General features: G+C 54.0%; 2 protein-coding genes across 4 annotated transcripts in view; one reads left to right on the forward strand and one right to left on the reverse strand.

Annotated features, from left to right (window-relative positions):
- The first annotated feature begins 28679 nt into the window (after nt 1-28679).
- On the forward strand, nt 28680-111504 carry ADAMTS14 (ADAM metallopeptidase with thrombospondin type 1 motif 14). The gene is made up of 22 exons (XM_043596546.1): nt 28680-28989; nt 30667-31124; nt 52334-52490; nt 60360-60550; nt 75045-75128; nt 75840-75987; nt 78305-78410; nt 80113-80256; nt 80740-80872; nt 82306-82419; nt 84652-84800; nt 86659-86834; nt 89319-89452; nt 89837-89960; nt 90956-91036; nt 96618-96781; nt 98196-98364; nt 98848-98980; nt 100696-100903; nt 105429-105558; nt 105686-105796; nt 108762-111504. The coding sequence occupies exons 1-22, from the start codon at nt 28908-28910 to the stop codon at nt 109241-109243; spliced, it is 3678 nt and encodes a 1225-aa protein (XP_043452481.1). The 5' UTR covers nt 28680-28907; the 3' UTR covers nt 109244-111504.
- A 21797-nt stretch (nt 111505-133301) lies between these two features.
- Nucleotides 133302-140684, reverse strand: part of TBATA (thymus, brain and testes associated) — a 12801-nt gene continuing 5418 nt past the window's right edge. For all 3 annotated transcript variants that reach the window (XM_043596552.1, XM_043596554.1, XM_043596553.1), the window contains 6 exons: nt 140597-140673; nt 138958-139131; nt 136974-137055; nt 136068-136212; nt 134533-134585; nt 133302-133521 (listed from right to left, as the gene is read on the reverse strand). In XM_043596552.1, coding sequence (XP_043452487.1) covers nt 133436-133521; nt 134533-134585; nt 136068-136212; nt 136974-137055; nt 138958-139131; nt 140597-140673 — 617 coding nt within the window. In that variant the 3' untranslated portion in view covers nt 133302-133435. The remainder of the gene's footprint in view (nt 133522-134532; nt 134586-136067; nt 136213-136973; nt 137056-138957; nt 139132-140596; nt 140674-140684) is intronic.

Genomic DNA, 140684 nt, shown 5'->3' on the forward strand with positions numbered 1-140684 from the left:
ACTTGCCCTTGGCTTCATTGATCCTCTCTCTTGTATCATTATTTCCCATTTGATCAGTTTCATTCTTACCTTTTCATTTCCCTCCTTTTCCCAGTGTTCTTTGGGCTCCTTCTGTAGGAGGAGAAAACTATAATTAGTTTTCTCTTACTAACTCCTTGAACTGAATCCTTAGCTTAATTTTCTTTTCTTTTCTTTTTTAATGTAAACACTTAAGGCTCCACATTGCCCCCAAAATCTTTTATACTGCCTCTCGATAGTTTTGGTGGGAAGTATTTTCATTATTGCCTGGTTTCTTCATATTTTCCAAATTTCCTTATGATTTTTCTTTACCTTGTAAGTTATTTAAAAGTATGCTCTCTACATTTTGAAGAAAATGGTTTTTTTTTAATGCTTATTTATTTTTGAGAGAGAAAGCACAAGCAGGGGAGGGGCAGAGAGAGGGAGACACAGAATCCGAAGCAGGCTCCAGGCTCTGAGCTGTCAGCACAGAGCCCGATGCGGGGCTCGAACTCACAGACCACGAGATCATGACCTGAGCCAAAGTCGGATGCTCGACCGACTGAGCCACCCAGGCGCCCCAAGAAAATGGGGTTTTAAGTACTATCACTTGATTAGTGATTTCTGATACAGTTGCACTGTAGCCGGACATGTCTGTCTGTATGACAGCCGTTCTTTGATGCTGGCTGAGATTTTCTCCGTGGTTTAATAACTGTTTTTCATAAATGTTCCTGCATGCTTGAGAAAAATACCTGTTTGCTGATTTTTTGACGCAGGGTACTATGTTCAAATCTATGGTCTCTTCATATATTAATTACTGGGAGAATCAGGTTAAAATATCCCATTGTGAAGACAGATTGTTCAAGAAAGACCTGTAGATTTCACCCTGCAGCGAGAGTTCCATCAACTTTGGCTTTCTATGTTTTGAGGCTATCTTATTAAACAAGCTTAGTACCACTTTGTCCTCCTGGTGAATTAAGCCCTTTAAACTTTTTAAATCCCAAATTATGCTTTTCCCTGGGATATCAGTTTTGTCTGATGTTGACAGAGCTATCCTTTTTTTTTTTTTTTAGTATAATTATTTTTAGTTTTGGTAAAATACACATAACGTGAAATTTACCATCTTAACATTTTTTTAAAATTTTTTTTTCAATGTTTATTTATTTTTGGGACAGAGAGAGACAGAGCATGAACGGGGGAGGGGTAGAGAGAGAGGGAGACACAGAATCGGAAACAGGCTCCAGGCTCTGAGCCATCAGCCCAGAGCCCGACGCGGGGCTCGAACTCACGGACCGCGAGATCATGACCTGGCTGAAGTTGGACGCTTAACCGACTGCGCCACCCAGGCGCCCCTTAACAATTTTTAAGTATGCCAACCTTCTTTTGATTAGTACTCACATGCATATCTTCTATCTTACTCTTAAATTCCTTTTGTTTTCGTGTTTTAGCTGGGTCTCTGTTAAACATAATTAGTTGGCTTTTGTGATGTCATCGAGTCTGAGTAACTGGCAGTGTAACTCTGCATTAAGTCCATTTATAATTACTGTTCCATGAGTTTGTTTCTATCACCGCTATGTTTGTTCGCTGTCCTGCCTTTCCATGCTCTCTCCCCTCTTTTCCTGCCTTCTTTGAGGCTGACTGAACTTTTAAAAAGTTACATTCTTTTCTCTCTAGTGGTTTACTCTTAGAGCCTTTCTGATTCTCTCGTGGTTGCCCCTAAAAAATGCTAACACGCATTCCTAGCAAGGTCTTAAGTTTCCTGTTTTTCTTTCCAGGGATTTCAGGATCTTAGAACGCTATTAACTAGGGGCACCTTGGTGGCTCAGGCAGCGAAGCATCCGACTTTGGCTCTGGTCATGATCTCATGGCTCATAAGTTCGAGCGCCAAGTCAGGCTCTGTGCTGACAGCTCAGAGCCTGGAGCCTGCTTCAGATTCTGTGTCTCCCCTCTCTCCTTGCCCCTCCCCTGCTTGCACTCTGTTTCTCTCTCTCTCTTTCAGAAATAAACACCCCCCCCCCCCCAAAAAAAAAGAATGCTATTTACTAAAATCACCTTTTCTCATTCTCAGGGTTATTTTTGTCTGGTATTTTTGCTCAGTGTTACTTTTCCTGCACCGGCTGAGTCGTGGGTACTCTTGCGTGATACAGTCAACATTTGTTTACATTTACTCACACGCTGATCAATTTCTTTGCCTGTTATTTGCTCAGCTCCGAATTTCCCTTGAAGATAAGTTTCTTTTTCTTAAAGTAAACCCACGAGAAGCGCCTTCGGTGGCTGTCTCTGGCAGCCCATGCTCTCAGTTTCCGTGTGCCTGAAACATCTCTATTCTGCTCTTTGTTTTGAATCATAATTTTAGCAAGTTGGCACTTCGAAGGCCCCGCTGGTTGACACCTCTCAACGCTTTGACATCACTTCGCTGTTCCCGGCTTTCATTGTTGCTGTTGTGTAACTGTTATTCCTGTATAGAGAATTTATTTGGGGGGGGGGGTGCTGGCGGAGGAGGAACTGGGTCAAAGATATTTTCGTTTTTGATTTTCTGAAGTTTTACCACAAAGTCTGTATCTCGATAGGAATTTCTTTCTAATTGAAGCTGCCTGGGATTTGTTCTTCTTGAATCTGAGGGTTCACGTCTGTCGTTGAAAAATCTCACGGCTGCCCCATTCCAGCCTACCTCCACAGCCACAACCTTTTTTCCTCTTCCTATTTCTTTCTTGGTTTCTTTGGTGTCTTCTCAGAGTTTTCTTCCCAACACAAATATAAATAAATACTAGTATGAATGTCTTATTTTCTTCCTTCCTCACATCAAAGGAAGCACATTACACATCTTGCTTTGTGCCATTATTTTGTTTTAAAATAGTATACTTTGGAGATCTTTCCTTATCTGCAGTAGAGAGCTTCCTCAGTCTTTTATTTATTTTTAATTTAATTAAATTAAAAAAAATTTTTTGAGCATTTATTTATTTTTGGGAGAGAGGGAGAGAGAGAGAGAGCGGGGGCAGGGGCAGAGAGAGAGGCAGAGAGACCGAGAATCCCAAGCAGGCTCCACACTGTCAGCACAGAGCCCGACATGGGACTTGAACCCATGAACCCTGGAATCATGATTTGAGCCAAAACTAAGAGCCAGACACTCAACCGACTGAGCCACCCAGGCACCCTTAATTTTATTTTTTTAAGCTTATTTCTTTTTTAGCAATGTCTTCACCCAATGTGGGTCTCAAACTCACGACCCCAAGATCAAGAGTTGCATGCTCTTCTGACCGAGTGCCAGGTGCCCCTCCTCATTCTTTTATTTTTTAAAATGGTTGCACAATATTTCATTATATAGATGAAACATAATTTGTTTGACCAGCCTCCCGTTGAGAGACATTTGAGTTACTTATAGTCTTTTGCTCTTACAAACAATGTTGCAATTGAACAACCCATTCATTTGCTGGATCAGAACATAACGTGTATTTAATTTTGTTATCTGGAAGAGTGTCTATATATATATGTTCACACACACGAACATTGTCCATAGGGTTGGCACCAGTATTCACTCTATCAGCAACGCATGAGTGGCTTGATTTTCTCTCAGTCTTACCTTCAGAACGTGTGGTCTTCCAGATTTTTCTTCCATTAATTTTTACTTTCAGTGATGTATTCTTTTTAATGTTTTATTTATTTTTTGAGAGAGAGAAAAACAGAACACGAGCAGGAGAGGGGCAGAGAGAGAGGGAGACACACAGAGAGAGGGAGACAGGCTCCAGGCTCTGAGCTGTCAGCACAGAGCCTGACGCGGGGCTCGAGCTCACAAACCGTGAGATCGTGACCTGAACCGAAGTGGGCGGCTTAACTGACTGAGCCACCCAGGTGCCCCATCAGTGATTTACTTTTTCTTTCTAAGATCTCTGTTTCATTCTGTTCCAAATTTGTGATTATGTTTTCATTCTGTTCCACATTCTGTGATTATGTTCTTTAAAAAGTTTTCTTTCTTTTATAATTCATTAAAAAAACATTTTGTAAATCTTTTTGATGTTTATTTATTTTTTGAGAGACAGAGCACAAGTGGGAAAGGGGCAGCGAGAGAGGGAGACACACAGAGAGAGGGAGACAGGCTCCAGGCTCTGAGTTGTCAGCACAGAGCCCGACATGGGACTCGAACCCACAAGCCACGAGATCGTGACCTCAGCCGAGGTCGGACACTTAACCGACTGAGCCACCCAGCCACTCCTTTATTCTTGAAAAACTTTTAAAACATTCAAGCATACTTATTTGAACTTTTACATCTAGGCATGCCAATACACAAAGACTTTGGTGCATCCGTTTCTTTATCTTGTTACGTCAGTGGAATCTCCCCTCTTGGTGACTTGTATTCCCGGGTATTTTGCCTGCACTTTAGACCGTGATCATGCTTGGCTGCAACTTTTCTGTGGGAATCCTGCCTGGGTGAAGAATAGCGTCTCGAAGCAGGCTTGCACTTGCTTTTGTGAGGCATCTGTCAGTGTACTACCCTTCTGTTTATGTTTATTTGTTGACTTGGCATGTTTCCCCCGACCAGTGGTATAAATTTGAACCACACACGTAGGGAAGGTAGGTCTGTGGTTATCATGCTTTAGGAGAGACTCTGTCCTTTTACTCAAAACAAGCGTCTTTCTTGACTCCTCTTCCTAGCAAATAGATCCTTTTTCTAGTCTACACTTTCATTGACATTAGTAGCTCACGGAGAATGTATTTTAATTCTATGTGGGATGATCTCAGCTTCCATCCCCCCTCCCCCCACCCAAGATATCATTGCCTTTGATGCCTGTGGTCATTGTAACTTGGGATCTGGTTTTCCTGGATCAGCACATGTCTCCGGGCATCCACGGTTGATCTGCCTGGTCTTTTCTCTAGTCACTTCTTTGGTTTTTGACTCCTTGCGATTTCTCTTACTTACCTTCAGTTTCATCCATGCTTTGTGATACATGTCATGATATTCAACTCAGCCTTTCTAGGTGTTTTTGCAGCAGTGTAGATTTTAAGAAGAACTATTCTGTATCATTGATTCAATAAATATTCCATTCAACAAACATTAAATGGAACAAATATTGGTTGATTGCCTACTATGTGCTAGACTAATCCATTCTATTCTATTTCCTTCCGAAAGACTCAGAAGACTGTTAAGTGTAGCAACCGCAGTTAGTTCACCCATCATTAGGTGAAGGGGAAATTTTTTCCTGCTTTAAGAAAGAAGTCTAAATCCATGGTGGATGATGGCTGTGACCAGGCTTGGGGTGGCTACATACCGACAACACTTTTCTATGAGATTGACCCATACTAAGAGGGCATTGGTAATTACCCTTGGTTTGCCGTTTATCCCATCATACTAATCTCTATTGATTAATAAGACAGGAATCTAGATTGCTAATGTACATATCATGGAAATGAGTAGCAGAACTCGAACCTCTTGCTTTTTTTAAATGGGTGAAAATAATGGGGGCTGCTATAAGGATAGCCTACTATAGAAATCTCCCAGAAGGCTGGTACTTATAGACACTGGAAAGACAGCAGCCTCCTCACTCTTTCTGTCTGTTCTTTCTTATTTATTTATTTATTTATTTGAGACAGAGAGAGACAGAGCATGAATGGGGGAGGGGCAGAGAGAGAGGGAGACACAGAATCCGTAACAGGCTCCAGGCTCCGAGCTGTCGGCACAGAGCCCGACGCGGGGCTCAAACTCACAGACTGTGAGATCATGACCTGAGCCGAAGTCGGACGCTCAACCGACTGAGCCACCCACGTGCCCCTGTTCTTTCTCTTTTAGACTACATAGTCCTCATCTCTTCTTCCTCTGCTCTATTCTTCACTCTTCATCAGACTGCCTTTTTGGCCCGCTCATCTGCTTCAATGGTCCCATGATGCCTGTTGAAAGATGGCTGCCCACCCTTCCCAACTGGCTCCCCTGGCTTACCCTCTTGATTTTGTATAGCACAGCCTATAGCAAAGAACTTCACATACATTATTTCATCTTTGCCTGACAATGGTGTGACATAAGCAGAACGTTGTTATCCGTGATTAATTTTTTAGTGAAAAAACAGAGAACCAGCAAGGAGAGGTACTTGCCCAACATTACTCAGCCAACAAGTGGCAGAGCAGGGACCAAGCCCTGGTTTTCTGGCTCAAGGCCAGTGCTTTCTTAAGAGCCCAGCTCACATACAGCTGCCTAGTAAATCCACATCCAAGTGAAATTCCAATGTCTGGAAAAATTGGATTTCTAACTCATCAGTGACCTTTCAATTTTCTGATATTTCTATTAAAGAACAGTAGGTCTGGGATTTCTCTGTGAGAGCGGTGGCCTCAGATTATAGAGCTTTAGAAAATTGGTGTGGGTTTTGTGAATGTTCTGAGGGCTGGGCCTGGCCATGTCTGGGAGTTTTGCGATGAGTTATTAGTGGCCAAGGGCTTGTGAAAACATAAACATCTCACTGAGCTCAAACCTGAATGGAAAAAAGAAAGAAAGAAGTTCTGAGTAAGAGTCTGACTAATGACTCCTTGGAAGGAATTGAGCAGTGTCTGAGACTTTTCCATTTGCCTTTCGGCTAGAAAGGTTTCTTCCTAAAATCCCACAGCCCCGTGCATTTAACCCACACAACGTACTATGCACACCCATCTATTGTAGCTCATCGAGGAAGTCTTTGCTGAACCCCTACTATGTGCCGGGTACTGCTAAGAACTGATGATTACAGAGAGAGTTACAAAGGCATGCAAGCCAGGGCTCCATGCTTGATGGAGACTACAATCCAGAGATGTAGCACCACGTTCAAACTCGACCAGACTGCCTGGTCCAAATTCCTGCTTTATCACAACCAACAATCAACCTTGGGATAAGTATCTAGTCTCTTTCCACCTCAGTGTCCATCTATGTAAAAGAAGGCCAATAATTGTATCTACCCAACTGGGCCTTTAATCAGAGTTTTGTTGTGGAGATTAAGAGGTAATATATGTAAAGGGCTTGGCATGGAATAAAAAATCTAAATAAAAGTTATGCCACTGGTGTAAAATCTCAGAGGGGGTTTGGGATGTATGGCTTAAAAATGGGGAGCTGCGGTGGTCCAGAGTGTTGGTTGGGTCCAGTTAACCCACTGATATAACCAGAATAGGATGCTCTTAAAGGATCAGCGAGTGGCAGAGACTGTGCAGAGGTTTTTCAGGGAAAGCAGTAGCAGGTGCAGAGGTACGGAGGCAAGAAAGAGAGACTCACATCAAGGAAATAGCTTATGTTTACGGATAGGACTAGTATGTATGGTAAAAGGGGGTAGGCATTAATAAGCATCATAAGTATCCCATGTGTAATACTATCTGCCAGACACCTTGGGAAACGCTTTGTAATTATGATGTAAATTAATCCTCCCAAGAGCACATGACATCTCCCCATGAAATGGTGAAGCTCAGCAGCCAAACTAGGACAAAGCCCTACACTGAGGGGAAATGGCCAGAAGTAAATAATAGGACAATGAAGAGCCAAGTAGAGAGAAGATCCACGTAAAGATAAAGTAGGGGATCCTGGCCTCTGTGAATGCCTGCACGCATCACACACACACACACACACACACACACACAGTGGGGGAGAGTAACAGAGGAAGCAGTTCTTAAACTTCTCTGAAGCTAATTTCAAAAACATTTTTCAGTACAACAGAAGATGGAGCCCTAGAGTCATGAATCTTGGCCAAGAAATCTTCACCTACTCATCCCACTCAGGAGTACAGGGAAGCCTGTCTCAAACATGGGCAATCGAAGGGTGCCTGGGTGGCTCAGTCGGTTAAGCAACTGACTTCGGCTCAGGTCATGATCTCAGGGTTCACAAGTTCCAGCCCCGCCTCAGGCTCTGTGCTGACAGCTTGGAGTCTGGAGACTGCTTTGGATTCTGTGTCTCCCTTTCTCTCTGCCCCTCCCCTGCTCTCACTCTGTCTCTCAAAAAGTGAATAAACATTTAAAAAAATTAAAAAAAAACCATGGGCAATAGAATAAGATAGCAGAGAAGGAATCCAGTTCCATTCAGGTGTCTTACAAGAAAAGAGACTAATGAGCATAACAGGCTATCAGACCATGAAGTTCTCTAGAAAGACTTGCCCACAATACAGATGCAAATTAAAAAAAATTTTTTTTTAATTTTTTTTTTTATTTTTGGGACAGAGAGAGACAGAACATGAACAGGCGAGGGGCAGAGAGAGAGGGAGACACAGAATCGGAAACAGGCTCCAGGCTCTGAGCCATCAGCCCAGAGCCCGACGCGGGGCTCGAACTCACGGACCGCAAGATCATGACCTGGCTGAAGTCGGACGCTTAACCGACTGCGCCACCCAGGCGCCCCAAAAATTTTAATTTAATATTTGAAAATGAGCTAAAAGAATTTTTTAAAATGACTGAAGCTATGAAACTAAAGCATAACTCAAGATCATAAAAATGTATAAATGAGGAGATTGGACAAAAGGAAGACTTGAAAAGAGCTTACATAGAGTTAAGAAAAATGGTTTTTCTTTTCTACAAAGAAAAACCATTTCAGAAATGAAAAAAAAATAGAACGAATACAAGAGTGAACAAATAACACAAATAATACCATAAGAGAAACAGATGAAAAGGAAGGAAATTAAAAAGAAATATAAATAAACTGGAGAGTGAAAAAGAAAAGATATAAGAGAAAGTGATAGGTATAGAAGACAGAGAAGATCCAACCTCCATGTAAAAGAGGACCTAAAGAAGAAAACTCAAGCAGTGGGACAGAGTAAACACATAATCAGGTGAACAACTTTAGCCTCCCTCTCTCTGTAACTAAGTATACAACAATAAAATCAGTAGTGATATAGAAGATTTGAACAACACAATTGATAGGCTTGCCCCCACTGACCTGTATAGTACACTGCATCCATGTGCTAAAGAAATACAATTTCCTTTGTTGTTGTTGTTGTATAAAACATTGTCTTTATATAGAAATCAACTGACTTATTCAGGGTCATTGTCTCCATTGTGATGCCTTCCTGAGAGATTTTTAAGAAAATTTGGATTATAAGGATGCCTGGGTGGCTCAGTTGGTTAGGCGTACAACTTTGGCTCAGGTCATAATCTCACAGTTTGTGGGTTTGAACCCCATGTCAGGCTCTGTGCTGACAGCTCAGAGCCTGGAGCCTGCTTCTGATTCTGTGTCTCCCTCTCTGCCCCTCCCCTGCTCATGCTGTCTCTCTCTGTCTCTCAAAAATAAATAAATGTAAAAAAAAAAAAAGAGAGATACATACCATAGAAGTCATTCTTTCAAAGTGTAAAATTTAGTACATGTACAATATTGTGCGACCATCACCACCGTCTAGTGTCAGAACGTTTTCATTACCCCAAAAAGAAACCTCATATCCATTAGCAGTCACTCCCCATTTTCTCTTCCCCTCCATGTGCCTGTCCCTAATCTACTTTCTCTCTCTATGGATTTACCTATTCTGGACATGTAAAGGGAATCAGATGACAAGTATATGAGGTCTTGTGTGTTCGGGTGCATTCTTTCAGCATAAGGCTTTCAAAGTTTGTCCATGTTGTAGCATTTAACAACACTTTATTCTTTGTGTCTAAAAATATTCTATTCCATTGTCTGGTTATACCACATTTTGTTTATTTAATTATCGGTTGATGGATTGTTTCCACTTTTTGATTGTTATGAACAATGGCACTATCAGCATTCCTGTGCCAGTTTTTGCCGGGACCTATGTTTCCATTTCTCTTGGATAAATGCATAGGTGTGGAATTGCTGGGTCATAGGTTAACTCTAAGTTCAACTTTTTGAAGAATCGTCAAACCGTTTTCCGAAGTAGCCGCACTGTGTACTATGTTACGTTCCCACTAGTAGTGTATGAGGATTCCAATTTCTCTGCGACCTAGCTAACACTTGTGGTTATTTGTCGTTTGGATTATACCATCCCAGTGCACGGGAAGGAGCATCTCATCGTGCCTCTGATTTGCATTTTCCTAAGGACTAACTATGCTGAACATCTTTTCATGCATCTGTTGGTCACTGTGTGTATCTTCTTTGGAGAAATGTCTATTCAAATACTTTGCCCATTTTTTTTAAATTTTTTTTCAACGTTTATTTATTTTTGGGACAGAGAGAGACAGAGCATGAACGGGGGAGGGGCAGAGAGAGAGGGAGACACAGAATCAGAAACAGGCTCCAGGCTCTGAGCCGTCAGCCCAGAGCCTGACGCGGGGCTCGAACTCCCGGACCGCGAGATCGTGACCTGGCTGAAGTCGGACGCTTAACCGACTGCGCCACCCAGGCACCCCATACTTTGCCCATTTTAAGAGTAAGTTATTTTTCTTATTGCTGAGTTGTAAAAGTTGTTTATATATTCTGGATACTAGACCCTTTTCAGATACATGGAAAGGATTTGATACAATTCTAACACCCATTCGTGATAAAAAACTCTTAATACTCTAAGAATGGATGAGAACTACAGCTAACATCATAGTGGTGATATTGTAAAAGCTTTTCCTTGGAAAATGAGAACAAGACAAGTGTACTTCCTGTCACCAAGTTTATTCAACATTATATTGGAGGTTGTAGTCGGTACATTAAGCAAGAAAGAGAAATAAAGACATATGATTGGAAAGAAAGAAATACAACTTTTTGAAGATGACATATGAAAAGAATCTAATAATGAACCATTGAATTAACAATAAATTAGCAATGTCCCTGGATCCCAAGTCAATGTATCAGCAGTGATTATAAAATAAAAAAATTTTTTAAAATGTTTATTTATTTTTGAAGGAGAGAGAGACAGAGTGCGAGCAGGGGAGGGGCAGAGAGAGCGGGAGACACAGAATATGAAGCAGGCTTCAGGATCTGAGCTGTCAGCACAGAGCCTGACACAGGGACACGGGGCTCAAACCCACGAGCTGTGAGACCATGACCTGAGCCGAAGTCAGATAAGCACTCCAGGCACCTCAGATTATAAAATAGACTTTACAGAATGATTCAGTTTATCATAACATCATAATACATCAAATTCCTAGAAAAAATTTTAACAAAGAATGATTGCTATACAAAAACCTACAAAACAGTAGTGATACTGATAATGTAATAGTGCAGTGGAGATAAATAATATACCACGTTTATGAATTAGAAGAGTCAAGATTGTAGAAAAGTCATCGCTCCCCACTTTGATCCATAGATATAATGCAATTCTACAAAAGCCTGTTTTAATATGGAAATGTATAGGCCAATGCTAAAAATTATACGGAGAGGCACGTAGGTGGCTCAGTCGGTTAGGCGTCCAGCTCTTGATTTCTGCTCAGGTCATGATCTCACAGTCGTGAGATGGAGTCCTGGTCAGGCTCCTCACTGGATGTGGAATCTGCTGAAGATTCTCTCTCTCCCTGCCCCTCCCCCCTCAAAAAATATTAAAATTTATTCTTTTTTTATATAAATTTTTTTAACATTTATTTATTTTTGAGACAGAGAGAGACAGAGCATGAACGGGGGAGGGTCAGAGAAAGAGGGAGACACAGAATCTGAAACAGGCTCCAGGCTCTGAGGTGTCAGCACAGAGCCCGATGCGGGGCTTGAACTCACGAACCGCGAGATCATTACCTGAGCCGAAGTTGGACGCTTAACCGACTGAGCCACCCAGGCGCCCCCCAAAATATTAACATTTATATGGAAAGGCGAAAGGCCAAGGATAGTCAAGAATACATAGATGCAAAACAAAGCCGGAATGGAGAACTTTTACCATCAAATATAAAGTCTTATTGTAAAGCTGTAGTAATTGAGTCAGTATGGTGTTGGCATGCATATGGAAAAATAGACCAATGGACAGAATAGGGTCCAGAAACAGACACACATATATGGTTACCAGATTCCCAAGAAATGTGCCACTGAAATGCAATGAAAGAATGTTTTTTTCAATAAATAGTATATGAAATTTGGATATCCATATAGGAAAAACATGCATGTTGAACCTTACTATACCTTGGGTAGAGATAAATTCTGGATGGATATAGAACCAAATGAAAAAATTAATAAAGCTTCTAAAAGATAACAGATGAGATTATCTTTAAGACCTTGGTGAGGTAAAGATTTATTAAGTAGGATTTCAAAAGGGATTACTAAAGGAAAAATGGATAAATTAGATTTTATGAAAATAAAGAACTTTTGTTCATGAAAAGATATGAAGAGCGAGGAGACTAAGCCACAGAGCAGGAGAAATCATTTTTAATAGAAATGTCCAACAAAGGATTAAAATCCAGGATATAAATAAACTCCCACAAATCTGTAAGAAAATTGCAGACAACCCAAGGTCAAACCATTCAGACAACTATTTAGTAGTATCTTTAAACTTTTTTTAACACTTTATTTATTTTTGAGAGATAGGGACAGACACAGAGTGAGTGGGGGAGGGACAGAGAGAGACGGAGTCAGAATCCAGAGCAGGGTCCAGACTCTGAGCTACCAGCACAGAGTCTGATGCGGGGCTCGAACCCACGAATCATGAGATCGTGACCTGAGCTGAAGTCGGAGGCTTAACCGACTGAGCCACCCAGGGGCCCCTATTTAGCAGTATCTTTTTAAAAATGAACATACGTGTATCCTATGATCAGGCAATCCCGATCTTGGGTGTAGAACCCCCAGAAATGATCGCTATGGCCAACAGATACTGTGCATAAGAATGATCATAGCAGTGCTATTTATAACAGCCCAAATGGAAACCACTCAAATGTCCATTTATAATAAGATGGGGGAATAAACGGTCGTGTATGCATGCAGTGAAATTCTACACAGCAACAAAAATTAGCACATAACCAATACAGGAAACAATTATGTAAAATACTGAGTGAAGGAAACCAGACACAACAGAATATAAACTGTATGATCCCATGTATATGAAGTTCAAAATAGGGAACACTAATCTGTGGTGACAGGGGTCGAAATGGTGGTCATTTTGTGAAGGATTAGGGATGGGGAGGCTACATGGAGGGGCTTCTAGGGAGCTCATGATGCTTTATGTCTTGTTCTGGGAAGTAGCTACATGAGTTAGGTGTATATATTTCTTGTATTTCTTGAGCACTTTTCAGTATATATGTTACACTTCAATAAAGAAGCTTACTTTCTTTAAAGAGATCTTACGGGGTGCCTGGGTGGCTCAGTCGGTAAGGCATCTGACTGTTGATCTCGGCTCAGGTTATGATCTCAGGTCTGTGAGTTCAAGCCCCGCATTGGGTTCTGTGCTGACAGCACGGAGCCTGCTTGGAATTCTCTCTCCCTCTCTCTCTGCCCCTTCTCAGCTCGTTCTCTCTCTCTCTCATTCTCTCAAAAAATAAATACACTTAAAAAAAATAAAGAGATCTTATATTTTTGAGACATACTGAACTATTTATAATTTGCTTCCATATAATCCAGTACGGATGGAGTGTGTGTGTGTATAGGGGAGTGGGGAACGTATAAATGAAGGAGGTTAGCTACAAGTCAATTATTAAAGTTGGTTTATGGGTGCATGAAAGTTTATTATCCTCTTTGCTTTCGTATATATTTGAAAATTTTCATCCCCAAAGTGAATAGATAAGAGCAAAAAGCCCCAAACCACAGGGTTTATGGAGGGACATGGTGGAGATGAAATTTGCATATTCATCCACCCTGGAGAGGAAGGGAAGTCACTAGAATTGTCCTTTGCAGAAGGATCCAGAATCCCACTGGAAGAATATGTTTCAAGGACGGGAATTAAGTCCCTGGCACACAGTTGCCTGGAGAGTTATATATAAAAGGGGTTGAGGGGGCGGGGGGGGGTGCCTGGGTGGCTCAGTTGGTTAAGCTCAGGTCAGGACCTGAAGGTTCAATTCGGTTTGCGAGTTTGAGCTCCCCGCTGACGCTGACGGTGCTTTAGAGCCTGCTTTGGATTCTTTGTTTCCCTCTCTGCCCCTCGCTTGCACTTTCTCTCTCTCAAAAATAAATAAACGTAAAAGCAAACAGATAGATAGATAGATAAATAAATGGGGTTGAAAATCAATCCCGTCCCAGTAAGACAGTTAGTGAATTGCCCAGGAGTCAGAAAACTCTCAGAGGACAAGACCTTCAGCTACTAGGAGTCAGTCTGGCTTTAATTCCACCCGCAAGCCTCTCTTTGGACTGCGCTCGCCCCCTGCAGTCAGCTCACCAGCCTGTGTACCCAGAGGCTGACGATTCTCAGATCTTTTGTCTCCCAGGAACGCCAGGCCTGGGTGCTCACTGCACGCCAGGTGTGGGCTCCCTTGGATGAGTCCCAGAAACTTCAAACTCACCTCGTTCCAAACGAGCTCTTGCCTTTCCCTTCCAAACTTCCCTTCTCCATTTCAGGGGATGCTTCGGGAAGAACCAGTGGGATCATCCTTATTTGCCCCTCCTCCTCCTCCTCCTAGCCTCTTCCCCATCAACTGCTAGGAACTGCCTAGCATATTCACCCAACTTCTTCTTAGATAGCCCCCCACCCCCTTTCTAAACCTGCGGCCAGCGTCCCGGATCAGACCTCCCCATCTCTCCCACCCCTGTCCAACCATCGTCCGTGCCTCTAGAGGGTACGGGCTCGCTGGGGCAAGGGAGCTGGCAGTGAGGGGAGGTACATATAGTAGACTTTGGGGGATTAGAGCCCCAATTAAAAAATACTGTGTTGAGATCTGTTGGGGGTGGACACTTCCATAAGCATTTAATGTGCCCTCGTCAGCCATCCAGCAGGCCTCACCCCTGTGCCTGACAACCTCCACCAAGTTTGTGTTGAAGTTATACCGCTCCTGGCACATCTTCTGACCTTGAAGTTGGCTGCCTTGGAGTGGGGGCCAGCCCCAGCTACAGTCACGTTGACCCCGGGACCCCGGGCCACGTCCAGCCTGGCCTGCCAATCATTGTGGATGCTATCAGTCAAATCCCGGGGCCACTTCTTTGGGAAAGATGGAGCAGTGGAGCTTGGCTGGGGCTGAGGACGGTTCCGCTGAGGGCACTCGGGGGCCCTCAGGAAGGGAATAGGCGCCATTCTGAAGCCAGTGGGTCACAAGTGCAGGACCAACCATTCCAGTGTGCCCAGGGCAGGGCCTGTCAGTGCCCAAATCGGAGAAGCCTGGGCAAACCAGAATGAGCTGGTTACCCCCGCCATGCACCCAGCCAGTGCTTAGTCTCATCTGTGAGAAGTAGGTCCGAGGCCCTCTAGACGCTGCAGAGTCACCTGGCTCTGGCCCCACTGTGGCCCCAGCACCCACGGGACCTTGGGACCTCCGACAGATGGCTGTGGTCATCTTCACCCCCTTTCTCGTGCTGCTGGGGGACCCCAGAGGACTGAGCGCAGCTGGCGGCCGCCACGTCCTTACCCCTCTGCGGCACTGTGTGCTTGCTCTGCTTCCAGGCCTTTCTGATGGCCAGCACCCTCTCACCGCACACGTTTATACAGTGTGCAGAGAGCTTTTCTGCCTCCCCACAAGCTCATCTGCTGGCTTCTCAGTTCCTTACTTCTGGAGCACAGAACCTACCAACCCCCCCCAGATCTGGGTGTGTCTTTTACAATCTTCATTCAGAATAATAACGCTAAATGCAGTCAGAGTAACAGCTGACATCTGTTGAGTCCTCACCACGTGCCAGGCACTCTGCCAAGCATCTAGGACTCCTCACCGCAGTCCCATAAGCCAGCTCTGCGGTTTCCCTATTTTACGGATGGGGAAACTGAGGCTCAAGGGGGTTAAGAAACGTTCCGCACGTCACAGAGCTGGCAAGTGGCAAGCCAGCGTCACCGACTTTCCTGAAGCCCTTCTGGATTCTACATTCGACAGGGACAAACCACGGACGGCCTGTGGAATCCCCTTGGCAAGGTAGCCTAAGGTGGAGGGCGCCAGGCTGCTGAGGTCGGAGAGAAGTGGCGGAAAGAAGGAGGCGGGGTGGGTGGGGAGGGCAGATCCAGTTGGAATGGGCGTCCCGGGAAGGAGGTCGGGCAACCTGGGTTGGAATACCAGAGCTTATGTTCTCTGGCAGTGTCGCCTTGCACGGTCCGTCACCACCAGAGCAGTCGCTGCGACATTAGTGGTCACCGTTCACGGTGCTGCCACTGGGTGATGGCTTAGCACTTCCCGTGGATGCTTGGATTAATCTCTACAAGGGCCCTCGGGAGTAGGTACCTTCATTCTTTTGCATAGAAGGAAAGCGAGGCACTTGACAGGTGCCGTGACTTGCACCAGGTCGCCAAGGCGGTTGGTCTGCATCAGCACTGGGCGTGAACCTGGGCCGGTCTTATTCCAGGGCCCAAGGCCCTACCCTCTGGGCTAACTTTGTGGAGCCCTCAGGTTCCTACTAGCTGGATGAGATCTGGATTCTCCCGGCGACTTCTCTTTGGCTGGGATCAGGGAAGTAATGTGCATCGAGCAGGGAAAGGAGTCCCAAGGGTGGGGGTCCTTTGGGGGTGGATACAAACAGGTCATCTAAGTCAGAGGCTGGACTCTCAGGACCCCCCCTTATCAGTTTGATGTGGTTCTGGAAGTGCCTGCCCCTTTTGCGGCCTCCTGCCCTCTCTTGGGCCCCAGGTACCTGGCTCCCCCACCAGCCTGCACCTGGATTGTCTCAGACCCTGCTTCCCAATGATCTAGTCCAAGGCAGGGCTCGGCCAAGGGTAAGAAAGGACGTAGCTCCCCACTGCCCTTGCACTTATGGCGACAGATGCCCATTTTCTGCTCAGCTCAGAGGCTTACGTCACCTCCACAGTAGCTGCTGGGAGATGATTCCAATGGGTCCCCGCCTGTCTCCTGAATAGCTCTGGTTCTGGGCTATATTTTTGAGGACTTTTGCGTAACAAATGGCCCCAGAAGATAATGATCTTGCCTTTCTTCTTGCCTGTCTGCTAGCAGCCCCTTTAGAAGACTGGCATCGCCTAGACTCAAGGCTCCTCAGCTGTGGCACAAACCCGTTGTGGTCACAGCACCCACCAGGGCCCGCCTCCGGCTTGGCCCCGTGGGACTTGGGGGCGAGGGAACAGGAAGCTCACGCTGCCCGCTGCGCCGTGAACAACAAAGTCCTTGGTCTCTGACCCAGGCGGTTAGCATCTTCCTCTGGAAAAGTGGATTAGCCTCCAAGGAGGGTAACATCTCAGACCTTTACAGCTCTTTATAGTTGCAGTTGTGAGGGTGGGCGCTCCCGAGACATGGCTTTCTGGAAGAGAGAAGAACAAGGGCCCCATGGGGGATAGAAGACCCCAGGGATGCTGCCGCCCAAGTGGTGGCGGAGGGTTGAGGAGTAACGGTCCCTCACCATGCTTCCTATCACTGAGGCAACGGGGCTGGAGGTAGAAGGGAAACAATGTGCCTGAATGTCACTTCGGCTGTTGCTCAGGGCAGGTGGGAGGAGGCACGGCCAAGGAGTCCCCAAAGCTGACAGCTGACCACTCTGGGCATTTCCAGTCGAGCCCAGACCCCTACAGGGCAGCTCGGCACCCAAACACAGGATGGGCAGCGGCTACTGACGTTTCCTCGGGTGACTGATAAACCCATGTGGCCCCAGAGCTAAGCTGCGGCCTGTGTTTGGCTTTCTGGGCCATTTGTCCCTGGATAGAGGTGCTCCTTCTAGAAGCCACTCCCCAGGGCCTTCTGCCTCCTCCTGGTGCTCACAGCTCAGTAGTGAGCAGTGAGGTCACTGGGTGTGGCTGCCTCCAGGGAGGACTCGTCTCTCAGCTGCCCTGCTCTCTGGGCCACGGGGCCGGGAGAGGTATGTGGACCTATTTGGAACACTCGGTGGAGGTCAGTCGCGGCCAAGTGGGAGGAAGCTTCCTCTCGGCCCGCCAGCTGGAGGGGACTCGGAGGGGACTTGTAACGTGCAATCTGCAGCCCTTTTATAGCTCATTCCGGATTTGGATCTTCACCGTGTGCTTTAATTCTCTGTGCACTTTGCTTTCTTCGTGACCTGGTCTTCCTGGTCTCCGTGACCAGGCTCAACGCCACGGGCCCTAAGTAGCTCTTTGGTGTCTGGGAGGGATTTCTGACCCGGTTCCCACCCCACAAACCTCCCAACTTCTCAGCACTGACTCGGCTAATTGATCTGGAGGTCTTGCCAAAAAGCAGATCTCGGAAGCCTGTGGAGCATAAATGTGGGGCAGGTGTAGGGCCCCAACTGCCTGGAGTTATAAAAAGAACAGAAGTGCCTGTGGCGGATGAGTGACTAACGGTGACCGCAAGGGTGTCACCATCAGCTGTTGGGTGAGATGATGTGTATCAAGCCTCAGTTAGTTCCCAAGGCCTGAGTATCCCTGGAGACCTATATCCTTTTTCACCTCCCGGCCTTCACGGTGAGGGGTTCAGACTCTTGCAAGAACGATTTAGCCCTTAGGAGAGCGACGCTCACCCAGGGTAGAGGGCGGAGGGAAGGGACCTCAGTGCTATCCAGTACAACGCACTTTTATTGAGCACCTACTGTGTGCCAGGTCTTAATGAGACAACACCTGAGCCTTGCCCTTCAGACAATTTATAAGAAGGGGCGCCTGGGTAGCTCAGTTGGTTAAGCATCTAACTTTGGCTCAGGCCGTGATCTCGTAGTTCATGAGTTCGAGCCCCACATCTGGCTCTGCACTGTCAGTTGCAGAGCCTGCTTGGGATTCTCTCTTTACTCTTCCTTTCTCTCTGCCCCTCCCCCACTCATGCTTTTTCTCTCCCTCTCAAAATAAATAAATAAACTTAAAAAAAAAAAAAAAGAAAAAAAGAAAGTGTATAAGAAATGCTTCCATAAGAAATATGTGTCGGGGCACCTGGGTGGCTCGGTCGCTTAGGCGGTCGGCTTCGGCTCAGGTCATGATGTCATGGTTCATGAGCTCGAGCCCCGCGTTGGGCTCCGGGCTGACAGCTCGGAGCCTGGAGCCTGCTTCAGAATCTGTGATTTCTCTCTCTGTGTCCCCTCCCCAGCTCATACTCTGTCTCTGTCTCTCAAGAAACGAGTAAACATTAAAAAAAAAAAAAAAGTAACATGTGTCATAATGGGTCCAGGGAGGAAGTGCCTGCTGACAGAGAGTCTGAAGGAGGAGGCATAGCTTGCCAGGTGGAGGCATGGGAAAAGCCACCCAGCCTCAAGAAACAGGGTGTGCAAAGCCCTGGGGGCTGAGTCATGGGTGGTGGGGGCTCAGAGGCACCGCAGAGGTGATCTCATCCCCGCGCTCACGGTACAGGGCAGGAAGGGGACTGCCCAGAGCTCCCCAGCCTGTCAGCAGCAGAGCCTTGACCAGGACCCTGGCCTCCCGGCGTCCCAGCTGAGGTTTATGTCTCGCTGGGCAAATGTTAGACGTCATACAAACCACCACCTTCACCATTGGAATCACCAGCAGGCATACATTCAGGTCACCCGAGGAGCTGATGTTTCCCCGGGACCCGGGCAATGCTTCCCCCAGTACCTCGTACATAGTGTTCAATAAAGGCCTGTCCCTCTTTTGGAGAACACAGCTGACTCCTGACGATTCTGAAGGTGGGGCTTGTGAAAGCTCCCCCCCCCCACACCCCGCCCCTGTTTGAAAGAGGGTGGGTCATCCTGGAAATGAGCAAATGTAGGTTCAGCTCCCACCCACCTGACCTTTGAGTGGCAGAGGGTGAGGACTCTTAGTCACTCCGGGCATTCCGTTTTAAGGGCTAAGAAGGAAGCAAAATGCCAGTAACATTACGCCTCCTCTGCCCCGGCTCCCCAAAGGGCTTCCAGAAATATGGCTGGCATTGTGTTTAGCCATCATTGACGGGAGATAGATATTTCTAGTCTCATTTTCCACATTTAGAAACCAGCTCCAAGAGGGGCCATAGCCCAGCGCAACCTACTGGAGCAAAGGTGGCTTTGGGTGAAGAGAGAAAAGGCACTACCTCCGAGGCATCATTTCAGAGACTCCATTCCATCGTTAGGAGGCTACCCTGTTGCGTATCCCATTACACAGAAAATATATGGACCTAGAAGAATATCCCGCCTTTCTGAAATATGTCAAATACATATTAAGATATATGTCTGGGGGCGCCTGGGTGGCTCAGTCGGTTAAGCATCTGACTTCGGCTCAGGTCATGATCTCAGGGTTCGTGGGTTCGAGCCCCACACGGGGCTCTCTTCTGTCAGCTCAGAACTCGCTTTGGGTCCTCTGTCTCCCTCTCATAGACCCTCCCCCGCAGCTTAAACAAAGCATCTGGCTTACACCCAGAAGATTTCATATCAAACTGACCATCCTGACGTGCACATGGGTGTGCACCCTCTCTCTCAAAAATAAACATGAAAAAGATATACGTCTATATTTTATATTGATACATAATTTAATAACTATGTAACAATATATAAATAAAATTATATATTAAATATCGAATAAATTGTGCACTTAAAAATCATATCATTACATAATTTACAGTATATAATATAGGATACATAAATTATACATTAAAACAGATTATATGATATGAAATACAATATAAAGATATACATTAAAAATATATATTTGATATATCTTGACAAGACAAAACACTATTACAAGCACCCCTCACACTGTATCTTGACCCTTTCACCCCCTGGGCTCGAAATAGCCCAGTGCACCACCATGGGTGACTCATGCCTCAGCGGGAGCGAGGAACTTGAGAGCAGATTTTACATCTCACTCGCTTTTTCAATCCTAATGCTGCTCCCGCCCCCTCATAGAAGCTTCCAGGGGCTGTGAGAGCCTTCTGGATGGGCCAGATCCCTTAACACAGCTTTTCGGCCCCTTTGAGGTTGGATCCTGCACCACCCTCCCCACAAACCCCTGGGCACCCCCCTCCAGGAAACGTTTTCCAACTGCACAAATGTAGGTTTGGCACGCCTTCTCTGTGCCCTCATGGCACCTGTGCTTCCCTCCCAGCTTGGGAGCACCCTCAGTAGATGAGGAGCTCAGAACCCACAGACCGGTCTGCCATGGTCACCTCTGGGTCCCTGGTGTCCAGCACAGAGCTGGGACAGGGGGCGTGCTTGTGAGATGCTGACCACGAGCTAGAAGATGGAGCGGGGAGGATCCGGGTCGGGGGCTGGGAGGGCATCTCGCGAGCAGCCATGTGCTTCCGAGGAGGGCCTCGGGCCTGGTCAGGGATTGGCTGTGAGGGATTCTGGGTATCAAGACTCAAAGGCAAAGTGGGTGATAGGCATTGAGGAGGGCACTCGTTGGGATGAGCACTGGGTGTTGTAGGTAAGCAATGAATCCTGGGAATCTACCCCCGAAACCAAGAGCACACTGTATACAATGTATGTTAGCTAACTTGACAATAAATCATATTAAAAAAAAAAAAAGACTTCAAGGTAAATGCTGGGGGGGGGCTGGGGGGGGTTGCTCTGGAAACCTCTACCTTGCTCCTCAAAAGGGGCACCAGAAAACGCAGGACTCTGTGGGACAAATGTCCTCCTTTCTTCAAACCAAAAACTGGAGAGGAAAAAAAAAAGATAGGGGAATTATTTAGATGAGGGGTCAACAAACTTTTTCTGTAAAGGCCAAGTAATAAATATTTTAGTCTTTGTGGCTCATCCTGGCTCTGTAGAAACGACTCCACTGTGCCTTTGTAGCATGAAATGAGGCCAAGAATATGTAAACAAGTGAAGGTGGCAGGCTGTGTTTATAAAAACAGGCCGTGGGCTGGGTTTGGCCCCACGTGCAGGTTGCCCACCCATGGATTTGACTAAAGGAGTCTTCTGAGACCCGTCAGCCAAACACATTGTGTGAACTTATTTTGGACCCGGATTTGAACAATCCGTGCCTTCAAAACAAAATGAAAGAAGACGAAAATTTTTGTGGAGGAATTTAAGCAATGATCGGATATAAGATGACTTTAAGAAGTTGAGGTTAATTTTGTTAGATGTGACAGAGGCACTATATTTTTTGTTGTTGATGTTTTGTTTTTGTTTTTAAAGACGAGTAAGTCTTTCTTAGCTACTGATACTAAACAGGAGGTGATATCTGAGATTTGCTTTAAAATTTTTTTAATGTTTTATTTTATTTTTGAGAGAGAGAGAGAGACAGAGACAGAGCATGAGCAGGGGAGGGCCAGAGAGAGAGGGAGACACAGAATCCAAAGCAGGCTCCAGGCTCTGAGCTGTCAGCACAGAGCCCTATGTGGAGCTTGAACTCATGAACCTCGAGATCATGACCTGAGCCGAAGTTGGACGCTTAACCAACTGAGCCACCCAGGTACTCCTGAGATTTGCTTTAAAATAACCCAGGATGTTGGGAATGCAAGCTGGTGCAGCCACTCTGGGAAACAGTATGGAGGTTCCTCAAAAAACTAAGAATAGAACTACCCTACAACCCAGCAATTGCACTACTAGGCATTTATCCACGGGATACAGGTGTGCTGTTTCGAAGGGACACATGCACCCCCATGTTTATAGCAGCACTATCCACAATAGCCAAAGTATGGAAAGAGACCAAATGTCCATCGATGGGTGAATGGATAAAGAAGATGTGGTATATATATAGAATGGAGTATTATTCAGCAATCAAAAGAATGAAACCTTGCCATTTGCAGCTATGTGGATGGAACTGGAGGGCATTATGCCAAGTGAAATTAGTCAGAGAAAGACAAAAATCATATGACTTCACTCATATGAGGACTTTAAGAGACAAAACAGATGAACATATGGGAAGGGAAACAAAAATAATATAAAAACAGAGAGCGGGACAAAACAGAAGAGACTCATACATATGGAGAACAAACTGAGGGTTGCTGGAGGGTTGTGGGAGGGGGGATGGGCTAAATGGGGAAGGGGCATTAAGGAATCTACTCCTGAAATCATTGTTTCACTGTATGCTAACTAATTTGGATGTAAAGTTTAAAAAATCCCACCAGGATGTGTGGTGGGAAGGGGGTAACAATGAAACAAGACCAGTCTTGTGCTAATAATGATCCGAAGCTGAGCTGTGGGTAAATGTGGGCCAGAGGGGGGTTTGGGGGTAGCTTCATGCTACTGTCTTCTTTCGTGTTATGTTTGAACATTTGCATAATAAAAATTTTTGAAAGAGGGGACAAGAAAGAACTCCCTTTTCCGTTGCCTCCGGTCACCATTGCAGTTGGTGAATATACGCATTTGGCTGGCGCTGATGCAGCCATTTTGTGACTAAGAGGGGACAAGCCTGGGGACAAGAGTAACTGCAAACATGGCAGAGCAGAAGGAGGAAGGAACTAGGGTACTGGGTGAGTCTGTTGGGCTGCCAAATTAACTGGGCATGCCCAGGTCTCTTTCAGTATTCTATATTACGTGGGGTAATAAATGAAGCCATATTTATTTATTTGGTTACATATAACCCAACTGATCTAGAGAAAGGACGGGAATGGAGGCCTGGCCCGTCTTTGCTGGCAGGATGCCACCATGGCATCTAAGAGACACCAGGATTAGAAGACAGGCTGGTGAGAAATGAGTCCTTGCCAAATCTCTTTAATACCTTCTATTACAACCAAGGGGCTCCAGGAAATAGGAGAGGGTCTCTGTTGTCTGCCTGCCTCTCTTGAGCCCCAAGGGGCCAATATCAGGGGCTGCGCTGGACTTTGATTTGCAATTATAAACCTACAGTTTCGGGAGAGTGAATGGCAGAAACAGAATTCCGGAAGGACAGCTGGCTTTTCTGGCATCCCTCCTTACGAGGCCGAGGAGACCTCCTCTCCCTGAACCCCTCACCCTGCAGTAACCACAACCGTACGACATCTACACACAGGGCACAAACAGCATTGTTTCTAACTGATCTCATGGTTCAGCCGGTCTCGGGGGTGTCAGCTGTTCTGTAATGTATGACAAATCACTGTGGTTAACTTAACCCGTCCGGGTCTCTTAGATACGGTCATTAGACACTCGCCAAGAAATGTGCAGAGGGAATGCGGGGGTGGGGAGGAGGAGGAGGAGAAGGGTGATGCGGAGAAGGGCCACAAGGCATGGTCTCTGGTTGCTCTGGATGCTCCTGGAGCTGTGTCCAGACCCAGACTTCAGATACGGCCAAGCCGAAGCTTTAGAAACTGGGGATAGGAGGTGAGGGTGGCAGCCTTCAGTGAGGAGCAGGTCACAGGTCCTCAGTGAGTTTGTTCTCATCCTAATTGGGCCTTGATTTGCAAAGCTTTGCTTAGAATAGTGATTCTCGTGTTGAGCATGCACCAGAATCCATGGAGGGTTTGAGAAAGCTTGCTGGGCCTCGCCCCCTATTCTGGTTGAATAAGTCTGGGGTAGGGCCTGAGAATTCTCATTTATAACACCTAAGTGATGCTGATTCTGCCGGTCTGGGGGACCCTGATTTCAGAACTATTGACCTAGAACTTTTTTTTTTTTTTAAGATTTTTTATTTATTTAAAAAAAATTTTTTTTTTCAACGTTTATTTATTTTTGGGACAGAGAGAGACAGAGCATGAACGGGGGAGGGGCAGAGAGAGAGGGAGACACAGAATCGGAAACAGGCTCCAGACTCTGAGCCATCAGCCCAGAGCCTGACGCGGGGCTCGAACTCACAGACCGCGAGATCGTGACCTGGCTGAAGTCGGACGCTTAACCGACTGCGCCACCCAGGCGCCCCAAGATTTTTTATTTTTAAGTAATCTCTACACCCAAGGTGGGGCTTGAACTCACAACCCTGAGATCAAGAGTTGCATGCTCTACCGACTGAGCCAGCAGGCGCCCCTGGCCTAGAACTTCTTAGTGGGACTGTGGTTCTCAGGTGTCAGGAGGAAGGGATCTACACCTTTCTTCTTCCCTTAGGAATGAGGTGGGAGCCAACGATGAGTAGCCAAAGGGCCAAGGTCCTGCGGTGGGTGGGGGCGGGGAGTGGAGAAACCAACAGGGTGGTATTCTAGGATCATCTTACCAGGAGCAAGGAGTCTTGGGGTGTTATCTTGCCCTGAACGAACCCACTCTGAGGTCTCATGGCAGTTACTTCTGCTTTCTGGGCCTCAGTTTACCCCTCTGTAAAAAAACAAGCAGGTGGCACTTTTCTGTAAGTGCTCTAGTTTTCACAGCAGAAAGGTATTTATTTATTTTAAAATTCATTTATTTATTTTTTGAGAGAGAGCGAGAGAACGTGCACTTCTGCCAGTGAGGGAGACGTAGGGATAGAGAACCCCAAGCAGGCTCTGCACCGTGAGCCAGGAGCGCAACTCAGGGCTCAATCCCACAAACCTTGAGATGATGACCTGAGCCGAAATCAAGAGGTGGATGCTTAACCAACTGAGCTACCCAGAAGCCCCTTTCTTTTATCTTTTTTTATGTTTATTTTTGAAAGAGAGAGAGAGAGAGAGATTGAGAGCACAAGCGGGGGAGGGGCAGAGAGAGAGGGAGACACAGAATCCGAAGCAGGCTCCAGGCTCTGAGCGGTCAGCACAGAGCCCGATGCGGGGCTCGAACCCACAAACTGAGATCATGACCTGAGCTGAAATTGGTTGCTTAACTGACCGAGCCACCCAGGAGCCCCTTCCTTTTATCTTTTTAAAAAACCTTTCCAGGGGTGCCTAGGTGGCTTGGTTGGTTAAGCGCCCAACCCTTGATTTTGGCTCAGGTCATGATCTCACGGTTCGTGAATCCGAACCCCTTGTCAGGCTCCGTGCTAACAGTGCAGAGCCTGCTTGGGATTCTCTCTCCGCACCCTTCTCCCCCCTCCCGGCTCCTCCCCTGTGTGCACACGTGCGCGCGCTCTCTCTCTCTCTCAATAAACATTTTTAAAAAAAGATGAAGGAAGACAAACAGAACCATGTGACCTCTCCGGGGATGCGGGTGCGAGAATCCTGTGCAAGCACCATGGTGTACTCCAAGGACTATGGGCTTTGGCTTGGACCCAAGTCTTCCACTGAACTTGCCCTGAGCCCCTTTCCTTCTGGAATCCCCATAACGCTCACCGATGACTCCTCGCCTTCATCCAGAGCACTCTCCTTTTTCCTGTCTTACCCGGTTTTCAGGCTTTCTCGTGCACCTGTCATATCTTCCAATTGGCTCCTGACCGTGCAGTGCAAGCTCTTTGCATATCCCTCTCCACTGCCAGCGCTTTGGACAGAAGGAGCGTTGGATAAATGTTGGAGAACCATCAGCGAGAGAAACACCCAAGCCGTATTCCACTGTGCGAGAATCCCAAGGTGAGAGTCAGGGAACCCAGAACTTCCCTCCTTGCTTTGGCCCTGTTCACCTCCAGAAATGGGGCCTGCCACCCAGCCCTTTCCTCCACCTTCTGCCCAGACTCTGAGTTATGTTCCCTTGTCCGCTCTTCCTAACAAAGGGTTCCTCAGTGGAAAAGAGCCTGGACATACAATACTGGCCAACAAAAGCAACCGTTATAGCCCCAGGGAAGGGGGCGGGGGGAGAGAACCGGGGTGAGGTTTTGCTCTCTGCTTGCCAGGACTGGCTCCGGGGGAGGCCCCAGCCCGCTGCTCATGAGTCAGGCTGCTGGGGTCCCAGCTGCAATCTGTCCCTCTTGACTTACCAAGTCTAAGGCAGGAAGAATGGGGTGGGGCTCAGGGAGGGGGCTAGGCAAGCTTCTGGGATGGCAAGGGAGAAAGTCAGCCATCATATACTGTGACTCTTCCCTTCTGTCCCCATAGGGCCCCCACTCTGCAGCTGGGAAAACTGAGACCCTGAGAAGGGAAGGTCATTTTATCCTGAGCTTATTTAGTGGATTTGGGGGGGGGGGCATAATGGAGACAGTTCCAGCCTGGTCACCTCATAGCCCCTCCTCCACATTCCCACGGACACACACACACACACACACACATTCTTGCTCCATCTGTCCTCACACACAAAACCACAGTCTGGCTCTTGACTTAACAGAGCTTAAAGGACCCAAAAGAATGAGAAAAAGGAACTCTGTTTTTCCTGAACTTAATACAGGTCAGTTTGTGATCCCAGGGTGGTGGGATAGAGCCCCAAATTGGGCTCTGTGCTGAGTGTGGAGCTTGCTTAAGATTCTTTCTCCAGGGGCACCTGGGTGGCTCCATGGGTTAAGCGTCCGACTTCGGCTCAGGTCGTGACTCTCAAGTTGTGGGATCTAGCCCCACGTCAGGATCCTGTGTCTCCCTTTCTTTCTGCCCCTCCTTCGCTCACGTTCTGTCTCTCTCTAACTCTCAAAAATCAACAAAACATTAAAAAAATACATAAATAAACATTAAAATTTTTTAAAAAGATTCTTTCTCCCTCTCACCCCCTTGCTTGTGTGTGCGCACGCACACAGTCTCTTTCAAATAAATATATATACGTGTGTGGATTTGCTGGTGCCATTTGCAAATAACTGGATGGTATTCTTTGGAATTCTTGGAATTCCTTGGAATTCTCTTGGTATTCCTTGGAATAGAAAATGCTCTGCATTTCCACAGGACGTCAGAGTTTGCCTTGACTCCCGTGAGCCTCGTGGTTACCCCTTTGACAGATGAGGTACCGCCGCCCAAAGAGGAAAATGACTTGCCCTTGGTCACAGACTGGGTTTGGCAAAGCTCAGCCTTGAATAGTCTACTGACCTTTCATCTTGTCTCTTTCTCTGGCTCAGCACTAGACTGGGATCCCAGCCCCACTGCAAATGAGCTATGTGACCTGGGACACCACGTCAGCTCTCCGAACCTGCTTTCAGAAACCCGCCGGCCCTCCAATACCGAGGGTGAGGAATCCTGAGGAATCCGGGTCTCTGTCCACAAGGCAGGAAGGTATTCAGAGCCTAACCAGGGTAGAGACTGGGAAGAGTGCAGGAACCCAAGTCCTCTCTCAGGGGATCCAGGGATTCCCCAGAGAAGTGTGTTTAGAGAATTTCCACCCGCAAGCTGGCCTCCCTTTAAGAAAGCCCCACAACAAAATGTCTGGACTCAAAAGCAGAAAGATTAGGGGTCTTTATACACTGTATACAAAGATTCTTTATTCCACAGTTCTTAAAAAAAAAAAAATCCTTTCTCCAATTCCCACCTCTGGCTTACTTGAAATACAGTTCATTTGCAAATTGTTAGGAACACATTTATACAGTGAAGCAGGGGTTGGGCTATTTGCCCCGACTACTGAACTGGTCTCAGCAACACTGCAAAACCAGCAATCCACACTCGTCCCTGCCTCTGGATTGTTCCCACCTCGGGCCGCGGAGAAGCTATTCGTGCCAGAGGTGGAGGGTGCCTTATTTATGGAACACCTAGTGCGTGCTATAGTTAACTCTCCCAGGGAGGCTCACGGCTAGGATTCCAATCAGGTCTGTCTAAGCACAAAGCCAGGGAGGGCTCTCTCTCCTCACCTTGTTCAACCACACTCTTGACTCGGACTCAGGTCACTCCCTGCAGTTGGGGGCCCAGAGGCGTGGTCTGCAAAACGGGTAGATAAAGTTAGTGGAGGGCATCCACTCCACTAGGAGAGAAAGGAGATAGAAACCCCCTCTAGGGAAGGAGAGGTGGTCACCGTCTCATCACCCAAACGGAGTTGGACATCCCTTCCGCCCGGTGGCTCTGGAGAGTGGGCCCTGCGGTCAAGTAAGGGGAGCAGAGGGGACAAGGAAAGCGGCTACGGACCGTCACTCCGGGGGAGCCCAGGCGGCTGGCTCCGCGTGGCACTTCCGATCAGGCAGGGCCGCTCGGCGCTGCACTCCCCAGCTCCGCGCTCCGCCCCGGCCGCGCAGCGCCCCCCGTCCGACCCGCGCCCGGCCCCGCCCCGCCAGCGTGCCCACCCCCGGCCCGCCCCGCCGCCCCCTTGGCCGGCTCGCGCCGCGTCCCCGAGCGTCACGGCGCGGGCGGACCGACCGGCCCGCGGCAGTTGGCACGGGGGGCGCTGGCGCGTCGGCCGCTCCGCTCTCCCGCCGGCAGCCTCGGGCGCGTGGAGCCAGCGGTCCAGGCGGTGGCGCGGGGGACCTGGAGCCGGCGGGCCGGAGGCGGCGGCGGAGCAGGCGGAGGACGGTCGGCCAGCGCTCCAGCCTCGTCGGCAGCCCGGAGCCCGCGGCTCGGGCGCCCTCGGGCCCGCGTCCGCGCGCGGCCACATGGCTCCGTTCCGCACGCTGCTGTCCTGCCTGCTGCCCCTGCATTGGGCGCTCTGCGCCGCCGCGGGCAGCCGGACCCCAGGTGCGTGCAGGTCGGGCGCGCGGGGGCGCGATGGGTCCGGGGTGCCCTAGAGTCAGGCTGGCCCCAGGGGCCCGAGGGGCCGGCGGCATTCCGGGGAGCAGGAGGCGGTGCGCGCCCTGGGCCTGAGCTCTTTCTTCCCCTATGGCCCGGTCGCTGACCCGAGCTTGCTCTTCCTTTCTGGCACGAGAGGTGGAGAGACCCCGGAGAGGTTTTGGGAATCTGGAGTCTCTTCTTAGGGGCTATATATTTGTCTCTGTCTCTGTCTCTGTCTCTCTCTCTCACGCGCCCGCGCGCGCGCGCGCGCACACACACACACACACACACACACACACTATTGGTCTGTTTCTGTCCCGTGTGCCTTTAACTTTCAGTGCCTACTGTCTCTCCAACTTGTGTGTGCGTGTCTCACTGCCTCATCCTCACGGAGTCAGGCTGGCAGGTGGTTGCCCACACCCAGTGAGCACCTGGCCCTCACACTCCTGCTGGGAAACACACTGATAGCTCTCTCCTCCATCATTCTCAGGCTCTGTGCAGACACCGTCTCACACACAGACCAGATGCCCCACACCCTCACCTGAGCATGGGGAGGGGGCTCTGGTTATTTCTAGGCGGGACATCTGCTTGTCTGTGAGCTCTATACTCATGTACTGAAGTGGGATCTCCCTAGCAGAAATCCTGGGGGTCTCAATGGGTAAAACCAGAGGAGAGTCAGTACTCCCCCACCGTAACTGCCATGAGCATGGGGGGTTTTCGGGAGATGTCATTTTCTAGGTTTCATCGGTAGTGTGAAGGGGGCTAGGGAGGCAAAAGACGGAGCCATGTGGAAATGAAAATCCCTCCAAACTCCCGTCCCTGAATCACCAAGCCTGGAAGCCAGCGAGCTGTCATTCCTGCTGGGCCTGGCTGGGCTCAGGGAGAGCTGTGTGAGGACCGGGCTGCTGGCATGCAGCCTGGAGCATGGGGCCATGACCTCACACTTAATTCAGTCCGAGTGGGCAGGTCACCCCATGCGTCTCTTTTTTATTTTTGAAGATCTATATTTACCAGGCTTGGTGCTGGGCCATGTCGAAATCTCAGCAGCCTCTGTTTACTTTAAAAAGTTTTCTTTCTAAACTTGGAAAAACATAGAACCTGTACTCCCTCCCTCCCTTCTCCAGCTCCTGTCTCCTTGACACGTGCCCAGGATCCCCTGGGTTTCTAGGTGTGTGTGTTTTGCTGGCTGTGTTCAGAGAGCTTGGCGAGGAGGGCCCTACCCCAGGCTGGGCTGGTGACTTCAGCACACTGAGGGAGTCTGGGCAGATCCCGCCATCCCTCTCCTTGCCCTGGGGGCTTTCGGGGAATTTCAACCCTTTCCTTGGCAATGCCCAAAGTTGGAAGGCTCGTGGCTAGAGTGACAGACAGGACTCTGGCATCATTTCTTTTCTTCTGTTAAGTTTAACAGGGCCTTGGGGACTACAGAAAGCAAGTTATGTGCACAGAGTACTTGAACACCGTTCATCTAAGTACAGAGATCCAGAGGCTCAGGAAGCACTGGATGGCTATCGGATGAACTTGGGCTAAGAGGTCCCTCCGAGGTGACGCGGAGGGTTGCAGAGCTCTCTCCGCCCGTGGGATTGCCGGTCTCCCCTTACCTTTGCACAGACTACATTGATGTAACTCCTTGTTTACTTCCAGCAGAGCTGCGCCTCTCCGGAAAGCTCAGTGACTATGTTGTGACAGTGCCATGCAGCACAGATTTTCGGGGACGCTTCCTCTCCCACGTGCTGTCTGGGCCAGCAGCAGCCTCCTCAGGGAGTGCAATAGTGGATGAGCCACCCGCACCACGGTCACGCTCAGGTCACCTCCGCTCAGGTCACCTCCGGGTGGCCCGCAGCCCCCTGCGCCGCAAAGGAGCCACCCTGCAGCCTGGCCGGGTGGGGCGCTCCTCCCTCTACTTCAATGTTACTGTTTTCGGGGAGGAACTGCATTTGCGCCTACGGCCCAACCGACGGCTGGTGGTGCCCGGAGCCTCCGTGGAGTGGCAGGAGGATTTTCGGGAGCTGTTCCGACAGCCCTTGCGGCGGGAGTGTGTCTACACCGGGGACGTCACGGGCATGCCAGGGGCAGCTGTCGCCATCAGCAACTGCGACGGATTGGTAAGGGACAAGCCTGGCTACCCGGGCCAGGCTGGCGTGGTTTTCTCCTTGGCTCCCTGTGTTTGGGACTCCTGGGGGCACAATGTGTGGTTTGGGCCAGTCACAGGCCTCACTGCCTCCGGAGAGCTCCGCATGCCCCACTGGCCACCAGGTTCATGCTCTGGCAGGTGCGGAAGATCTGGTTAGGATGATGCCTTGTCCATTCCCCCACCGGACGCGCTGGGACCACGGCTTAAGCTAGCAGGATTCTCTGAGCCCAGACACATGCAGCGGTAAGGAAGGCGGGCTCTGCTGGGGCTGAATCCTGGCTGGGCCACCCAGTAGCCCTGAGGCTTTGGAGATGTTAATTACTCTGCGCTGCCTTCCCTTCTGTGTGAAGCAAGGATTTAGGCATAATGCACACATTTACTGTGTGCGCCCTATGTGGCCAGCCCTGTTCAGGCTCTGGGGGATGCCACAGACATAGTCCACGCCCTCCCGGGGCTGAGTGGTAGTGACGATAATAGGACCTACCTTACCAGGCAATGTGGTGGGTGGTCAGCACCTGCCTGGCATGGGGTCAAGGCTCTGTTGGTGTTAGCTGCCGTTATTTTTGTTATTGTTACGTCCTTCCTCATCCCCCACTGTCTTTGGTCTTAAAGTCAGCCTGCTCTTTCCCAGTGCTCCCCTCTGTGAGTGCTCCCCTTTTTTAGAAAAACAGATTTCTTGGGGTGCCTGGGTGGCTATGTGGTGACAGTGCCATGCAGCACAGATTTTCGGGGACGCCTCCTCTCCCGCGGTTGAGTGTCCGACTTCAGTTCAGGTCATGATCTCATGGCCCGTGGGTTCGGGCCCCACGTCGGGCTCTGTGCTGACAGCTCGGAGCCTGGAGCCCGCCTCGGAGTCTGTGTCTCCCTCTCTGTCTGCCCCTAACCCACTCGCATTCTGTCTCTGTCTCTCTCAAAAATAAATAAACATTAAAAAAAATTTTTTTTTAAATAGATTTCTTTTTTAAAGTTTATTTATTTTGAGAGAGAGAGGGAGGGAGAGCACACACGTGCATGTGTGGATGAGGGGCAGGGAGAGAGGGCAAGAGAGAGAATCCCAAGCAGGCTCTGCACTGTCCGTGTGGAGCCCAACGCGGGGCTCGAATCGACGAACCGTGAGATCATGACCTGAGCCGAAATCAAGAGTCAGATACTTAACTCACTGAGCCACTCAGGAGCTCAGTGAGTTCCTTTTCTTAGGACCCGTTCCATCCACCCAAGCTCAGAACGCCTGCTAGTTGGCTCTGTACTGCAAACCCCAAAGCCGTGGGTGGCCCTCTCGGAGCCTTGACTCGTGCTGGAGTTCGGCTCCATCCCCGGTGTCTCAGGCGCTTTGTGAGCCCATGTGGCAGTCCCAGGCTTTACTTTGTCACACTTTGTCAGGTATGAGCTGACGCGTCTCAGGAAAGGACCCCCGTGCTCCTCTGCCCTTCCGCTTTAAGTGAGGGATGCGTCAGATCGGGAGGATGCTAAGGGGGAATCTTTCTTCTCTAGCGGGGCTGGGAGCATTTCTCCCCGTGTCCCCGTCCTTGCACGGTGTCTTCCTGCTGATTGTCACACTGCCTTGATGTGGGCCAGGGCTTCTTGTTCTTTTTTTATCATCACCCCCCTAAGGGGCGACTGATGTTTGCAGTCGCCCAGGGATGCGGTGTCTGTGCAGAGGGCGAGACAGAAAGTGCTGGTGCAAACCGGTGGCTTGACCGAATCGCACCGTGAACTCCCTCTCCGGTCCGCAGCCACAGAGGCCGTTGGCTCTTCAGTGACAGGGCTGCGGCCACCGCCTCTTCCGCTGCCCCCACGAAAGTACGTTGGGGCCTCAAAGCTGTCAGTGGATGATCAACAGCATTACTACCTGTGGTATGCCTACCACTGCTTTGGCTTGCCCCCAGGCCACTGCTGCTGCCTTCGGCTGTCTCTGGAGCCAGTCCCTAGCCACAGCCCAGTGCAGAAGCCTCCCCGGGGCAAGGATTTCAGAATTTCCAGCCCATTCCGGAAAACTGCCCCGTGTCCCATGAGAGCAAGGGGCTGTTCACGGTGACCCAGCTGAGCCCCCTTTGGACCCAAAGGCCACAGTGCAACCTTTCTTTCTTTCTTTCTTTCTTTTTTTTTCTTTCTTTAAATTTTTTAATGTTTATTTATTTCTGAGACAGAGCATGAGCAGGGGAGGGGCAGAGAGAGAGGGAGACACAGAATCCGAAGCAGGCTCCGGGCTCCGAGCTCCGAGCTGTCATCACAGAGCCCGAGGCGAGGCTCGAACTCGCAAACCGCGAGATCACGACCTGAGCCGAAGTCCGTCGCTCGACGGACGGAGCCACCCAGGCGCCCCTACGGTGTAACATTTCTGATCGGATTTGAGTCTGTATCTGTGTGTGGTCTTTGGATTTTAACCCCATCTTCTTTAGCACCTCGAGTCCCAAAAGGCCTTCTTTCCAAAAAAATACGTACTGACCACTGGCCGTGGGTGGGGTCCTCAGGGAGACATAAGAAAATGAAAGTGACCCGAGGAATATAGCAGCAACAGCCCCGGCCTGCACGCGGGGACGTGCACTCATTATCTTCGCCCGCTGTATAGACGGGGAGACTGAGCCGTGGGGGGGAGATCTGAGGATAGGCAGAGAGCTTGTTTGCCCAGCGCCGTATGGTTTGTAAAGCCCGCCGGTCGTACGCGGTGTGTATGCAGATGTTGTTATTACCCTGCTTTGCAGAGAGCCCCGTCCCTGCCCTCAAGGAACTTGGGTGCCGAGCAGGAGAAACACCTCTGGTAGTTTCTGCGTTAACTTGTTGGCATTCCAGAGCACGATGGAGATGGTGCTCAGGAGACGGGAGCGATTGTTGTCTTTGGTGCCCCGGGAACGTCACGTTTGAACTGGGCCTTGAAGGGTGGGTAGAAGTTTGCTGAGGCCAGAGGGCGAGGAGGGCATTCTGGGCAGAAGCTCTTCCTTCTTCAAGCCAGTGAGGGTACATCCCCATGCTGGATGGAACCGGGGAGGGGATCCCAGAAGGCGCACTGGGAAGGTGGGCCTTGGCCTGACCTTGAGGGGAGGGCAGGGTAGGAGAGGGGTCCGCGAGTAGGGATGGGACAGCCTGTTAACTGCAAAGAGTCTGAGCTGGGAGTTGGAGACCTGGCTGTGTGACCCTGGGCATGCTGCTCTCCTTCTCTGGGCTCCACTTGCCTCTTAGGTACACCTCGGAGGATGGGATAGAGGGGCTCAGAGCCCCTTCCAGCTCTGGCATTGGTGCTTTGGGATGCGGGGCAGGCCAGCTGAAGGAATTTGAAGCCAGGCCTCTCTAGACCTATGGTTGAGGCCTCCTGGCCTGGCGGGTTCTAGGACATGCTATGTGCGAGACCAGGCTTCTTTGCAGGTACCAGGAGAAAAGACAGCCAGCCCTGAGTTTGGCCCTCATGGCCAAGCCAACCTTCCAACTGTGAGAAGGGCTTGAACAAAGACGCTTTGTGTGGATAGACTGCAGCCGTTTGGATCTTAGCTGCGCTGGGGGGAAGCGCCATGTCTAAACTGGTGGCTTGGTCCTCATTGCCAACTGGAACCCCCCCGGGGGTAGGGGGCGGGCAGCAAGTGTCACTGCCATCCCGTAGAGCCACTCCCCCACGGACACCTGGGACAGACGCTGGGAGGGTGCTGTGCCCTGCGGTTAATTCATGCCAAAACTGACCTCGTTTCCTACCTGCTCTTCTGGAGGGTCTTGTGTGTCACAGTGCGGGGGAGAGGGTCAGGAAGGACCCAGGAATGAGGAAGCTGGGACCTCTGCCCTGGATGAGTTTGTAGGATAATATGGGGACCCAGACATACGAGCAGACAAATCACGGTTTTGTGTGAGGCAGCAGCCCAAGGACCCACTTATTTTGGTCAGGGCATCTAGGAAGCCTCCCTGAAGGAGGTGGCATTGGCTCAAGACTGGTCAAACATTATAAACGTGAAAGGAAGTGCTGGGCCTCTGGCCAGCAGAGAGAATGACTGGCCCAGGGCAGGCTTGTGTGGGGGAAGGAAATAAGAGACGTGGGCGGCCCCTTCTACCTGCTAATTGTTTCCCCTGGGGCGGGGTGGGGGGGTGGGAGCCGTCAGACCCTAGGATACCCAACTGGGAATGTGCCCAGGCAGGACCACTCTTCAGAGCCTGTCTCGGGGAGCCCAGCCAGTCAGTGCAGTGGTTCTCCCGACACTCCTGTGACCCCCAGCCTCTGAGGGCCTGTGGGCAGGGAGGACCCGGGTGACCTCAGGACCCCGGGCTGGGGGTCAAGTGCAGAGCAGGTCCCCTGTTAGCGATTATGGCTCTGAATTCCTGGGAGGAACACAGAGGCCTGGGGCAGGGGCCAGTTCTTTGTGGGTCAGGAGGGATTGGGGGTGCAGGAATGGGGTCAGCGGAGTGGGGCCCCACGAACCATCTAGATCCCGGACTGCCCGAAAGGCTCCTTCCCCCGCTGCCTTCTCTGCCTCCCTGTGTCCTGGGCCCCGCTGCCCCTGCACTGGGGGTGGCGGGGACTTGTCTGTGCTGTGCGTCCCCCCTTTGCCTTCAGTGACTCTGTGAGTCACGGGCCTGGTGTGGAAGCAAGGCACATGTAAGCTCTGTCACCATCTGGTTCCGTTTTTCACCCTCTGCAGATCATGCATATTTAAGGGGTTACAGAGTAGACCCCTGGCAGGCCGTGTGAGGAGGGGCAGTGGGGCTGGGTCCCAGCCTTGCTTCTTACCCCTGCCTAATGTACAAATCACAGCAGCTCTCTGAGGCTCTGTCCTTTGCCTTTAGAATGGGCTTACAGTGGGGTAGGGAGCAGATGGGGAGGGGGTTTCTTTACGGGGTGATGAAATTCTAAAATTGATTGTGGGGCAGTTGCAGGGCCCTGTGCATATACTAAATACCATTAAATTCTACGCTTTAAATGGGTGAATTGTATGGTATATGAATTATATTTCAGTAAAGCTGTTACAAAATGTGCCCGGCCAGTAGAAAGGCCTAGACAGGTGCTGTTAGTAATTGTGAGGAGACAGTCTAGGGCGGCAGAAAGTGCGGGGGTCTCTTCGCTCTGGTCCAGACTGGCCGCGTGACCCTGACTGTGTTTCTAAATCGCTCTGTGTATAGATTCCTCACCTTCAAAAGGAGAGAAGGGCAACCATTTGTAGGCTTGTACAGAGAATTAAATAAGATGATATAAAAAAGCAAAGCATCTGGTGTACGGTGGGGTCTTAATAAAGGAAATTATTTCAGTGGCTCTTGATACTAATATTTATTACTTCTCATAGCATTTACTACAGTAATTACAGTTATTATTAATAGTGGAAAACGCTGTAAATATTATCAGATGCCCTTGCGTTGCAGCAGGATGTAGATTAGCAGCGTTCTCTGGCGTGGGTCTGAGGCCACCTCTGGTCCCCGGGCTGGCCAAGCCCTGCCTTCCCTCTGCTTCGGCAATCTTAGCACGATGAGCCGATCAGCACTGGCTCCACGCGTGAAGTGTAAGTATCACGTCTGAGCTGAGATAATGCAGCTGCCTTAATCCGTGGGCCCTTGTCCAGAGCCCGGCCCTTCACCAGGTCCTGGGGGTGCAGGGATGAGACTCAGCCCTGTCTCCCTGAATTCTAGAAGCCCACAGTTTGAATTTTTTTTAACGTTTATTTATGTTTGAGAGAGAGGGAGGGAGAGAGGGAGATAGGGAGTGAGTGGGGAGGGGCATAGAGAGAGGGAGACACAGAATCCAAAGCAGGCTCCAGGCACTGAGCTGTCGGCACAGAGCCTGACGCGGGGCTTGAACCCACAGACTGTGAGATCATGACCTGAGCCGAAGTGGACCCTTAACCGACTGAGCCCCCCCGCCCCCCCCAGGGGGCTTGAAGCCCGCAGTTTAAAGAAAAGGCTGACGTGCCCAGTGGACAGTGCGAAACCAGACAGACCACACTAAACTTCAGTGTTTTATGGGAAAACAGGGAAGCATAATGCACTTGGTGGGTGGCCTGGAGGGGACTATTGAGAAGGAGAGGTGCTCCGAGAAGGCTTCCCTTGCGAGGGGAGAGGCCATTTGGGCCGCATATTAAAGCCTCAGTAGGAGTTTTTTAAAGCCCGGAGGTAGAAACTGTAGGCATTCTTCGTAGGGAAATGGCGAATCATCCCAGCTCTCCATAGGAGAGGGGGAGCAGTGAAAATGTAGTTTGGAAAATCTGTGCCTCACCGCGGAGCTTAGACTTGCCCCTGTGGCCATAGGGAGCCATGGGGGGTCTGGAAGCAGGAGTTACATTAGTATGGGTGGAAGATGCTGATCTTTCCAGATGCACGCTGGTACGGTGCTGCCATTGCACATTTGCCTGTGGCTCATTGGTGTCCCTGTCAGCACCTGTTCTTGCCCTGGGGGCCACTCCTTGCTGGCTGGGGAGCCAGAGGGCTGAGCCAGGACCTCCTTGGGAAGCCCCTGGCTCTGTCCTGCTGTCCACCCCTGTCCTGGGGATGTGGAGTGCGACGCCTGGAGTTTCAAGAGGTGCCCTCATCCAGCCACCCAGCTGGCCTGTCTCTGTACATCTTGGCCTGCGGGCTGCCTGCCCTCACTCGGCTGTGCTGTCAACCCTGGGAGGGACAGAGGTTGGTCTGGTCTCACCTCGTTGCTCCTCCCGCCTCCCTGACCTAGATAGTGGTTCCTGCTCTGTGGACCCCCATCCTCTCCCCAGCCATGCTGATGTGTTCTCACCTGACTTTGCAGCACCCACCCCCCGCCCCCCCGCCTTTGCTCAGGCTGGTTGCTCCTCCTCTGGTGCCTTCCCCTTCCCTCCACTCGCTTGTACGTCCCTCACGTTAGCCACCTGGTTCCCAGAATCCCTTACACCTTCTGTTTATCTCAGTGCCAAGCAGGGGGTGGGGCTCACGTTGCACAGGAGGTGGTGACTTCAGTGCCTCCAGGAGCAGGGAGTGACACAGAGAAAGGGCCCCGTATAGTAGGGGAGGGGGGACTGTGGCAAACAGGGGGTGTGGGGGTATGCCCTGTTTAAAGGAAGTGCCCATCTGGCTTTGTAAGATCTTTAAGTATTTGAAGGATAAATTTGAAATAGTGACCTAAAAAAGTGTTTGTTTAGTTTGCTTATTTATTTTGAGGGAGAGAGAGAGGGAGCTCACGGGAGGGGCAGAGACAGAGAGGGAGAGGGAGAGAGAATCCCAAGCCCTGACAGCACAGAGCTGGATGTGGGGCTTGAGCTCATGAACCGGGAGGTCATGGACTTGAGCCGAAATCAAGAGTCGGATGTTTAACTGACTGAGCCACCCAGGTGCCCCAGAAATAGCGGTTTTGAAGCAAAGGGTCCTATTAAGACAGCGTGTGGGCCGGTCACAGCAGGACAATTAGCTAGAGGCCTCTGATCGCCGGTGGGGCGGTTCGTGAGGGGACGAGAGAGTGACCCTTGCAATCGCATCTCCCGGGTTGAAGTCCCAGCTCTGGCTCTCACACATGCTGTGTGGCCTTGGACAGTTACTGGGCCTCTCTGTGCCTCCGTTTCCTCACCTGTGAGGTGGGCATTGTAAAGGAGGTCACTTCCTAGAGCTGTCCTGTGTGCTCAGTACGCGATATGCTGCAGCTGTTGCTATGGTGTGAACTTGTCAGCTGAATCTGCTGGGTCTGGGGAGGTGGGTGGTGGGAAAGAAGAAGAAGGTCAAGAGCAACCTATTGCTCTGCTTGACACCCCCAGAGAGGTCCCTGGGCTCTCAGCTGGGCAGGCAGAGCCCGTCCCCGTCCTGACCTCACCAGGCCTGTTAGTTTTCCTCAGGCTACAACTTGCTCCTGGCCCCAGTTTGTGTCCTCACCCGGACCCGTCCCATCGGGTTCCCAAAGGGCGGGGTCCGAGCTTAGTCACCCGTGTGTCCTCAGGACCCCGCACAGGGCCTGCCCCGGGGCAGACTCTCGGTGGCTGCAGGGTGAGCTGACCCTGTGAGGGAGTGCTATGGTGATTCTGTAGGTTGGCTGCGAGGTTCCTCTGCTGGCTGCTCCCGGGCTCCCCCGCAGCTGTGCGCAGCCGGACGGCGGGCTGGGCCGGACGGTCCGAGCTGGCCCGGTTCCCACATCCGGCGTCGGTGCTGGCCGGCGGGCCCCAGCTCCCTCCGTCCGGCGGGCAGCACTGGTTTTGGCACCGCGGTCTCCGGAGAGCACGGCCGGAAGCTGCGGGACCTCTTCAGGCCTGGTCTGGGCAGTCGCGTGACTGCTTCTGTGCATTCCGTGGGTCAAAGAGAGCCACAAGGCCAGGCTAGGTTTTCCAGGAGCGGGGAAATGGGTGCCACCTCTGGAGGCCGGTGGCGGCAAAGTCTCACCGCAGAGAGGCGTGCGGACGGGGACAGGAGGACTGCAGCCCCCTTTGCCATCGCTCGTCCACGGTGACTCTGGGAAAGTCGCTTGACCTCTCTGAGCCTCAGTTTCCACATCTGTGAAGTGGGTGTCCTACCTTGTTTTATTCACTGGAAATCAAACATATAAAGTTCTGCCATAGTGCCTAGAACAATATCATGGTAGCGTTTACTCACTCTTGCTGATCTCTTGGAATAAGTAGAGAAACTGAGGCAGGATCCACGGTAGGTTTGTTTCCAGACCGCTGGTCACCCGTTCCAGTGCTCTCCTTGCTTCCCAGAAGCCCCTGTCCCACCGGGGCCTCTGTCTGAGCGGACTTGCGGCGTCTGGGGCCTGGGTAGTTTTCCAGTCCTCAAGGTGGTCTGGTCTTGCAGAGTTTCACCTCCCCGGTCTCCCCATGGCTGTGCCTTGCTGTCTGCCCTGGATTAATAACTTATTTATGATATGGAATAAAAGCCAGACATCACCTCACTGCTGCTCCTCTCGAGCAGGGCCATTGGGGGCTGGTCTGGGGGCTGGTTTTATTTTTCTTCCCTGGCGTCCTCAGGCGGGCTAGAGGGAGGGCGGCCTCCGGGCCCGTGAGTGTCTTCGGGGCTGCGCTGGCCTTTCATCTGTCAGCCGTGCTCAGTGGGGCAGGGGCCCAGGGGTGGGCTTTCGGAGGGGGCCCAGGGGATTTGTGCATGACTCTGGGAGAGTCGCTTGACCTCTCTGAGCCTCAGTTTCCACACCTGGACCCTGCGGTGGGACGTTCCCAAGCCATCTGCGGGGCCTGGCATTCTGTGTTCAGCATGTAGGCCTTGCCTGCCTCCGGAGCCTGAGAAACAACAATGACCATGACGAGCCCAATAACAGTAATCTTTGCAGGCTGCCTGGGCTCTGGCAGCTCCGTGTTTCCTGTTAGCACAAATAATCCTTGTTATGAAAACCTCCATGGGTGAGTTCAGCTCAACGTCATTTCCATAGGCCACCCTGACTTTGGCCTGAGTGTGGACAGCTGTGGCTGGAGGAGGCTTCGGGGGCCTCTTGGCCCCCTCTTAATTCTCCAGACAAGGAAGCTGAAGCCCACGGAAGGGAAGAGACTCACCCAGGGTCAAAGGGCGACTGTCAGGGCCCCTGACTCCCAGTCCAGTGCTCCCCCACCATCCCACTCGGCCTCTTCTGAGTCAGTGGGAAAGGACTGAGTAAATGTCGACAGTGACTCAGGGTTGTAAGCCCTGTGCTGGCCAGCGATGCAGTAGCTGTGGCAACAGCTGTAGAGCCCAAAAGGGTGTCCTACACCGTTGGTCTGGTGCTTGCCCTCTGGGGCCCGGGCTGGCAGTCCTCGGGCCCGGGTCCCACTGGGAGAGCAGGATGCTCAGCTTCTGCGTGTCCTTGGGTCCCCGAAAACTGGGAAGCCAACTAAGAAAAAACAAGTGTCAGCCTCCTGGTTAACAGGATTTGAAGGTCAAACAGAGCCTTCTGGTGTTTCTAGGCCCTAAATCACCATTGCCACTGTTTTCTCCATTTTCAAAATATTGGAGGGCAGTGGGCTGCTATTAGGCACACGTTACTTGTCAGAGAATATGAAACACCCTGCAGTCTCCTTTTCTTCTGTTCTCTGTAACACGGGCTGAGGGGCCTGAAGCACGGTCCCCTTTTAGAGAACTGTTCGAAGGTGGGAGCATTTGTCAGGACACGGTTGGTCTGGATGCAAACCCTGTTCCCCAAGGGTCGCCTGAAGCCCTTTGTCAGCCTCTGCTTTTTTTTTTTTTTTTAAATTTTTTTTTTTCAACGTTTATTTATTTTTTGGGACAGAGAGAGACAGAGCATGAACGGGCGAGGGGCAGAGAGAGAGGGAGACACAGAATCGGAAACAGGCTCCAGGCTCTGAGCCATCAGCCCAGAGCCTGATGCGGGGCTCGAACTCACGGACCGCGAGATCGTGACCTGGCTGAAGTCGGACGCTTAACCGACTGCGCCACCCAGGCGCCCCTGTCAGCCTCTGCTTTTAAGCCAACCAGATATTTCTACCTTTGATCTGTCTAGAAAATGCCCATACCCCCAATCACCTCCACCCCACAGCAGAGGTTCATTTCCGCCCCTTGGGGCTGGCAGGAGCCCACACTCTGAATTAGCTCCTCGAGCCCAAAGAGGCCTTGTGTTCTGTGGCCCGACAGGCTGCTGGCCTGGGAGCGCTGACTGCTCGATGCTTTGTTACCTCATAATTCACAGTCCGTAGATGGGGAGACTCTAGGTAAAACATGCTGTCCCCTAAGCCATGGCCACATTTTATGGGAGAACAGACCTCTCATGAAGGGCGATATGCCCAAGGGAGTTTGTTAAGGAGGCTTGGCCCCAAGGATGCTTCTTTTAAGGGGGTTTGTGGCTCAGTACTTGTCCTCCTGAAGCTCACATGTCAAAGAATAGACAAGAAAATCCCCTGGATGGGGACAGAGCGCTGCCAGGAGCCACTGAGGCCACAGGGGAGGGAGCGGCGATGGGGTGACGTTTGAGCTGGGCGGGAGGGGCGTTCCTGGCAGAGCTCACAGCAGGGACAGAGGTGCGGAGGCCCACGTGAACACGTGCGGTAACAGGGCTTGACAGGAAATACAAGTGCTGGGGTGGTCCAGACACTACCTCTCTCGGGGGTGATGGTTGTGGCCTCCCTCACGGATCTCCCTGCCTCCACCCACGCCCCTGCCCATGACAGCAGCCAGAGCGGTCTTGTTAAGTCCAAGCGCTCCCGTGATGCTCACCCGGGGAAAGCCAAGCAGGCCTGGGCTGTGGTCCCTCCTCCCTGTCCGCCTGTGACCTCCTCCACCCCTCTCGGGCTGTGCTCCCCTGACTGCCCTCCTTTGGAGCATTCCTCCCCGGAGACTGCCATCTCCCTCAGACTTTTTCTCAGATGTCACCTTCTGAGTAAGCTCTTCCCTGAGTCCACTACTTAAAAGTTCCAGATCCCATTTCTGTGTTCCGTGTAAACGTTCTCCCCCACCGCTGTTTCCACCTGGTATGCCTAGTTTTACTTATTGATTGCCTGTCTCCCCCCTCGATAGAACGTTAGCCCCAGGTGAGGAGGAATTTGGGGCTGTGTCCCCAGTGCCCAGAACAGGGCTGGCTCAGTCATTATCTCTGAATGAATGAATGAATGAATGAGTGAATGAGTGAATAGATGAATGGCACCGCAGACAGAGGTTTAGGAGAAACTGCAGAGACGTACGTGAATGTGTCAAGTGAGTCAGGAACCTGGTGAGCGGCCCTAGCAGCTGGGATGTGGGCATTTGCGTTGCTAGTAACTGACAGGGCTTAGCAGAGACAAGGTTTGGTGATGTGTCCGAGTTCTAAGAAATCTGGAAGATGGGGCCATGGTGCCAAGCCTAGGTCAGGAGTAAGGACAGCCACGAGCCCCGGCAAATACGGATTCATTGCCACCGTGCAGAGGAGGGCCGGGATGCCTGGAGGGCCTGAGTGGTCGGGAGCCTCTCGGGGGGGTTGGGGCTGGGCCCTGCACAGGAATCTGAGCGACGAACGAAGCCCGCTCCCCCTTCCGTCCTCCCATCCTCCTCCACCTTGCCTGGGAAACCGTCCCTGCTGCCACCGCAGCCTCCGTGTATCGCTGGCTGCAGTCCTGCTGTGTGTCAGACTCCGTGGTGAACGTTTCACGTGCGTGATCTCGTGTGGGGAGAACATGGCATAAAACCCAGTCAGCGCCCCTCTGGGCCGGGGTGACGTCGGATGGCTCAGAGGGGAGGTTGTGCCGGGACAAGGGACCCGGTGGGGGCTGGCCCCCAGCTGTGGGAGGGACTGGCCACGTTCCTTCCTGGAGCTGACCCACTGTCCGCGGCTCTGCCTCTGAGCTGGAGGTTGGAGACTGCGGGGCCTCGGTTCAGGGAGCCGCCCCTCCGCCCGGGGGCCTGGCGTCCACACTGCCCCCTGGCATGTGAAAGCCGCTTCCTGCCTCCTTGTCCTGAAGCCGCTGCCACTGCGGGGACTCAGGGCCAAGCGGGCAAGGTCAAGCTCCCAGCCCGAGCTTGGTGGGCCACAGTGGTGATAGGAGGGGGTGCCTCAGAGCCACGTGGCTCCCGGGCTCAGGGAATGGAAAGGACGGGTGGCTGCTAGCCTGGCAAGGTCTGCCCTTAACTCTGGCTGGGCTCCAGGGCGGGGGTTTGCTGCAGATGGGGAGTCTCTGAGCACCTGCAGGCGTGCGGCCCTGCCCTGCCCCCGGGCCAGGATCTCTGCTGCTGGGGGGGGGGGGTTGTCATAAAAGTGAACACCCTTCATTTAAAGAATATTTACCAAGCTTTTGAAGACCCGAGGAACTGCTCCCCACAGTGCCAGAGGACAATCAGCACTTTCATCGTGGTCATTGAGGCCCCGCTACTAATTGTTTTCACTGTCTGTGCTGTGGACTCCCCAGCTTGGGTGGCCGCGACATCATTGGCTTGCCACTGGCCACCCAGCAGATCATAGCCCCCTCCCCAGCCCCACCCCTCCCCCCCCAGCTCAGGGCAATTTTGGGGAGTTATTCTTCATTCGAAGTGGAGCCGCCCCTCGAGGGAAGGAGGTGGTTGGGTCCTAAGACAGCACCTGTACACGAGGTGGGGACTGGCCTCGGTCAGGCTCAGCCCTGGGAAGTGCTCACGACACGCCCTTCCCAGCCCTGCCTGGTCCAGGGCACTTTCTCGTCCTCTAGTTCCCTCTCTGTCTTGCCCGTTTCCTGCATTATGACCGGCTGATTCTCGTCGAACAGCCCCAGCTGATGCCACTCTCTTTGTGAGACATGGACGAACCCTTAAACATTCCATTGTTGGGAAGCTTCCGGAGTTTGGATGAGTGGTTCCCAGGCCTGGCTGCACAGTAGAATCACTTGGGCAGCTCGGAGAGAATCCTGATGCCTGGGCCACATCCCCTGAGATTTGATCCGTTGGCCTGGGGTGTGGTCTTGGTGCCAGTAATTCTGCAAATCCCTCTGATGATTCTAACGGGCATCTAGCGGTGACACCCGCTGCTGTGGCCTCCTGGAAAAATCTATTGTGTGTCTGATGGAAAAGCTGGGGTCAGGTCGGGGATGCCAGGAGAGCCGGGCCAGAGAAGGAAGGAGGGGAAGGAAGGGGCTGGCCGCCCTGCCGTGGGCAGGACCTCGGTGGTGGGAGGGAGGCATTTGTGCTTCGTGACCTCAATCCATCCTGCCGGTGACCCTTTGGTTTCAGATGTGGAAACTGAGGCTTGGGGAGGGCCTGGCTCCCAGGAGCAGCCTCTACACCACTTGCAGGGAATTTGGATGACAGAAAAGGAGGGGGGGCTTCATTGGGTTTGTCTCCTTTTTTAAAACTTTTTGTGAAAATAATTCTTTTTTTTTCTTAAATTTTTAATTTATATTTGAGAAAGAGACAGAGAGACGGAGCGTGAGTGGGGAAGAGGCAGAGAGAGAGATGGAGACAGAATCCAAAGCAGGCTCCAGGCTCCAAGCCGTCAGCACAGAGCCCCCACACGGGGCTCGAACCCACAAACCACGAGATCATGACCTGAGCCGAAGTCGGACGCTCAACCGGCTGAGCCACCCAGGTGCCCCTGTTTGAAAATAATTCTTATGGAACCATTACTTGCTCGTTGTAGTAGGCAGACATTCTGTGCAGAATGGACTTTCCTTTTCAGATGGGGAATCCTAGAAAAGTTAGAAGACACCTACAGAGTTTAAAGAGAAGGAAATTGCAACAATTTTGCCACCCAGAGACCGCTCCCTAGCAGCTGGGTGCGTTTCCACTAACCTTTGACAGGCCCTTTGTCGCCTTTAAAACTCCCCTAAACCAGGAAGGCCTCTCCTAGCTAAAGACTTTTCCCCTTAAGGGTGCTCAACCCATGGTATTTTTTCCCTCGGGCAGTTCCTTCTGTTTACGGCACAGATCTGAGCGGGTGAAAGCCAGGTCATGGTGGCACCAGGAGTTAGAGGCTAACCATCCTGTGGCTCCAGAATGCTGCTCCCAGCACTGAACCCATGAGCCAGTGGGACTCCCAGGCACACGGGGAGTTGATCGTGATAATTCTGGCAGCAAGCCGGAGCATTCGCACAGTCCTTGCCCCGAGCCTGGACCGTGCTAGGTGCTCTGTGTATATTTCTCAGAGCAACCCACAGGATCGATGCCGGTATAATCCTGAGGCAAAGGGACGTCAGGTAACTTGTCCCAGATGACACGGTTTGGGAGGGCAGCGCCAGGGATCCTGGCTGTCAGGTCTCTGCATTTACCCGCCTCACCGACCACATTGCTTCTTCCCCGAAAGGATTCTTGCTGCAGGGGAACTAGGCCCAGGAAGCCTTTCACCCAGCACCTCCCAGGGTGTGGGGCCTGCAGAGGCCATGACCCTGGGAAAGGGGGGCCCAGCGGTCGCCCCGGATAACAGCCTCCAGCTGGTGGAGGATGTCCGCTTCCTGGTGTTTCTTCCGAGACTTTGGCCCGTTCAGGGAATTCTGAGGCTGCCCACGTGGGGCACGCAGGGCCGGGCACACCAGTTGACGACAAGCCTGACGGTTGTCCGCTCCGTCCTTCAGGGGCTCCTTCCTCCTGCCTATCCCCAAGGCTGCGGCTCGGGGAGAATCGGCTTTCAGACTTGCCCTGGCTGGGGCCCCGGCCTTGGCCGTGCAGCCTGCGGCAGAGCTCCTGCGGCTCGGGGCTTCCACATCAGGTTTGGATTACTCGGAATCTCGGCGTCCATGGGCTTTTATCCCAGCCGTGCTGACTCACGCTTCCGTGGTCACGGGCAGCCTGTGCAGCTCGTGCGCGCGTTGTCGTCTGAGTGCCTGTGTGTCGTCTCCACGCAGACGTGTCTGCTGTCTGCCCGCGCGTGTGCGGGTGTCAGCCCCAGGGGCGTGCGTCGTCCCTTCGCGGGGCCCCGTGGGGCCCGTGTGTCCCCGTTTGCACCCTTGTGTCATTTCTCCTCTCCCTGAGTGTGTCGTGTTTTTTTTTTTTTTAATTTTTTTTTTCAACGTTTTTTATTTATTTTTGGGACAGAGGGAGACAGAGCATGAACGGGGGAGGGGCAGAGAGAGAGGGAGACACAGAATCGGAAACAGGCTCCAGGCTCCGAGCCATCAGCCCAGAGCCTGATGCGGGGCTCGAACTCATGGACCGCGAGATCGTGACCTGGCTGAAGTCATTTAACCGACTGCGCCACCCAGGCGCCCCTGTGTCGTGTTTTTTAAACAGCTTTATTGAGATACAGTTTATGTACCATGCGGTTCACCTAATTTATTATAATGTTTGTTAATTTGACAGAGAGAGAGAGAGAGAGCACGAGCCGGGGAGGGCGCAGAGAGAGAGAGAGAATCATAAGCGGGCTCTGTGCCAAGTGTGGACACACAACAAGCTCGGCACACGGCCTGACGTGGGGCTTGATCCCATGACTCTGGGATCGTGACCTGCTGAAATGAAGAGTCAGGATGCTCAACCGACTGAGCCACCTGGTGCCCCTCACCTAATTTAAAGTGTACAACTTAAGGGCGCCTGGGTGGCTCAGTTGGTTAAGCATCCAACTTCGGCTCAGGTCATGATCTCGAGGTTCGTGAGTCGGAGCCCCACATCGGGCTCTGTGCTGATAGTTCAGAGCCTAGAGCCTGCTTCAGATTCTGTGTCTCCCTCTCTCTCTGCCCCTCTCCTGCTCACGTTCTGTCTCTCTCTCTCTCTGAAATAAACATTAAAAAAAAAAATGTATAGTTCAGTGAATGTACATGATATGGATAGAGTTGGGTAATTATCATTCAATTTGAGTTTTCAAATTTTCACCATCTCAAAAAGAAGCCCCGTGTCCTTTTTTGTTATCACCACCCCCCATCCACTACTCCAGCCCTTGGCAACCACTAATCTTTCTGTCCCTATGGATTTCCCTATTCTGGACATTTTGTTTGGATGGAATTGTAGAATATGTGGCCTTTGGTGCCTGGCTTCTTTCACTCGGCATTATGTTTTCAGGATTCGTCCGTGTTCCAGCATGGACTAGTACTTCCTCTTTTTTTGTTTGTGGATGCATTCATCTGTTGATGGGCATTTGGACCGGTCCTCCTTTCTGGCTACCGTGAGCAGGGCCGCAGTGAACATTCACGGACAAGTTTTTGTGCGGACATATGTTGTCATTTCTCTTGGGTGTCTACCAAGGAGTGGAATTGCGGGGTCATATGGTAACCTTGTAGTGTTTCGTGGAACCGTAGACTGTTTCCAAAGTGGCTGCATCACTTCACAGGCCCAGTCGGCCCAGTCGGTCCAGTCGTGCGCAGTCGTGCGCAGTGCGGAGGGAAGCAGGGACTCTGGCACTGGCTGGCCGGGGCCCGGGAGGGAGTTTCACAGAGGGGAAGGTCCCCGAGCGCATCTGTGTGCCAACCAGAATGGCGCAGGAGAGGGTGGGCACGGTGATACGGGGAAGAGGGGCACCCACTGCGGGAGCTGCGTTCTGCAGAGGTAAGAGGGAGGCGAGCAGGAGGTGAGGAAGGGCACAGGGTGCCCGCAGGGTGGGAGTTCATAGGGTGGTGGCAGGGTAGGGGAGAGCCCGCCCGACGGTGCCTGTTTTCTCCTTGAGAACAGGAGACCAGGAGGTGGGGAGGGTGTTCGAAGTCTAAGCCATCAGTGTAGCGGGGAGCCACAGCAGAATCCCCAGCCGGCATCATGCTCACGGGAGAGCTGTGGCCGTTGATCTCAAGTGAGACCAGTGGGCACCACGTGCGTCAGTGTGCAGACACGGAGAGGGTGGCTGGTTGGGTTGAACCAGGGCAGAGGCTCTTCTGAGACGGTGAGAAGGAGGGAAAGGCAGGGAGAGAGCTGTGGGCGTTCACAGCATTATTACCCTGTCCAGGGTGGTAAGAAGGGAAGTGAGGGCTTGGTCGGGGGTATCGGCCGTGATGAGGCAGTGGGGCCATGCACCGGAGGTCGTGATGAGCTCGGTGAGAGGGGACCCAGTGGATCGTCGGGCTGTCATCTTGAAAGAAGTCCTCCTGGGGGTGGTGGAAGGGAGGCAGACACCTGCAGTTGGGGTTTCTGAGCTCTAGCTGGTGCCGTGGTCTGGGGACAGAGCGTGGCCGGGCACAGAAGCAGGTTGCTGGGTGGGGGGTGAGCCTGAGGGAAGCCATTCCGGACTCTCTTGCTGCTCCCAGTTGTGTGTATCACCCCAGCCTCCACTTGCTGGGCCTTCTTTCATTTCCTACAGTGGAACAGTTTCAAGCCGAATTTTGCTGGAAGCCTAGGACCCGAGACAGCACAGCTGGCAGTAAAAAAAACCTTGGTAATGGAATTTCCAGAACGAGTTTGGGCCCGAGAACGTGCTCTCCTTGGGAGGTGGTGGGCTGGTTGGTTGGAGGCCTGCTCTGTTTCTTGCTCCTGTGGGAAGGCCCCACATAGGCTGACCTTGGAAGGAGAAGAAAGAGGGGACCTGGCATACCTCTCACCCGGCTTCGTCGGGGCTCTCATCTTGAAATAAGCCCTCCTGGGCATTCTGTGAAGGTTGGCAAATCTGAGGGCACAGCCAGGAGGCTCTGGATGACTAGGAAAGGCTCTTCTCCTTGTGAGGAAAGGCTCCCCTTTCCTAGAGGGAGGGCCTGCAGCTGGCCTCCTGGAGTTCCCCCACTTACCCGTGCCTGGACCTCAGGCTGGGTCCTTGCTCCTGACCTGACGTTGACGGGAGAGCTTCTCAATATAAGCCCGGAGCTCGGCACCTCCAAGGACACATATTTCAGTCCTTGGGGGTCTCTTCCCGTGGCCCCCAAGATGTATTGGTTTATTGTACCGTCACCTCCCGGTTTACGTGCAAGTACATGCGATTTTAGAATAAACGTGTTTATATATACACACGTACATACACATACTCATTCTAAAATAACGCGGCTTCCGTTATCTGCTGAAATATTTGGGACTTCATCCCGATGATAGACGGTTACCAATGAGCAACTGAACTTGCTCAGTTATGACCTAAGGCAGGATATAAGGATACGCCAACACCTACCTCCCCCATCACCACGTGACCCGTCTCCTTCAGGAGCCCTGGACTTCCCCTCTGGACCTGGGGCTTCCCCTGAAAGGAAGCAGGCCTAAAAAATCTGGGATAGCATGGCCTGGAGGCCTCTGGATGAAGATACGGCAGAAGGCATTACCTTTGCCCCTAAAATGACGTCACCAGCCATCCTGGAAACGTCCAACAGGTCCCCCTCCGCCACTCACCTCCCAGGAGAGGCCCCTCAGTAGCAGCTGTAGTAAAGGAGTCCAGAGCCTGGCTGATGGCGGCCAGGCCTGTGCACTGGAGAGTTTCCATTTGGAGAGAATCGCCTGAGGGCCTGCATAGAATGTGGCTCAGTTGGACATAATCAGCTGCTTTGGCTGTTTGTGTTGCATGAAGAACCTTTCTAATATATATTTCTGCCAACTTACTGTTTTGAAGAGAAGGAGGTATGGGTGAAAACGGCAATGTATTTTTGTCTTCCAGCAACATATGTTTTCCTCTTGATTTCTTCTACAGAAATTTGATTTGATTGTAGTTCTTTAAAATTAGCCACCACTTTTCAGATGTTCAGAAACATCTCATAAATTGAGAGACAGGAGTAATTTGGCAAGGGGGCAGAGAGCCAGAAAGTTCCCGTTGCCAATTTGTCTGCCCCAAGCGGTGCCTGGTTTCCCGGCCAAGGCAGAGCTGAAGACAGCCCGCCAAACCTCTCATGGTGTGGATGGGGAAACCGAGGGCCACGGGGGAGGGACCTGCCCAGCCCACTTCCTGATCTGGTGGCTGAGCCTGCCCGCCCATCGCTTCCACTTCTGACAGAGCAGGGCTGAGGGTGTGAAGGGGGATGGTGTGTGGGGTGAGAATCCTTTCAGGCTGGGAGTCGCCTGGGGGATGGTGGGGTCCGTTCCCTTTAGGGCCGTGTGCGGAAGTTTCTCCTCTGTCCTCACATCCACGTGGGAGGTGGCCTGGCTTCCGGGAGGCCCTCTGCCCAGAGGTAGGATGTGAACATCCTGCTTGCTCTGTAAGCTCAGACTGGATGGGAAGCCCAGGGACGTATAGATGGGAGTATGGGAGGGAAGTTTCCTTGCTGAGTGGCCCCCGGGGGGGCAGAAGTGGGGCCCTGGGATGGCCTAAGGTAACAGAGCCTCCTGGTTAAGAGCCACACGGAGCTGGGCTCTTATTCTAGTTCTGTCGCTTACTTGCTGGGTGACTGGGCAAGTTTCTTAACCATTCTGAGCCTGTTTCCTCATCCATGAAATGGGTCTAATATTTGCATCTGCCTTACAAGGTTGTTGTAAAGGTGAAATGTGTCAATATAAGTGGCTGTTATATAAGATGCTGTTGTTAATCCCAGCGAGAATAAGACTTTGCAAAGGGTGGAATGTCGGGAAGTGTGTTTCAGCTCACTAAACGTCACCACTGTCCCTGCACAGAACAGGTTGTGTCTTGAGGGAGGGAGCTCTCTGTTGCTAGAGGCATCCAAGCAAAAATTAAGAGCCCCCTGACTAGGGATGTTGTCGAGGGATTGAAGCCTCAGACTGGGTCAGGCCTGGTGATCTTGAAAGGTCTGTGCGGTCCATCATTGTGGGCAGGAGGGGCGAACTGGATGGTAGTGCCTCGCAGCCCAGCCCTGTGCCGTGCAGATCATTCCGGAGCCTGCATCCCTCGTGTGAGGCGCTGAGATCTGGGGGCCACACAGGGCAGGGGATGCCAGATTTCGAGGGGCTGCAGTAGCTTTGGCAGGAGAGGATTAGTGGCTGCTGACTCGTGCTCAGGAGATCTTCGAGGAGATGCCCCAAGAAGTCATCTCGGAACAGGGGGAGGTGGGAAAGCTGGTGGAGTTTAGTTGCATAGAAGCATGGCTGCTCCGGCTCAAGTGGAGAACGTCTGATAGATTTATAAAAATAGTTCCTTCGTTCACCACCTTGTGTTCACAGCTGCCTTCCCGGGGTCTGGAGCAGTGCTGGTATGTAGAAGGCACTCAGTAGATACGTGTGGGATGAGTGAAGGAATTCATTAAGGATTGCCTACTATTTTCCAGGCACTGTAGTAGGTGGGCTGGTCTGACCGCTCTATAGAGCTGACCCCAGGGTGTGGGCTGGGGGGGGGGGGGGCTGCACACGTGTTTCATTGGCCCCTGTGATTATTGCCTTCATCTAATAACACATTTGTGGGGCTTGGCCAAGGTTGCATTTTTAATGTTTTTATTTCCCAGGCCAACAGCTGATTATTTTTACAGGACTATTTTGACGCAGGCAAAAAAAAATAATAATAATAATAAAATAAAATAGATTAAAAACAGAGCGTTTATTCCTGTGCCCCATCCTGGCTTGTTTATGGTCCGCAGACGTGAACTGCGTCCCTGGTGGACGTGCACGCGTGCTTTAAAGCTGACATAATAGCACGCTGTGTGGGAGTGGGAACCGGCACCCGTGTGCAGGATCATTAACCTTTACCGGTAGGAATTTCCCCGCCTTGTCCGGGGTGGGGGGGTTAAAGGCCAATCTGTGCGATGGCGCTTTGGGGTGGAATTCTGTGCCCGAGGCAGCGTGTGCGCGTATGTATCGCAATGCCTTTCCTGCCTCCCCCTACCCCCCTTTAAGCTCTGGAGGCCTTTGGTGAAATGAAACGTTAGGTGGAACCCCAGGAGCGCCCCACCACACAGTACCAGCGGATCCGCTTTGCCCGAAATGGACCTGGGCCCCCTTGCTCGGCGTCCGACCACCCGCCCGCGCACTTCCCTGCTGGAATCCCAGGGCTCCCCGAGGCCCGCGAGGAAGGGTCCGCACCCGTGTAGTCACACACGTTCGCGGTCACAGATGCTCGCCTGTCCCGGGCTGCGTACTCACGCCTCTTCTCTCTCCCCCCCTCTCTGCTCCCGCTTGCTGCGTTGCCCGGCTCAGGCGGGCCTCATCCGCACCGATAGCACCGACTACTTCATAGAGCCCCTGGAGTGGGGGCAGCAGGAGAAGGAGGCCAGCGGGAGGACACACGTGGTGTACCGCCGGGAAGTCGGCCAGCAGGAGTGGGCGGAGCCTGGAGGGGACCTCCACAATGAAGGTAGGCACTGGGCGGGTCTCTGAGCTCGGCCTCCGCCGTACCTCCCGCGCGGTCAAGTCCGGGTCTCAGCCTTCTCCTCCGCGAGGTGGGACTGGACCGTGTATACCAGCCGAGAAACCCCAGTGGGGCTTAGGGACCGTTACAGCTGGCGGGTGAGCTACTCGAGCCCCCCTGAACTGTGGCCCTAGGGACTCCGGACGTCTCTGAGGGGCTCCACATTGCTTTGGAAGGCTGTCTTCCCTGCCCAGCAGAAGGTGCAATGGTTGCAGTTAGCTCTTCCCCCTAAAAATTCACTCAGCCGGTGGGAGCCACAGGAAGTGGCTTAGGAAGCCACTTAGGGCTTAAGGAAGCTTAAGGAAATTCTTAGGGCGTTTGTAGGGAGACTTCCAGGTATCAGGGCACCAGAGGTAGGTTTGTGTCCCAGAGCCCATTTTTATTTTTATTTTATTTATTTTTTCTTTTTTGAGAGAGAGAGAGGGAGAGAGAGAGGGCGCGTGCGTGAGCAGGGGAGGGGCAGAGGGAGAGGGAGAGAGAGAATCCCAAGCAGGCCCCATGCTGTCAGTGTGGCGTCCTATGCGTGGATCAGTCTCACGACCGTGAGATCATGGCCTGAGCTGAAGTCAAGAGTCGGATGTTCGACTGACTGAGCCACCCAGGTGCCCCCAGGAGACCATTTTTTCTCCAAATGTTTATTTTTGAGAGAGAGAGAGAGCAGGGGAGGGGCAGAGAGAGAGGGAGACACAGAATCCGAAGCAGGCTCCAGGCTCCGAGCCGTCAGCACAGAGCCCGACGCGGGGCTCGAACCCACGAACCATGAGATGATGACCCGAGCTGAAGTCAGTCACCCAACCAACTGAGCCACCCATGGACCCCCCAACAGACCATTTTTAAATCCTGCCTCCAACACTGTCTGCTGTGAGACCCTAACCAATTGACTAAAATCTCTGAACCCATTTTTCTAATCTATAGAGTAGGGATGGTTATTATTGATCTCTTAAGATTGGGTGTATCAGCGATAGTGGGTATAAAAAATCCATCATGGAGCTTGGCACGCAGCAGGTGTTTGGTGAACGATTGTTCTTACTACAGTATTGTTCTTAGGGTAACCAGTGACACGTTAGGGTGAGAGCCCCTGAGAGCAGGGGTGTCCTGGCACCCTGGCTGTCGGCACAGGAGCCCGCATACCACCAGTACTTGGGGCCCATGCTTGCGTGAATGAACCAGTGGATGCTACGCGTGCTAGTCTTGGGCCCATGGCCAGCTTCATTGTCCAACTTAGCTTTGTCCCAAAGCCCCCTTTGGCCAGGAGGACGTGAGAAGGCTTTGGGTGGAATCTGGCCGTGAGTGGACCACACCCTCCTGCCAGGGCCCCGGTGGGATTGGGCATAGCGTGAAGGAATGCGTGGAAACCAGTTGTCCCCACATACACTACCTCCTTTGAAGTACCAGCTGCTCTCCCGGTGCCCCTCTTGAGAGAAGCCACGGCACCAGAGGCTGAGCTGAGTGGTGGAGGGCTCTGCAGGTCTGGGGTAGGGGCATGGGAGGGGGGGAGCAGGGACTTGGTGGAGTCTCGGGGAGGGGGGCTGGGGTGAATCTCAAGGGCAGAGTGGGACGGCACCGTGCCTTCTACTATAGCTGGAAGAAGGACAAGTCTCACTGGGCTCCACTTTATCTGAGGCCAGCTCTGAATCAAAAAGCATAAATCTCCCTTTTGGGGAGACCCTGGGGAAGTGCTGCTCCATGGCCATGGGCCTGGAACCAGCCACACTGCCTGCTGCCACGGTCAGTGGCAGGGACACTCAAACCGCTGAGCTCACAGAGTTGGTGTTCAGGCCCAGGAAGGCTGCCGGGGCTTGTGTCATCAGGCTTCTCAGCTGAACGTCATGGGCCCATGGGTGATGCCATGCCTCAGGCCCATGCGTGTCTTTCCTTAGAAAGACAGGTGGCATTGGAGGGCGTTTTGGAAACCTGGGACGCTCACTCACTGTTCTTTCAAGACCAGCGGTGGGTCTGAGCCCGGTGACTAGGTTAGCATTTCTAGGTGTGTCTGTCGCCATTTATCATTCGTGATCAGGACAGAAGGTTTCACTTCAGGGGTGGGTATACTTCTTGGCACAGAGCAATGCCTCAGAGGCCTAGGCCAGCCGGTCGGAACCTGCTTAGCTGCCAGCAAGTGGGCTTTTGAGAAGTCTGCCTCAGGCCAAGCACCTTCCTCCACCTCTGTCTGCCTCCATGCTGCCCAAGTGTCAGCCCAGCTCAGGTGTCCCCTCTCCTGGACCCTCGAGCCCCCTGGATTTCTCCCAGGACTTCCTCTTGTCCCAAATAGGCTGGGGGGTGGGGGTGGGGAGGCAGTTCCTGGAGGACAGATACCGAGTCTTTGTTCCCTCACATGAGCTCTGCCACTCCCCAGGATATGTCTGGCATTCCTCAAGGGAGGAGAGGAGGTGTCAGAAGACCCATCAGATTGGTTTTCGAGCTGAGCTGTGGCCTGTGGAAGGGCTTCAGGCACCTGGGCTCCACTGGAGAAGTATCTGACATTTGCCAATGAACTTGGGGGCACACTAAACTTCAGAGTCTGGAGGTAGAAATTCCCTTGGCTGGATCTCCAGGTCTAGCTGGTCCCCACCCAACCCCTCAGAGACTCCCCCACGGACACTGCCTGGGCCTCAGGGGCTGTGCCCTGGATGCTGCTGTGCTCCAAATGCTGCCCTTTCCCTCCTCAACCCATGGTCCCGCTCTCAATAACCCCTTACCACCCCACAGGTCCTGCCCGAGGAGGGAACAGTCTGCCTCGGGGCCATGTGCACCTGTGGCCAGAGTTCCAGCTCTGTGGCAAGGGAGGGGGGGCAGGCATCAGACAGCAGGGCGGCCCATCCTTTCAGGGGAAGCCTGCCAGGCTGGGGCTTGGGGCTAGTGCTGCTGCTTTTGTTTTGTTTTGTTTTGATTTATTTTAATTTTTTTTTAAACGTTTATTCATTTTTTGAGAGACAGCGCGAGTGGGGGACTTGCGGAGAGAGAGACACAAAATCCAAAGCAGGCTCCAGGCTCTGAGCTGTCAGCACAGAGCCTGATGTGGGGCTTGAACCCACAAACCATGAGATCATGACCTGATCCGAAGTCGGACGCTCAACCGACTGAACCACCCAGGCGCCCCAGCGTTTGTTTTGTTTTTTTTTTAAGTTTATTTTTATTTACTTTGAGAGAGAGACAGGGAGTGAGTGAGGGAGGGGAAGATGGAGAGGGAGACAGAATCCCAAGCCAGCTCTGTGATATCAGTGTGAACACGGGGTTCGAACTCACGAACCACGAGATCATGACCTGAGCCGAAATCAAGAATCGGATGCTAACCGACTGAGCCACCCAGGTACCCCCTCTTTTTTTGTTTTTTGAACTTGAGATAAAAGCCATCATTTAAATCATTTTCAAGTATACATTTCAGTGGATTTTTACTATGGTTACAGTGTTGTGCACCCATCACCACTATCTGATTCCAGAACGTTTCTGTCGCTCCCATAGAAAGCCCTGTGGCCCATTGATTAGCCGTCACTCCCCTTTTCCCCCTCTCCAACCCCCTGGCGACCGCCAGCCTACCTTCTGACTCTATGGATGTGCCTCAGGACGGCTCACGTAAACGGCATCACGCAGGCCTTCTGGGACTGGCTTCTCTCGCCCCGCATGTGAGGTTCAGCCGCGTGTGGCTCGTGGCATTACTTCACCCCTTCTGGTGGCAGGGTGGTCTTCCACTGCACGAATACACCACATTTTGTTTATCCCTTCGCCTCTGGGTCGGCGTGGGTCGTTTCCAGTTTTCGGTGATTAGGATAACGCCGCTGTGAACGTTCACGGACGAGTTGTTGTGTGGATGTATGTTTTCAGTTCCCTTGGGTATGTAACTGGGAGTGGAATTGCTGGGTCCTGTGGAAACGCCATATTTGTCTTTTGGGGAACCGCCAAACTGCTTTGAAAGAGCGGCGGCACCATTTCACATTCTCGTGGGGCGTGTTGGGTGGGCTTCTGGAAACCCCCCCCCCCGGGGGGCCTGCCGCCCCCACCCTCCCCTCTTGGAAGGTTACCTGTTTCTGGCCTGAGAGACAGAAGAGGGTGTGGGGGGCACCTCTCCAGGGCCTATGGTTGACGTCAGTAGGCCCTGCCCAGTGCTCCTCACTGTTTTTGCTGGGAGGGAAATCCGGGCGGGCCCTGATAGGGCGTGATCACATGAGGGTGGGAGCCCTGGGTTTCCATTCTGGGCCTCTGCCATTAACTTTCTGTGTGACCTGGGATGAGTCAGGTGACCTCTCTGAGCCTCCCTTTGACAGGCCTGTGGCTGGGAGAGCCGTGAGGGGTCACGTCCACCTTTCACTTGCAGTCTGTCAACCTGTGGGCACCGCTCACATGTTGGGAGTGGCCGCTATTCAGTCTCCCTGCTCCGTGGAGAGAGCGCTTGCTCCTTTTCCTCCCCTCCTGGGGGGGGTCTCCTTCCCCTCTCCCAGGCATTTGCCTCTGGGCTCAGGCACCAGGCCGCCGAGAGTGCTTGTGTCAGGCCTAGTGAGGGCGACACCGGCCGGAGCCTGGCTCCCCAGGCTGTGCATCACTCGGAGGGCTGGCCGCGCGTTTCTGGTTTCTCCACTCAGCCAGTGCTCACACGTTTTTCCAACCCTTCAGTCTAGTGCTTTCCTTCCTTTGCACTTGAGAGCCCCGAACCAAAGGGAAGAGAAAAAGAAACCATAGCGGGGTCCCGTGGTTCCCTGTTGCCCTGTCCTCAGATTTCAGTTCCTGAAGTATCCATATCGATAGAGGCTTAGAGGCAGATCTTGGGTCTCTGCCAAGGTACCTGTTGAATCGTCCCCAAGGGTCACGCATATTGTGGATGGTTTCACCCCACACTTGCTCACAGTGGGTTTTGCTAATACAGTTCCCACTGCTGCGGACCCTCTGTTCCCCGTGTTCCAACAGGTTGTCTCCCGCTCCCCGTCTGGCCCAGCTTAGGTGTCCCCTCCTCCAGAAGCCTCTGTCAACCCCCCAGTCCTGGTTTGGGTCTTGGTGTGGAAGCCTTCCCTAGTCAGTCCTCCTGTAGGCCTTGAAGTCACTGTGGTGTTACCATCTGGTTCTTTCTCTGTCACCCAGGGGAGGCAGTGGGTTCAAGGGCGGGGCTCCCACCTTTCCCACTCACCTACCATCCACCCACCAAGTAAGTATGAGGCCCCTCCTGCAATCATTCCCCTTGAGACATGCTGGGGACGTATCGGTGGGCATTTTCCTATCCTTAGTTCCTGTCCCACCTCTCTGGAGGATTCTCGCATAACTGGATATTCTCAGAAATTAATGGTCTGGGGCACCTGGGTGGCTCAGTTGGTTAAGCATCCACATCTTGGTTTGGGCTGAGGCCGTGATCTCATGGTTCGTGAGTTTGAGCCGCACTGACAGGGAGGAGCCTGCTTGGGATTCTCCCTCTCCCCCACTGCACCACTCACTCTCTCTCTCAAAAGAAAAGAAAAGAAAAGAAAAGAAAAAAGAAAAGTTAATTGAACAAGTATCAGAACTTCAGGGTAGAATGGAGGGGAATCCTGAAATGTTAAGGCTTTGGAGTCTTCTCAAGAGACCCCAGCCTCTTATCCGACTTTCTTAGTGTGGGGGAGGAGAAAGAATTTTCCCTTTACCCTTCTAGGTTCTTGGCTGAGGCACCCTGTAATGAAAGACAGATTAACAAAGATAAAGCAATCAGAAGTTTAATTACATGGATACCTTCTGTGTATGTGGGAGAGACTCAGGAAAATTGAGTAACTCCCCCAGATGGTCCAAGCCGCCACCCTAACATCAGCTAAAGACAAAAGAAAACGTTGGTGGGTGGGAAGGAGCCATGAGTTGATGGGAGGTTACCAGGAAAACACAGCAAACGGGCAAGGTTGTTATGTGCATTTAAGTCATTTCCCTCTCTATTGATAAAGAGTTTCCAGAGATTTAGAGTCATCCTCCTTCCTGGTGCAGGGTGGGAGACCCCCTTACGAATGGAGATTTCCCTTAAAGGGTCACTTCTCAATTTCCAGAGCTTTTCCCGTGTCTGCTGTTTCTTTTCTTTTTTTTTTTTTTTAATTTTTTTTTTCAACGTTTATTTATTTTTGGGACAGAGAGAGACAGAGCATGAACGGGGGAGGGGCAGAGAGAGAGAGGGAGACACAGAATCGGAAACAGGCTCCAGGCTCCGAGCCGTCAGCCCCGAGCCCGACGCGGGGCTCGAACTCACGGGCCGCGAGATCGTGACCTGAGCTGAAGTCGGACGCTTAACCGACTGCGCCACCCAGGCGCCCCGTGCCTCTGCTGTTTCTTAAAAATAATCAGCCTGAAATAATCCTCACACCACAGAGACGTATTTTGGGGTGGCAAATTCTGCTCCCCTTCATTGGCTTTTCCCACCGTGTCCTCATGAACCCTCACCTCCACCGCCCCAACAAATGTTGCTGCAGTTTATTCAGACTATGGTGCAAATGACTGATAACGACTTAAGGTGCTACCTCTCTAAGTAGCAGCACCGGTGGTGATGCTTCAAAGCCTGGTGTCTTGATTCAGACAGACCTGGACAAGCTACTCTGGACCTCAGTTTGTTTGCCTGTGTATTGGGGGCAGTAACCTGAGAGTTGTAAGAATTGGATTGGATTGGATTAGACTGGAGGTCAGCAAACTAAGGCCCACCATGGGAAATTAATTTTTTTTAAGTTTATTTATTTTGAGAGAGAGAGACAGAGAGAGAGAGAGAGGGAATGCACACAGGTACGTGTGGGGGAGGGTCAGAGAGAGAAGGGGACAGAGACTCTCAGGCAGGCTCCCCACTGTCAGCACAGAATCCTGCCTGGGGCTTGGACTCACAAACCCTGAGATCATGGCCTGAGCCGAAATCAAGAGTTGGATGCTTAACCGACTGAGCCACCCAGCACCGGAAATTAAGTTTTACTGGGACAGAGACACCCTGGTCTGCTTTGATATTATCTGTGGCTACTTTTATGCCAAACTGAATAGCCGACTGAGACTGTAGGACCCATAAAGCGTAAAATATTCACTATCTGGTCCTTTATAGGAAAAGTATGACAACGCTTAGATTATATAAGTTCATAGCTCCTAGTTAAATGCATCTTTTGCTTTTTGCCGAAAGGCAAAGCAGTGGTGGTGAAATTTTGGGGGGCTGGCGATGATGGAGAGAGGGACTTGAGGGGACATATCCAGGGGTCCCTAAAATGCCCTGCATGGGCTACAGTAACGCCAGGATTCTTTTCCTTTACTGAGAAGTTCCCACCTACTGCCCTGTTTGATTTAAAAAATTTTTTTTTAATGTTTTCTTATTTTTGAGAGACGGAGAGAGAGACAGAGCACGAGCAGGGGAGGGGTGGAGAGAGAGGGAGACGCAGAACCCGAAGCAGGCTCCAGGCTCCGAGCTGTCCGCACAGAGCCCGATGCAGGGCTCCAACTCACGAACCTCGAGATCATGACCCGGGCCGAAGTCGGACACTTAACCGACTGGGTCACCCAGACGCCCCCCACATTTGATTTTGACAGCAAGCTTCTGGGTGAGAGGGGCAGGGCTGGGTCACGCGGGGAAGATAGGGCTGAGTGGGACCTGGGACCTAGGCCTGCGAGTCCAGGCGAGGTCCCCCTTCTCCGTGTTCCTCGCCTCAAAGCCTCAGCCGTGGCCTGGCTCCTGGAAAAGGGCTTGTGCCTCCGAGGTGGCAGGCGTGGGAGGAACCCTCACGCTGAGCCGGCTTCGTACAGAGGCAGGAAGAGGGCACACGTGACGGGGCACAGCGGGCTGGCGGGCGGCCTCCGGGCGACAGCTTCTCCTGTGGCTCTGACCTCTGTCTCTCTTCCCATCCCGGTTGGCAGCCTTTGGCCCGGGCGACCTCCCCAACCTGCTGGGCCTGGTGGGCAACCAGCTGGGCGACGGGGAGCGGAAGCGGCGGCATGCCAAGGCGGGCAGCTACAGCATCGAGGTGCTGCTCGCGGTGGATGACTCCGTGGTGCGCTTCCACGGCAAGGAGCACGTGCAGAACTACGTCCTCACCCTCATGAACATCGTGAGTGTCCTCACGTCCCAAAACGGGGCGGGGGGGTGGGGTGGCCACCAGTGTTGCTCAGAACACGATTTCTCTCGGGCCTGGTGTTGTCTGATGGATGCACTGCTCGCTCCTTAGCCCAGCAGTGACCCAAGCCTGAGCTGGCCTGACAGCCGCCCCAGGCTGAGGGGCCCATAGGCCATCGGCGCCGGCCCCTGGCAACCCGGGGCCTGGGGCCAGTGGGTTCAGGGCTGGGACACATTCAGAGCCTGAGGCAGGCGTGGCCAGGGGCTTTGCTTGCCCAAGAGTCGAGGGGCCTTCCCTGGGACTCCCCTTCTGGAGAAAATGCCCGATCCCAGGCCGGGAAGATTGGCCAAGGAGCCTTCAATCTGCTGGTGGGGGGGGCCAGATCCCAGGTCCCGAAGGGGGCCTTTGTTTGGTGCACAGGGAACAGAAAGGTGGTTGTGCAGATTGACGTCTTCACCTGCCTCGATAAGAGTTTCCGGAGACTGAATCATCCCCCGCTTTTGGTATAGCTACGAAACACCCTCACAGGCGGACATTTCCCTCATACGTGTAAATGTCTCCCACGAAAGGGTAACTCCCACTGGGGTTTTCGGAGCTTCTCATATGCCTGCAGTTTCTTAAAAATAACCTGCTTATGGGGCGCCTGGGTGGCTCAGTGGGTGAAGCGTCCGACTTCGGCTCAGGTCATGATCTCGCGGTCCGTGGGTTCGAGCCCCGCGTCGGGCTCTGTGCTGATGTCTCAGAGTTTGGAGCCTGTTTCAGATTCTGTGTCTCCCTCTTTCTCTGACCCTCCCCTGTTCATGCTCTCTCTCTCTCTGTCTCAAAACTAAATAAATGTTAAAAAAAAAAAATTAAAAAAAAAAGCTGCTTATGGGGCGCCTGGGTGGCTCAGTCGGTTAAGCGGCCGACTCTTGCTTTCGGCTCAGGTCGTGATCTGACGGGTTCGTGAGTTTCAAGCCCCACATTGGGCTCTGTGCTCACAGCTCGGAGCCTGCTTGGGATCCTCTGTCTCCCGCTCTCTGCCCCTCCCCCACGCACACTTGCTCTCTCTCAAAAATAGATACGTGTTCAAAAAAATAATCGGCACGCCAAAGAGGCCCACCCCGGCCCGCCTTCATTGTTCTTGGAGCTGTACTGCCTGTGTGTGTGTAGAAGTGGTCCTTCGTCTAAGCCTCTGAAGGGGTGGGTTGGGGTCTTGTCTTACACTTTTTTTGAGCCCCAGCTGCACACAGCACAGTCCCGGACCCCTAACGGGTGATGGGTATGTGTGGAGCGGGTGAGTGGGTCGTTGAAGAAACAGGGGACAGAAAGGTAGCAGGTTTGTGTCCATAATACGGCTGTAAAGAAAACGGGGTGGGGCTAGAAGTCAGATCCAATTACTGAGCCCCAGGGAGGGGAGGACTGAGCCCCGGCCTCCTCTTTGTTGGGGTATGAATTCTTCTGTCCCTTAAGGAGCCTGACGTGTGGGATTCTTAAGAGCAAAGGCTACCACGTTGGGCTGTTGGTGAGGCAGGGCAGGTGATTATGAATATGGACACCCCCCCCTCCCTGGAGCCCTTGACCACCCACCCACACTCTATAGATGGCTGGCCCAACCTGAGGCCACACAGCCTAGTACTGATCCCATCAGTGGGAAAGCAGGGTTGGCCCCTGGAGCCAGCAGGTGGGGGCAGGGGAACCCTTAGGAAGCCCTCAGGTGCTGGGAGCCTGGGTCTTGGGTCCAGAGCGGGGGCTGAAGACCCCAGGAGTGTGAGCCGGTGAACCAGACCCCATTCACAGCCCCAGAGTCCTTCCGTTTGCTAAAGGATACTTTTCAGGAGAAGGTCAAATCCTGACGCTCATACAGAAATAAAAGCGGGCAAGTGTGAAAGATTTTAGTTTACTAACTCATCAGGGAGGGAACCAGGCAAGTGTTAACCACCCTTTCAGAAGAGAACCCTAAGCATGGAAACATTTACGATCAGGGATTTTGAAATGAATGTGCAAACAGAGAACGAAATTGGCTTTTTCATGGGGTAGAAGAGATTCGTGCATCTATAGACACTTTGCATTGTTATCAAGTATCCGGTTCTCAGTCGTAACATAGCTTCCGTGGAATCAGATTCAGATAAGGCGAAAAGTGTCCTTTGGACACATAGTTTCCATCAAGGTACATGTTATAATTATTCTCCGGGCTTGAGGCCTGGCCAGGGTCCCAGGTAGAAAGCCCTTCCCGGGGATGGCAGGGAGTCTGGTGGCCCGTCCGACTTACAGGCTGCGTCTTTGTTCCTGAAGCTAGAAGGCTAGCAACCTCACTGGGGACACACCCCTGGATTCTGGCTGTGTGACCATCCTAAGCGACTAAGTGGTGGGACCTCCCCCACCTCCCCCAAGAGCTGGCCTCGCCACTGTCTCTCCCTTTCTAGATTCTGGCCTGGGAATAGGGGTGAGGAGAGAAGGCCTGGGCGGGAGTGGTGGAGGGTTGGGAGTCTGGGGAAGACCAGAGGCTCTCTTTCATGGTCTGTGGCCTCCCGTCTGGGTGCCTCCAGTGAGCATTCTGTTGCTTTCTTTCTCCTTAAATGTGCGTTGGTTGGACTAAAGTGTGAGCAGGTCAGCAGGATCTGGAAGGGTGGGACAGGCTTCCCGGAGCCCTGCTCCCCAGCTGGCCTCACTCTCCAGTGTTGATGGTCGTGCGTTCATCGGTTCACAGCCAGGTGCGTGCCCCGTGCTGGGCATTGGGCATGATGGGAGTGGATGTTAGTCCGGTAGGGTGCGCTCTCTCTCTCTCTCTCTCTCTCTCTCACTCTCACCTCCCTATTTGTCCTCTTGGTGATATAAGCCAATAGGAGCCAGGCTTTCTCTCCATGGCAGGAAACAGGCCCATTGGGCCACCCCAGGCCCCACACTTCCTCCTCCCAGGACACAAAGGCAAAGGAATCCCCCCGATGTTTCTAGGGAAGGCTGGCCTGGGTCAATCAGGTGGCTGTCCTTGACTAATTGCTATGACTGGAGGGTTGGCTTGGGTCCCCAGGTAGAGCCCAACACCTTGCATGGGGGTGAGGTGGAACAGAATCTCTTCCTAGATAGTGGGGAAGCCAAGCATGCAGACAAAAGAATGGCTTCTATAGTGGAGGGCTCAGAGGAGTAGAAAATGGGGTCCCTGCCCTCAGAGCCTTTACCTTGCTGTGTGTCCCCAGACAACTGCAAATAACATCCCCTTGTAAGTCATTACAGTCATTGAGCAAGCACTGGGAGCCAGACTGCTTGTAAATGTGACTTCATTTACTCCAGTCTCCCGACTACCCCGTGAGAGGTCTGGCTATCCTGTCTCCATCTGTTCAAGCCACAGGCCTGGGGTCTGAGGCCTGCTCTGTCACTTTGGAGCCAACCCCCTTCACATGGCCTCTGCATAGAGGTCTGAAGCCTCACGTCTGGTAGTGCTGTCTCTGGCTGGTGACCCAGATGTCAGGGAGGAAAGACAACTTTCCCTCTATCCTCTTAGGTTTAGTTCCAGGGGCTTGCAATTTAAACCGATGAAAGATCATCATGTGCAATACGTGTATTTGTGGGGATGCTTAGTGATGAGTCGCTCAAAGGGGTGATTTGAATTTGTAACTTGTATACCTAAGGGGAAAGAGAGTTGGCAAAAGGCTTGTACGGTTAGGACAAATAGGCTTATTTAGGAAAGACAAGTAGGTTTTTAGGAGAACAAATGGGAAATAACGTTTGCGATTACACTTGTTTATACTTTCTGTCCTTTTTTATGGTGATGAAGTTGCCCAGGAGAGGAGGGGGAAAGTTAGAAAGTGATGGGGAGGGTCTACAGGAGCTTGTTCCCCAAGAAGAATTTGGGGGCTTGATGAGCCATACAAGGCGGATGGTTCGCCATAGGGGGATCTTCTGGGAGGTTGCGTTCTGATGTCGCAGGTGCGGAGGGCAGCCAGCGAGAGCTCTGGCCCACGTTGGTGAGTGGATGGGTGGCCAACCACCTCTCCTCCTGGGGGACCAGCAGCTCATCCTGTCCATTGTGTGGGAACTTTATTTGGCTGGGATGCTTGAAGCTCAAAGCACTAATTTCCTGAGGGATTTCACGCAGCCAGTATAAAGGGTGTCCCTTTGCTGTCCCCTTAAAGTGCCTGCCGGCCTGTGACCATTTCTGATCCTGATTTGCGGGGCCGGGGCTGGCCTAGCAGGATCAGGGAGAGATCCGATTCCCGGGATGTATGGTCCTATTGTGCTAACCCTGGAGGAGGGGGAGAAGCCGTTAGTGAAACCCTCAGAACCATCTGATGGGGCCCTGTTCACTGGCAGCTCTCAGGGTATCCTGCCTCTCAGTTTTCCTTTGCATTAACCTGGGGATGTGCTATAAATATTTATGCAACTGCACATGGTGGCAAGGACTCCCCCCCCCCTTCCCTCCCTCACATGCTCGTGGGCCCTTGAGGGACTTTATTTGCCCGTGCCTCAGTTTACCCATCTGCACCAGCTCACTCTCCTTAAAGCGTCTTCAAGCCTCAGGACTAGGGAACCATTTGAGAGCTTTGAAACATAAGGAGCAGTTTTGTTCAGCATTTGGTGAGTGCCTAGTGTGACAGACCTTATTCTAGAAGCTTTGGTCTGGCGGCCAAAACAAGCCTCAGACCACGGAATAGTTTGGGAACCATTGAGGCCAGTGCTGAAGGAGCTTAGAGGAGGCAGCCGTCCCTGTGGACTGGAGGGAGAGGCTTGGGGTTTGGAGCTGAACCAGCCGGGGGGGGGAAAGGGTTTGGTGAGGTGGATCATCGTCGTATGGCGGGATTGTAGACGTAGGAATGAGGGGGCAGCCAGGCCTGCGGAGACCTCTCAGGAGTTTAGTTGTGGCGGGAAGGTCCCTCGGGCGACAGCATGGGCTCTGGCATGGAGAGGAGGGTGCCTCTCCGTCAGTGCCTGACGGTGGCACTGGCTTTGATTTGGGGGGAGGAGAAGACGGAGCCTGAGCCTCCTTGAGCCTTCTCGAATGTCACAGTATCGTTCCAGCACCTACCACATGTCCGGCACGGGGCTGAGAACTTCACAGACAGGCTCTGTGAATCCTCACAGTGGCCTTACGCCAGTGACATTCCTTTGACCGCCGTGGCTCTGAGAAGCCAAGCGACTTGGCTCGGGATAGTAAGTGGCAGAGTTAGGATTCGAACCCAGATCTGTCTGATTCCAAAATTCATGCGCCCCTCCCCCTCCCACTGTGGTAAAACCAGGGGCAAAACAGCTCTGAGGAGGAGGGAGAAGGAAGATCGTAGCCTCCACCCCCCGGCCTCTTCCCGAAATGGGTCTCCGTAGCTGAGCCAGGATCCTGAAGCTTCACCCCGGGCCTGCTTCCTGCTCTCGGCTCCTGGCTGTGGCCAGGCTTGCCAGCCAGGGGCATGGAGAGAATCAGGCACTGTCACCGAATCTCTGCGGTGAGGACTCTCTGGGACAGGGGGATGCAGGCATCCTCAGAGGGCCCAGAGCCAGAGCAGAGAGAGGGCAAGGAGACAGGCCCCTTTATCGGTCCTCACTGAGCCATTCCGCAGCCGGATCCCTCTTTCTTGGCAGTCCTAGGCTCCCTGCCCACCCTGCTCTCACCCCATCTGGCCAGGCTGACGCCACAAAGGTGTTGGGCGTGGTTGCCGTAGAGATGTTGGTCGGTGCCTCTGAGAGGGTCCTACCCGCTCTGACCTGCTTCCGGGCCCCTTCCTGAAGCCTCTCCGATGCTCTGCTGGAAGAGCTTGGTGCCCCTTCGAGGCCCAGGAGGTTTGGGTGCAGATGACTGTCAGACCAGGGCTTTGGTGGCCTCAGCCTGGGAGGGTGGCGGCATTCGCTTGGCACATAACTGTGTTAAATATTCATCATAAAGGCCAATTTGGAACGCCACAAAAACACTGCTTTCGTGCTGACAGAGAGTGTTGCTTTGCCAGACGTTTTCCGTTCGGGGATATGTGAGCCTCCGAGCAGCTCATCCTCCCTGCTCATTGGAAGGACACAAATCCTCCTCCTCCCTCTCTTTTTAGGCCTTTCTCTTGTCTTGTCTCACCCTAAAACGCTTTCCACTGCTTTTTAGGGCAATCTGAGACCCCCCACAACTAGGAGCAGAATCTACATACTTTGAGGTAGTGGTTCTTAATAGGCAAGTTTGCTTCCCAGGGGGCACTGGGGAAGGTTTGGAGATATTTTTGGTTTATCGCAGCGGGAGGGGATGGGATGCTACTGGCTATCTTGAAGGAGGAGCCGGGGATGCTGCTAAACATCCTCCGGTGCACAGGACTCCCCGCAGCCAAGGTGGCCCTTGTGGCCGGGAGTCCTGCCCTGAGGTATTAGCTCCAGTCGCCATATTGCTTTTTGAAAGCAAGCCCCCTTGGGCAGAGAACAATGCTTAACACAAAGGCGTGAATACTGGGATTCCTGGCAGGAGAGACACGGTAACAATGAGGACAAATACCCCTCCTGGTAATGAGAGATTTATGGTTGACAGAGCACTTTCATACCAGGCATCTCGGTCGCCATATTGGAGGTCACGCTCCTGAAATCCCGTATTCCTGGGCTGACCTAATGGACCTCTCATCAGCTCCCCAAGTGGGAAGCAGAAGTTCTGAACCAAGAGAGGCCACTGATCGAGCACATATGTGTTCCAAGCCCTGTTCCAAATGCTTGACATTTGCCTCACCTTCTGTCCTCAGGCCTCTCTGCAAGGTTTATCAGTTCACACTCAGATGGGAGAGTCAGGCTCAGCGAGGTGAGGTCACGGCAGTTGGGGTCTTTCTGGGCCTCCACAGTGCCTCTCTTTGCACTCAGACAGGCCGACCTGGGGCATAAAGGCGGCTGCATTATGGAGACAGGTTGTGGGGGATAAATGCTGGGGACTCGTGAGCCGCGCCCTGGCCCAGACTCAGTGTCCCAACCTGGGGAAAGCCGAGGCCCAGCTCTGGCTACTGCATAGGCCAGCCGGGGGGGGTGGGGTGGGCAGGGATCCTGGGCTGCAGGCCACACAATGTTACTGGGGTACACCCCCAGAGAGTGCACACATGCACAGATGGAGTGCATGTTTCCCCGCACATGCGTGTACACGCACACACAGCCACCCGTATGTGTAACCCGGCCGTGTGCACGTAGATGCATGTCCCACACCAGACCAGGTGTGCCCACGCGGAGGAGGTCACACACTACGTGTGGACACATCACTTGCCACGTTTCATCAAAACTGAACCCATCGACTGTCAGATGCTCTGTTACTTTACGTACTTAAGAAACAGAAAAAGTGCTACCCGTTAAACCCCGACGTGGTGTTTTCGTATCACTTAGAATTTTTATTTGTGCTCGTCGGAAGAACTCTTTCAACCTGATGGAGGCTTAGATTTTCGTCGCGTGTTACTCACGTGCGCACGTAGATACGACGGTGTGACAAAGTCCGGTATTCCCATCACTTCTTCCATTCCGAGTGTTACTTGTCAGAGTCGCTTTCAGCCACAGAGCCGTCCGTGTCCGTGTTTTCTGCACGGCATTGGCTCCTGTGCCGTCTGGAGCCTGGGTGACGCTGCGGGAGCCCCCCCCCCCCCGCCCTTGCCTCTGGATTTTCTCCAAGGCAGAACCCGTTCTGTGACTTTGATGTGGGTGCCTTCTTGATTTTACTGCAAGGTGGAAACGGAGGTTTTCTTTTTTTTTTTTTATTAAAAAAAAATTTTTTTTTTAACGTTTATTTTTGGGACAGAGAGAGACAGAGCATGAACGGGGGAGGGGCAGAGAGAGAGGGAGACACAGAATCGGAGGCAGGCTCCAGGCTCCGAGCCATCAGCCCAGAGCCTGACGCGGGGCTCGAACCCGCGGACCTCGAGATCGTGACCTGAGCTGCAGTCGGACGCTTCACTGACTGAGCCACCCAGGCGCCCCCGGAAGTTTTCAGACAACCAGGACTCCCATTCCTTTCTCACCCCGTAAATGGCCTGCTGCCAGCAATGTCAGGGCGTTGCAGTGTCCTGTGAAGCCACCAGGAGTCACGTGAGAGTCTCGCTTGCACGGGCAGCGGTGACAGCACACTGTCACCGCCACCTGGCCCCCTGTGACGGTCAACGGGGAAAGGAGAACATCTCAGACACGTGCCACGTGGTGCCGGTTGGAGCGAGTGGTCTGCAGAGTTGCCTCGTGCTCTCGATGGGAGGGGTCGGAGCCGGGGAGACGGGGGGCTAGTTCCAGGCCCTGGGACTAGAAAGGGCAGGAGAGGTGACTGTTGGCCAGGCCGCACCTTCAAGCAGGGCCACCCCCGTTCTGTTCAGGTTCAGAGGCCGGAAGCGACCAGGGAGGGCACGCGAGCAGAGGCCGCTTCCTTTCCCGTGGCCGCCGTGCTCACGCAGGCTCGGCCGTCACTGTGGGCCTGCTTGTCTCCCGGCGAGATGGGGGGGGTGGGTAATGACTCCTTGGAGCTCCTTCGAGGAACGGTTGGCCGTCACAACCGGAGCGGAGAACGTCCAAGGCGAGCCTCCCGTGTTGCCAGAAAGTAAGGAAGTGCCCAACACACAAAAACAAAACGAAACAAAACAAAGAACCCCAGAGCCAACAAGAAGGGTGTGTTAAAGGGACACAGGAGCCAACTGAAGGAAAGAGCTCCCGGGGGCCAAAGCTGGGACAATTTGAGCGACCAGGTTAATGTCGCGTTGAAGTATAACCCAGAGTATAAAAACACACAGCCATGGGTTCATACTGATAAATAAGCGACAGAATAAATGAACAGCTGGGAGAAGGATTCCGAATAATTGACGTAGGTACTCTGCCCTCAAGGAGGTGGATTCCAACTCCCGCTCCTGAAGTTCAGGCTGTGCCCAGTGACTTTGTCCTGAAGCGCACAGCACGGGGGCCGGGAAGGAGAGAGTATGTTACGCAGGAGAAACCTGGCAAGCGCTGTCCCAGCAGGCGCTAGACGTCAGCATTGTCGGTGACGGCGGCGGGTGCCCTTGACGTCGTGTGGGGAAGATGGCCCTTCACTCCTGTGGCCTTCCTCCCCCCCAGGCCCGTACCCCGCCTCTAATCATGAGACCAACATCAGCCATACCCGAAGTGAAGGATGGTCTGCAAAATGCCCCACTGGTATTCCTCGAAACTGCTTAGGTCATCAAAACCCAGGAAAGTCTCCGGAACTGTCAGGAAGGGCAAACAGTCTGGAGCAGCCCAAGGAGGTATGGCAGCTAGACGTAACCTTCTTCTCTTTTCAGCTGATATATATTTTTGATTTTAGAATAGTTTCAGATTTACAGAAGAGCTGCAAGCCTAGTCCAGAGAGTTCCCGAGGGCCCCACTATGTTCAACATCTGCCATTACCATGGTACATTCGTCACAAGTACTGAGCCAATACTGATGCGTTATTGTTAATGAAAGCCCGTATTTGTTTCAGATTCCCCCTATTTGCCCCTAAGGTCCTTTGTTTTTGCTCTAAGACCGCATCCAGGGCACCAGGTTACGGCATGCAGGCTGTGGCTGCATCAGCCTTTAGGTAGCAGTCACTGCCCTCTCCTGTTTGAGCATGAGGTGGGCTTGAGACCCTGGGGTCATGCTTTCTCAGCACGGCCCCTCCCTGTTTGAGACCTGCCTGGACCTGGCTGCCAGGCTGGTGGATAGGCTGCTCCAGAACTCCTTGGGAGCAGTGTTCCCTAGCATTGTGGGAACTTGGGGCTGGCTGGGGGGCCATTCTCTGCTGGACCCCTGTCCCCGCACTGCCAAAGAGAAGCCCATTTTGGCCTGGTCCAGAAGGGAAGGCTGCCAGCTGCCCCCCCCCCCCCCCCATGGACTCCCCAGGGGCCTAGCTCTCCCCGCCAGCCGCAGTGGAGCCCCAGGCATTTCTGCTGTCGGTACCTGGGGTCTGATCCTCCCTTTGGGCCGGAACACAGATTCAGAGTTCCCAACCCCCTTCCCTTCTTCCTGCTCCCTGGGTTTGGCCACAAGGCCCCCGGGAGGCCTTGGCCATGCAGGGTTACAGCACAACAGAGAAGGGGCTCTAGCCACGACTCCCTGGCTGGCCGTGTTGCTGTTTACTGGATGTGGAAACCTGCTTCACTTATCTTCTCTCCTAGGCCACAGAAAGCCCACTCCAGCCAGCCTGCCACAGGAGCTGGTTCTGGAAAACAGCTGTGTGGAGTGGCTCAGAGTCACAAAGCATCAGAGTTTAAATCTGAGCCTTCCCACTTTCCAGCTGGGTGGCCTTGGGCAAGTTACTTAACCGCTCTGAGCCTTGGATTTCTCACCCGTGAGACGGGAATAATTCCTCTCTCCGTAGGCTGGCGTGAGGTTGTATGCAAGCCCTCACATGGTGCCCGGCACGTAGTAGGTGTTCAGGGAATAGCGGCTCTTTCTCCAACCCTCGTGGTCTCTAGCTTCTGTTACATTATCGCGGACCTTCTCCCTTCTGCTGTTCTGTGCCCCCTTGACCAGAGAGAGTCCTGACGTTTGCTTGATTTTCTAGTATATGCCCAGTGGCCGTCCCAAGCCAATATCTGATGTGGAACGCTACCCTGGGGTCTTGGCAGGGGATGTTGACCTTGGCTGAGGTGGGGAAGAAGGACACCAGACATAGCCTTCTTTTCTGCCCTGTGGGCGTCTCTTGATGTATCCCGCTGGGACCCACAGCCGCGGGAAGCAGTTCCAGGTCTCCCCAGAGCTGGCGCACGGGCCTGACCTTTGGCATTGGGAGGGTGGAGGCCGACAGCCAGTTCTTGAGCGCACAGCCAGATTAGAGCCTGCCAGGGGGCCGCCCGCGCGAGGGCCGGGGTCCTGGGCCTCTCAGGAGGCTGCACCTCTTGGCTGTGGCTCCCCCTCCTGGCTGTGGCTCCAGCACCAGCTCACGGCTGTGGCTGGGACCTGTGTGCCAGGGCACTTCTGCAGCCCTGTCCAGCCCCCTCCTTGGCCTGTGGAAAGGGTCAGGACAGCTTCAGCTGAATCAGAGCCCTATTCAAGGGCTGGGGGTGATGGGGGTGTGTGCAGATGAGGGTGCCAGGGCACCCCAGACGGACCCCACTAGGGGATGTGGAATGGCAGGGCCAACCCCACCTTTTTTTTTTTTTTTTAAGTTTATTTTGAGAGAGAGGGAGAGGGAGCGCATGAGCAGGGGAGGGGCAGAGAGAGGGAGAGAGAGAGAATCCCAAGCAGGCTCCACACTGTCAGTCCACGGCCCGATGTAGGGCTCGAACTCACGAACAGTGAGATCATGACCTGAGCTGAAATCAGGAATCCGATGCTTAACCAACTGAGCTACCCAGGGCCCCCCTCCTTTTTTAAATGAGGGAATAAGGGTGTGAAATAGAATTACCCTATTTTTATCTCCTGATTTAGCATAAGAAAAGACTAGACTTGCTCATTGCTGAACCCTGCTGCTCTCAGAGCTTCAGAACTGTTCACCCACTCTTACACCCTGGGCCACCTGTTGGGGATCACTTTCCACCTTACTTTCCTGCAGACCTGCAGACAGTGGGGTCTGGGTGGCTCCGTTTCTGTTTCCTTGATTGACAATGGCTTCTTTCATCGTGGTTCTTACAAGCTGGTTTGCTGGGCCCAGGATTGTGGGTTGACGGTTTCTTTATCTTGGGACTTTGGTGCTATTACTTCAGCGTCTCCCCTGGTCACTGCTGACAACCTACCCCTAACCAGATGGATGGTCCTTCCTTGGCAAGTGGCCTGTCGTCTCTCTCGCCGCCTGGAAAGTTTTCTGTTTCACTGACGTGAGCACGGAGAGAAGTCCCCTGAGAGATCGTGGCCGCCATCTCTCCCGGGGAAAGGAGCAGATACGCCCCGTGGGACTTCCAGAGAGAGACTTGAGGCCAGTGGAGGAGGCGGACGGGAAGGTTCAGTGGGGCTCACGGCGCCCAGAACTTTCTAACGGGCTAGCACACACGTTGCTGGAAGTGTGGGAGCGTGGGCTGGGAAGAGATTCCCATCGCGTGGGGGGCTGGCCTCAGCTGCCCTGATTACCACCGGCCTGGGGCTCTCTGGATGGTTCCGCGTGACTCCTGCCTTTCTCTCCCCTGCCCTGAACCTCTGCCCATCTCCTCCGAAAGGCCCGTGACCTTCTCCAGCGGGACGCGTTCTGGGTCCTCCAGCAAGTCCTCCCTGACCCCTCCCTCCCACGTGTACACCACCTTCCTTTCCCCCAGCTCCTGGGGTCTAGGTACATCCGTCCCTGAAGCATTTGGTCGCCAGATTATTTCAGAGTGCTGTGCTGAGTGGGGTCTCTCCGGATGGTGCGTCCCCTTCTGCTTGCTCAGTATTGCATTTAGTCCAGTCACCCGGAGTGGGAGGTGGCATCGGAAGGCCCCGCTCAACCCCCACCAGTGATGGACACTCGGGCTCTGATCCTACTTCTTGTTCAGAGAGGCAGCAGCCTCCTCCCCAGTCCCACCTCGAAGACTTCCCCGTGTCCTGGGCCGGAGATGCCAGCCCTTGGAGCAGGCGTCACTGGGGGCTTTGGTGGGTGGCTTTGGCCTGCCGAGTGTGGGGACAGTAAGGAAGGATTCGGGCAGCAACCTGCCTGGCCCGCTTTGGCGAGAGACAGAGCAGGAAGACAGTGGCCCCCTGAGAATTTCCAAAAGCCTAGAGGCCGTGCGGACGCCTCCACCCAAGCATTCCAGCGACTGATCTCTTTTCCTGCCCTGGGGCAACCGGTGGGGTTTCCATGTGTACATGTGGGGCACAGATGTGTCTGTGTGGAGTGTGCCCTGCTTATCACCCCGTCGCTGGTCTGCTTGCCCGCAGGGCACAGCAGGGAGGTCTGAGACACTGACCACGTGGAAGGCCACGTTCTGAGTTGGCGGGGCTGAAATGTCAAGGTTATTTAAGAGTTACTCCGGTGCGGATTATTTTGGCAGAACAGGAGAGAATTCTTAGGTTGGACTTGTTTGGGAGAAAGTGTGTGTGTGGCCGGTCGGCACCCCCGTCTTCCACCGCACAGTTCTCCCGTGACAGCCATTAGGATGCCCATTCTACAGAAACAGAAACAGAGGTCCCAAGGCGTTGCCTGATGTGCCCTAAGCCGCAGAGCTAGGACCCGAACCCGGGACTCTGGCCCCCAGTAACTGCATTGCTTCACCAGTGCCGTGCTCTGACACTGACCCACCGAGCGAGTCACCGAGCGAGTCTCGGGGGTTACGTCCAGCTAGGGGATTAATTATCTAAGTCGTGGCCCATCATACGCAGACATTAGAGATGATACTTTTTTTAAAAAGTTTATTTTGAGGGGGGAGGGGCAGAGAGGGAGAGAGAGAACCCCAAGGAGGCTCCACACTGTCAGCAGAACCCGACGTGGGGCTCGATCCCACGAACCGTGAAATCATGACCTGAGCCAAAACCAAGACTCGGATGCTTAACCGACTGAGCCACCCAGGCGCCCCCTAGAGGTGATGCTTTTAAACATACAGAATACTGTTTCATGAAACAACCAATGTATTAACGGTATATTCAGTATGATTACTGTTTTGTAAATTGAGCCTCCCCCTCCCCCCCCCACCCGCCCACCACACACACACACACACACACACACACACACACGCGTGCGCACACACACACACAGATACGCACCCGGCAAGAAGCATGTTAACTGTGGTTATTGTACATCTGGCTGATTGTAGTTTGGGCAATTTGATTTTCCTCTTTCACCTTTTTTTTTGTACTTTTCAAAGTTTACAGGGTGAAATGTTTTATATTCAGAAAAAAAAGTTAAAACAAAAAAGCTGGAATTGTTCAAGGGGCATCCTTAGGAGATGGGCACTCAGGGGAGGGTGAGCTGCCTGTCTCTGGGGGTGGACAGACAGAGCCTCGTCCATCTGTCATGGACACTGTTCCGGCTCTCCTGATTCAGGGTGTAGGAGGGATAGCATTCTTTGGCGGCCTGTGCGGGACACTGCCCCACGGACCCCTGGGCCTGTGGGAGAAGGGAGTTTTCCAAGGCCATGGTCCTCAAACTTGACCGTGGCTGAGCATCCCCGGGGATTGTGTTCAGATTACAGACTCTGACTTGGGAGGTGGGCCCGAGACTCTGCATTTCCAAGGTCCTCGTGTACTTTCCCTTGGATTTGCCGTGGAAAAGTGCCCGGGCACTACGGAGCAGACAGACGATTCCGGTGGCAATTGGAGGGGTACCCAGGGGCTTGAGGATGAGCGACCCGGGCCGGGGGACATTTGTGGAAGGACTCTCCTGAGCCGTGGAAAGATGAGTCTTTGTCAGAGGGCTGAGTGTGAGGCCAGCCCCTCACACTTGGCTTCGTGGAGAGAGTGCACAGGTGGAACTAGGCGGGGCAGGATTTGAATCCCAGGTCTGCAGCAACTTAGCAGTGTGGCCTTGGGAAGGTCATTTTGCCTCTCTCTGCCTCAGTGTCTTCGTCTGTACAGTAGGGAGAAGAATGCTGCCTGAAAAGGCCGTGGTGAGGATAACACGGGTCAGGTGCCTGGCTCAGTACCTGCTGTGTGGTAGGCTCTTGACAAACGTTTGCTTCCCTTAAAATTGCATGCTCTTTTCTCCTTGCAGGTGGATGAGATTTACCACGATGAGTCCCTGGGCGCCCACATAAACATTGCCCTTGTCCGCTTGATCATGGTCGGCTACCGGCAGGTGACCACCTCCCTTCTGCAACTGGCAGGGTTTGGAGGGAGAGGGGGTGGGGGACCGGTGCATCGGACGGGCTGTGGTGTGGGGAGGGGCTGGTCAGCATGTAGGAAGCATTTTGTTCCCAGAATCAGAACCCTGAGACCGTTAGAGTTGAGGCTTCAGGGGCAGAGGCATTTGGGGATGTTAAGCGGGGCCTGGGGGATTCCCTGCAGTCTGGAAGCAGGCAGTCCTATGCCCTGGCAGCTGGAGATCCCTCTCCTTGAGGACCCCGTGCGGAAATGGGCTCTGAGCCGGGCAGTGACCGCGAGACAAGTCCTGCTCTGGTTGGACCCTGGGGCCCTGGGCTCTGCAGTCTTAGACCGACTGGTGGCTTCTTCTCCCCCGAGTGGGGGTGGCAGTAGCACCTTCCTCCAGGGGCTGTTGTGAAGATTAGATGAGACCACGAACACAAGGCACAGAAGTGCTCAGAGCTACCCCCGCCTTGCAGCTCGGTCGAGGGATGCGAGAGAATGCGCGTTGAGTTCCCGGCAGACAGGTGTCCCGGCACAGGGCCTGGCACGCGAGTGTTCCCCGAAGCGGGAGGGCTGTGCGCATGCACAGCGACCTGGGGACCGGCACCGCGTCCCACGGGCCTCGGTGTCCTCTGCCACCGGGAGGGGAACGACGGGTGCCCGCTGGCAACCCCCTCTCTGTTGACGCTCTTGGCCCCCGCAGTCTCTGAGCCTGATCGAGCGGGGGAACCCCTCTCGCAGCCTGGAGCAGGTATGTCGCTGGGCACACTCTCAGCAGCGCCAGGATCCCAGCCACGCAGAGCACCATGACCACGTCGTCTTCCTCACCCGGCAGGACTTTGGGCCCTCAGGTACGCAAGGTACTGTATTTGCTGTGGCCAGGTGTTGCAGCTGCAGGGCAGAGGCCGGGGCTCGGGGCTGGGCTCTCTGGAGCCACCCGAGGAGCTCTGAGGAGCCAGTCAACAGAGAGATTCATGGGACTCTGGAGAAGGACCTGGCCCATCTGGATGGGCAAGCTTTAGAGTGGTTTCCTCGGGGATCAGGGGAAGTGAATGGGTCCCCGCTCTGGTCCCTGCTGTCTGGGTCGAGCCTGCGGGTGGCCGCGAGTGGTCAGGCTTACTGTCCCAGAGCCTGGCTGCGGGAAGACCCGTCAGCGTCTTCAAGATGCTTCTGTTCCCCAGCCCCCCCACCCCCCACCCCCGTATCGATATGGGTTCATCACAGGCCTCGGGGCACCTAGCAGGGCATGTGTGTGGACACGCTCCACACCTCTCTGTGCAGCGACCCAAGCTCACTTCTTCTCCCCTGGTCCTCCCACCTGCCGAGTGGGGAGAAAACAGTTGCCGCTTTCCCCCACTCCAGCCCGCCACAAGGGCTGAGGGAGGCCTGAAATAAATGCCTGTGGTCGTGCGTGCTCTGCAGACACGTGAAGCTTTGGTCACTCGCGGTTTTCCCGGTGGGGAAACTGAGGCACAGAGTGGCGAAGAGGCTTGCCCCTGCCCTCTAGCAGAGACGAGACAGATCTGCAGCTCTGACTGGATCTTCAGGCTCCGAGTTGAGGGCTTTCTAGTTTTTCCTGGTCTGATTCCAGAAGGGAGTCAGCTGGCCATGCCTCTATCCAAAGCCTCCTTGTCTGAATCCCCGAAGTGTCAAGTGTGGGGTTTGCTCTCTCACACACACACACACACACACACACACACACACACATACACACACACACACAGATATACGTGTACACGGATCACATAGATACACACGCTTACGCATGCGGATACATGTACGTACTTACACGTGCGTGCTCGTGCACAGACACATGTGACCAGACGTACCAACACGTGTGCAGGTGTATCCCCACGTCTCACGTAGAGTAAACCTCAGAACTCCAGGACAGTAGAGGCCCCAGGAAGCTCCTTCACACCGCAGCCTCTCACTAGAGTCCCCCGAAGCGTCTCAGATAAAAGAGCATTTGAGCAATTCTGAAGACCGGGTAGAGTCGTCTGGGGCTGGATAACCGCAGCCCCAGGCAGGAAGTGCTTTCTGCCCTCACCCCTTCTCCGAGGTCTTTCCCAGCCCAGCCTTCCCTCCCAGCCTACAACGGGGCCCCGGGGAGGCTGGGAAGCAGGCCCCTTAGAACGCAGGCCTCGTGGGGTGGCCTGGGTGGCTCAGTTGGTTAAGCGTCTGATTCTTGATTTCGGCTCAGGTCGTGATCTCACAGTTCGTGGGATGGAGCCCCACGTTGGGCCCTGCGGTGACGGCGAGGAGCCTGCTTGGGATTCTCTCTCTCTCTCTCTCTCTCTCTCTCTCTCTTTCTGCCCCTCACCCATGGACATGTGCTTTTTTTTCCTCTGTCTTCAAATAAGTAAATAAAAAAGAATTCAGGCCTCACACACAGTAGCTACTTAGCAAACATTACTGGGGCTGCTACGTGCAGCCCCCTGCACTGCCTTTCTGTGTCCCCCCCAGCACGTCCCCCCATCCCCTCCCCTGCAGAGTCTTACCTGTCCTCTGGGCCCAACCCTGTGCCCCCCCCCCATGAGCCATTACCTGGTGGCCCTCAACCCCCTTAGTTGAATCTGTTCTCTCCTCCACATGCCCCCTGCGCACACATGATGCCCCTTGACTGTAGCCTTGCAGGCCCTCGTGTGAGCTGACCTCTTACCACCTAGTCTCTCTGCTAAGCCATCTGCTCCTTAAGTGTGGGCGTGTGGCAGGGGCAGGGACAGGGGCAGGGCAGGGGGGCTCGGATCTGATTCCTCTGGTTCCCCATAGAATGTAACACAGTGTACCCCTGCCCTCCCCATCAAAAAGTATTTGGAATGTGTTTGTTGACTGACCAGCTGACTGGCTGGCTAGGGGGGCACAGCGTGGAAGTCGGGTTTGGGCAGGCTTGGGGCATCTGGAAATCCCACTGCCTTGATTAGAGGAGGCTGTGGGCCCTGAGGGGCTCCGTGGAGCTTTAGGGTGTGGGGGCATTTGGCTCGGGGTTGCTGTACTGAGGGGGGGGGGCGGGGGGGGCGGGCCTTGCAAGGATCCTTCTTCCTCCAGGCAGCCTCTGGCAGTGACCACGTCAGGATGTCCCTGCAGTGGCTGGTCAGTCACAGACCTCATTGAGTCCTGCTTTACCTCCCCATGACCTCTCTGTCCGCCCTCTCTCCCTCTCTCCGGCAGGGTATGCGCCTGTCACTGGCATGTGCCACCCGTTGAGAAGCTGTACCCTCAACCACGAGGATGGCTTCTCCTCGGCCTTCGTGGTGGCTCACGAGACCGGCCACGTGTAAGTGGCGCCGGGAGGGCGGGCTGTGCCGGGAGCTCCGAGGGGTTCTGCGGGTGTGGGAGGCTTTATCCCAGATCAGGCCCCCATCCCAGTGTCCCGGGAGATGCCCACGCACTGAGGCCCAGCGCTGATGGGAACGGAGCCCAGGGGCCCAGATGGCAATTCTGGGCCCGCGTTGGGTCCGAGCCCCCAAATCCCAGGGCCACGGAAAACCAGACGTGGCCCTGTCTCTGGGCAGGTGGATGCACTATCCCGTCATAGGAGGTGGTCTGTTCTCTGGACGGTCTCTCTCCCACGTCCCATGCACAACTCAAGACCCTTCTGAGAGCTGTCCCGGCCCACACTGGTGCTCGGTGCACACAGGGCGCTGGTCTGAGCCCATCTTCAACAGGTGCACAGAGGCTCCGGCCTCAGGCCAGGCTGGCGGCTTGCTTGCTTGATCCTCGGGCCTGGATTTTGTTGGGAGCATATCCGTTCATGCGACCAACATTTCTTGAGCACCCACTGTGCGCCAGGCCCCGTTGTAGGGATGGACTGCCGTGGAGACTAGGCCAGAGAAGCTACGTTCTGGGAGAAAGCAGATAAGCCACTGACATCTAGCGTGTCCTCTGGTAATGTGCCCATGCTACAGTCATGCCTCCTGGCGTCGTCTGCCCAGAGGGCAGAGCTGAGGGACGCACTCCTGGCCCGGCCCCTCCCCAGGGCACACGCGGAGGGAGGGCTCTGTGCTGCAGGTGAAGAGCCTGGGGAGCAGGGGAGTGGGCCAGCCCAGAGGGGTTCTGCCCCCCACTGTCTGCCGTGCCCCTCTCCACACCGGCCTTGTCAGCACAGAGACCATGTGGACTTCATCCCAGCTCTTCCCCTCACCGGGCAGTGACCCCTTGTCTCCCGGGCCTCAGTTTCCTCCTCTGCAGCATGGAGGCTGACACCCGGGGTACCCCTGAGGTCTCTTCCTGCCCATGGTTCCACATATTTTAGAGCTGGGAGTTTGTCTTCCTGTACGTGGGAGGCAGGGGGGTCCACTCTTCCCAAAGCAGAGACCTCTCCCTGTGGAGAGCCAAGGTCAGCACCAGAGGTCCCTGTGTCTGTCTAGTGGTCAAGGCCAGAGGCAGCCACCTGGGAGTACTTGAGAATTTAGAACCTCAGGGCTTTGGCACATTAAGTACTAATTATAAAAAGAACCAAGCTTTTAAATTTAGACTATCATCATGGTAGGTGTGTACCAGGCACAGAGCTCCGTGCTAAAGTACTACGGGGTCTCGGAGAAGCTTAAGTAAGCCACTCGGTAAATGAGGTTGAGCTGAACCAAATGAAGACCGGGTCCTTGTACTTGAAGGCCTTGGGTCTGGCGAAGAGACAGCACGTCGTGGCATGTGAGGTGTTAATGGTGGGGCAAGTGGCCGCCACCGTGGGAGGTCAGCCCTCAGTCAGGGTGGCCAGGGAGGGTGTCTGGGGTCGGAGTGGGGCTTGAGCTGGCCATGGAAGCCGTGAGGGCGGGGTGGGGTTTGAGGAGGGGGCAGGAGGGCAGAATGAGTCCAGCCCCACTGGGGAGCGGGGGGGACCCTCAGCTTCCGTCCAGTTTGAAGCCTGGTCAGGGCATGGTCTCCCACTGCTGTTCCACCTGCCTGTTTTCCCGGGGACGGGCTCCCTGGCATGACTCAGGATTCCCGTCTTCCCCCCCTCCCCGACCGCCACCCTCTAGGCTCGGCATGGAGCATGACGGTCAGGGGAATGGCTGCGCGGACGAGACCAGCCTGGGCAGCGTCATGGCACCCCTGGTGCAGGCTGCCTTCCACCGCTTCCACTGGTCCCGCTGCAGCAAAGTGGAGCTGAGCCGCTACCTCCCGTAGGTCACCTCCACCTCCGGGCTGGGGACTGGGGAGCATGCAGCCTGCCCTTCATCCCCCCCCTGCCCCAGCCATCTCCCTCCCTGTACTTCCCTGGCCCCCACACACGCTCAGTTCCCAGGTCATCAGGGGCCCAGGACAAGCTTTAGACTCAGGAGCTCAAGGCCAAGAATGGGTACAGACAGGACTTGGAGGGGGGGGGGCAGGTGTGGGCAGAGACACTGTCACCCACCTCGGGCGGCAGCTGGCCAGGGCCCCGAGTACGTCCTGTGTGGCGGCCTGACTTTTCTTCCCTCGGTGCAATGAGCCCTCAAATGGTCCAGGGACCAAGCCTTCCTCCCTGGAAGACACGGCTCCTAGCGGAGGGCAGCAATGATGGATTCCTGCAGGCCTTCTTTGCTCCTTAAACCCCCCACCTCCAGGAAAGGAGAGCTGGGGAGCGCCGGCCTCAGCCTGGCTCACCTCCTTGTCTCCGCCGGCAGCTCCTACGACTGCCTCCTCGATGACCCCTTTGCGCCCGCCTGGCCCCAGCCCCCGGAGCTGCCGGGCATTGACTACTCGATGGACGAGCAGTGCCGCTTTGACTTCGGCTCTGGATACCATACCTGCTCTGCGGTGAGTTCCCACCAGCCTGTGACTGCTGGAGAATCAGGGCCGTGTCCGTCTGTGACCCAGGCTGGTCCTGCACAGAACATCTTCCTCCCTCCTGGCCAGGTAGCCTGGTGATGGGCCCACAGGCTCCGTGCCAGCTGCCATGGCAGGGGGTGGGGGATCCAGGGCGACCGGCACCTGGCCCCGCCACCTTCTGCTACATAACTTCCCCACCCAGTCCCACCTTTGGGGGCAGGTGTGTGCAGTGGCTGGGGGATGCTTTACTCCTGGGAAAGATGGAACATAGTAGAACAGAGCGGCAGGTGACTGGTGGGATCCTGGCTGGGCTGGGTTATCAGGGAGCTTATCTGCCAGGCAGTTCCTCTGTCACATCAGCCACTGGGCTCTCGCCTGATGGAGGAATAGTTGCCTCTGTCTGCTCTTCAGGGATTTGGTAGGATGATTTGGGCTGATTCGTCACCCTTGTGAAATTCTCCTGTGTCGCCACATAACTCTTCTCCAGGCGGTGAATTGCATGCCCCGCCACCGCACCCCATGCCCAGGAGACACATATAAGGGGGCATAGCCCTTCCTTACCCTGCAGGACAGGGCGAGGGAGAGCCTGGCCCTGGGGATTAGCTAGAGCCACCCAGGAGAGAACAGAGCAACTGCTAACAAGCATCCAGGCAGAGGCTCAGAGAAGGGGACATCCCAGGGCAGGGGTCTTTCTGAGGGGTCAGGCCTCGGTGACTCCAGCGCCTCAAACATCCCATCCAGGAATGCAGGCCCCTCCTCAGCTCTGCAGGCCCAGGAGGCTCCGTGTCTGTCCAGGCCACACTGGGACACGTGCTCTCTGAGCTGGGGGTGGAGAGGGGTTTCAATGCCCAGGGCTGTATCTGGAGGACACTGGTCCGGCTGGCAGGGGGATGGTAGGAGAGAAAAAAACTGGGCTCTCCTGGACAATGGGAAGCAGGAGATCACCAACATCTGGCACAGCCTGGCGAGACTAGAGGATGCTGGGAGTCCTGACCTTGTCTGGGTGCCTTGGGGTCCCGGCTGGACCGACAGCCCCTTGAAGCCCCGATAGGCACTGGGCTCAGGGGACGTCAGCAGGCCCAAGCCTCCCTGGAGCCTCAGACCCTCGAAACCCTAGTCCCTGCCCAGTGTCACAGTGGCTTCTGCAAAGGCAAGGAGGGAGGCCTGGGGGGACGACAAGGGATGTGGGCTGTGGCCTGCCCCTTCTCGGTGCCCCGCTGGAGGGAAGAGGGGTCACCGGAGGCCATGGCGCTTGGAGTGGGGTCCGGTTTGAGGGTGTGGGCCCTCCTGCCTCCTTCACAGCGCTGTGGCCCCAGCGTCCACCGCACCACTCCTCTCCATCACTGCCCTTTGCCCCCTGGACAACTTGTCAGAGCCTGAGGGCCAGTGTAGCCGGTGACCCCCGTCCCCTTACCGCGCAGTTCCAGACCTTCGAGCCCTGCAAACAGCTGTGGTGCAGCCATCCTGACAACCCGTACTTCTGCAAGACCAAGAAGGGGCCCCCGCTGGACGGGACAGAGTGTGCCCCTGGCCAGGTACCTGCGTTCCCGGGGCTGCAGCAGGAGTGTGCAGGTCCCGGGGAGCCCCTGCCCCCCAGGCGTGTGGCTGCGTGTGTGTGTGCCTGGAGCCCCCCAGGAACTCATAGGTACACCTTGTCTCCCACACCACAGTCGCTTGCTTCACAGAGTTCGGCATCATCTCACCCCCATTTTACAGATGAGAAGAGCGAGGCCCAGGCAGGCAAAGGAAGGGATGAAGGGAAGACTCCAGGTGTCCTGCCCGCCCCCCTCCCCGGCCCACCATGCTGGTTCTCCCACATGCGTGTTGCCTCCCCTGCCCCAGACCTGCCCTTTCACATATCACCCGGCATGTGTTTGCCCTCTTGAGCAGGTGTGGGTGCCAGGGCATCATTTGTATGGGGGACCTCATGGCCGGGTCTAAGAGCCTGAGGGGTTCTAAAATCCACTTCTGCTATATTGCTGGCCCTTCCCTGATTTCTGTGGTGACCTTGGGCCATTCATTGAACTTCGGGTCCTGCTGACCCCTGACCGAGTGGCCTTTCCACTCTTTGGGTTGTTCTGAATCACTGAGTCACGCTGGAGCAAAGCAGAGAGCTGGGAAGAAGCAGGGTGTTAAGAGAGGCTCCAGGGTTATTACTCAGCCACAGGACCCGCCCCCCTAGCCTGCCCTCTGCCCTCTGCCCTCACGAGGCTCTGCCCGCTCACATCACATGTGGAGGGCTTGCCTCCTCACAGATGGATGGGGCTTCCCACGGCTATGCATGGCCCAGTGGGCTCCACACCTGGCGGGTTCTTACCCCGGAGGCTCGGTACACTGGCTCCTGGTATTTCCAGAGTTCCAGGTCCTTCCGTCACAATTGCATGTGACAATCAATCCGTGGCTCTCAGGTCTGGCTGCAGATTGGAACCATCCGGGGAGCTCTAAAAGTCCCCACCTCTAGAACAGGTACGGAGATCTCTTTGGGGTGATGGAAATGTTCTCAAATTGGACGTGGTGACGGTTGCACAACGCTGTCGATTGTGAAGAATTGTTGACTTGCACACTTGACCGGAGAGACTTTTTGTAGTATGTAAGGTATACTATTGCTACTGTAAAAACTCCCCACTCCTAGAGATTCTGACTCCGTTGGTCTGGGGTGAAGTCAAAGCATCTGGAGGTGGTTTTTTTTTTTTAATGTTTATTTATTCTTTGAGAGAGAGAGTGCATGCACATGAGCAGGGGAGGGGCAGAGAGAGGGAGACACAGAATCTGAAGCAGGTTCCAGGCTCTGAGCTGTCAGCACAGAGCCCAGTGCAGGGTTCGAACTCATGAACTGTGAGATCATGACCTGAGCTGAAGTCGGACGCTTAACCACCTGAGCCACCCAAGCGCCCCAAGGCATCTGGAGTCTTAAAAGCTCCCCAGGTGACTCTAAGGCTGAGAGCCACTCTGTTATCTCTTTAAAAAGACCCAGGGAGCTTTGCTGTACTTCTTACATATTGCCCTGCAGGAGAAGGGGAGGGGGTTACTTTGGTCGAGCCCGCCTTTGTGCCTGGCCCTGAGCTAAGGCCTTTGTGGGTATTACTGCCTTTAGTTCTTAGAACAGTCCCATTTAACAGATGAGTAGACTGAGGCTCAGCAAGGTGAAGTTATGCCAAAGCCCCACATAGCTAGTAATGGCCGAGCTGGGGTTCCAGCCCAGGCCTCTCAGACTCCATTCGTATACCCCCTCCATTTGTGCATGGATGGACCTCCCTGTGTGGCTGGCTTGCCTCCCACAAACACACCGGCCTGTGGCCTCTGAGTGGTGATTTTGAGACACAGAGCTAAGATCTACTCTAGATTAACATGGTGAGACTGTGTCTTCTCTCCCCTATCAGCTCTTTTTTTCTCGGGGGGTGATAAACCAAATAATTGCATAATTATTACTGTCATTAGCAATACTCTCTGCCATTTTTGGAGGGCTGTGTGTGTCCGGCATTATCTCCTTGGAGGCTCACGGCAGCCCTGGGGGCAGGTGCTGTTATCCACAGTGGACACCAGAGGAATAGGCTCAGGAAGGGGAGCCCTTTGCCGGAGGTCACTTGGCTCGAGGTGTGGGTGGGATTCTGTCACCCTGGGGCTCGTACTCTTAATGTCCCTTTCTCTGGGCTCACCTGTGGCACCCACCAGCTGTGCCATGTGCGCAGTCGGGCACCCTTCCTAGCAGGCTAGGCAGCGGGGGGCGGGGTGCCCAGGGTAACCTCATTCCCTCTGCTCCATCCCAGTGGTGCTTCAAAGGTCACTGCATCTGGAAGTCGCCGGAGCAGACTTACGGCCAGGATGGAGGCTGGAGCTCCTGGACCAAGTTCGGGTCATGCTCACGGTCATGCGGGGGTGGCGTTCGATCCCGGAGCCGGAGCTGTGACAATCCCCCGTGAGTGCTCTTGGCTGAGGTGGGCAGGGCAGGGGACCCCCTCCCTCCCTAGGCCTGAGAAGGGGCTGGGTGAGGAAGGCACCGAGGGCCAGGACACTTGAGAGAAGGACCCTGCAGGTGCCTGTATCCTGATGGTGGGGACCCAAAATTGTTTGGGGGGAGCCACATCACTTCCACCCGGGCCTGACATCTCCTATCAGGCTGAGATTAGGTCTGAACCGGTGATTCTCAGACTCAAGCGCAGAAGACTCTGGGTGGGCCCAAAGACTCCGCCAGTTTCACGAGTCTGCCTGTGACCCGGATCCTCTGGCTAAGCTTTGAGAAAACACCTTTGAGGAAGCATCTAAATGCTCAGTAGCCATGTTTGTTTTCTACCCCAGGAAGCAAAACTTGACATCGACTCCTGCCTTTCACTGCCCCAGTAAATCCAACGTTCTGGGGGATCGGTCTGTTTCTCCCCTTTTGTCCCCTCTATGGGGATCTCTCCCATGGTTTTGGAACTTCCGAGGGCCAGCTGGCCACGGCCTGCCTCTCCCAGGCTGCTCAGAACAGCCTCGGGCGAGATGAGGGCTGGCGGTGTGGGTCACACGCGGCCGTGCGGGTCAGCCGGCTCCGGGGACCAGGGACGCCGAGACTCCGCTGAACAGCAGGCCCCCTGGATGCTGTGGCTCAGTGTTGGCCACCCTCCCTCGCATCCTCAGGAGGGGTCCTTCACACTCGGCCGTTTACCTCCAGGGATGGGAAGCTCACTACCGCCCAGAGGAGCCTATTCCTGTGTCAGACGGCTGTGCTGACCTTTTGCAAACAGGAGCCAAAGGGCCCGCCCCGTAACTTCCACCCGTCGGTGGGGGGAGAGCCGGGGTTGGAGCAGGGCTCTGTGGCGCCCACTCCGAGCAAAACACCTTCCAGGTGGATGGTTATCCCCTCCATCAGAGCTGCCCTCTTTCAAACTCCTCTGTGATAAGAACTATTTTTATTTTACGAGGCTTAAGTGAAAGAATTCAGCGCTGTGCCCAGCCCAGATTAAGCACTAACGGATGACAGCTGCTGTTACAATTATTACCGTGTATCGAGCACTTGCTCCCCGCCAGGTAGAAGGGTGAGCGCTTGGGTGCACGAACCCCCGTGACGCCCCAGCGTCCGGGAGCGGAGCCGCGGTCACCTACGCCTGGACGCTTGGCATCCGTAACGCTACCCAATCCTCTTAACACGATGGCAGACAGTACAGAGTACCTCATAGGCCATTTCTTATTTATTCCTCACCGACACACCAGGAGGTAGGTGGCCGAAGAGGTATCCGGGTCCCACCTTTAAAGAGGAAATTAAGGCTCAGCGGGACGAAGTGACTTGCCCAAGATTTGCATAGGCGGGACGTGGGGTTAGACCTAGCCAGGCCTTCTCATTCGGGACCCAAGTCTGTTTTTACCACTCCTTAGTTTATTAGGACGCGAAGCAGGTGCAGATGGGAACTCGCGGGGGCACCTTGGGAGGGAGTGCCCCCGTGGTGTCAGGCCGTGAGTCATGGTTCGAAGGGTACACAGAGATAAATGAGACCGGTTTCTCTTCCAGCCCGATTGGAGAGGGTTGCTCATCCCTGGCTCCGTGCTTCTCAGCTCCCCCACCGCCCCTCGCGCAACACACAGGGGAACAGGTGGCATATGCCCCAGGGGTGGGGCGAGAAGAATCTGGAAGGGCTCTGAGCATGGCAGCCCCCACCACGAGCAGCCCTCTAGTTTACGTTCGAGCAGCCGCTTTATGTTCCCCTAGAAGGCCGAGCTGCCCCTGGGGGCCACGCGGGAAGCCTGGCCCTCCCCAGCCTTCCCCCGGCAAGGTCACCGGGTCTCTCTGCCTGCCCCAGCCCAGCCTACGGAGGCCGCCTGTGCTCAGGGCCCATGTTCCAGTACCAGGTGTGCAACAGTGAGGAGTGCCCGGGGCCCCACGAGGACTTCCGGGCCCAGCAGTGTGCGAGGCGCAACTCTTATTACATCCACCGGGATGCCAAGCACAGCTGGATCCCCTACGAGCCAGAAGACGGTGAGTGAGCCCCGCTCCCCCTCCCATCCGCCATGTCCTTGGGCATCTGCTAGGTGGGCCTCCCGTGCCTGGGGCCACCAGTGGAGGTGGAGGGACGGTGGAGGACAGTCGGCAGGCTGGCCGCCTTTGTGCAGGCCCTTGTCTTTGGGCCGCCGCCCTCCTTAAAGCCATCCCTGATGTGTAGGTTTATGAGGACTGTTCCCTGGCAGGGAAACGATCTGGAACCGGGGCATGTCTTGTCTTTTCTTTTCTTTTTTTTTTTTAAGTTTATTTATTTTTGAGAGAGAGAAAAAGTAAGGGGGTGAGGAGGGGCAGAGAGAGGGCAAGAGAGAATCCCAAGCGGGCTGCGTGCTGTCAGTGTGAAGCCCGACGTGGGGCTCAAACCCACAAACCGTGAGATCATGACCTGAGCCGAAGTCGGGCGCTCAACTGACTGAACCCACCCCCCCCCCCCCCAGGTGGCCTTTGAACCAGGGACGTTTCACTCAGAGGTGCTGTTGCGGCTGACAGCAGTGTTGGCTGTTGGGGTTGGTGCCTCTCACACGGGTCCCTTACCTGTACGGGAAGGCTCTATACAGGTACAGGTGCCCTGGCTTTGCTGAGAGCCCCAGTCCCGTTAGATACCATAGTTTTAGGTTTTACTGGCTGTGCTACTGTTTCAGCAGCTAATGAAAATGATTGAAGAGGCACACAGATGGGAGCCTGTGGCCAGGGATCCTCATACGGACTCCCTCCAGGCTGCTCTGGGACAGACGCAGGCCAGTGCCTGTCTGCTTTGGAGCCTTTCCACTGACGGCTCTTGTAGCAGCAGCAAGATACCAGTGAAGGGGTGGGATTCACGGCCTCTTAGAGCCTTTATGCTGGAAGGGCCCTTAACTGTCCTCTGTGTTCACCTCCCCTGCCAGCCTGTCCATGGTCCTTTGATGGTCAGATGCTCACCCCCCACCACACAGCCCTCAGCCTCCGATGGCACCGACTAGAGCAGCCTTTCCTCTCCTGAGCCCAGGGCTGCCTCTTTTAGCCCCTGTTCCAAAGTATTAATTGCAGGGCAATTCAGCTGACATTTAGAATGACAGTCTTCAGATTAGAAGGGACATTAGAGGCCTCTCCATTGCCCACCGGTACACAGACCTCTCCAGAATATGATCGCAGAGAGCATTTTCCCTCTGCTTTGAATTCCTCCCATTCTGGGGAGCTCGCCACTGTCCGCTGGCTTCCGTGGCTGCCTGCCTGCCTGGGGCGTACTGGTCAGGATCCTCCCTGTGTGTGAAGTTCAAAGTGGTATTGGATGCTGTGGCTCTGAACTTGAGCCCTGAGTACTGGGGCAAGATGTATCCTAGGAGCCCAGGGACAAGGGGCGGGGAGCCATTTGGTTGCTGAGAAGTTTGGCTAAGGGGGTGGCTCGCTTTGAAAGCCTTGCAGATCCATTCAGATCCAAACAAGCCTCTAGAAGAAGGGGCTTCAAGGCCCATGGGGCAGCTGGGCTTTGGGCTTTCCCAGGACTTTTAGACAAATTCCAGAAAGTTAGCTAAGCCCCAACTTCCCTTTTTCTAAGAAACACAGCAAGTGTTTATATGTTACGTTTTTTGGAACCTTCTTTTAAGGACATCAATAGCCCAGATGGGAAAGAGAACAATTAATTGTTAGAACTAGGAAGGGCCTCCTTTCCACTCTCACTGCAACTTTGTTTTATAAACCCAAACCCAGCCTACTGCCCTGCTTTACTCTCACAGGGTGTCCTGATGTTTGCAATCATGTTGAGATACACTGTTATACATGAGACTGCTGAAGTGTATGTAGAGGTCAGTGTGGGACTCAAGCCAGACTGCCTTGTTTAGAATCCTGGAGTTGGTTCTCAGTGTGTGGCTGTGTGGCCTTGGGCAACTTTCTTAACCTCTCTGGTCCTTGGTCTCCTCCTCTAGAATGCTAGAACTGGCTTCCTAGAACTTACTGAAAAGTTTAAATGAGTTAAGTCACACAAAAAATTTGAGGTCGTGCATCAAGAGTGTGTAGGGGCACCCGGCTGACTCAGTCAGTAGAACACGTGACTGTTGATCTCGGGATCGTGAGTTCAAGCCCCACATTGGACGTGGAGCCTACTTAAAAAAAAAAAAAAAAGAGTATGTAAAGGTTTTGGAAGTATTAGGTACATGGTAAGCATTCACTATATATTGGCTTATTATTATGGCCATTACTATTATTTTATCACTTGATTTTCTTTAGCATCCTGACGTGGCATTTTATTGATCAGGGATAATAAATAAGGAACAGAGACTCCGAGAGGTCAGCTGATTTGCCCAGGGTCACTAGGCTCATAGGTGACATGGCAGGGATTGTAAGTCCCAGCTCCATACTCAGTGCTCCCCCCTACTGCCCAGAGCTGGCCCAGGAGCTTCCCGCTTGGGACATGCGCTGGTGTCCTTCTGGGCCAGCCCGCTTTCTCCGAGCACAGCTGGGAATGCAGCACGGTCCCTTTCTCCACAGATGCCCAGAAGTGTGAGCTGATCTGCCAGTCGGAGGACACAGGGGATGTGGTCTTCATGAACCAGGTGGTCCACGACGGGACCCGCTGCAGCTACCGGGACCCATACAGCGTCTGTGCCCGCGGCGAATGTGTGGTGGGTTCCCTGCTCCGGGCCACCCACCTTCTGCCTGCCTGGGGAGACTGGAGGGCTATACTGCCCGCTTCTCCTGGGCCCTAGGGAGACAGGCATCTCCTCGCCTTCCCCACCCATGACACCCTTGGTCCTCGACATAACCCTGGGATCCTAGAAGGGGGTTATTGCCCAGCCCATTCGAGGGAAGAGGAATGGCCAGGTTTAAGACCTGCCCGTGTCACATGGCGAGTTTGTGGCAGTGACGTGTCCAGGAATGCCTCTGGGTTCAGGGTCAACTCGTGGGGCCTGGGGACTGGGGAGGGAACCAGGGGCTGCTGGCCTGGGGTGGGGGGTGGGGGTGGGGAGCACGGGAGCCTTATCCTCTGACCCCACCTCTGGCGTCAGCCCGTTGGCTGTGACAAGGAGGTGGGGTCCATGAAGGCAGATGACAAGTGCGGTGTCTGTGGCGGCGACAACTCTCACTGCAGGACCGTGAAGGGGACACTGGGCAAGGCCTCCAAGAAGGCAGGTGAGAGGCTGGGGCTGGGAGATGACCAGGAGTGGCTGGGGTTCTGGCCCAGCAGGGGCCCTTGAGCCCGAGTCCCTTCGGCAAGCCGTCCCTCCTCTGCTGGGCCACGGTTCAGGGCAGGGGAGGGGAGAAGGCACCCAGAGCCTGCCTCCAGACCTTCCCGGGCTGCCCCAGGCCACTGAGTCAGAAGCTGCAGCTGGCCGCAGCCTCTTCCAGTGAGCGCTGCCTGCATTCGGGCCCAGGACTTCAGAAGCATTTTTCTGCTGGCCAGTGCGCTGTGATAGGAACTCAGCCATCTCTTTGGCCCTGGGGCTATCGTGGGAGTGAGAGCTCAGACACGTCTGAGGATGTGACCCAGACTAGACTGGAATTTTTTTTCCCTCTCTCCCCTCTCTCTCCATTTTTTGGTCAACTTGTGGTGCCTCCTTTCAACTCCTGGTACCTTGAGTTCCTTGACTTCCCTCCCTACCTTCCATCTGACCACACTTGGCTGTTGAAAGGGGTCAGATATTAGTTCTTTACACTCTAGGAAGAATTAGATCCATTTCCCCTTTGGGACTGTCATAGTTTTGCCTCATCTCTCCTTGTGGGGAGAAAGTTGGTGGCTTCGAGAGGGATTTGTTTCCAGGCCTGGGATTGGGAGGGCCATGGGGCCCAGGGCAGCCGTGATGGTGGCTCAAGGTATGAGAAGAAAGGGGGGGGGGGAACATCAGGAGAGAAAAGTAGGCTCAAGAAAGTGGAAAATTGTAGCAACAAAGTGTGTGCATACTCTCCCCTCCCCCCCCCCAGCCCTTAGAGTTTTTAGGGCATTTTAAGCCATAGCATCTCATTTGAACCTCTCGGCACCTTGTGGGCAAGGGTCCCCCCTTCCTATTGTACAGATGAGGAAACAGGTTCTTGGGCACGTGCAGGGGGAGGGGGTGACGGGGTGTGCTGGGCAGTGGGGCCACCAGCTCAAGATGCTCACGGTTTTTCTGTATCCTGCTCTGTGGCAGGAGCTCTCAAACTGGTCCAGATCCCGGCGGGTGCCAGGCACATCCAGATCGAGGAGCTGGAGAAGGTTCCCCACCACATTGGTGAGTATGGGGAGCTGGGAGGGCAGAGGAGAGTAGTCTAATGCAGGGAACCCTTAGAAACATTTTTTTAAACTTAGGCTGAGTAGACAACCCGTTCCATGCTTCGAATGTCAGAAGGTGTGAATGGGGATCCAGTGAAGATTCCCCCTCCCACCTCTGCCCTCCAGGATCAGTTTCCTTCCCCAGGGGCAGCCACGGTCCATCTGTTGTACACAAAAGAAAACCGTTTTCATAGAATGTATCAGTCAACTTTTGCTTGTCTAACATCCCATCCCCAAACTTTATGGTTTCTAACAAGTGTTTGTGTTAGCTCATGGTTCTGTGGGCCATGAGGTTGGGCGGGGCCCAGCTGGAGCTACTTCTACTCCTGTGCCTGGACTCAACTCGTGCGAATGCAGCATCTGGTGGGGCTGTAGGTGTTGTTGGTACTGGCTGTCAGCTGGGGTGATGGGGGTGACAGGGCTGCGTCCCTGGCGGGCTAGCCTGGGATTATTCATGTGGTCTGTCACATGGTCCTCAGTGGGGGCAAGAGCAGGCAAGCCCCAGCATGCAAACACTTTCCAGGTCTCTACTTGTGTCATGCTTTGTAGCATCCCGTCGGCCCAAGCAGGTGTCATGGCCAAGCCCAGACTCAAGCTGTAGAAACAGACGATCTCTTGGTGGGAAGTGCGGTAGAGTCCCAGTGCAAAGAGGCCTGCGCATAGGAAGAGGAGGAATTTGCAGCCAGTCTGACGCAGGGACTCTTAAATCCTTCTTATCTGATGACACATAAACACAGTCACTGAGGCACTACTTACGAGAGTTACACAGCTCTAAAGCCAAGAGAGATGAAAAATTCTGGCCCCAAAAGAAATCGACAGAATTCAAATTGAGAACATTAACGTAAGGGGAGAGATTTTTGTGCTTACTTGTTTGCTTTGTTCTGTTTGTGCTGAAACCAAGTCGGTGGTTAAGAAATGAACATGTCCAGGGCGGGCAAATCCATGGACACGAGAGAGCAGCTTAGTGGTGGTCAGGGGCCGGTGGGAGGGGGATGGGGGCATCTGCAAATGGGCGTGATGAAGGGTCTTGGAATCGGGCAGTGGTCCAGTAGTCAGTGAATTGCACACTTTCAAAGGCTGAGTGCGTGCTACGTGAATTACATCTCCATTGAAAACACATAAGCATGGTTTGGAGCAGGGTCCCGGGGGCAGGCAGACAGAAGGATGCTTCCCTGACACTGGGGAGTGGCTGCATCCTCCCGCACTTGTCTGTTCAGACCCCTTACAGAGGGCATGGGTGCCATGGTGTCGCCGGGCCTTACTTAGCATGTCCCAGCGGCTCGCCAGGCCGCACCGCGTGTCACCACCTCTTCATGGACGTGAATGCAAAACGTAACATCTCTGGGCAGGCTCATCTATTCCAAAAATGCTGATATTTGTATTTTTAGATTACCATCACAATGACAGAAAACGTGTGAAAGCCTCCTGGGGAATTTGCACCCCCTGCAGAATACGCCCTATAACCTGCTCCGGAAGGCGCCTGAGAGGGTGTAGTGCAAATAGACAAGAAGCACAGGGGGAAACTGAGGTCCACAGTGGATTGTGGGCCCTCTGTGTACCCTGATTCCCCCATGCGGTGAGCCAATCTGCGCCAGGCTCTCCTGTCTCCCAGCCCCGGGCCCTTGCCCACAGCCCCGCTCTGCATGGGTATGAGTCAGGAGGGCTTGGCTTGGCCAGCTCCCTGCCCACTTGCCTGGCTGGCTCCGGGGGATTGTGCCAGAACAGGGGCCAGGGGAGGGGAGGGGAGGGGGCAAGGAGAGAAGGGCCGCTGACTCCAGAAGAGGGAGGAGCTTGCAGACGCTCCTCCTGCTACACCCCTACGGATGATTCAGACGATTCCATAATACTAGCAGCCCCTGGGGCCTCCCCAGCCAGCCCTCCCACTCCTCCCAGCCCCCACCCCTGTCTGCGGACATCTAGCTCCTCTGTCTGCTGGCAGCGAGGCGTGCTCCGTGGAGGCTGCAGCCGGGCTTCCATGGGGGTCGGGGCAGAGGCTTCTAGAACCCGGGGCAGGTTCAGTGTGGGCACGCTCGCCCGTGAGTTCCCTGGAGGGTTAGAACTCCCAGGAGCTGGGCGGGGACGGAAGTGGGACGGAAACCTGACATTGGCACGCACTGTGTGATTGCACAGTTGTGAGGGATGCGGCAAGCCCGCCGTGGAAATGTGCAAGCTGCACGTGTTGAGGGTGAGCGTGTGTCTGTGCACGTGCCTGACAGGGTATGTGCGTGCTCTCTGGAGACATCCAGGACAGGTGGCCGTCTTGGCAGTGAAAGCCAAGGCCCCGTCCAAGCTCGTTAGACTCTCCTGGAATTTGGGGGCTTTGATTCTTTGAAAGGAAGTCAAGGGAAGAGAACCATGCTGTGAATATCTACCATGTGCCAGGCCTCGAGCTGGCACTTGTCATCCATTACCTTACGTAGGCCTCGGGACAGTCCGCGGCCACTCCTCCCTAGCCGTGAAAGTTCTAGATGGCATCTCCTTCCAACAGAAGGCTGTCTCATCTACATTGAAAATCTGTTGTTTGTAGTGACCTTCGTGAATTATCTTAGCTGGATCTCCTGGAAAACTTGCTGCAGTTTCGACATCAGCACCTGCTGCTTCCTTCACCTTGTGCTTTTATGGCTTCTTTTCTCCAGCCTCTGCTATCTTCGAACTTTTGTCTGCAGCTTCCTCGCCCTCTTCCTCTTCCTCTCTCAGCCTCCATAGAACTGAAGAGAGTTAGGGCCTTGCTCTGCGTTAGGCTTTGGCTTAGGGGAATGTTGTGGCTGGTTTGATCTTTTTTTTTTTTTTTTTTTTTTTTTTCAATGTTTATCTATTTTTTAGAGAAAGAGAGACAGAGCGCGAATGGGGGAGGGGCAGAGAGAGAGGGAGACACACAATCCGAAGCAGGCTCCAGGCTCTGAGCTGTCAGCACAGAGCCTGACACAGGGCTCGAACCCACAAACTGTGAGATCATGACCTGAGCCGAAGTTGGCTGTTTAACCGACTGAGTGCCGCCCCCCCAACCCCGCCCCAGGCCCCCCTGGAGTAGCACTTTCAATTTCCTTCAAGAACTTTTCCTTTGCCTTCCCAACTTGGCTGACCGTTCGGCACAAGAGGCCTGGCTTTTCGCCCATCTTGGCTTTTGACATGCCTTCTGCACTAAGCTTAATCATTTCTAGCTTTAGATTTAAAGTGAGAAACATGTGACTCTTCCTTTCCCTTGGACGCTTAAAGGCCATTGTAGGGTCATTAACTGACTTGATTTCAATAGCGTTGTGTCTGCGGGAACAGAGAGGCCCGAGGAGAGGGACAGAGATGGTCGATTGGGGAGCAATCCGAACACACACATGTATCCGTTACGTTTACTGTCCTTTTTTTTTTTTTTTTAAATTTTTAAAAATGTTTTTATTTATTTTTGAGACAGAGACAGAGCATGAGCGGGGAAGGGGCAGAGAGAGAGGGAGACACAGAATCTGAAGCAGGCTCCAGGCTCCGAGCTGTCAGCACAGAGCCCGACGCGGGCCTCGAACTCACAGACCGTGAGATCACGACCTGAGCCGAAGTCGGACGCTTAACCGACTGAGCCACCCAGGCGCCCCAAGTGTGCTGTCTTAAATAAGTGGGGTTCATGGTGTCCCCGAACATTTGCAATAGTGACATCAAAGATCACTGGTCACAGGGCACCGTGACAAATTTAATAATCGTGAAAAAGTTGGAAATACTGCGAGAATTTCCAAACTGTGACCCAGAGACCCAAAGTGAGCAAATGCTGTCAGAAAAAAGGCACCAATAGACTCGCTCGGCGCAGGGCTGCTGCAGATCTTCCGTTTGTAAACAATGCAGACTCTGTGAAGCACGATGAAGGAAAGCACAGTGAAACGAGGCTGGGGTATGCTCAGGGTCCAGAGCGGGGTCAGCGGTAGGGCCGGGACTCAGAGGTTCACGCAGCCCACCGGAGGGTGTACAGCCAGGGCTGGGGACGGCGGCTGCTGAGAGGGTAGCAGACAGAGCCGTGGGGAGACTTGAGGCCGGGCCCGGCTCTGGCTCCAGGTCTGGCGATTCTGGGGGCAGAGAGGGATCAGGCATCGAGAGATGGGGGGCATCTCTCCTCTCGCTCAGCAGGGAGGCCGGTCCTCCAGACGGCTGGGCCACCAGTGCCCTGTGTGTCCAGGAGACACCTTTGCCCCTCGCGGGTCTCTAGGTCCCCATCTGGGGCAACAATAGCACCAACCTTGGGATGTGTGTGAGGATTCCGCCGAGGCGGGCGCCAGAGTGACCGGTGCATGGTGAGTGCTCTGGATCGTTGGCTCTTATGGTCTCGTCATTACCCTGGATGGTTTTTGTCGGCACCAGGTGGGGACACCCCAGGGCTCCAGAGCCTTTGCTCCCCCGCCTGGGCTGAGGGGCTCGGGTCCGAGGCTGCAGCCCTTTACCAGCCTGCTCCAGGGCGGCCAAGGCTGTGATGCAGGGGCCTCTGCCAGGCCGTCTGCACCTCTCCCACCCAGCTGCCACCCGACACCTTTCGATAACAAGTTACGGGTTACCCACTCAGCGGGACTTTGAGGGGTGGACATTTACAGGTGTTTCTAAGACTCGCTCTGTGCCAGGCCCCAAGGACACCAAGACGGAGGAGATACACTGACAGGCTGTGGGGGAGACAGGCACCAGTGCTACCACTCGGGCCCTGTTCTGATGGCAGTCATAGTGCCTCCCCTTTATTGAATGCCAGCTGCATGCCACGCACTCTGCCTAGTTCTTTACATCTATGGACTCCTTTAATTGTCCCAAGGACCCCATAGTGGATAGGTGGGAGGGGGGTACTGCGATTATCCTCATGCGGCCGCAGCCCTATGAGCTACGGATGATTAGCATTCCCATTTTACAGATGGCGAAACTGAGGCAGCACAGCGCGGCTAAGTAACTTCCCCAGATCAATCTGGTGCCAGGGCCTGTGTTTTTAGCCTCGTGCTCTGCTGTAGAAGGGAGGGCAAGTCCCCGAGGACTGGGCAATCAAAGAAGGCTTCCTGGGGGCGCCTGGGTGGCTTAGTTGATTAAGCGTCTGACTCTTGGTTTCGGCTCAGCTCGTGATCTCTCGTGGGTTCGAGCCCCGCATCGGGCTCTGTGCTGACAGCATGGAGCCTGCTTGGGATTCTCTGTCTCCCTTTCTCTCTGCCCCTACCCCGCTTTCTCCCTTTCTCTCTTAAAAATAAAAAAATACATACATAAAAGGAAAACTTACTTTTTTTTTTTTTAAAGAAAAGAAGCCTTCCTGGAGGAGGGGAACATTGTGCTGAGCCTTCCATAGGGGTGAAGATTGGTCAGACAGGAAGAAGGGAAGACGGTGGGAGGAATGGGTGTGCCAGGGTCTAGAGGCAGGGGTGCTGTGTGCAGCCGGTGCAGTGACTCATCTGACTGAGGAAGGTTCTGGTGGAAAGGGGTGACAGGTCATAGGGAGCCCCAGGGGATCCACTAGGAAGGTCTCGAAGCCCCAGAGGAGGTCTGGCTAGTGTTCCTGTGGAGGGGAATAGAAATCTGTGTGACCCTCTCCCCATGGCCAGCGGTGAAGAACCAGGTCACAGGCAGCTTCATCCTCAACCCCAAGGGCAAGGAAGCAATGAGCCGGACCTTTACTGCAATGGGCCTGGAGTGGGAGTATGTGGTGGAGGATGCCAAGGAAAGCCTCAAGACCAGTGGGCCCCTGCCCGAAGCCATCGCCGTCCTGGTGAGCCCCCACCCTGTACGGTGGCCCCTGCCCACCCCCTTGCTGCCCCAGCCCAATCTCCCCAGTCTTCACTGTTGAGCCAGCGCAGCCCCGTCGGAAGCAGTGTTGCAGTGTCTTTAGCAGCCTGGCCAAGGCCAAGGCCTAGATGCCCTCTGTGCACAAAGGCTGGCAGGACGCACATGAGGAGGGAGAAAGAAACGGTTGTCTTGCTATGAGAGGGAGTCTGTTCTCCGTCACGCAGCGTCAGAAACAGGGCCTGGGAATGAGAGGAGGCACCTGCGTTGGTTCCCCCTGTTGCCCTGGCGTCATCCAATGTCCGCTTGCATTATGGCATTGCCCGCAAGTGACTGGGGGGTGCCAGCTCACGCTGCCAGCCTCTGGAGAGGGGGATGCGGTCACTGACCTTGCTGGGGTCCACCTCTTCCCACACCCCCTCTTCCTAGGCCATAGACCGGGGCTTATGGAGCAGGGATTATTAATGCAGGAGCTCAGACCAGGAGGGGCTTTGTCTGTGGTGCCCTGACACTGGCTGATTCATGCCAGGGAGAGCTTGGACAGGCTTCTTTCCTGGTGCGACCGTCACTAGTCGGGGAGGTCCTAGAGGGCAGGGTCTGAAGCCTATTGGTGTCAGTGTATTATTTCACTCTGCATGTATTTTCTACTCACCTTATACTTACTGGCCACCCATACACCTATGCCAATGATTGAGGGTACCAAGACCCATTCAATGGGCAAAGAATAATCTCTTCACCTAATGGTGCTGGGACAACTGGATAGCCACATGTAAAAGGATGAAGTTGAACCCCTACCTCACTCCGTATACAACAAGCTCGAACCAGATTAAATATCCAAGTAAGAGAGCTAAAACCATAGAACTCTTAGAGAAAATAGAGGGCGGAATCTCCTGACCTTGCATCTTATGATACCAGAAGCATGAGCAACAAAAGAAAAATAGGTAAACTGGTCTTCATGGAAATTGAGGACCTTCGTACATTGGAAAGACATCGTGAAGACAGTGAGAAGACAAGCTGAGCAGAATGGGAGAAGGTGTTTGCAACCATATATCTGATCAGAGGCTTACAGACCGTCTTATATCTGATCAGAGTCCTATAGACCTGGCCATACCAGAGTCAGGTAGTGCAGATGCCCTGGTAAGCAAGACAGACCAGCAGACACGGTCCCTGTCCTCGTGAGGACTTATGTCTGGGAGGAAAATGATCCCAGGTGAGCACGCAGGCTGTTCCTGCTGCTTAGCCTGAGTTTGCTGCGTGGCTGCTGGTCTGAATGGTCTCCCAGGCCGTGCTCGGTGCTGACCCCACATCCTTTCCTTTGACCCCCTCCTCCCTGTCCCCCCCCATGCTGGCCCTGCTTCTCTGCTCTCCAGTCCTGTGCCACCTGCTCTGTCTCCCCTCAGGTGCTCCCCCCAGCTGAGGGTGGCCCCCGCAGCAGCCTGGCCTACAAGTACATCATCCATGAAGACTTGCTGCCCCTTATTGGGAGCAACAACGTGCTCCTGGAGGAGACGGACACCTACGAGTGGGCGCTCAAGAGCTGGGCCCCCTGCACCAAGGCCTGCGGAGGAGGTACGGGCCTGCCCAGCCATCTGGCTGCCTCGTGGGGCAGCCCAGGGCTTTGCAGGGGAGGAGTAGGAGTGGCTGGGGGCCAACACTATCTCCACCTGATGTGTCCGTAGCTCGTGCCTCCGTTTCCCCTTAAAGATCTCTCGGGTGTGGCACCTGCCTGGCCAGAGCCTTGGGGATGGGGCTGGGAGTGGGGGAGCAGCACCGGGGCAAGGCCTGCACCCTGTAAGGGCTCCCCCGCTATGCAGGGAGGCAGCCGTGCAGAGCCAGGCGCCTCCCCCACCCCAGCCCCTGCACCGCTGGCACGACATCAGGGACACATGAGATGGGCCGGCCAAGGAAGGCTTCTTCAGAAAGAGACTTGGGCAAGAGGGGTGCAAGGGCACGGGGGAGGCACGGGCCCTCCAGAGCGTGCCGTCCCTGAGACCCAGCGGAGCGGCGGGGGCCTGGCGGGACCTGGCCCAAGTCAGCCTGTCCTCCCCCCAGGGATCCAGTTCACCAAATACGGCTGCCGGCGCCGGCGAGACCACCACATGGTCCAGCGGCACCTGTGTGACCACAGGAAGAGGCCCAAGCCCATCCGCCGGCGCTGCAACCAGCACCCGTGTGCCCAGCCTGCGTGAGTGTCCGGGGACGGCCAGGAGCCTGACCCCTTCCCATGGGCGTCACTGACTCTCTCGTAGCCCTGGGCCGGGGAGGAGGGGCTGCTTCCTCTGGCCCTGAGTGTCCAGGGTCACGGCCCCTGCACCCGGGACTCCCTGAGCAGAGCAGCCCACACACTGGACTCCGTCCGTGGCCAGTGCTGCCCTCCTCGCCGGTCTGGCCGCATCCGCCCCCGTCTGTCCCCCTGTGGGGTTTGCGGATTAACTTCCGCTCCCAGAAGAAGGACAGTGCTTCCTTTGTTCTGCCCCTTCTAGCATTCTTTTACAGATGGGGAAACAGAGGCCCACTTTGGGGACACAGCTTTCCCTCGATGATCCGAGGGGACGTTGAGGTGAAGTCGATCTCAGTGCTTCTAGATGCCGGGGCATAGGCCAGGATGCTGTCTGGCGGCCCCCACCCATAGTCTAGCCCCTGAGTGGGTTCCCTGACCTGAGCAGACAGGCTCATTTGGGCACAAGATCATGTTCTTGGGCTTATTTGGAGGGGGCTTCGTGGAGGAGAAGAGCTATGACTTTTTGGGAAGTCGAGGTGTGGCCTTGAGCCCATCACAGAGATGGCCCCAGCGCCTCTCCGGCCCCAGGCAGAGCGCCCAGTGCACTTTCCTGCCTCCCCAGGAATCTTCTGGGGTCCGAGCCGTCTAACTCGGCCTGGCTGATTCACGGCAGCTCTGCTCCCTGAGGCTGGGGGGACCTCAGGGCCAGGACAGGAGCTGGGGATCAGTGCAGAGTCCACCGTGGCCTCTCCGTGCCTGGCCCAGGCGGGATCCCCTGCCCCTCAGTGCTCCACGCTCCCCCTTCACACGGCATGCCGGCCACTGTCTCCGCCAACATCTGTGGCCACAGAGCACGCGGCGCTGACTCGGCTGTAGTCCTGGGCACGTCACCGCCCGCCCCCCCGCCCCCAGCTTCTCATCCGTAAAATGCCAAACGAAGTTTGGGGCCTTTTTTGTCTTTTAAAGGAAGGGGTTGGCCAAAAGAGCCCTCATTCTCTACAAGATGTCTCAGGAACCTGAGAGGGGAGTGGGTTGTGGCCGCCCCTCCCGCCACCCCACCAGAGCCATTTTCATCTTTGTCTAATTCATCCAGTGGTATCTGCTTACGGTGCTCTTGGAAGCTGCTCCGTGGCCAAAAGACGGTGGGAGACCACCAGCTTAGCGGATCGGCACCAAAACTCTGCAGGTGCTGACGGCGATAGTAACAGTGCCTGTCTTTATTACATGCCTACTGCATGCATGCACTCTGCCAAGTGCTTTTAAGTATACACGTCCTTTAACTGTCCCAAGAGCCCCAGGGGCGGGGGGTTCAACTCTACCAGCCATGAATCTCGTGCTGTATCTCAGCACCTAGGACAGTACCTGCCCACACTCCGATATTTATGAAGTGCTGAAAAGAATTCTGATGTTCATAACTTGCCTGTGGACATGCAGGGTGCCAGATGTAAAGGTGCATCATACCCGTGCATTTTTCAGATGAGGAAGCAGAGGAGATCATAGGTGACCCCCCTTATGGCAGCTGCAGAGCCCGTGGGCAGTTGTCTTGGCTCCCAGCATTCTGAAGCTCAGACCCACTTGCCAGCTCCTGCCCGCAGCGATTCAGGGGGTGGGAGAGACCCTGGGAGGAAGCGTCCCCATAGTCCCGCCTCTCCTTCACCTTTTGCTTTGTCTGTGTCTAGGTGGGTGATGGAAGAGTGGGGTGCCTGCAGCCGGAGCTGTGGGAAGCTGGGGGTGCAGACCCGGGGGGTTCAGTGCCTGCTGCCCCTCTCCAACGGGACCCACAAGGCCATGCCGGCCAAGGCCTGCCCTGGGGATCGGCCGGAGGCCCGGCGGCCCTGCCTCCGCGTGCCCTGCCCAGCCCAGTGGCGCACGGGAGCCTGGTCCCAGGTGAGTTGTTCTCAGAGGGTGGGAGGGGCTGAGCCAGTGGCCACCTTCTCTGGGGAGTCTGGGAAAAGGTGGGTCGGGGTAGGGAGCTACTAAGAGATGTGGTGCTCCCTGATGGCAGAGAGTCTCCGCCTGAATTTCCCTCCCCACCTCTGATCTGATCTGATCTGAATTTTCTCAAAACTGAGTCCAAGAGCTCCTATGTGTGCTGGGCCATGGGCCTGGGCTAGGCCTTTATATTCATTCACTATGTGCTCTGACCTAGAACTGGGTCAGAACTAGGAGGCATGGGTTAAGACCCCCGTGATACAGGTGAGCAAACTGAAGCACTTTCTTGCATTCAAGAAACATTTACCAAATGCCAACTACGTGCCAGGCACGCTGTGCTAGGAATGCCTGGAATCCATCACCGACTTGTCCTCATGTAACTTACAGTCCAATGAGAGAGACCTAAACCAGTAACAGAAGCATTTACAGATGGCGGTTGGAGCTGTGCGGAAGTAAATGGCGGTAATGTATCTGGGAGGACCTCCCTGAGGAGGTGACGTTTGTGTTGAGACTTGAAGGCTGAGCCCCAGGAAGACCCTTGCCGTGTTCCAGAAACCAAAGGAGAGTGGGACTGGAGCTGAATGGAAGGGACAGGATGACAGAGAGGCAGGCAGGGATCAGTCCTGCAGAGCTTTGTGAAAAGTTAGAATGTATTCCAAGTGGGGCTTCTAGGTGGCTCAGTCAGTTAAGCATCTGAGTCTTGATTTCGGCTCAGGTCATGATCTCACAGTGAGTTTGAGCCCTGCGTCGCTCTGTGCTGACAGCAGGGAGCCTGCTCAGGATTCTGTCTGTCTCTCTCTGCCCCTCCTCTGCTTGTGCTCTCTCGAAATAAATAAAGACAAACTTGAAAAAGAATGTATTCTACGAGCAGTGAGAAGCTGTTGAAGGGTTTTAATGCAGATGCTCCAAGCCCTGATTCCAGGTTTAAAGGTCACCTAGCAGCTCTGTAGAAAGTTCACTGCTGGGAAGCCAGGGTAGGAAAGAGGAGATAATAAGAAGGCTGTGGAATAGCCAGTCCAAGTGCTCCTGCCTAGGCCCTCGAAGTGGCCACAGGGAAATTTTTGTCTTGAGTTTTCTCTAAAAAATTCATTTGAAGGGTGCCTGGGTGGCTCAGTCGGTTAAGCGTCCAACTTTGGCTCAGGTCATGATCTCAAGGTTTGTGGGTTCAAGCCCCGCGTCGGGCTCTGGGCCGACAGCTCGGAGCCTGGAACCTGCTTTGGATTCTGTGTCTCCCTCTCTCTCTGCCCCTCCCCTGCTCTCTCTCTCTCTCTCTCTCTCTCTCTCTCTCAAAAATAAATAAACATTAAAACAATTAAAAAAATTTTTTTTAATGTTTATTTTTGAGACAGAGGGACACAGAGTGCGAGTGGAGGAGGGGCAGAGAGAGGGAGACACAGAATCTGAGACAGGCTCCAGGCTCTGCGCTGTCAGCACAGAGCCTGATGCGGGGCTCGAACCCACAAACCGTGAGATCATGACCTGGGCCAGAGTCAGACGCTTAACCGACTGAGCCACCCAGGCGCCCCTAAAAATTTTTTTAATACAAAATTCATTTGCTGTGACCCTTGAAGGCATTATGCTAAGTGAAATCAGCCAGACACAAAATGATAAATGCTGTATGATTCCACTTACCAAGAGTGGTCAGGTTTATAGAGACAGAAAGAAGGGTGGTGGGTGCTTGGGGCTGGAGGAGAGGGCATGGGGAGTCCGTGTTTAATGGGGACAGGGTTTCAGCTTAGGAAGAAGGAGAAAGTTCTGGACGTGGAGGTGGTGATGGTTGTACAACATTGTGAATGTACTTAATGTCACTGAACCATGCACTTAAAAATGGTTAAAATAGGGGCGCCTGGGTGGCTCAGTCGGTTTAGCGTCCGACTTCGACTCAGGTCATGATCTCACGGTCTGTGAGTTCGAGCCCCACGTCAGGCTCTGTGCTGACAGCTCAGAGCCTGGAGCCTGTTTCAGATTCTGTGTCTCCCTCTCTCTCTGCCCCTCCCCTGTTCACGCTCTGTCTCTCTCTGTCTCAAAAATAAAAATAAAAAAAAAGTTTAAAAAAATGGTTAAAATAGTGTTATGATATATATATATATATTTTACCATAATTTTTAAAACCTCTGGTCACAAAGATAAGTACAACAATGCTTAATTGTAATAGCGGAATATCAGCAAATACCCTAAATGTCCATCTCTAGGAGATTGGACCAAAAAAATCATGGTCTGGGTGCCTGGGTGGCTCAGTTGGTTAAGCGTCCGACTTCGGCTCAGGTCATGATCTCACGGTTCATGAGTTCGAGCCCCGCATGGGGCTCTGTGCTGACAGCTCAGAGCCTGGAGCTGCTTTGGATTCTGTGTCTCCTTCTCTTTCTGCCCCTCCCCTACTCTCCCTGTCTCTGTCTCTGTCTCTGTCTCTCTCTCTCAAAAATAAGTAAATATTTTAAAAATGTCAAAAAAAATCATGGTCTGGTCATACAATAAAAGCTTGAAGTATACTTACCAATGTGGATAAACCTCAGAGGAATAGGTAAGAAAAAGAACTGAAATATGAAGGCAGATGACTTCCAATGAGATACCATGCACATAAAGTTTAAAGAGGCACAACATAGTATTTGAAAATCTGCCAGAATGCTGATATATTCAAGCTGCTGGCGGTATGTGAACAGGCTTTCGTGACCAGGCTTCCTCATACTTTTCTGGATGCTTAGAATATTGCATAAGGAAGAGTATTTTTAAATACCCCAAATCCCCGCACAATGTAGGCAGATTTTGTTTTCTTCTCCTCAACACACAGCTTTATTTGTTTGAATATAAAACAGAAGACTGCTGGCCCACAAAGGGCCCTTAGGTAACACTGGCAGTGAGGTGACAGGTGGTGGAAGACTGTTGCCCCTGTGAGACGGACAGAGCGTCCAGGAGCTGTTGGCATTATTCATCCTTGGGGGAGGAGCCATCCAATCCCACGGTTTGTGTGGCCCTTAACGCTCGTGTCCCCCTCGGGCCCAGCAGGAGAAGTACATTTCTGTGGCCTCTTCCCCGTCCTGTGGCCTGGTCACACGGTGCAGCCTTGCTTTTGGGGAGCCCCCGCCACCAGCCCCCGTCCCTCAGAGGAGGCGAGGCCTGGGGGTGACGTGCGCAGCAGGCCCTGCAAACTGTTTGCCTCCGGCTCCTTTGTGCCCACACCTTTCCCTTTTGGGGAAGAAGATGCCTTTTTTTTTTATGTTTTATTTATTTTTTTTTGAGAGACAGAGTGTGAATGGGGGGGGGCACAGAGAGACAGAGAGAGAGAGAGAGAGAGAGAGAATCTGAAGCAGGTTCCAGGCTCTGAGCTGTCAGCACAGAGCCCATGCGGGGCTTGAACCCATGAACCTTGAGATCATGACCTGAGCCGAAGTCAGATGCTTAACTGACTGAGCCACTCAGGCACCCCAGGAGACACTTTTTTTAAAGTTTACTTATTTATTTTGAGAGAGAGAGAGTGCATGAGCTGGGGAGGGGCAGAGAGAAAGGGAGAGAGAGAAAATCCTAAGCAGCAGTTTCCATGCTGTCAGCGGAGTGCCCGACACGGGGCTCAAACCCATGAACCGTGAGATCATGTGTGACCTGAGCCGAAATCAAGCATCAGACGCTTAACCGACTGAGCCACCCAGGTGCCCCAGAAGACACTTGTGAACATGCCTCTGCCAGCTGAGTTTTGGTATGTTGAGGCACAAAGTCACCGAATGTCAGAGCTAAAGGGGTTCATAGCGACCCTGTCACCCAGGTCTCTCAGTTTAGCAAGTGTCACAATCTGGGTCCTTACATCCCATTATTTAAAAAAAATTTTTTTTTAATTATTTATTTTTGAGAGCGAGAGAGAGAGACAGAGTGTGAGGAGGGAGGGGCAGAGAGAGAGGGAGACACAGAATCCAAAGCAGGTTCCAGGCTCTGAGCTGTCAGCACAGAGCCCACGCGGGGCTTGAACTCACTGACCGTGAGATCATGACCTGAACTGAAGACGGACGACCAACCGACTGAGCCACCCAGGCGCCCCCCCTTACATCCCATTATTAAGATATCATCAAGTAAGGGGACCTACTTCAGGTCCCTCAGGCTGGTGGATCACAATAGGGGAGTTTGCCAGAATGATCCACAAAATATTTAAGGACCCAGGCACAGGCCGGACATGGTAGACACAGGCGAAAGTGCTGGAATGGGGTTCTGGAGGTCCCCTCCTGAAGCAGGGTTAACCACGTAGGTGACAGGAAGGTTCGGCCATTCGCCTGGCACAGGAATACGGACAGCTGGTGTTCTGTCCTCCTGAGGCTACTTGGAGGGTCCTTGCATATCCATCCCTCTGGTCAGTAGAAACGCGGGGCCCTCCTCTGTACCTTTCCGTCCTGGGCATTGGCTAGACTCTGGAGCTCACTGCTCCCTTCCTCTCGTCTCTCCACCTACCCCTCCCTGGCCACTGTGGCTTGACCGGGCCCCGGCCTTCCCGCGACAGTGCTCCGCCACCTGCGGGGAGGGCATCCAGCAGCGGCAGGTCGTGTGCCGGACCAACGCCAACAGTCTTGGGCAGTGTGAGGGGGAGAAGCCGGACACTGTCCAGGTCTGCAGCCTTCCCCCCTGTGGAGGTGAGCTGGATAGGATGGGGGAGGGGGGCAGGCCCAGCTCCTCCGGCCTAGACCTGAAGCCCAGCCCAGCTTGCATCCTTGCCCCCTAGAAATCCCCAGGGCTAGAACTGCTTGTCCCCACTCACAGGCAATCTCCAGAACTCTACAGCGAGAGCTGACATTCGGGAACTTGTAACCCCAGAAGGACAGTGGGTGCCACAGTCTGGGCCCCTACATCCCATGAACAAGATATTATCAAGTAAGTGTGTATCTATCTGGACCCAACCCCCAGCCCAAACCTTCCAGTGGTCGCCATGTCGCAAGCACAGGCCATGCAGTGGAACAGCCCCGGTTTCCAGGCTGTCCATGTGACCTCAGCCTCCTGGAGCCTCAGATCCCTCAGCTGTGGGCTGGGGGGTGCTACCCATACGGGTCCACAGTCCCTTATCTGCGATTCCAAAATGTTGAAAGCTGCAAGTGGTGCCCTAAATTCGGTGCAGACTCATTTCGCAGCAGAGCCTGGCCTGACCCAACAAGAGATCAATTATTCTTTTGCTACAGAAACATTGCTGTAGTTATAAGGGGATATCCCACTCCCTATGACAGATGTTCTATGATATGAATATTACTTTTCTAACCTCAGAAGTTCTGAATTATCAGTCATATCTGGTTTCAAGGTTTTGGGATAAGCAATTGTAGATCTGAGCTGTCTTCGTAGGGTTGTTGAATTAAATGAGATAATGCATGCACTCCTGCCTAGCTGTCAGATACCAAAAATGGTGGTAGTACTTTCTCTCTGCCTCATGATCAGGAGCCAGTTAGTCCATCCTCCCATCTATCCATCCATCTACCCATCTCTCCATCCATCCATCCATCCATCCATCCATCATCCGTCATCCATGTATGCATCCATCCATCCATCTACCCATCCATCCATCCATCCATCCATCCATCATCCGTCATCTGTCATCCATGTATCCATCCATCCATCCATCTACCTATCTATCCATCCATCCATCCATCATCCGTCATCTGTCATCCATGTATCCATCCATCCATCCATCCATCCATCATCCGTCATCCATGTATGCATCCATCCATCCATCTACCCATCCATCCATCCATCCATCCATCCATCATCCGTCATCTGTCATCCATGTATCCATCCATCCATCCATCTACCTATCTATCCATCCATCCATCCATCATCCGTCATCTGTCATCCATGTATCCATCCATCCATCCATCCATCCACCTATCTATCCATCCATCCATCCAACATCCATCATCCGTCATCTATGTATGCATCCATCCATCCATCTACCCATCCATCCATCCATCTACCCATCCATCCATCCATCCATCCATCATCCATCATCTGTCATCCATCATCCATCCATCCATCCATCCATCTACCTATCTATCCATCCATCCATCCATCATCCATCATCCATCACCTATGTATGCATCCATCCATCCATGTATCCATCCATTCATCCATCCATCCATCCATCCATCATCCATCATCTGTCATCCATGTATCCATCCATCCATCCATCTACCCATCCATCCATCCATCCATCATCCATCATCCGTCACCTATGTATGCATCCATCCATCCATCTACCCATCCATTCATCCATCCATCCATCCATCATCCGTCATCCATCATCCATGTATCCATCCATCCATCTACCTATCCATCCATCCATTAACGTTAACTATCTGCTATATACCAGGCCATATACTTCCTTCCTAGATTCTTTCTCTCTCTCTTTTCCTACTTCATCTTCTCAAGGACCAGGGTCTGACAAGACAAGTAGCAGAAAAATCACAGACTATAAATTCTAGCTGGAGGACCAACTGGCCATATGACCATGTGCAGATCCCTAAACCTCTCGGAGCTCAGCTCATCATCTCACTCGATGTCCACAGAGGATCTTCTGGCTCCAGCCTGGCTGCTGCTCCGCCCAGGTTCTGAGACCCAGACTGCACAAGTGCCAGATTTCCTTCCCTTTTCTGTCCAGGAGCAAAGGGTCGGCTCTGATTCTGGTCCTAGAATTCTGGCGCCATCTAGAGGCCACTGGCTTTCCTTTTTTTTTTTTTTTTCCTAATTTTCCTGTTGCCCTAAACCAGCCCCCAACCCTCTGCCCCGTCCCTAAACACACACACACACACACACACACACAGAAAATTAGCAGAAAGCAAAGTTCCTGCCTTCACATTGTCTGGAGAGACCTACCTGGAATTATCACAGAAACACAAAACGATTTTTAGATATCTGAACCAAAGCAAATGAAAGTTACATAGTGGGCACCCCTATATGCCAGGAACTTTATAAATGTTATTTATAATCATAATGTTATTGTTCATTGGTAAGTGTCTAGCATTATCCCCATTTTATAGGGGAGGAGACTGAGGGTTGGAGAGCTTCAGTGGCTTGCCCAAGGGCTCACACTTTTTCAGTGGTGGAGCCTCAGTTGGAACCCAGATCTGCTTGATTCCAGATTTATCGGTGGAGGGCTTAGTGTTCCAAATGTGTGTTGACGGGTGGCAGGATGTTGCCTCGGCTTGTCCCAAGTGTGGGTTACCTGGGCATTTGCCTGGCCCTGGCCCGAGTGGATCAGTTCCTTTGGGTGGATTGGGAGGGGACCAGGATTCCTACTTCATTGAGAGCAGGGCTTCCAAGCTTTGCTGCAGGTCAGAACCACCCAGCGCCCAGGCCACGCTGGCCGTCCAGTCTCCCCCGGGCGTGGGAGGTGCGCAGTGCCTATTTGGAAAGCCCCTGGGGGATTCCACTTAGCAGCCACATCTGACGACTACTGATGCAGGCCCGTGGTTCTCAGATTGGTCCACGCATTGGAGTCCCTTGAAGGTTTTGTTGAAACGCAGAACTAAGCCCCACGCCCAGAACTTCTGACTCGGTAGGTCTGGATGGGGCCTGAGCATTGGCATTGCTCACCAGCTTCCAGACGATGCCGATGCTTCATGTGTGGAGACCCTTTTTGAGAACCACGGCTCTAGGGGATTTCAGTTCCTCTTCCGTAAAATAAGGGCTCTTACTCTGGCCAGTCTCTCCCTTCAGGCAGGCCCGTGGCGCCCTCCAGGCCAAAGCTTTAGAGCGGGTCCAGCGAGGGCGGGAGCTGGAGGCCGGCGGTTGGGGGGGGCCGAGTGGGAGATGGAGGCGTCCTCCCGGCAGTGGTCCTTGTGCCATATGCGTGCAGCGGAGCCCTGCGTGGGGGACCGGTCCATCTTCTGCCAGACGGAAGCACTCGATCGCTACTGCTCCATCCCCGGCTACCACCGGCTGTGCTGTGAGTCCTGTTCCAAGACGGCCCTGGGCCCCGACACCAGCCCGGACCCTGGCCTGGCCTCGCCGCCACCATTCGCTACTCCCGGGAGTCCGAAGTCCCCTCCAGATGCTGTGGAGCCCACTGTGGGAACAACAGGGTCAGATGCCCATCAGCACGGCCAGCCCACACAACTCCCGAGACCTCTGGGCACCAGCCCCCCGGTGACCCAGCACCGCTTTACTCCCCAGACACTGGGCCCCAGAGCAGCTGGGGGCACCTCCCCTGGCACCCCCCGGGGACTGCCTTGGGGCTGGACCAGGGCACCTGTGCCAGTCTCCGAGGAAAAAGGGCGGCTCGGGGAAGACCCGAAGCACCCAGGCACCAGCCTTCCCGCCACCTCCCTGGGGACATGAGCCCCGCCTCGCCTATCCCTCCAGTCAAGTTTACACTGTGTGCTGCCTCAGAGACCGCCAGCTCAGAGGACACGCAGCGGGGGCAGCGGCAAACACAGACTTCCTTCTAAATTATTTGCCTTCTTGTTGTTCTAGTTTGGGGGCTGTGACACTTGAGCCCGTGAAGCGGGCGCGTGAGGAAGAAAAAGATCAGGGGAAGCCCTAACCGGAGATACCTCAGCAAGCAGCCAGGGGGACAGTCGCACCTCTCAGGGGCTCCCCATCTGTCTCTTGGCAGGACTGAGGGCCAGCTAGCACCCCCTCCTCCCCCACCCCGGATCCTTCCAGCTGCCTGCCTTTGCCAGAACTTGTGGGGTCCACTGTGGAGGTCCTGTCTATCTGGCCTCTCTCCCCAGAGAGGCAGAGTGGGACCAGGGAAGGTGAGGGGGGAGCACTCTCAGGGCAGTCCACGAAGAAGGGGGCGAGGGGTGAGTGTGGTCATGACGCTCTGGCTGCAGGGCCGGGGTGGGTGGGAGGCGAGTTCGTCTCAGGCCCAGCTCTTCATAGCAAGAGCGCCACACAGCTCCTCCAGCCAAGGCCAGGGCCAAGGCCAGAACCCACCTCACCCTTGCTGGCCGGAAGGCAGTGTTGGTGACCACCTCTGCCCCACGCACATGGCACCTCCTGTTACTTCCGGTGCATCCCAACCTCACCCGGTCCAGCCCAGAGAAGGGGGCCCCGGACAGTCTGGAATGCGTGTTCTCGTCATCTGGGGTGTTCACAACTGGTGCTAGACCCCTGGCTGCACCAGGAAGGTCAACTTCGGTTGTCACTTTGCAGCATGAAAGGAGCCCGGCCCGGAAGGTGACTCTCTGGGACACAGGGATGTGAGTTCTCAGGTTGTGCCCCATCCATCATCGTTCGCTGCCAAAGACCACACCTGCTGGAGTCAGGGGTCTTCTCCCACCTGGCCGGGGCTGGGCCAGAAGTTTGTGGTGCTAGGGTAACAGGGTGCAGTCAGGTCCCAAGGCTGAGGACCACAGTCCACCCAGGCCCAAGCCCCAGGGCAGGATGTGAGCCTTTGCCCCATGCCTGGGTGGGGGGAGGTGACATGACCCACAGCGCTGTGGGGCCTCAGCTACCCTCCGTGTTACCTCCAAAGGCAGGTAACTTCCCTAGACCCCCTGGCTCCCAGGAAGCCCCTTGGGGTGCCAGGATTTCTCCCAAGGGTCCTCATTCCCAGTCACACAGAGGGTGTCCCGGACTCCTCAGCAGGTGACAGCGGTGCTTGCCTGCCTGCCTTCCTGGGGGCAGGGCGGCTGTTCTGAGCCAGGCTAGAGGCCTAGGAGCAGTGGGTCCCCACCCCCACAACCCCTGGAGAACAGAGGCCCGGAGGGGGAGGGGGCTCCCCAGCGGTCCTCTCCACCTGCTGCCACCCCCTCCCTGGGCCGCTGGGGCACACACGGAAATCATTCCTGTGAGACCCAGCCTGCCGGCATTAGGGGTGTAACTTCCCGTGCCTCTGAGATCCGGATCTTTACACGTTTATGTATTTATTAACATTGTCCTTGGTGTTTCGTTTTGGACCCCCAGGTGGCGTGTTGTGTTTTTCTCGTTGTCTCTGTTTTAGAGGAAAAGGACGGTGGAGCCTCCCTCTCGTGTCCTCTGCTGGGCAAGGTGCCTGGGGGTAGGGGATGGATGGGGGAGCAAAGCCGAAGAGGCGCGACCCTCAGCCTCCCTGCCTCGGCCTCACTCGCTCTTGGGCTCCTCGGAGCACCAGCTCAGGGAAGAGAGGCCAGAAAGCACCGTGGGCGGGGGAGGGGGGGGGGTGCCGCCCTCGAGTAGCTCTGTGGCCTTGGGCAGGTCACCATCCGCGTGGAAGTGCCTGGGAGGTAGTTTTGGGGTGTGCATAGGGACAGCAAGGGGTGGCTTCCCTAGAGGGGGGGCGAGCACTCTTTCCCTGGAAAAGTCCAGGCGGAATGAGAGGGCCGGGTAGGCGGGGGAAGGGACGTGACGCCGGGGGAGCAGGGAGGGCTGGCACGTAGCAGGAATAACTTAAAGCCACCCATCCGTGGTGGCTCAGTTGGTTAGGCCTCCGACTCTTGATGTCGGCTCAGGTTATGATCTCGCGGCTCGTGAGTTCAAGCCCTGATTTGGGCTCCGTGCTGACAGTGTGGGATTCGCCCCTTCCCCCCTCTCTCTCTGCCCCTCCCCTGCTCGTGTGTGTGCGTGCGCGAGCGCTCTCTCTCTCTCTCTAAATAAACATTAAAAAATCATTTAAAAAACCAGCCATCCGTGCTTCACACCTTGCTTGTGTCAGACATCACTAATCCACCACCGCACGCTTTTAAGGAGTGTACCCCAGGCCCTTCCCTGCCAGCCGTGGGGCTCAGGACGAGGCACAGAGGTCCGCTCCAGACCTCACATGCCTGTGTGTGGACCATCTAGCCTCAAACCCAAACTCCGTTTATATCCCTCCGCCAACAGCCTCCCCCTGGGAACCACCCATTCTGGGCAACTACCCCTGGAGCCCAGGGGTGCACACACAGTGACATCCCTGCCAACCTGGGAGATGCTGGCACGGGCCCTCAAATCGCACTCGTGACCTCAGGCAGGGAATTCTGCAGGCCAAGGTACAGATGGCTTGCAAAGAGCAGGGTCCTGGGGCCCCGGGGCGGGCGGGGGAGTGGGGTGGGAGGCGCGTGCCTTTTGTACGGTGGGCAGAGCGGGGTCCTCTAAGAGCCCCAGCACCCCTGGCTCTGACGGAGGACCGCGCACACTTCGTGGGGCAGGGATACCACCTGGGCATGCGTGCTGATGTGCCCCTATCTTGCGCCACGGGGGACATCGCCAGTCTGTCGCTGCGCTGAGCCCGGCTACCGCGGGAGCCCTTCGTGTAGGCGCCGTCGCCGGGTCTGGGAGCAGCGCTGTGGGGCTGGAGAGGTAATTTAAAATGTCACACCATTGGGAACCTGTGATCAGTCCTCCCAGGCCGAAGGGCGGTATCTCAAAGCGGGCCTGCAGTGCTCGAGGGAGAGGGACCCAGAAACCAGCCCCGAGGACCCTCCACCCACCATTACGGCCCCACAGAGTCTAGCATGGGGGCGTCACCGATCTGGGGAGCCTTTGGGCCCTGAGATTCTGAGGGGCACGGCCCCCTCTGCCCCTCTGGAAAACGGCAGCGAAAGCGTTTGCCGTGCCTACCTCTGGAAACAACATGATCAGAAAATGCAAGAGACGACGATGTGGGTGCCTCCCGGGGGCGACATTGCCCCTGGGGTATTCCTGGAGCGGGGGCCTAGGGGGCCCACTCAGCTAGCGGGACCAGATGAGTTGTTGGGTCTGCCACCGGAGTGGGCCAGAGTTTGGGTTCCTGAAAAAGCCCCCAGACCTCCACCTGAGCAGTCCTACCCCTGCTCCCTCCAGTCCCCCTGTGACCCTCTCACCCTGCAGGGACTGCTGACCAGGGCCTTGGGAAGCCCAAGCCACAGCCCTGACTAAACGTTACCCACATCCTGCTTAGGAGGTAGGAAACTGCAGAAAACTGTAAGAAAAAAGCCTAGTAGTCTACAAAGTGGGACTGGTTTTTTTTTTTTTTTTTTAGCTTATCAGAGGGGTGAGGTGGTCAGGCAAGCAGGTAAACTCAGTTGCAAAGAGTGACAAGCATGTCAGGAGAGAAGGTCCATAGGCTATTCTCACTTAGGCAGATCATGGGACGAAGTGGTCCACATGTAAGCAGGTGAGAAAATACCAAGTTTGAAAAAAACCTTAAAGGTTAGCGTGACAGTTTGGAATCATGACGCACCCCAGGCACAAGGCGGGGTGGGGTGGGGTGGGGGGCTGTATTTACTTATCAGCTCTTGTCCACAGGCCTCTGCTGGATGCATGCGAGAAAGATCTAGAGGAGGACAGTAGGCCCGTGAGGTCACCCCTCGGGGCTCGAGCCAAGTTGCAGAGTGCAAATTAAGAAAGCAATATACACATTTACAGCGCATCGGGGACACAAACTACCTCTCCGCAGAAAACCCTAAGAGTATCTAATGGTAGACTGTTTATGAATCCCAAGACTCCGTGTTAAGATGTCCGTTCTCCCCACAGTGATCTGTAAAACGCGAGGGCATTCCAATCAAAAATCCAGCAGACTGTTTTTTGTTTGTTTTAGAATTTGACGAAGTCATTATAAAATCTTTATGGGCATAAAGAGGATTTAGAACAGCCAAAACAATTCTGAAAAGGCACCGAGTGGCAGAATATACACTGATTTCAGGCTTACTGTGAGAACCAGCAGTCATCAAGCCAGTACGCCTGGTGTAAGAATCAACATACGTAACAGTGGGGCACAACGGAGAATCCAGAAATCGACCCATCTGGCCGTAGTGCTGAGGTGATTCAATAGATGATGCCAGAAATTGGGAGGCTCCGGATGGACAAAAGTAAACCCCCAACTCTCACGTCATATACAAAGATGGACTCAGTCCCAGCCATCAACTTAAAGGTATGAACTGAAATTATAACACTTCTAGAAGAAAACATGAACAAAAAATACCTTTGTGACTTTGGGTCAGAGATGGCACAGAAAGCACTCGCCACAAAAGAAGGGGTGGACGGGGCGCCTGGGTGACTCGGTTGGTTGAGCGTCCGACTTCGGCTCAGGTCATGATCTCACGGTCCGTGAGTTCGAGCCCCGCGTCGGGCTCTGGGCTGACGGCTCGGAGCCTGGAGCCTGTTTCCGATTCTGTGTCTCCCTCTCTCTCTGCCCCTCCCCTGTTCATGCTCTGCCTCTCTCTGTGTCAAAAATAAATAAACGTAAAAAAAAAAAAAAAAAAGAAGGGGTGGACAAACTAGACAGGTCAAAAATAGGAACTTTGTTATTTTTATTTTTTTTAAGTTTATTGAGAGCGAGGGCATGGGCAGGAGTGGGGCAGAGAGAGAGAGAGGGAGGGAGAGAGAGAATCCCAAGCAGGCTCCGTGCTGTCAGTGCAGAGCCCGACACGGGGCTCAATCTCACAAACTGTGAGATCATGACCTGAGCAGAAATCAAGAGCCAGACTCGTAGCCGACTGAGCCACCCAGGCGTCCTAAAACGAGGAAGTATTCCTCAAAAGACGGTGGCAAGAAAGAGAGAACACGAGAGGAAATCTTCTCATATCATCTATCTGGAATTGAACCGTATCCGAAAGACCTCACAGACTCTCAAACCACCCAATAAAATCTGTGCACTTTACTAGAGGAGACGTACAATGACACGTACACACATGAAGAGAGTGCCCCCCATCGTGAGTCTTTAATGAAATGCAAATTAAGAGCACAGTGAGGGGCCCCTGGGTGGTTCAGTCGAAGCAGGCTCCAGACTCTCAGCTGTCAGCACAGAGCCCGACGCGGGGCTTGAACCCACGAACCGTGAGATCATGACCCGAGCCGAAGTCGGACGCTTAACCGACTGAGCCACCCAGGCGCCCCGATGTGGGCAGATTTTGATAAGAAACATACGCTTCTCAACCTAGTGATGCCTCCCCTCTGTATCCACAAGAGGGGAATGAAAACATTTGCCCACGAAACGACCTGGACACGAATGTCCACAGTGACTTTATTTGAAATAGACTCCCACTGGAAACAACCCGAATGTGTAACCGACAGGGACTGGATAAGTAAATTGTGGTGCGTCCGTGCGGTAGATTGCCACCGCGCAGTAAAAAAGCGTAAACCCCTCACGTGTACATGCATGCACCATTTTGGCTGGAACTAAAAAGCATTGTGCTTCGTGAAAGACTCAAAAGCCTGAACGCTGGGTGATTCCATTCATAGGATAGTTTGGGAAAGACAAGACCATAAGGACAGAAAACATCACTGGTTGCCAGGGCTGGGGGTGGCAGAGAAGGCAGGCCGGGAAGGGGCACAAGGGAACTTGTTGGAGCGATAGAGACGCTCTCGATCTTGATGTGTTGGTGGTTGCACACGTTTGTCACGCAGTTTAGAATGAATTTTCTTGTGTGCAAAACCCTGTCCCGGTTAAAAAACAATGATTTTTTAGAAACATTAAAAAAATTTTTTTTAACTTTACAGAAGGACTAAAAGTGGGGAGAAGGGCAGAGGGAGAGGGAGAAGAAAATCTTAAGCAGGCTGTGGGCTCCGCACAGAGCCGGATGCGGGGCTCAGTCCCAGGCCCCTGGGATCAGGACCGCGGCCAAAATCAACAGTAGGACTTTCAACTGACTGAGCCATCCAGGCATCGCCCCCCCCCCCTCCCCGCCAAATTTAAATCAAATAACCAAAGTAGTGGAGGATGCTTGGTCCCCCCCAGGACCTCTTAGAACACGCTGCAGTGTTTCCCTAGAGGAAAACATCTTTCCTCCCCCAATTAGGGATTTACCTGATCCCCAGCATCACCGTTTACTAACTGGGTAAATGCTTAGATCTGGGAAAGTCATTTTACCTCTCTGAGACTTAGATTCGCTCATCTGCAAAGTGGGCATAATTCTTACCTGTCAGATTGCTGATCGTATGTCAGGTACTGAGTGCTGTGTCTGGCTCCAGAAGTAATATTCCTTATAATTACAGCATAGTTGGCTCTGCCCACGGAGGCTGCAGGCTACCAGAAGGGAAGCATGGTCCTTTTTGTATTTGTATTTTTCTCTTCTCGTCCCTTGACCCCCAGAGGCAGCAGCTGGGCTTCTAGACTCCCTGCTTCCCTGGCCCTGGCTGGCGCGATGCTGGTTTTCCTCAGGCCACCTTTCTCCAACCTCTGCTTCAGAGCCCTCGGTGTGCTGGTGAGTTGATCTCTGGTTGCCGCAGAAGGCCCGTCTGCCCCCCAGACCGGGGGCCCCTTGCGGACGGCACTTTCTCTCGATAAATGGAGAACTTGCAGGATACGCGGTGACACGGGGAGATGGTGGGTTCTCTGCCTCCCTGCAAGGTCCCCCGGGCCTTGTCTTCTCACGAGACCCTCCCCGGTCTCTGTCTCCCAGTCCGCAGCTCTTTGCATGACTCTGGGAGCTCAGCGGTGAGGGCCCAGCGCGTCCCAGGGCCCACGGAAGGGCCTCGGCCTGCATGCGGTGCTGGCGCACATCCACACGGTCCTGGTGCAGGAGGAGGGGCTGGTGGCCCCGAAGACAGGCCCTGTGCCCCGGACGCGCAGCGGAGCACTGCCAGGGAGGTGTCACGGACCCGGTAGAGACCTCCTGATGAAGGGGAGCAAGGGACAAGGTGGCCCAGCGAGTGGGAGGGCCACACCCCACCCTGGTCAGTGGGCAGAGAGAAGCGGGGCCCTGAACCCACCGGCAGAGGCCCAACTTCCCCGGGGCCCTTGCCTTGGTCCCTCCTTTCCGTAACAATGTCTCCCTGATTTCCTTGTCAGTGTCGCCTCCAGATCTCTCCCTACCACGCCCCCCGCCCCCCAGACCTAATTGTCTTGTCAGAAAGGACTCTGCTTTGGCCCGCCTTTCCTTCCTACCTCTGGTCTTTCCTCAGGCTGTTGCCAGGAGTCCAGGAACGTTGGCCGGTCTCCGCCTGCTGCGGTCGTCAGCAGCCCCATCCCTTCAGAGGGGCTGTGCTGTTGGCGGCGAGAGCATGGTCTTTGGAGCCACTGTTGGGGCCAAATCCCAGCCCATTAGCTATTTGCTGGAGCCCCTTCTCTGAGCCTCAGGCTCCCCTCGTAGAGCAGAGGTGGGGGGGGGTCGAATAAGATCGGACTTCGCAGGACTGGGAACGGTTAGCATCTCCCAGGGCTTCTGCCTCCATGAAGCCCTCGCCCTATCCTCCCAAGGCAGACTTGATGGCCTGGAGAGCGCCAAGGCGGCCAGCCTGGCCTGCTTGCCTTTCTGTGTCCAGCACAAGCCCTACGTTCGAACAGGGTAGTTACATGTATTTCTTTCCATCCCAGAGTTCCTCGGGAAAGAAGAGAGAAGGTATTGTTGGCCAGAGGCGCCTGGGTGGCTTCGTCGGTTAAGCGTCTGATTCTCGGTTTGGGCTCAGGTCATGAGCTCCCTGTTCACGAGATCGAGCCCCAAGTCGGGCTCTGCGCTGCCAGCATGGAACCCGCTTGGGATTCTCTCTCTCTCCCTCTCCCTCTCTGCTGCGCCCCTGCTCGTGCACAGACACACACACTCTTTCTCTCAAAAATAAATACATAAATTATAAACAAAGAAAGGGTACTCCCGCCTAAAGCCTTGCCTTGCTGTTTACCATTCGAGCCTCTGTCACTCCCCTCGGGAGCCCCCAGCTGCCTCAGCTGCCCTGTCTCTGTGCTGCTGTAGCACCCAGGGCATCCGTTTGGGTGTGACCTATCCATCTCTACCGATAACCTGAGAACCCCCGAGAGCAGGGGCTGACAGCTCAGAGCCTGGCACACAGCTGGCACACAGTAAATGCTTATTGAATCGTGGGCAGAGGCAGGAAGCACCGAGTGGACAACTCTGGGGGAGTTTCCCATCAGACCCTAGTCTGGACAAAGGGCTCTGGCCTGGGGGCTCCCCCTCTTACCGGAAGGACGTCTCCCCCCTCCTGCAGCTGCAGACACGGTCGCACGGGGCCGGCCCGCCCGTGCTGCTGGGGTCACGTCCAAGGCGGTGGGTGACCTTCACGTCCAGCTGGGCTGTCGGCTCAGCACCCCCCTGAATGGTATCCACAGAGACCTGGAAATCCACTTCCGGGGCAGCCCTGGCGGGGGATGTCTCCCATTGTAGAGTTCCTGCTCACTCACAGGGAGCCATTATGCAGATAATCAGGGCCCCACACCCCACCTTGGACAAGCACTTGCTGAGAGGAAGCTAATAGAAGTCCCGGAACCCCACCACCCATGTGGGGACAGGTTTGAGGAACACCCATTCATCGGGGGGCTCAGGCCCTCCATCCCAACCTCAGGGACCAGGCTCGGAATCTCTCCCTCCCTCGCCCGGGTTTTCGGTTTCTGTGCCCAAAGGCTCACATCCACCTGAACGGACACATCTAGGTCCAGCTGGCCTGCACACTCCTCACTGCCATGCAGCCCTGACTGCAGTGTGGGGGCCAGTGGGAGCCAGGGGGAGCTCGGGTGGTCCCACTCCCCCCCCGCAGGCCTGGGCTCATGCAGTTCCCCTGCCTTTTCTTTACTCTTCTTTCAAGACTGGGACCAGGTGTCACCTCCCTAGGAAGCACGGGTGAGTTAGTGGCACTGTCCGTGTGCATCTGAAGCTATCTGCATCCCCTGCCTTCACATCCCTCATGGTCTCATGACTTTCACCTGACTACCCCCTCCCCTGGGCTGGGGCTCCTTGAGGGCAGGGGCCAATTTTTCATTCCGCAGTCATTCAATCAGCACTTATTGAGTACCTACTGTGTACACCGGGACCACAGGAGGTGAACGAGACAGATGTGGTCCATCCCCACGGGGAGCTTATAGTTTGAGAGGGGAGGCAGATAACGAACGAGTCAGGAATGAAGTGAGGAAGATCCTTACAGATCACGGAAGGGCTAGGAGGAGCCACACCGGACAACAGGGTAGAGAAGAAAGGGGTCAGCTGTCCTTGGGTAGGATGGTTGGGGGGCCTCTCAGAGGGAGCAGTAACTGTGCTGAGACCCGGGGATGGGAAGGAGCGGCAGGCAAATGCTGGAAGAGCGTCGTCACCGCTGGGAACAGCATGAATGGGTCCATGGCTCCCTGGCCTGTCAGAAAACCCACGCATTGTCTGAGTGAGGACCAAGGGAGGGCCTCACAAAGAATGAGATGGCGGCAACAGCGGGGCCTGTGGCCAGGGCAGGGCGTTGCACAAGAGAATGATGGGATACGGTTTTGAAGTCTTCTTCGCAGGGAACGAAGAGGAAGTCACGAGCAAGGACGCTGCCATCAGCCCGGAAACGGTGGTGGCCTGGACCAGGGGGTAGCAGAGGAGGAGGAAGGAAATGAGAGTCAGATGTTGGGGAGGGATTGGCTGTGGGGTCAAGGGTGATGCCCTTGGGCGAATGAGGCGTCGTGCTGGGACAGCTGGGTCATGATGCGCTAGGACTGAGGTGTGGGGGAGCCCTGGAGGGAGCCCTGTTGAGAGGCAGGAGCTCGGGGGCAGAGGGGAGGGCTAGACAGGTAGGTGTGGGGGTTCTCAGCTTATTAGGGGTATCTGACAGCAGGACGCTGGAAGGATGGCCACCGGGAAAGAGCCGTCAGGGGTGAGCGGACGGCCCGGGCAGGAGCCCGGTGAGTCTCTGACGGTTAAAAATCAGGCGCCTAAGCAGTGTGTGTTCGCCCAGTGCAGGACCCCGCTGGCCACGAGATGACAGCAAGGGCCAGATGGGCCTAGGGAGACCTTCAGGCATGTGTTACAGGTTGAACTGTGTCCCCTCTCCCTCTCATGTGCTGAGCACCCAACCCCAGTACCTCAGAATGTGTCTTTATTTGGAAATAGCATCATCGTAGGTGTGATTAGGCAATATGAGGTCAGACCAGAGCAGGGTGGGCCTCTAATCCAACGTGACTGGTGTCGCCCTAAAAGGGGAAATTTGGACCCAGAGACGTGCACGCAGGGAGAGGTCATGTGACCATAAAGGCAGAAATAGAAATCCGAGGAAGATCTCTAAGCCAAGGAAGGCTGACAATTGTTGCCAAACCGCCAGAGGCTGGGGGAGAGGCCCGGATCCGACTCTCTCTCGCAGCCCTCAGTAGGCACCCCACCCCACCGACACCTTGTTCTCAGACTTCTGGCCTCCAGAACTGGGAGACAAGAAGTTTCTGTTGTTCAAGTCACCCAGTTGGTGGTATTTTGTTATGGTTAGCAAACTGGCCAAGAAATTCAGAAAGGAAAAAAAAAAAAAAAAGTCACGTGCCAGCTTCCCAGAAAACTGTGAACCTGCTGAGGCTGAGGGCACTGTGTGACCTTGGGCAAATCACGTGCCCTCTCTGGGCCTTTCCACCCCTGACACACTGAGGAGCGGTTCTGAAGTGACCCATATGCTGAGTGCAGAAAAGCCACCGAGAAGGAAGACGGGCTGGGTAGATGGGGGAAGTCCAGGGAAAGAGGAAGGAGCCAGAAGGGAAAGCAGCAGATGCCGAGAGCCAGGGCGAGGCTGGGCCCTATGAGGTCTGTGACTAGCTGGTGCGGAACCGCACAGGGTGGCCATGGCCCTGGCCGTCCCGTAACGACGTCCCTGGCTCTGCTCGGTGCGGGACGAGGGACATAGCTCCAGGGAGACGGATGTTCCTGTGCCCGCCGGGGGCAGCGACGTGGCCTGGCTCACCTCCTACTAACAGAGGCCACTTCTCCGCAGGTGCTCCCGAGTGTCCGGGGCAGCCGCAGACAGGAACGACTCCAGCAGCGGGCCCTGCTCCGGGCTGGGGAAGTCCGGGAACCCCGAGTGTGGCCAGGGGGGCCTCTGACCGAGCAGAGGTGGAAGTGCCCACCAAGAAGGGGCTGGGGCGGGGGCGTAGGTGAGACCCGGGACGAGGGCACGCGCTGGAGGCCGAGAGGAGGGCACAGTCAGGGCTTTCAGCCCTGCAAGGATTCCGAGTGGGCTGCCCTCTAGGGATGCCAAGGTCCCAGCCCAGGGGCAAATCCTGGGGGAAAAGGAGCTGGGGGGTTGTTTTACCTGTGTCCGAGCAGTTAGATGGAGGGAGGGGCCTCTTAAGAGGCCTTGGCTATGCCACTTGGGGGGACATTGATACAAGGCGGGGTCCACCAGCACTAGAACTGCCAAAGGCTGCGAGCTGCTGTTGAAGAGCGAGGGGTGATATCTAGGGGCTTCTGCAGAGCTGATGGGGAGGTGGGCGGGAGGGGACCCTTGGTAGAATGACAGGGGCTGACAGCACAGCCCTTCCCTGGGACCCACACATCTCCAGAGATCCCAAATGCACATCATGATTGGATTCCTCATTGCAGTTGGTGTAGGAGTCCAATTCTGCATCTGGGTTAACGTGAAGGGCGGAGCAGGGGGCAGAGGCCGAGGGGCCCGAGATGCTGTCTGCGGGAGCTCCGGGAATCTGTAAGCTAGGGAAACTGGGAAGGTTCCTGGAATGCCACGGCAGCGGGTGGAGGGTCGCAGAGCCACACGGGACTAAATACTGGGCAGGGGCTCTGGACCAGGAGCCTGGAATGCTGTTTTCCGCCACGTGTGTTAATACTGAACTTGGGTCTGACGTCGGCAGCTCGTCAGTTTGCGAGGTGCTGTCACTAAATGATTTTGTTCTGTTTTATTCTCCCACTTCATACGTGTGGACACTGATGTCCTGAGAAGTAAAGGGACCAGACCCAAGAAGGTGTTTGGAGCTGGAATGGGAACCCAGGTGCAGGGGGGGCTCTGTCCCTTTCAGGCCAGGAGGGAAAGGATTTGTCTAAGTCCCCTGGACCAGAGGGACACAGGTGACTCCAAGGGCCGTTCTGAGGGACACCTACTCCCTGCCTCACTTCAGGTGCCCGAGGGCTTGGAGGAAGGCAGAGGTGTGGCTGGGGATGTGACCATAGGGGAGAGAAGAGGGGCATTATGGCTGGGACAGTGCCCAGGGACCCAGCTTCCACTGCCTAGAATATCCCAGGGCCTCCACCTCAAGTCTTTTCTTCTTTAAGAAATCATGCAAGGGGCGCCTGGGTGGCGCAGTCGGTTAAGCGTCCGACTTCAGCCAGGTCACGATCTCGCGGTCCGGGAGTTCGAGCCCCGCGTCGGGCTCTGGGCTGATGGCTCAGAGCCTGGAGCCTGTTTCCGATTCTGTGTCTCCCTCTCTCTCTGCCCCTCCCCCGTTCATGCTCTGTCTCTCTCTGTCCCAAAAATAAATAAACGTTGAAAAAAATTAAAAAAAAAAAAAAAAAAAAAGAAATCATGCAAGAAATTATATGCTCATTATTGAAAAAAAAATCTGGAAACCAGATGAGAAAAAAAATCCATATTCCTACTTAGCAGTAATCACTGTTACCCGTTTGGTTATCCTTCTAGACACATGCAGATATGTGCATGTATGTGCACGCGTGTGTGCGCGTGCACGCGCACTCACACGCGCCTGGACGCTATCGTGCATGCCATCAGAAATAGGCTTCCCTGCCCCTCCGCCCCTGCGGCGATGTAAGAGGGACAGCTTGCCAATCTGAAACATGTCAAGCCGCCTCTTCATCCTTAATGACACATAATACCCCATTATATGGCTAGATGATCATTTATCTAACCAAATCCTCTAGTACTGGAAATTTACATTGTTTTAAAATTTTCGTATCATAAACAATGACATAGGGTAAGTCTGTTTCCACTTACCTGGTTTTTCTTAGGAGACATATCCAGAAGTGAATCTGAGCGACAAATGTACCCAAACCGCATTCGGAGAGCCCTGAACGTGTATTTCCCGATTAAGGCAATTGGGAAAGAGTGTTCCAGAAAGGCTGTTCAGATTTTAGTCTCTCCAATGGTGTAATAGGACCGTAGCCCAAACATTCTAAATTTGGATTTTCATCATCTTCTCTCAGAACTCTTAGAGAAGTCTTAGGCATCCAAACGGATGACATTGCCAGAACTTTTTGAATTTACTGTCTGCACGGCAAGAACTTGGCATTCATAGCGATGTTCCCAGAAGCCTAGCGCATTTGAGGGGCCTTCTGGATCACCACCACAGCTGATCTCATCTTGCTAAGCGGTCAGCAGGATAGAGGGGGACAGAATACTGGTCGAGGAGGCAGGATACCCAGGTTCTAGTCCGACTCTGCCTGTCTTCACGTCGGACCACCTGTCACCTGTCACCTGCAAGACGGCGAAAAACATCTGTGGCCCGATCCTTTCATGGGACCGTTGTGAAGATGTATGGGAGAGTGGCCAGGAGAAGTTTTTGTGTTAGCCTGTTCCTTGTGCAATGAGTCGCCCAGAAAATAGGTATGGTAACAGTAACGTGGTTTGCATTCTAGATGAATGTTTGGAAATGGGTGCTTGAGTGTAGGGGTATACATCGCTAACATTTATTGAACACATACTATGTGCCAGGCACTGTGCCACGCCCTTCACCTAATAGCTCACTAAATCCTTACGACAACCCTACGAAGTTGGTGCTGCTCTTATCCCCACTCCGCAGATGAAGAACTGAGGCTCAGAGAGGTTGACTCACTTGCCTAAAGCCACACGGCTAGCAAACAGTAGACACAGTCTCCATATAAGCAGTCGAAGAGAGACCATGCAGTGGACAAAACACAAGCCTGGGATTCTGTATGTGGGCCAGCCTGTGTCATCCAGTAAGTGACAGTGTTCACTAAAAGGGCTCGATCTCAGACAACCCACTTACTGGAACGGTTCTACCGAAGCAGAAGCTGACAGAGTAACGAAGGAACTGAGGAGTGTCACACGATGAACGGCTGAGCCCCGCTGTGAAGCCACCAAATCTGTCCTTCCGCCACACCAAGCAACGGCAGACCTGGAACATGGTCAACCAGGCAGTCAATCAACGCTTCTTGCAACGAATGGAATTAGATCTCCTGCTGCTCGTTTTCTGTAATTTAGAAGGAAATGCAACAAAATATACTTCACGCAGAACTTCCCTGACCTGTGGGTGAAACCTTCCATTCTCCAGGGCTCAGCAAATTGAACTAAAAGCTCACGAAGCAATTGTTGCGGCCATAAGCGTGCCGGGTTGTCTCAGGGCCTTGAGGCCACTGCTATGTCCATGTGGAGCACAAGGGGGTGGCGAGCTGGGGAGTGAGGGGTGGAGGGGCCAGAAGAAGCAGAACAGCCCATAATAGACAACATGTGTGCTGGAGCAGGGCTCCCAGCCTCAGGGCAAATCTTGTAACCGAACGTAGGCACTGTGGTGGGTGGGGACCCATGCCAGGCAGAACAGGGATCCACTGTTTCCATAGCTTCTGATGTTTCCGGAAGACACTCCAAATCTTGATTTTTAAGTTGTCGCAAGACATCTACTCCAAAGATCAAACGCACCTACCGATGGTCTGGGTTTGCTCCTTTGGCCACGTGCCGTCTCTGGTCTGCTGAGCTGGCAAAAGGGGGCTGGGCTGGACCCTTCCAGAGCCACCAGCACCTTTTCTCGAAGCCCCTCCTGTCCTCCTTTGTTTTCTCTCCTAGTGCAGTGGGTGCAGTTGTAGGCCAGATTACTTTAAAGGGCCGGGACCCTACAAGGAGAGCCTGTTGGTGATTTTTATCACTGGGAACCCCACTTATTCTCCAGTTTGAACTTAGAATCATCATAGACTGTCCAAGCGGGAAGAGGGGGGCGTGGCGAGTGGAGGGGTGAACAGAGGCCCAAAGAGAGGAGGGACTTCCCCTGGGAGAGGTCGCCAGTTGGGGGCAAGGCCAAGTGCCTCCTTGGTTGTCCCCTGGCAGGTTTTGGAGAGAGCCCCTGGGTCGTCCTGATCGCCGGCCCTTCCATGCTGTCCAAGCTTGGGGCTCGCTGATTGCCCACCTTTCTGCGTGGGCAGCCATGTTTGGGGGCCCACCCCCATCTTAGCAGAAGTGAACAGATCTAGGAGAGCAGCTAATAGGCACCATTTTCCCCCTTTCTACTGGCAGGAAGAAAGAATTTAAGCCACCATTACCCTGGGTCAATTATCTCCAATGGCAAATAAAAGATGAGCTGAATGGAAAAAACCAGAGCTGGGCTATAGCAATTTAATCCCAACTCTTATAGTCTAAGCAGCCACAGATTGCACAGGACAAGCCTGTGGTCCGATAAAATCAAATTTATTGACTTGGTGCGGTGAGCAAGTGTGGAATGCTATATGACAAGAGGCAGAGGGAGTGCCTTTTCTAAGGTTTGGGTTTCTACTGGAGAGTTCTGGAAGCATCCAAGGGAAGTAGGGGTCATTTCTGGATTGGTGACTGTTTCTGAGGCAGGATGAGGGATTAACCAGGGGGACAGGGTGCTCTCTGGAGGCAAGGGTGACTTAACAACTGAGTATCCCCAGGAATAAATCAAAATAGCAACACAGATCTGGGGGGCTCATTGGTAAGAGAGTGATTGTCACTCAAAGAGGGGGCGAGTACGGCATTTTACAATTTACAACCGTTGCTTGACCTTGGGCAAACCAGCATTTCCTGTTAATGTTGCAGCTTGGTTTCATCTGTGTCTGTCCCCCAGCCTGATGCATGGCAGGACTGCTTTTGTTTTCAGTCTGAGGTGATTTTCACACTTTTAATCCTATTCGGGGGGGGGGGGGGGGGTTATTCCTCGGCCAAGTCAGCGAAAATTAAAACACAATTAGCACCACGGCATCTCTGTTGCTATTTTAATTTCCTTTTGCATATTGAAATGGCCCAGAGGGAAAACAAGTAGTAAGGAATGGGTCACTAGGCACTCAGCAAGGGTCTCAACCAAAACCACATGCCTCATGAAGATTACCCTAGAGACTACGCCATGATTTGGGCCAGAGTGAGCGAACATTCCAGGAATAGATTCGTGCCTTGTTTTGTGAAAGTGGTGCAGTGATAGGAGTTGGGCAAAGAGAAGTCTCAAAAACTCGTGGTTCCCCCAGTTTGGTGGAAAACGGACTGTGGGTTTGTAGGTGCCCAGATGGCGTCAAAACACCTGCTCTTTGTCTCCCGTGAAGGATAAAGAGCATCCCAGATAGAGAAGGAAGGACGGCACTTTCCCAGGCACTTCCCCCTCCCAGATGGGAGGGAGAAAATATGCAAACAGTGAGTACCCTGTGTTAATAATCTCTGATGGCAAAAAAAAAAAAAAAAGGCTTAGCTGGGTGGAATTAACCAAATGCTGGGCCAGCCCAAGAGCATACAAAAACTTGAGCCCCGCGAACCTAGGGGGCTGGTGGGCTTCTGCAGGGCAATCCCCATAGAACTAGGAAAGTCCCAGACGGGATGGAGTATCCCCATACACAAAATAGGACCTTTGCTGTCTTACAAACAACATTACATCCGAACAGACATTTTTTTTTTCCAAAGCAGAGGCACAAACGGGATAAGCACACGAAAAGATGCCCCAAATCATGAGGCCTCAGGGAAACTCACATTAAAAACCACAGTAAGAGGGGTGCCTGGGTGGCTCAGTCCGTTAAGCGTCCGACTTTAGCTCAGGTCATGATCTTGCAGTTCGTGAGTTCGAGCCCTGAGCTGTCCGCACAGAGCCTAGAGACTGCTTCAGATTCTGTGACTCCCTCTCTCTGCCCCTCCCCTGCTCTCTCTCTCTCTCTCTCTCTCAAAAATAAACATTAAAAAATGTTTAAATAAAAGAATAAAAACCGCAGTAAGATATCACTTCACGCTCACTAAGATGGTTATAATTTTAAAAAAAAAATTTTTTTAACGTTTATTTATTTTTGGGACAGAGAGAGACAGAGCATGAACGGGGGAGGGGCAGAGAGAGAGGGAGACACAGAATCGGAAGCAGGCTCCGGGCTCTGAGCCATCAGCCCAGAGCCCGACGTGGGACTCGAACTCATGAACCGTGAGATCGTGACCTGAGCCAAAGTCGGACGCTCAACCGACTGAGCAACCCAGGCGCCCCAAAGATGGTTATAATTTTTAAAAAGACAGATATCAAGCGTTGACAGGATGTGGAGAAATTCACACCCTCATACGCTGCTGGTGGGAATGCAAGATGGTGCACTTGCTTTGGAAAACCGTCCTCAAAGGGAGTAATCCCATGACCCAGCAATTCCACTCCTAGAGAGCTACCCCGCAGAGTTGAAACATGTACGCACACAAAAACCTGTACATGACGGTTCCTAGCAATATTATTCACAAAAGCCAAAAGGTAGAAGCAATCCAAGTGTCCATCAGCGGATGAATGGATAAACAAACGTGCTGTGTCCATAGAATGGAATATTATTTGGCCATAAAAGGAATGAAATACTGACACACGTTACAACATGGATGAATCTTGAAAACGTTATGCTAAAGTGAAAGAAGTCAGGCACAAAAGCACATGTTATATGATTCCATTTACATGAAAAGTCCAGAATAGGCTGTGTGTGTGTGTGTGTGTGTGTGTGTGTGGTGGCGGCATAGGGCAGAGGGAGTGCTGAGGGAAAAGGAGAGTACAGGAGTTTCTCTTTGGAGTGATGAAGACGTTCTGGAACGGGCTATATGGCACGACTCTGCGAATTCTAAAAACCGTTGAATTTTGTACTTTAAACGGGTGGATTTTGTAGTTTGTGAATTGGATTTCAATAAAGCTGTCATATAAAAATAATAGTGGGGGAAACTGGGTGAGGGAACTCTCTGAACTATTTTCACAAATTGTCTCTAAACCTGAAACAGTTCTAAGATTAATCTCTTATTTTTCAAAACTTACAGATGAAGTGAACAGAGACCAGACTGATTTCCTGGCTCCCCAGGACCCAGTCTTTTTCCAATCCCTCTATCCCAGGCAGCTTGAAGAGGGTAATAGGGAACATATAAACCAGTGACACTCAGCCCTCAAGCTAATATTCAGAGGGGAGGATGCATGCAGGGCCCAGATAAACAAAGGCAAATGGGAGGGTTGGCTATAAATGTTCCAGATCCAATGTAAGCAAAGGCAAAAAACGGACGTGGTGCCTAGACAAGACTTCCACAGGAAAAAAGGGAGGAAGGAATCAAAGAAGAAAGAAACGAGAGAGAGGGAGGAGAGCCTACAAGGGAAAGATGAAGTATCCGTTCTGGAAGAAGACACCCCCAGGAATTGGAGAAAACAGACAAGAAATGTTTTGCGTTCTCAAGAAATTAGAGATGACTTGAATTATTTGAAATGAGACATTCAAGTCAAGACGAGGCAATAGAATGAGTTGACAAGGACATTGTGGGGACTAAGAAACCAAGGACAAAAATAACACCGCACTGCAAATGGTTATAGTAGAGTCAGATCAAGGGTATAATTGACACGATAGCAAAGTGGAAGACAGATTTGAGAAAAGTCACACAGCCTGGGGCAGAAATTAACCCAATGTGCAGTAGAGGTAAACTCGGAGACCGCCAATCCTCCCATGGGAAAGATGCACCAGCAAGCTGTTTAACCTCTCCTCTGATTTCTCATCCATGAAGTCGTGCTAATAACAATATCTGCTGCACAAAGTTCTGGGGTGTACAGGCTCAAGAGGATGGGCTCTGCCCATTCAAGCTGCTCAGGATTTAAATCCTGAGTCTCATTCTTATTACGTGTATAACCTTGACCAACTTACTTCTTTCTTCAGCCCCTTATCTGTAAAACTGTCCTAACAGCAGTAATACAGACTTTGTAAGTTTCCAGTGTGGATTAAACACTTAAGAACCGACGGATACTTCTTGACATAACTTAATGAGTATGTGATTGTTTCAGCTCACGTGTACTTCATAAATAAACGTGCGTACTGATGACAAATGAGAAGCGTCCCCATTAAATAATATTAAAATGCTCACTGTCATCATTCCTATTTAACATTAGTCCCTGGAAGTATTAGCTAGTGGAATCAGACCAGAAAAAAGGTATAAGTATTAGAAGAGAGGTAGGTGTGGTCTGATTGAGACTTACAAGAGAGTATTGACAAGCACAAAATTAGGTAGCCAGAGGAAGAAGGAAAGACTTGATCTCGGTGGCTGGGGACAGAACTAAGGTTTGAGAAGCCAGCAAAGGTAGTGACATCTCTGTTACTATAGCTCCAAGGTGAAGTCGGATACCACGTCATGGGTGGTCCAGTGAAGGTTACCCATGGGCTGGGAAGGAAGGTTGTTAGAGAGCTTCTGAGGGGTATCCAGCCATGGGATTCTAAGGTGCTACCAGTGAGGATACAACCTCCCCTGCCTTTGCTGCAAATGGGTCTCCCGCCTATTCTCCTCTATTTATGGGGAGTGGGGTGGGGGAGGGGCGGTTGTTGAGCCAGCAAACTGGGCCGGGAGAAGCTGACTCCCACATGTGTCCTTCAGCTAGAGTCCCAAGTGTCTCATCTTTAAACCGCAATATGTTCTAGTCAATGTCACCCGAGGTGTGGGCGACATAACTCTGGGGGGTGCGATGATGAACTTAGGTGGCACAAGGTAGGGGGAGTGTTGACACACTGCTATTTATCTTCATGTGTTTGAGGAACTTTTATAAAGAACGCATCGAAAACATGATGCCATGGGCATTATTGCTTAGATCAAAACAATATTTAAGTAAAAACACTAAGAAAAGTACCTTTAAAGAAACCGTAGGAATAGTACAGGGAGTGAAGCATCAGAACACATTCGCGATGGGGGCATCAGAAGGGCTCAAGTTTGGGAACCCAGGGCTCTTGTCAGTGACTCCGGAGTCTGACAAACCTGGATTCTAATTCTGGAGGCTTCACTTACCAGTTGCGTGGCCTTAGATTATCCAGGATCCCTTTCATCATGTGGCATAAAAATCGATACTTTTGCACACTCATCTCCTTAGCAACCCTGTTCACAACCCAAAGGTCCAGCGATGGATGAATGGAGCAACAAAACGTGATGCGCACATTCGACGGAATGTTATTCAGCTTAAAAAAGGAACGGAATTCTGCTGTGGGCTGCAACACGGACGAATCTTGAGGGCGCCACGCTGAGTGAAATCAACCAGTCACAAAAAGGACAGCTACTGAATGGCTCCACTTACTCGAGGGACCTGGAAGGGTCAAATCTATAGAGACAGGAAGCAGAAGGATGGTTGCCCAGGGCTGTGGGGACGGGAAGGGGAGTTTGTGTTCAACGGGTGCAGAGTTTCAGTTCTGCAAGATGGAGAGAGTTCTGGGGGTAGATGTGGTGATGGTCGCACAACATGCACGTGTTATTACTGGACTATACACTTGACGATGGGTAAGGTGGTAAGTTTTACATAACAATGCATAGAAATCAACTATAAGAAGCAATTTTATGGACTCATATAATGGGGAACGATGGGGGACGGTCAGGGGCTTCAGGTGTGACTGATGCTTTCCAGTGATGGCATCCCCTCAAAAGCCAATATTCCCCTCCTCCCCCCAAATCCAAGGACAGTCTGTGATTGGCCCAGCTTGGGTCACATGCTCATCCTACCCCTGAACCAGTCCCTGTGCCCAGGAATTGGGGGCTGTGGTTGGATGGAACTAGTTTCAGTCCCACCCTGGAAGGAGGGTGGGGGACACCTTGGGCAGGCACAAACAGCGGCTACCACAGTGGCTAAGGGGACTGGATCCCAAGAAGGACCCAGAGCCATAGGGGAGAAGGTTGGAAAGGACAGTCTATCTTCATGCTTCAGGCAGAGAGGCAAACGGTAGGGAGAAACTTCAGGGTCTGGAGCCAGGGGAAACCTAAGAGTGACCTAGAAGTGGCCAGTGTCCTGGCACCATGATGTCCAAGTGGGTGCAGAGTCACTGCAGACAGGGGGCGCTGCTAAGCATAGAGACTCTGCAGAACCCTTAGGAGCCACAGCCCTGGAACCAGCCCGGCCTCCAAACCACATAGGATCTGAGGGCACAGGTGACGAGGAAGGCAGGCTGGATGCCACTGGCATTTCCAAGAAGGCCAGCGACAACTCTGACCAGTGCTTTGTGATATGTCTGGAACCTCCGAGTGCCCTCTGCTGCCTGTCCCCGTGGGGGTTAGCGGTGATTCCCTTAAAACCTGGAGATAGGACGCGGGCCAGTTGAGGGACTTTGAAGAGAGTCAGGGAGTGACAACAAAGCCCGACTTGCTCCGTATCTGAGAGATGGGGGAAGAGGAAGCAGGAGGAAGGTGGGTGAAGTGGCTGGGAGTGAGAAAGCAGCAGGCCAAGGGTGGGTGGCCCGCAAGAAGGCGGCATAGAAGGAAAGAACACTGACTGAGAAGCCCCGCAGCCCTGCGTCTGATCCACTATTTATTGGCTGTGTGAACTCTGACGTGTTACTGTTGCTTATGCTCTAAGCCTCGGATTTTCCACCTGTAAAATGTGGTCATGACTCCTGCCTCACAGGTTGTCGAGCGCCCAATGGGGTCAGGGCATCCGTAGGAGCCCAGCTCGGTCCTCCACGTCCCTGCAAGGTAACAGTTTCCCATTGGTAGAGATTAGTGTTCTCTTCCACAGTGTTTTTCTGTGTGCGTGGTTCAGCTCAGACCCTTTATCTTTCTTTCTCCCGATAGACCGCAGGGCTGCGGAGAAAGATCTGTTGGCCATCTACCCTCCAAATATATGTGTGAGAAGCCAGGCCCAGAACACCCTGTCTTTTAAGCGCAGTGATAACGGGTGCAAAGGCCAGGCGGTGACACAGGCATTTTGCAGGGAGTTGCAAAAGCAAAATAGATAAATCTCAAGGACCAGCTCAGCAGCTCTGGAGAGAGGGTTACTCTCTGGGATAAGACAATGACGAGAATCTGCAGTGGCAAATATTAACCTCTTGGTAATACTTCCCGAACAGTTAAAGGGGAGGTAGGAGGCTTACCGAAAGAGCCAGGTGTTCTGTGCCAACAAGTATGATTTATTCTGGAAGCAGATACCTTCTAGGATGTTCTACTGTGTGGATGGCTAAAAATTATTCCTAAGGGAGGAGGGAGAGATTGTCATAACTACAACTGCCAAGGGGCAAGGGCCCTAGTCCAGGAACAGACCTCTAGGTCAGCCCGTTGACGGGGCTGGACAGCCCAAGGGAGGGGCTGGAGAGCCAGGGAGCAGGGACTGCGGCGGGGGGGGGGGGGGGGGGGGGGGGGGGGCGGGGAGGGGAAGCTGAACTATTGCATCGGCAAAACTATTAAATGAGAGAAAATTCCTACACAGGCTACAACATGGATGAGCCTGGAGGACATCGTACTAAGTGAAATAAGCCAGTCACCAAAGGATAAATACTTTGTGACTCCACTGATACGAGGTACCTAGAGCAGTCCAGTTCCTAGGGGGGTGCTGGGGGCAAGGAGGGGGAACGCGGAACAAGTGTTTAATGGGCACAGACATTCAGTTTTGCAAGGTGAAGAGAGTTCTGTGGACAGATGGTTGGTGATGGTTGTACAACAACGTGAGTGTACTTAATCACCGAACTGTATACACCTGAAATGTGGGTAGAGTGGCAAGGTCTATGCTATGTGGATTTTAGCAAGATTAAAAAAATGGAGAACAATGAAAGTATAATGAACGTGGGCTTTCTGGAGGCGAACGCGTGGTAGGGGTGCAGACGGGAGAGGACGAAGCCAGCAAGATGGCAAGGGGCGTGGTTATAAAAGAGGCTGCCGCCAGGGGGACGTCCTCCGTGGGAGAGGGGACTTTAAAATAACAAGGCGATCTCATACGGACGTGAAGCTGTTGGCTGGATCCACAGCCAATCCCCGTCCAGCCCCTGATCTGGACCGAAGCTTGCGGCACACACAAGGTTTGCGTGAACGGGGTATTTGAGGAAACCCGGAAGGACGCAATCGGTCTGAGGTGCCATGAGGTGCGGCCGAATCGAGTGGCCAGAAGAGGACGGAGCGGTGATCCACGGACCTAATTCAGTGGAAGCAGGAGCTCAGAGCCACAGGCGACCATGACACTGTAGATCCTCAGCGCCTCCCATATCTCCGCGCCCCGGCTTTCCAGGGAATCTGCAGAAATCCCAAGGCCCACGCTGGACTCCCCAGAGGGTCAAAGGCCATCTTCTCTAGATCGTAAAGGGGAGCGAAACCCCAGCTGGGTCACATTTCCGCCACGTCCCCTCCTTGATCTTGCCGACCACCGTTTTTGTTAACGCTCACGCTTTTTGCATTGCAGCCACAACCTTTGGTGAGGGTTGCTGTCCGCAAGGCAGTACAGCCCAGCGGGGAAGAGCGGGGGTTCCCGAGCCAGACGTGCTGGATTTGGGTCCTGGATCCGCCACTTACAGTGTGGATTTGGACAGATGGTTTGAGCCCTGATTTATTCATCTAGCAAACGGGAGCGATGATATTAGGAGAGCTCCTGGGAGAAGCAAATATGGCACCTCATGTGAACTACGTAGAACAGCTCACACAGTGCTCACCACGATCTATTGTCTAGAGCCCGCCCCCACAGAGCCTGGTAGAACTCAACAGTTGATACTGATGGAGGTATTGGTATTACTTTATGGAGGGCTGTGGGTTCTTGACCTCCGCTCTGACCTACCCAGAGTCCTGTGTGTGTCGGCTCGGGAAGGACAGAGCCTCGTTCTCAGGCTGCCTTTCAGCTCTCAGGAACACAGAACCAGCTGAGCCCCGTGTGAGTGATTCCACTTGGGCGTTCTTCAAGGGAGTGGGGCACAGACCTACTACCGAGAGTAGGCATGGAATTGTCCTCTTAAAGGGAAGGCAGGTTTTTAATAGGCTCCCTGTGATAGGAAAGTCGGGGTTGCTGTTGAGGCTGTAGGGCTGGGAACAACCTTGAACCTGGGGGCTGCTCTTGAGCAGGGCGGGCAAAGTGGCTCGGACTCCTCAGCATTCTGCCTCTGGCTTTGACGGTTTCTCTGCTGCGTTCTGGCTTGAATGCATTCGGAGGACTTGGGCTTTCCCGACATACTCTGGGAGCAGGGAAGACATCGGTCAGGAGAGGACAGGGAGGGGACAGGCCCCAACTTGGGAGCTGCTCGGGAGACCCAGGTGGACCAAGACGTGGGTCAAGCCCCGCTTCTGCTCTGGGCTCCACTGGTGACTCTGGAGGGGCCGACTCCCCTCCCTGAGCTTCACCACCGCCTCTTCTGTCTACACCCAGGGAACAAATACCCAAGGAGGGCCTACTCTGTGCCAAACACTCAGTCGGGCCCTTGGGACCCCTTACAGTCTAGTGAGGGAGAATCGTGTACATGCTGGCTATCTGTCCTCTTCTCTCCCCCTGCCCTGGCCTAAGGCACCAGAACCATGTAGCAGCCTCCTCCCCGGTCTCCCCTCATCCCCGCCTGCCCCCAACAGTCCATTTTCTACTCAGCAGACAGAGGGGTCCCCCATGCCCTGCATCTAACCCTCCAGCGCAAACCTATGCCCTCTGCATGAGACCATGGGCCGGCCCTGCCCACCTGGCCCATTTCCCTTCTTACTACTGTCCTGCCCCACAAGGCCCCGGCCACCCTGGCCTGCTTATGCCTGCTCGTGCTCTCACGCACACACCGGGCAGGTGAGGGCTCTACTTCTGGGCTCTCCCCAGACCTGCACAGGGCTGGATCCTGCCTGTCGTTCAGCCCAAGGAGCCTCCCCTGACCCTGCCAGTCCTTCTTACTGTCCCTCACTTTACCCTGCTTTATTTTCCTCTGCCACCTGTCCCCTCAGGTGTTTTTATTTGTTGTCTGCACTCCTCCTCACGGGGCTAGAAGCTCTATAGCAGCAGGAACTTGTCTGGAATCTTCCCCAGAGCCCCGCTCACAGCCGCTAAGCAAGCCTCTCTCAAATGAATGAGTGAGTAGATGAATGGATGGAATGGGCAGCTTCCCTAGGACAGGGACTCATCTCTGGGGTCCTTGACCCCCCCCCCACCCGAGGAGTACAGCCAGGGTGGGCCTCGGGGAGCCCCCAGGATGATCCGCTGCGTGGAATCTTACCCGGTTTGTCGCCTTTGGGTAGAGGCGGTGTCTTCGTCTTCTTCAAGGATTGGCTATAACCGACACAAAGACAAATCTGGGAAGGCGAGGCCTGAGCCCTCTGCTGCAGAGTGGAGGCAGGGAAGTGCTCCGGGGAGACGCAAGAGCCCCCCCTCCTGGAGAGCCCCAAAGTATCTGTCCCTGGCTGGCACCACCCAAGCGGGACCCCGACAGACAACTGTGACTCCATTGCCTGCTGTGGCCCCAAGGAGCCAAGGCCCTTCTGCCCCAGGAGCGGTAAGGGAGGCCCCCGCACGAGCCCACCCCAGCCCTCGCTTGGTCCCTGCTTCCTCGCAGAGAGGAAGCCTTCTCCCGTGAGTGGAGAACACAGAATTTCTGCTGCCCTGATAGAGGACTTCAGCTTTGCACCAAAGCAAACCTTTTTATGCGCCCAGTGTAATTTTCTTCCCTAGGGGTCTGGGAGAGGGGTTTTGAGACGTGAAACGGAGGCCACCAGATGGGCGGTGGCTTGCCCCAGGTCATAGTGAAGCCTGCCTTCCTTCTGTGCCTCCCCTGGTCTCTCAAAGTGGAAAAGAGCACCCCGTTCCGGGCCAGAGCAAGAACCCAGGCCTTCTGGTTAATGAGCACAAACACCTGCCTCCTTCCCCCCTGCCCATGCTGCAGCCACCCCACACGTGTCCCCTGGAGCAAGCACGTTCCTGCCTTCCCTTCCTGACTGCCCCCACGCTCTCATCTGCTCCTGCAGATCCTCCCTACCCCCGTAGTGTTCCCCAAGCTCTATCAGAAAAGCTCCGGAGATTGTCAAAATCACGCATCCCCTGGTTCGTCCCTGACCTGCTGTGTTGGAATCTCTAGGTATTCGCATTTTTAACAAGGTCTCCGGCACATCTGCGTGCGGCTGGGCTCAGAAGCTAGGCCAGCCCAAGGCCGAATCAACTGTTCCCGAGCCTTAGGTCTCTCATCTGTAAAATGCAGGAGGTTGTATGGACCACAAACGTGTAAACTGTCTGTCTGGACGTGCCAGGCAGGCACGGTGGGCACCCGCTATTGCTAGTTCCGTTGCTGACGCCCAGGCCCTCCTCACCTGCTTCATGAGGGCTTCCCTTTCCCGGTCTCCTCCAGCCCTCCAAGGTGCTTAACCCCGGGCATTAAGGTATTTCTGCTTGCCTGTGTTAGCTTTCCTCCTCTACTTGTCTTCTCAAAGACCAAGAGCATCTGGAGGGGTGGATGCGGCTTCTCCAGCCCTGCCTTGTTTATAGCTGACACAGGTCATCCCTTGGGCATCCCCCACAGCCAGCCGCCAAGGTCCGGTCTGGCAGAGGGGCCTTCATGCAGCACCGGCTGGACTGGAGGGTCCCTGAGGAAGGGCCCGGGCCCGCTCCTGCTCCCGCTCCCCCAGCATTGGCTCCAGCAGCCCAGGTGGTGGCCAGCGCCGGGATGCCTTTTCTGGACCACCCTTGGCCTCACCTGGGAGGACAGGAGGCTGAATGCGAGGGAACGGTTCTGGGAACTGCGGGGAGGGGTGCCAAGCTCACCTGCAGGGTGGCTGTTTCCTCTCTTGAGATGGCTCTTGGCCTTCCTGGAGCTGATCCAGAAGTTTTTCTACTGGGATGGAGTCTAGGGGCTGAGGAAGGAGCTGCGCCACCGCTGTCTGCAGGAGACCCAGGGCCAAATCTTTCTCTGCAAGCACAGCCAGGGGGCGCAGTCCTCAGTGGCTACACCCACCCTGTCCTGTCCCCACAAGGGACGGGCTGGAAGAGGGGCCTCCAGCTCTCCTGCCCAGCCTGGCCCAAGCAGCTTTCTGCCTCCAGCTCCCTCTTCTGTCGTGGTCCCTGTGGGCACGCGGCCCTCCCCCCCCCCCCCCCCTTTCTGTCACTACTCTCTCATTTGTGTACACCTTGTTCTTGGCCCCTTCTGGGCGCCCACCAGCCCACCGGTCCTGCCTCCTCCCCTGCCTTCTGCCCCTCCCCCGCCCCGCCTCCCCTCTCTCTCTCTCTCTGCTCGGCCCCTGCTCGCTCGGATACACCTTCCGGCCCGTGTCCCAGTGTGCGCGCGCGCACGTCATTCCCGTGTTCGCGAGCATGCGCCTGTGTGCTTATGTGCACGTGTTGCGTCTGTGTGCGCGTCGTGTGCCCCACGGCGGTGGGTGAGGGGGTGTGTCTGCTGAGTACACCCTTGGACCCCTCCCTCCCAGGTGCCATGGCCAGTGGTCAGCGCAGAGGCGCCTCCGAGAAGCAGGGTCGGGGCAATCCCGCTGAGGACGGAGGAGGAGGGGGCAGGGGCGTGGTGCAGCTGGGAAAGGTTAGTTTGGGGCTCCAGAAAAGGAGAGGGGGCCCAGGCGGAAGGCCCTGGGCGGGAGCCGAATGACACCCAAGTCCTGCAGAAGCAGAGAACAAGGCCCTCCACTTCGAGAAAGACGTGGGCACGGGCTGCGTCCTCACCCTTCGGGGGAGCGTATAGTAGCCAGAACTGGATAGCGCTCAAGGAGTCTGTCTGCAGGATTTGGCAGAGGAGCTCCAGGATCTGTGGGCAGGAGAACAGGCCTTGGGTCAGGGTGCCCGGATGGCACGTGCCAGCCAGCAGCACAGACCCCCCTCCCGCTCCCACAGCCACACGCTTGGCTAAAATGGTCCCCGCGATGGACCCTGTCCCCCCAATGGTCCCCTTCCTTGTGACTTCACACTTTACGGAGTGCTTTCTCTCCCGCCAGTCCTGGAGGGAGATTCCTAACCTCCTCACTGGCCAGATGAGGAATCTGAGGCCTTGAAAGGACACCTAGCAGGGAGAGTGTGGCGGAACGCAGCCTCTGAATCAGGTACGTGGGCCCCTCATTTGTGAAACCTGCGTGGGCTGATTTTACCCCAAAGTCCCTCACTGGGGAGGCAAAGGCAGAGGTGGCCAGTCAGCTCCTCGGAGACGCACCGAATCCTTGGTGTGGGGGTTTCAGGGACCACACAGGCCTCCCCGCCCTGGAGTTCCCAGAGTCTGGAGATGCCAGCAAAGAGGTGGGGTGATCCCAATGGGCGGGCTGAGGGCCAGGGCTGGCTGATGCCGCAGATCGCCCAGCATGGGGCTCCGTCCCGCCGAGCAGCGTGCACGCTTCGCTGTCAGCCGGTTCCTCAGCCTCTGGCACCTTTGCCACTTCGGGGCCCTCTTTCCCCCGTGTTCTCCAGTCACGGGTCATCAGGGGAAGATCCAGCTCTGTGTCAGATGGGCTAAGGGGGCGGCTGTGCCTATGGTCGGCCGGAGTTGGGGCCTGCGGTGGGAGGTGGAGCCCCTGCAGTCCTGGGAAAGTGGGGTCCCCTTAGTGCTTGGTGGTCAGTCTTCCCATGACCTGAAGGGGCCCCGTCAGTCCCCAGCAGGTCTGCCTCATTCTTGGCAGAGTGGGAACTAGGCCAAGGCTCTTCCCAGGCCTATGCCTGCTAGGGTGCCCCCTTATCCCCAGATACCCGCCTGCTGTCGTGACCCCCACCCTGGGTGTGCCCCTGGGCCCTTCTCCGTTCTCCGCATCCAACTTACCTGCCCTGTGCCCCCTCCCCACAGGACCTGAGAACCTAATTCCAGGCAAGATGAGGCCGCCCTATGGTGGAGAAAGTACTGCTCTAGTCCCAGCTATGCTGCTCCCTCTCTGGGGACCTGGGCCACAGAATGTCACCTGGCAGGGCCTTAGCCTCCCTATCCGTGGAACAGGGATCCTGGGCCTTGTCTGCTCTATCCACTTCACGGGACTGTTGTAAGTCTCCAAAGGGACCGCGTGCTCGGAAGTGCTGATCACGGGGAGGGTGTCCAGATGCTGGCTCAGTGTCTAACCTTTCCTGGAGAATACGTATGCGTTGTCACAGGGGACCCTCAAGTCGCCTCAGCCCAGCGGAATCAGTCACGGACTCATGACAGGCCTCGATGGGAAACTTGCATGCGGAGGAGGTGGGTTTCTGCTTCATGTGGTACAGACCAAACCCCCCAGAGTGTGCGGGGACCGGGCTGGGACTGGTCTTGCAGCCTGTAGGCTGCAGCACACCAGGGCGTGGGCTGGGGACACGGCCGGCAGGACCCTGCTCTCCATGCGGTCACTCCCTCCCTGAACTCATCCAGTGCCACGGCTGGAGCAGCCCCTCGAGACATGTTCCTGCTCCCAGCTTGGGTCGATCCTGGCACTAAAGCCCCGAGGGGAAAGGCCTTCAAAGAGGGGGGGTGGGGAAGGCTCACACAGAAACCTGGAGGCAGCAGGGGATTGGATCCAGGCTCCTGACTCCCAGGTCTCACAGCCTCGGGTACAAGCATCCCTGGGAGAGGCCGCACTCGAAAGCAGTTTGTAAGCACCTCATTGGGATTACTGTGAGCCTGGGAGCAGCAACCACCACGTTCTCAGCCCTCAAGACGAGGCCTCGGTTGGGCCTGTGGCCCCCAGCCTTCCCAGGGCCTCACCAGCAGCTCCTGATCCGGCAGCTTGAAGGTCTGGACTCCTCCATCTTTACTAGAGGGATAAATCCGTGGGTCCTGGCGGGAGTGACGGTGGCCAATGGCTCTGGTGCCAGTGGGGATGAGCCTGCCGGTCTCAGCTGAGTATTTTGCTCCCTGCTCCCGCGGAGGCTCCTCCTTCTGCTGGGAGCAAAGTAGCTAGAGACTCCAGGCAGTGAGAGACAGAGAGAGACAGAGAGAGAGGCTCAAGAAGAAGCCAGAGCAGAAGAGGAGGAGGCCCAGTCACACCTCCAGGGCACCATCACCTCCTGGAATCCCAGCGTCACAGCGTTGCAGGGACCTAGGAGGATGACCGGGCCAGCCCCACCCTGTTCTGGACCCCTCTCCCCAGCCGGGAGCCCATCAGTTAAAGCCAAAGTTCTTCTTCCTGGAATTTCTTGAATGCTGGAGCCCCTGGTGGTCCTCTAAAGTCCTCATACTTCCTCCTGGGTAGACCCTCCCTGCCCAACCCCCCCAAGCCCATCAGAGATTTGAAAGCAGTATCCTGGGCCAAGGCCCCCGTCGCCTACCTTAATTCCTAGCTCAGCTGCCCCCAGGTCTTTCCCCCAGAGCTTGGCATCCTTTCTTTGCCCTGGGAAAACCCTTCTGAGCCAGGCCTGTGGGTACAAGGCCTGGGACCTCCTACCCCGGCAACCCCAGTTGAGACTGGTAGTATCTTTCTTCCCATTTTAAAGGTAGGAAAAGTGAGACCCAGAGAGTTTAGCTGAGTTGCAGTGAGCATTGCAGTGAGTTAGCTGCAAAGCAGGGATGAGAACTCTGCTGCCCAAGACAAAGGCAGGGGGTGCCTGGGTGACTCAGTCGGTTGCTTTCAGCTCAGGTCATGATCTCATGGTTCGTGAGACTGTGCCCCATGTTGGGCTCTGCGCTGGTGGTATGGAGCCTACTTGGGATTTGCTTCCTCCCTCTCTCTCTGCCCCTTCCCCGCTGTTGTGCTCTCTCTCTCTCTCAAAATAAATAAATAAACATTAAAAAAAAAAAAAAAAAAGACAAGGGCAGGACCAGACTCTGTCCCCAAGGGCCAGGCCTGTCCCAAGTCCAATTCCAACTACCTTCAAGCTGCCTCCCAATTGCCTTTACTGGCTTACCAGCAAATAGCACCCGTGAGGCCACCCCATCCTGTTTGAAATCCTTCGGTGGTCCTCCGCTCCTTAGGAGATCTGACACTCCACTAAGTTGAGAAACTAAGAACAAACGCCTCTTCTGGCCCACATTCAAAGTCGGCCCCTTCCCACCCTCCCCCCGATGGCTGCCCACTTCAATTCCCTGGACCTCAGCCCCGGTCTCTAAAGATGTCCTGCATTTCCCAGCTTCTGAGCGCTTGAGCCGCCTGCCCCCACGAGGAATGCCTCCCCGGTCGGGTTCTAAACATCCCACCTCTGTTATGAACCCTTCTTGGACTTCTCCACCTAGCCACGATGGACCCTCCCCCTTCCGCTGGTGCCATGCAGCCCCTCCTCCCGTGCCAACAGAGCGCCCCTCGTGAGCGCTGTCTCTGCACCCCATCAGGTGGAATCCACTCCGGAGGGATTCCAAGGGACGGCCCCGTCGCACCCCTTCCCAGACAGCTCCTGTGTTCCGCACCCACCTCTTTGCTCTTCAGCTCGTTCTCGGTGAAGACGGCCACCCGAGAAGCCAGGTTCTTCAGTTCCTTCTTCCAGGCCTCTGGGACGAGG

The sequence above is a fragment of the Prionailurus bengalensis genome, chromosome D2, assembly GCF_016509475.1.
Source record: "Prionailurus bengalensis isolate Pbe53 chromosome D2, Fcat_Pben_1.1_paternal_pri, whole genome shotgun sequence".
NCBI classification, from domain to species: Eukaryota; Metazoa; Chordata; class Mammalia; order Carnivora; family Felidae; genus Prionailurus; species Prionailurus bengalensis.

Bases quoted from the DNA above. Each gene is read 5' to 3' on its own strand.
- ADAMTS14 (XM_043596546.1), top strand. From the start codon at position 28,908: ATGGCTCCGTTCCGCACGCTGCTGTCCTGCCTGCTGCCCCTGCATTGG. The intron at 60,551-75,044 runs GTGAGTGTCCTC...TTCTCCTTGCAG, and splicing joins TCCTCACCCTCATGAACATC to GTGGATGAGATTTACCACGA. The intron at 98,981-100,695 runs GTGAGTGTCCGG...GTCTGTGTCTAG, and splicing joins CACCCGTGTGCCCAGCCTGC to GTGGGTGATGGAAGAGTGGG.